At 38.1% G+C, this 138,444-nt stretch overlaps 4 protein-coding genes across 4 annotated transcripts; all 4 read right to left on the reverse strand.

The window, feature by feature from the left end:
• Window positions 1–6,982: 6,982 nt before the first annotated feature.
• LOC137192469 (histamine N-methyltransferase A-like) lies at window positions 6,983–16,229 on the reverse strand. The gene is made up of 7 exons (XM_067603202.1): window positions 16,121–16,229; window positions 15,863–16,005; window positions 14,739–14,791; window positions 13,657–13,764; window positions 12,667–12,797; window positions 12,158–12,251; window positions 6,983–10,456 (listed from the first exon to the last, which is right to left on the reverse strand). The coding sequence occupies exons 2-7, from the start codon at window positions 15,994–15,996 to the stop codon at window positions 10,104–10,106; spliced, it is 873 nt and encodes a 290-aa protein (XP_067459303.1). The 5' UTR covers window positions 15,997–16,005; window positions 16,121–16,229; the 3' UTR covers window positions 6,983–10,103.
• Window positions 16,230–18,470: 2,241 nt separating this feature from the next.
• LOC137192470 (histamine N-methyltransferase-like) lies at window positions 18,471–28,610 on the reverse strand. The gene is made up of 7 exons (XM_067603203.1): window positions 28,498–28,610; window positions 27,028–27,174; window positions 24,895–24,947; window positions 23,857–23,964; window positions 21,811–21,941; window positions 21,535–21,628; window positions 18,471–20,247 (listed from the first exon to the last, which is right to left on the reverse strand). The coding sequence occupies exons 2-7, from the start codon at window positions 27,162–27,164 to the stop codon at window positions 19,886–19,888; spliced, it is 885 nt and encodes a 294-aa protein (XP_067459304.1). The 5' UTR covers window positions 27,165–27,174; window positions 28,498–28,610; the 3' UTR covers window positions 18,471–19,885.
• Window positions 28,611–32,439: 3,829 nt separating this feature from the next.
• On the reverse strand, window positions 32,440–58,387 carry LOC137192471 (thrombospondin type-1 domain-containing protein 7B-like). Its single transcript, XM_067603204.1, has 13 exons — window positions 58,259–58,387; window positions 56,809–56,965; window positions 50,671–50,815; window positions 50,260–50,375; window positions 49,270–49,387; window positions 45,274–45,419; window positions 44,092–44,260; window positions 39,589–39,762; window positions 37,533–37,628; window positions 36,417–36,499; window positions 35,445–35,640; window positions 35,037–35,124; window positions 32,440–34,755 (listed from the first exon to the last, which is right to left on the reverse strand). Exons 1-13 carry the CDS (start codon window positions 58,378–58,380, stop codon window positions 34,674–34,676), a joined length of 1,692 nt encoding a protein of 563 aa, XP_067459305.1. The 5' UTR covers window positions 58,381–58,387; the 3' UTR covers window positions 32,440–34,673.
• A 16,374-nt stretch (window positions 58,388–74,761) lies between these two features.
• On the reverse strand, window positions 74,762–87,958 carry LOC137192472 (thrombospondin type-1 domain-containing protein 7B-like). The gene is made up of 3 exons (XM_067603205.1): window positions 87,780–87,958; window positions 76,627–76,893; window positions 74,762–75,186 (listed from the first exon to the last, which is right to left on the reverse strand). The coding sequence occupies exons 1-3, from the start codon at window positions 87,931–87,933 to the stop codon at window positions 74,975–74,977; spliced, it is 633 nt and encodes a 210-aa protein (XP_067459306.1). The 5' UTR covers window positions 87,934–87,958; the 3' UTR covers window positions 74,762–74,974.
• Window positions 87,959–138,444: the final 50,486 nt, after the last annotated feature.

Genomic DNA, 138,444 nt, shown 5'->3' on the forward strand with positions numbered 1-138,444 from the left:
ATATTGAACAGATTGTGATTTTAGTCTTCCACATGTCCAAAATACAGGGCACCCAGCCTGTTCAAATGTTTCATTTTGTGGAAATTATTTTCTTATAAAATTAGAGTATTTTGTGACTTTTGGATATATTTGTGTTCTGTATGATTTAGTGTACTATGGTGCAACATGGCCATAATATTATATATAGCAGTAACTGAGTTTGGTTGGTTTCTCATGTGAGTCAAATGAAGCATATAAAATTTTTTTTAAAAGTTTTATATAAAAATTGAAATTATGATAATAGCCTGCACCACATGGTCTGTTTTGAAATGGCAACCATTGCTAAGAAGTTTGTAAAAGTCAGAAAAAGAAAAAATAAACAGAAATATATGTAGATCAGGAAAACAATATGTGAACTAATATTCTCACCAATGGGACCACCATTGCCTTGTGAAATTCATAATCCCTCTCTGTAAGAAGATGATATTTGGCAGCCACCTCCATCCACATTGTGCCTGTGGTCTTTTTGTTTCTTTAGGAGAGCCTCTGGCTGAGCATTTGAAGTTTTTAATCTGGCGCTCCAGAGACTAAGGTCACCTTTCACTATCCCCCCTCTCTCTCTTTTATTTGCTCTTGCTTAGCTCTGGCAACCCTGCTATTTCACACACTATTAAAAGAAATCTGCTAATGCAAGGAGCGAGGTCCTTGACTTGTGGAATGGAAAATGATGGCATTTCTGAATTCTGTCTCTCTAAAAAGACCCTAGGCGTCTTGTGCAGGGTTTATGACCCTAAGATTAGTCACTTTTTGAAGCTGCATGTACTGCCCAGGGCTATTTCTGCCAGAAACTGATTTTCATATTGATGTGCGACGTTGAGCCCTCTCCAGTCCACATATTGGCTCATGCATCACCTGGACTCTGCAGCTGTCAAGCCTCAGTGATAGCAAGTGAAGCAGACAATTCCTCTGTTAATAAATAAACAAGTGAGACACTGCTAGTACATACTATATTCCTGAGGCTCAAGGCATGTTAATGGCATTTCCTTACCATTAACATTGCATGATGTTCAATCTCAATTTTGTCAAAGCACAATTATGACACTTTTATGTAATACTTGCATGCCATCAAGAATGCTAATGGATAACTAGGGTAGGTAGGACCACATTTTGAGCTGCCAGTGCTTTTCCATTGACTATTGTGTTTTGCTCATTTGTTTTTATTTGGCCTAGCTTTTTTTAAGCATTGGAAAATGAGATACAAAATAAATGCAACAGAAACCTGTTATTAAGCCCTACTTGTACTTTTGTAATTGTTGTTCTGTCTCACATTATGCTTAAATCACTTTCGTGTGGACAAACTACTGACAAAGGCAACAGTGAGAGGAGGTTCAATAAACATGCAATATACTTTATACCACCGGCCTTTCTACCCTTGTCAGGGGAAAAAAGAGCAGTTGGGGAATTACATGAAGCAGAGCTTTGCATGTATTACACAGTAAAAGACTAAGGAGAGATTATCCAAGGCCAGATGTGTCTCTCTCCAAGGAAAAAACATAGCGTCCGCTAAGAAGCAGCCATATCCTGCCGCTGGTAAGCGTCAAGCAGCAGGGCGTCGGCGGTTGGCTGTCTGGAGCATCACGCCGGCTGTCTCTGAATATGCAAGATTTCAGGTTTAGGAAGCGGCCGCCTTTTAATGTTGTCAACACATCATCCATCATACTTTAGACAAACATTTACCATGTTGACTGATTGGCGGTAATGCAGCATTAGCCTCTGTTTGCTCAGAGGCAAATGTCATGTCTGTTTATGCATTCCTGAGAAGGGAAAATGGAGAGTTCAAATTTCCCGTGAAGCCATTTCCCTGCAAGAATGACTGTGCTGCACAGGACACAACAGAGCATGAACCTTTCTAAAACAAAATTGATATATCACTCTTTATTCTTAATATCATCACACCCACTTTTTTCTGGCTTAATTGTCAGGAGAAAATGTTCTTTGAGGAACATCCCAAGGCAGCGACACTCTATAGTTCATGAGCTATGACTCCAGAGCAAAAAAACCAGCATGCTCCTCTCTGTACATATTGCGTTTTATTGAACCAGGGCTTGTCAGCATTTTTGGTGAGCTGGTAAAATATAATTGTGTCATCCTTTATAAAGCAGTGTTGGGGTGACAGCACCCACAGAAGCTTCATTACTCTGCTTTTTATTGGGGTGTGAAGAAGGGACATTCTCTTGGTGATGAATAACGTCTCTCTCGCATGAAGTCAAGGTAAAACACACTCACAGTGGTGGTGTGCTTCACTGGATGTACATGGATCATTTAAAATGAAATCAATTCAGCTGAAGAATTAGAGCTGGTTGCCATAATGGTTTTTATCTGACGCCCATCAATAGCTGCATTGATTTGCTGGTAGATTCGAATCTTGCGAGAACTGAGAGGAAAAAAAATGCTACACACACAAATATCTGAGCAGCACGGCAACAAATGTTGTAAGGTGTAGAGTGACATCTGTTAATCCATCATGATTTTCTTCATACTGTTACGCAGTGCCAGATCCAGGGATACCCAAGTGTTTTGATGTTTGAGGAAACCAAACCCTTTAAAACTTAAAGCCCACCATGTTATTATAACATGAGTCACATGCATATGTTCATAACTTGCCTGCTTGGATGCTTTAAAAACCACCTGCAAATATGTTTATTTTATGCAGGAATTTAATTGTTGATTCAAGCTGTAATAGTTCCAAGCAATTCAGAAAAAGTGAGGAACAAAATAAAACACCACCATTTGTGATTCAGACTACGATAGACAATCTGCGACAGAAATATTGTACCCAGATTTGCAATGAGTCTCACTAGTCAGTGTTGCAGGGAAACTGCCCCTATCTCTATTCGAATTGAGCTAGCTTCAAAGTGACTCACAGCTCCTAAATGAGATAGCAAATACCTCCATTCACCTGTACTGTGATTTATCAAGTTAAACAACCATCTTTATTGTGTTTGGGTTCTCACCAGGGCTGTAAACACCTCTTTTATGGATGGAAAACAGAACCGTCTGACAATTTAGCAGAACATTTCATTAGAATTGGTTTAGTCGGGAACACTGGCGAGGCAAAATAAAAAGGAAGGACCTGGGGATCCTGTTCATAAGTTATTAAGGCAGAGGGCTCGCTCCAGGGACCCGCACTTTAAACAGAGCTCCAAAGTTTCCAACTTCATTTCCTATGCACAATCATGCTCACACCCATGAGAGGGAGGATATTTAGGATCCCATGAATGGACGTGAGCCAGAAACGGCATTTAATAAAAGCAAAAGACAAGATACAAGTTGATTAATGCATTGAAGAATAATAAAGCCGTAGCAGATCTGCAGGGAACTGTAAGGTCTTATTTTCTTTTTCTCATGACGGGGATTAAGTACAAATATCCTTACTACGGGTATTAACTTCAGGCAGCTCTGTGTCATGATCAGTTTTTAGTGCAGGTCCTGTTTACTAACAGGAGAGACAGACATTGTCTGCGGTAATAACAGTAATAAAACACAGCTGATATCATCTGTAGGGTTCAACTGATGAGGGTTTTTAAAGACCTCTGCTGATACGCTGAAGTCACTGATAGTCAGTATGGCAATTTTCTTTAATTTGGCCATTTTCAAGCTAGGATACAATAGTTTTTCAGTGTTTACTACATATTTATTTACCTATCCTCTGCAACAACCTCACTAAACCTCTAAATGTTAACATTTATTTTCCATTGACTCACATTCTTGTAGAGTGAACAGCTCTTTTGGGCAAACTGACCCACATCACCAGTGCAGAGTCTGGAATACATTAAAGTTCAATGGAAAATGAATTAACAAAGCCCATTGTTGTACAGTTATATAATCATGTTAAATGTTCAAAAGCAATATAACCAGTGTCATAGAGGAAGCTCAATCATATCAGATATATGTGTGACAATGACTGGTTGATATCTGTCATTAAATAAAAAGATTGTTCGATGGCTAATAACCAATTTATCAATCTAACCTTTAGTTTATCTGAGCAAAAATAGTTTATGATTAAAACAACTGGCATTGCATAAGGTGTCCTTGTTTTTTTTCATACACATCTCACAACAGTAAATGACAAGCACAGGCTCAAGCACTGTGCCATGTGATGGGAACTGGGGTATTTAGTGAGGGTACACGTCACTGAGTGTAATTAAGGCGGATCTTGCCCTCAGGAACTCTCTCGGTTGACAAAGTGACAAAGTGACAGTGACTCTTTTTCATCAAATGAGCAAATATGGGCTTAAAAGAGCATGGCTTAGAGTCAACATCAAGTTGTTTCTCAAAATTGTTATCACTGTTTGTCAGGCACATACAGATTTTTTCTGAAGCCTATTTTTTACTTGAACTTTTCCACTCAACAGAAGTTTCACACCAAAAACAAAAGGCTGAACTAGAAAATATAATTTATGAATTCATAAAATAGTGTTGTGTTATCTGTAATTAATCAAGATATGAATAGAGGGGGTCAATTAGTGGCATTTTTGACCTGGTTTATCTCTCATACTTCATGTTCAGTATGTGGCATGCAGAATAAATATGGTGCCATCAGCACAACTGCTTATCTGTGGCAATTCTCCATATTCACACCCACAGGAACTGTCCTGAAGATCGGACTATAAGGCCTCGAATCACTAGATTAATGAGACAGACAAAGGTAAACTTGATTAGAGCAGAGTCACCCATTCCACCCTTTCTGATTTGTGGTTAATCGCCTAGGATTGATTTAAGCCCCCAAGTCTTTAGGATCACTTCTCTGCAGCATAATTCAACCTCAGTGAGAGAAAATGACTGAATTCTACAACAGGAATTTCCACCCTCCACCTTATTTGGTATTGATTTAATTGATGTTAGACAGAATTTGAAAAGGGGAGGAAAAGTCCTAGGAATCGTCAATCAAACAGCCATATTCTTCCAGACCCAGACCTGTAGAGGACAGCTGCTATATAACAGCAGCTGCTAAACAGGACTAATTCTCCAGGATGAAATATGTCACAGAGGTCCAGCCATTTACAGGACTGGTATCAGAGCTATATTTCAAGGCCCGGCCGCAGCCTCTGCCCATTAAAGTGTGTGTGATGTATTTTAGGGCCAGTTTATGTCCTGCTCTGGTTTCAGAGAAGTACACTGACATGATGGCTGATAGAAGATGCCTCTGGCCTGGTATGGCAGAGGGGAAGAGAGGTGAAGAGCAGTATTAAAGAAGATAGACATCTTAAGAGTCAATTTGACCATATATTGAATATCCATCTCAGAATACCAAAACACTATTATTGTTTTGTCCTTAAAAGCAGGCAGTGATATAAGAAATGGTAGAATGATAACCAGGATTAGGTGTAATTCCTACATATTCTCACATTTTGATTATGGATAGAATGTTTTTAAATAAACTTTGAAAACAATTTTGAACTATTATCATAAAAAATATTGAGTGAGTGATTTCATAAAATAATGAAGGTAGCAGGTACTCACATAGAAAAAGTCATCTTGACTTTATTTTATTTTTACTTTTATAAAGTTTGCAACAGCCTGCATCATCTATTCATCTATTCTATTAATATCAAAAAGTTATCTTCAACAAAATAGCAAGATTTTTGTTTTTTTAAATACTGTCAATTATTTTGATTATGTGTGGTTTGTGTTGAGGTGTAATGAGGGTTAGGCATGTGTTAAGTGCTACAAAGAATAATGTTTTGTCGTCTTCAAAAATGTGTCTGGCCTTAGTTTTGTGTTGAAATTGTGTGGGTGTAGATGTTACATCATAAAATGGCAAGATTTGTGTCCTTATGACACTAAATCCTACTCATTTATTCCAGGAAAATTAAGGCAACTGTGGTTTACCTGAAGTCAAGTACCCTGTCTGTACCAACCCTCAGTGCTGAAAGGCAACAACTAGACAGGCTCCAATGACATTTGCAGTCTGCTGCTCTCAGAAAGTAATAATGAAAACAGCATATACTGTACACATGGACCAGACTGTTACGACATCAGAATAAATGAATGAAGTATACTCAGGTGAAGGCAAAATAATAATATTCACACTTTGAACACATGGCCTGCTTCCTCTTTACACTGAAGATGAGTGAACCTTAGAGCCAGAGGCTGAAGGTTCAGCTGGCCAGATGGAATGAAGCAAGTTGTTTCCATTTCTGAAGGCTTTCACCTGAAAGTGTCTCACAACAATTTTCAGTTATGTTGGCACAGCTGCAACGTCTGACCTGTACACTGTGGCAAGGACTCGGTATTTCAGGCTAAGGCCACTGTTTTCACAGCATCACCTGCACAATATGAAACTGATGGGGTTCATAGGGAAATATAAATGTACATCAGACACTCTGGAGAGACATGGCTTGTCATTATTGCACCGTCTAATAAGCTACAGACAGCAAGTAAAAGCAGTATCCAGCTAACAAAATAACAATATCCAGCTGCTCAGCACTTCTAAGCATAATCAATCACCTCGAAAACAAGGTGATCTGTGAACATTTCATTGCATTTATCATGCGGAGAACTTCTTCTATTAAAAGGCACCAACTGGCATGTGAAGTAAATAGTTCTTGAAGAGCATTAGCGGCAAACAGTGTCTTGAGGTTGATTATCTCAGTGACTAATGCTCTGTCACTCTGTGGTATGAGAGGGCCCAGCGAGGACCCCCGGTAATGGAGCCTGAGCAGGTGCTGAAAGCCCACTGACATCAGGGGGGAGTGCACTGACAAGAATTTCTGATGAATTTCAATTACTGATCTATTAAAGCTAATGAGGTAAATGAGCAGCCAGAATACATTTGCTAGATAGCTTGAGACAAGACCTCGGCGTTTTGACATGATTTTGTGTGTGTGCAGCCACAGAAGACACCGCGGTGTTTATGTTAATGTTGTGAATGTCTCTGTACTGCTGTGTAGGAGCTGAAAACACTGTCGAGTAACAAAAGACTACAAATGAATTGCTTTCCTATTTTATTTAATAAAAGTTAGTGTTCTCACTCCTGGTTGTAATGTCACATCTAAATGCAAGGAGAGTGTGCCATCTACTGGGGAGTTACACAATAGAGCACAGATGCAGGATAAACTTTATTCTCATACACACAGTGCCATCTGCTGGCGTCATGGTGAACAGCACCTTAAAGTTTAAAATGTTTTTTTTTAGGCTTTTGCTAATCCAGTTCTCTATACAGCTATAAGCATAACAGGCATTGTCACAAAGAAATTAGCACCCAGTGTCATCATCATTCCTTTTAAATTAATTTCTTGCCTTTATTGTACTATGATGAATTTCAAACAGTGAGTGTTGTTTTGAGACCCCAACTTCTAAAAGAAAACAAACTGGTCTGGCAGTGAGAAACTGAAGGTTTCGCTGCGTATTAGCATAGAAGAATTGTTAAAGTTTCACACAAGCCTTCACAAACTAACTATTATCTAAACTTGTAGCCCTGATTACACTGAGTAGATGAGACAGTCCCAGAAGTAGAGAGCACAGAATGTAGATTTTCACTTGTGGAAACTGCCTTGACTTGACTGAGCATAATTGGTACAGACACTTGGTAGCTGTTATACTTTGCCAGACGCTAAGTTTAAAGCTGAATTAACAGATTTTTTTGCCACAGCATAAACAAACCATGAACACAACACAGGCATACTGTATATCGCCTTTTATGTATTGAACGCATCAGCTACAGTTGATGTTTACACATCCAGCAGATACAGAGAAATATTTAGAGCTGTGTTTCTGGCCACCTGATGAATGTAAGTCTAGTATTCACTCCCCTTTTATTTATTTATTCATTTATTAAATTTCTCACCGGTTCATGAGAGATGCTGTACAAGGCACCTGTAGTGTAAATCTTATTATTTTTTTAAATTTGTGTATAATGCAATACAAGTGATCGACATGAAGACACATCTAAAACGGCACTAGACAAGAAGGAGAACTAGACAAACAAACCGAAACAAAAAAAAAAAAAAGCAAAACAGCAGCAATAATAACAACAATAACAACAACGATATAACAAACAAACTTAAAAGAAACATAATGCTTGGCTTTGATTTTCTTATTGTAGTATGCATGTGTGTAGGTAGGTGTGTGTGTGTAGTAATATTAATAATAGTAATAATAATAGTAGTCTATATAATAATAATAATATTAATATACCTCATCCTTCTCCTGATGTCAATAATGGCCTGTTTAATAGCTTTCATGATAACTATTTCTATAATAATGATAATGATAAATGATAACGAAATTAATAATATTATAATAATATTAATATGGGGGAGGTGGAGAAAAAAAGAAGATGCATGCATACAATAAATGAGAGAAAAGGCTTAGAAAATGAAGGGGGGATAATTAGCTTTGTAAATGAGCAGAATGTGGATGACGTGTTGAGGGATAAAATGTGAGACAGTTTGGTAGGTAAATGTTGACTGTATAACGTGTATTTGACTGTGTGTGTATGTATGGGTATGTGAGAATTGAGATGTGGCTGGTTTAGTGGCATTTGCTAACAGGCAAAATTGAAATTAAGATTGAGATTTGTGATAAATCTTAATGATAAATTTGTATGAGTCCAAGTTTTAAAAAAGTGTGACATTTGCTTTCTTAGAGAGGCAGATCTTTTTTTTCCATTGATATATGTTCTGTGAGAAGATTTAACCAATGATTGATGTTTACTGTTTGTTTTATTTTCCAGTTTGTGAAGATGACTTTCTTGGCGATAGCAAGGGCAATCAGGGTTTTGTGCGTTTTGGTGGAAGTTCAGCTGAGGATAACTTGCCAAGTACGCATAATGAGGGATAGATGGGAATGCTGCAACCCAAGATTGAGGAGAGCTTCTGTGTTACCTTGAACCAAAGGTGTTGCACAGGTGGACAGAGCCATAAGGAGTGGAGGTAATCATCTGTGGTGCCTAGAGTACATTGTGAACGTTTATCTGTGTTTAAGAGACTCATTTTATGCATTTCGTTTTGAGTAATGTGTGTTCTATGGAAGATTTTATATTGGATTAGTCGTAGATTTGTATTCTTTGTCATTTCTGCAGACCTGTGTCTAGAGGTCAGTGTCAGAGGGGAGAGATAAATCTCTTTACCATTTAGCAGTTGGCAGGTGGATGTTGTTGTCTATATTGTTGAATAATTTACATAAATTTGAAAGAATTTTAGTGGATTGGGGTGGATTACTTATTATACTGATTTTATATTTAATGACTGATTTAATTTGTAGGTATTGGAGAGCATACATACCTCTGGATCAGGTCTTTAAATTAAGTAAATGAGTTGTATTGAAATAGATGGTGGAGATGTGTGATTCCTTTTTGTTCCCATGTGTTGAAGAAAAGGGGAGATTTGTTGAGCTGAAAGTTTCTAGAGAGTCAATCGTGATTTGCTAATTTCATTTTTCCACCAGACTGTCAGAGTTGAGGAAATGAGTGGGTTTTTGAAGCAATTGTGATGTTTGATGTTTGAGCCAATGAAGGATAAATCAGAGATTTTTAAGTTGTTGTATCTGCTTGTTCTAATTTAATCCATGATTAAAGTTAGAGTACACCGACTTAATGAGATACTGTAATTGGTTTGTCAGATAGTAGTGAAGAAAACTGGGTGCATCTAGGCTGCCCCTGAGTTTATTTTTCTGTAAAGTGGAAAGACTGATTTTGGGTTTATTTTTCCAGTTGAAGTGTGATATGATGATTCACTCCCCTTTTAGCTGTTGGGTCTTCATTAACTCCTTTTTCGCTGAAAAACATAGTGTGGGTTTATGACTATGAGCAACTGCTTTCACATACAAGGCATCATAACTTAAAACTAAACTGCTTTATATGTTAGAGGGTCCAACCACGGTTCCAGGGATATATTTTTATCACCAAATATAGCAACTGAATTATTTTTATTCATAATTTTGGTCAACATACAAAGTAACTGAGTCTGTTGAATACTAAAGTTGACTAAAGATACAGAAAACCACTTCAAATGGTAAATCTAATCCAAGCCACAGGCAAATACACTGTACTTTTGATCAAATATTTACGTGAATTTAAGAAGAGAAATGAAAATGTATGAATATTTTTCCATTGGACATGCTCAAGCGTAAACAAGTATGCAGCTAAGATTACTGTTAAATAATATCTTGCCATTTTTTTCAGTGCTGCACTTGTTTCTGAGAAGGTCTAAGATGCCTGCTCTGATCTCTGGGGTGAAGGACTGGTAGAAGTGGTCATTCGCTGTCATGAAATTTAGCAGACGTTCGCCAGTCTTGCTGCTTGGATTGAAGCACTCAGTGATGTCAAAGGTGTTGGGAATGACATGCTCCTCATATTTCAGGCCTTGTTTTTTCAGGCAGGCTACAACATCTTCTGATGAGCGGTACTCCGTGATGGCATCAACGCAGAGCTCCTTCTTGTAAGCGCTCCACAGTGTGTCCCAGCCAGCTTTGCCTGGATTGTATTAGATTAAGAAATGCATTAATTCCAGAAGAAATAATGTATATTGACAATAACAAATACTTAAATTATTTTGTTGCAGTCAAAAGAAACTCTTGGTTATCTTCTGAACTTATATAAAAGCCACTGTCAAGAAGGCTGGCAGCCTCAACAATCCTCAACACAGCAGTTTTTTGTTGGAAATCTGCTGAATATTTTTACAAAAACAAAACTAAAGAAGGCACCGTTCTTAGGATAAGATAGACTTTATTGTCCCAGTAGGAAATTTGCCTTGGACATCACAGTGTTTGTAGTATGAAATCACAGGAGAACCCTGTACCATCTGCCTGAGGGTAAGAGCTGATACTCAGGGTGGAGAACATGTGTTAGGTCTGAGATGATTTTTTGGGCCTGTCTGATTATGGTTTGTTGAAAAATAGCCTGAGGACTGGGATATTGAAGAACTCCCTTTATTGACATTGGATGTCTGTATAAGTTGGGTAAACTGGGCCTTTGACTGTACTGTCAGGTTACCAAACCATGCAGGAGGCTCTCTACTACTGTATGATAGAATAGAAGCTGCACTTTGAGGATGAGATGATGTCTGTCACACCACTGTACAAATTTCTGGATGGTAGACTTATACACCTGGACATCAGAGTTAGTTAGCATAAGCCCCAGGATGGCAGAGTCATCAGAAAATTTAATGGTATATTGGTTTTCAGTATGGCTGGTGGATTCATTTGTGTAGAGCGTGAACAGCACAGGTGAGCTAACACACCCCTGGGGTCACAGGCTAAGACACAGTTCTGGTCACTCTGACATGTTGGGTGCGGTTGGTAAGGAACGAATGGTACCACTTAATGATGAATGGGTTGACATTGAGCTGATTCAGTGTATCAAATAATATGTGGGGCTGCAAGGTGTTAAGCGCGGAACTGAAATCAACAAACAATAGTCTGGCATAGGCCATGGGATTCCCCAGATGTTTAGTGACCATGTGCATTATACTATTGATTGCATCAACAGTTCCTCTGTGGGCCTACCAAAGACCCCAACTTGCTCACCATAATTCTTTCCATACATTTCATCACCACGGGGGTCAAAGCAACCAGTCTGAAATCATTATTTTCTTTAGGACAGGGTTTTTTGGGAGGGGCAGGTGTGATGACTGCCTTTTTCCACATTGCTGGTACAGTGTTAAAGTCTGCAGACCTCTAAAAAATGGGGCACCAGGCAGGTGTTAATTCCTCTGCACATATTTTTAACACAAATGTAGAAATGCCATCTGGTCCAGTGGCCTTGTTACCAGAGACATTTCACCTCTTTGGAGTCGATTAAGAACCTATCGACCCCGTCAGTGGACATGTTTTCCACTGTTACATTCAGCTGAGAAGTCATGTGTATCAAACCTATTATAAAACCTGTTCAGTTCATTTGCTGTGCATAGTACATCTACAGCACATAAAGGGTTCTTAGTGGATTCCAGCACAAAGAGAAATAAAGAAATATCAGCATGGGTAAATGAAGTAAAAGGCAAATTGAAACATGTTTTTGCTCTTCAGTAAAGATTAAGACACAGGTTCTTACAGTTTTACAGTAATTCTATGAGAATCACAATATAGGAAGATATTACAGTTAAAATCTGAACGTGGCACTTAAAATCATTGTCTGGCAGGCAAATTATTTAATGCAAATTAAAGTCAAGTTCTATACCTGTTTCAATGATGATCATAAGCTTGCCGTTGTTTTTCAGTAGGCTGTGGTAGAACTTGATTGTTTCTGCGAGGTCATCCACATAGTAGAGCATCTGTCAAGCAGAGAGTTGTAGAAAACCTTTAATTTAACCTTTCCGAATGATGTTTGCATTCATGGAAGCACACAGTTTGAAGTGTTTGCACTCACCGAAGTTCTATCAGAAACATTTATGTCAGAGGACATATGATCATTTATAGCACAAGTGGTTATACACATATGTTTGACAGTAAGAGCTCTCCCCAATGAATTCAAGCAGCAGCGCAGGACTTAGTGCGAAGCTAAATGAATCTTAGTGCTAACATAGAATGAGACACTCACATTCTACAAACTACTCCTTAGTCCACTTAGTTTGCATAAGGTCACCCAGGACAACATAAAGAGAACATACAAAGTCCAGAGGCCAGAGAGTGAATCCCAAATCTTCTTGTTAGTACATCATTTTTAAATTGAATATCCACAGAGCATACCTGAATCATGTTTATGAAGTCAAATCTCTTCATGTCTCCCTTTGCTTTGACTTGCTTCTCATACTCCTCACTTTTCATGATATGCCAAACAAATGGGATCTTCTGAAGGTTGGCAGTCTTTGCTACCAATGCTTTAGGTTGGACATGAAAAAGAACAAAGAAAGCAGAAAATAACATTGCGATGCAGTATATCAGAACATTTTGCATAACAAACCATGACCTAAACGCATATTATGAACAGATACAAAACCAATACAAAGTATTGCTGCTACCAATCCATTAAGTGCAAGGCTCTGTGGGTACTAATGTTGGTGTTATGATCAAAAACAAATACAGAAAAAATACGGAACATAAGAGCTTTGATTTCAGCCTGGGCTGGAACAGCAGTGATTAATGATGTGTGAATCCTGAGAAGAACACTGTGCAATGACCAGTACATTTTCATCTGTTTGTTCGGATGAAAGTCACACCAATAGGCATCTCAGTATCAGATCTGTTTCCTGCATATGAATGCAGCCCAATACAAATACTATCAGATTTAAAAAGATTTTTTCTTTTTACATAATCACCAGGCAGGGTAAACATAGACTGCAATGTGAAACTACAACTGTTTTGGGCATTTTTCATATTTTCTCAACTAGCTTTTAATAAATAAGAAATATCAGATTAAAACAACAACAATGAAAAAAATGACAAATTGGCAGTTGAAAAATTATGACATACTTCATGGCTTTGTAACTTGTATGTGTATAAGATGTTACATATGTTGTTATACAGTAGATAATTCAATGTGTGTAGGTTATTATTTAAAGACTGAGCTATCTAGCAAAACGTACTACTACTATTACTACTACCACTACTATACTACTGTAATACTACAACTACTAGTAAAGAAGGAGAAGAACAGATAGAAGAGAGAAAAATCAGATCTAAAAATGATAAAATAAAAACATTTCGGTTAATGGTGTTTTGTGTGTATGTTGTCAATACCTTTGAAGTTGTCCACGAGTTCAGTGCTGCCCTCCACAATGTCAGCAGAGGTGGGAACAGCAGGGAATGTAGACTGCAGGAGAGAGAACATCTGGACATCCAACTCCCCTGGAATAAACCAGGAAATCTTCAAATTCTTTAATACCTCAGTGTAATGCTGCTCTAATGTGAAAACATTAGGCTCCAACATGTATTTGATTGGAAATATCAAATATATTTAGGCCACGTATGTGTGTGAGAGAGGTAGTGTGTGTTTGCTCCATAGTCTTATCATTTTGGACATGAACTGTGACTTTGATGTTGCCATGGTGCAGTGCAATAATCAGCTTAATCTATGGTCTATATTGACCTCCAGTGGGGCCTGGTGCAAATTGCAATAGCTTTGAAAAAAGTGTCCTTCTATAACCTATCAATGCCCCCACTGATACTGTCAATGTCTCATTATTGCACCATTACGATGAGGAGGATGAGCAGTTTAAGAGGAGCTCTTTTAAGTTCGCATACTCCCATTTCACTCGACATTACATTTATTAGTCAGAATGCTTTTTGTTTATGCTAAATTGCTTCACCACCAGCCAATCCCAACTCCTCAACTGGAAATAATATAATAGCTGCATTACAGTCGCAGGCTGTACTACCCCCCTGCAATAAAAACATTCAGGTGTATCTTTTACATCTATTATTCATCTTTAATGAACTGATAATCCCTGGGTACATACCATATATAAATATGGTGTTTACTATATGTAGGTTTGTGTGGTTCATTACAGGAGATAGTAGTAGATAGAGAGTATATCCCACTTCGGGGAAATTGAATTCTAATGTGATGAACTCTTAATGTCATAATTATGTTTATATATTATATATTAAACAGGGCAGAATTGCAGTCTAGCTTTTCACGAAAGTTGCTTTTAAATTATAAGCTGCACATAAAGTACACACTAATGCAAGCTCTCACACCCATGGATCTTTGCTATTGTGTGAATTGCACTAAAGTACGTAACTAAGCTGAAGTTACCTCTACAAACCAAAACAACATTTGTTCATACATCAGCTATCCCTTGCTGTATTTCATTACATACCTCCACCACTTCCAACACCAAGAACATCCAGGCTGCTTTTTCCTGCTCCAATTCTGCATCAACACATGAGAAACAATTTTGTAGATAAATGAAAAGTTGAAATGGTTAAAATATATACATTACGTACCTTAAATTGCCATGTAGCACATAATAACTAAGACGTATCTGTGTGTCACCAGGTTGTTAATTAATACCAATAATTTGTCTCGTTTCCTGATTGCTGTGATTTCCGTCTTTAAAAAATCACTCTATAGTCTCTTTAACATGACACAGTAGTCTTTCATCCCTCAAGTATATTATCAGTAATTAGTAACTACTAATGTGTACTAGTATGTAGTTTATGTATTATTTATCTTACATTACTTTCTACGTAACACGGGTGTTTATGCGCAAAACATGCCTCCAATTAAAGACTTTATATGGAAACATCATATCAATCCTGCTGCTGTATGGAAACAGGAATTTACAGTCATCAGCTGAGATTGTAGGACCTTACAGTACACCATGCAAGCAGCTGTGGATGGCATTATAAGTAAGGACCACTCTTTACACTATCCCTGTACAGACTGTCATAATCCCATTTAAAGTTGTATTTCTTTCTGCATTTAAATCAAATAAATAAAATCTAATAAAAAAAATAGTCAAAAAGGCAGAACTCTGCTAGCTGTGAGTTTCTGCTGGTTGAAACCATGACATGTAAGCATAATTTCATGCCAAAATGATAACAAAATCAAACTGTGCTGCCTGCACCAGCCACCTCAGCATTACCATGTTTATTTGGACATGGGACATAGGCACAAGCTCAAAAATGGACTTTTGACCAATGATAAGGTCACTGCAGTTGTGTTAGTGCTACTCCCAGCTTTGTGCCAGCATGAAATAGACTTGTCAAAGCAGAAAAAGCACAGGTATAAATAATAACAATAATGATGGCTCCATTCCATCAATTGTTCCAATAAGCCATGTCAGTGAGTGAGCACAATACGAAAACTTGACTTGGCTCAAGTGGAATGCAGCCATCATTAATGTCATTAAGTTGTACTGGTTCTGGGTAAGTAGAAACAATAGTTTAAAGATGAAAAAAAGAAAGTACAGTGCAGCCCTTTCAGCCTTACTCTTTTTACCTTTTAAATTCTCCTGGCAGGATTTTTTGAACCCAGTGGAGAATGGCCTTGTGCTCCCCCGAATGCTCAAGGTAGAACTGAAAGCTTTGGACAGAACTGCCTTCATAACAAGTCTGCTTTACTTCTGCAGCCATGACTGATTCCTGCAATGCATTACACAAAGTGTTTAGAAATCCAATGAATAGCAGTTGTTGCTGATCTAACTTTACATCATTCAGGTAAAAATCAATGGCATATTGTTACGTATTAAACAATTACCTTGAATATCTTGAGAGTAACAGTAAAGAGTTGATTATTGCTCTCCCACTCTTGAATTACTGTTGAGTTGAATTACTCTCCCCTCCCACTGGCTGGCTGGCTCCCTTCCCATGAGCTTTTGTTGCGTAACTTTCAAAAGATAAAGTTTGCCTTTACATCAAAACCAACAGCAGCTGTGCTGTCAAATACAGAAACTTCAACAAAAGTTTGTTTCAGATGTATAATAGTTATACATAACAAAGCAAATGATTTCACAAAATCAGACAGTAAAACATTTAGTATATTGCCCATTTACACAATAGTAAGAAAAATATCTTATTAGTAAACAGCTGCAGGCCAGCTTTTTAGTCATGCTAGACCTGTTGGTCTGTCACTTTGGTCCAGACTGAAATATCTCAACAACTGTCACATAAACTAAGATGGCAGCACAGTTAAGGTCCTCAGAGGATGATACGTGCTGAGGTCCCTGACTTTTCCTCAAACCCCACTGGCATTTTTTGGCTTTTAGTGACATGTCTTGACAACTACTAGATGGATTACCATGACATTTCGTACATACATTCATGGTCTCCAGAGGATGAATCCTAGTGACTCTGGTGATCTGGTGGATCCCTTGACCCTTTCCTATATCACCACTAGCAGGTCAAAGTTTTCCCTTTTCCTGTGAAATATCTCAACATCTACTTGAAATTCTGTAAAGAAATTAATGGTGCCACAATAAGGTTGACATTTGTGATTTTCAGTGAAATGTCTCAACAACTTGTCATGACATTTGGTAATTTAAAATTAAAATTCACTAAAATCCCATCAGGGTGAATTGTAATTGTGACTTTTCTTCTAGCACCATTATCTGGTCAAAATTTATTTTTTCCAATTCTTTGGTTTATGAACAAATACATGCTAAATACCAAATGCTATTGTGCTAACATGCTCAACCAAAATGTGTAAGCATTTAGCTCAAAGCACCACTGTGCCTTAGTACAGCCTCACAGAGCCGCTAGCACGACTGCAGTCTCATTGCCTCTGGTATGTCATTTTGAAATGCAATGCCCATTGATAGCAGAATAAACCTTTTCTCATGTGGCAGAGTAAAACTTCTGCAGCTCCTAAGATGAGTATAGCACATTGGATTCCACAACTATTCAGGTAATTTCCTACAGAGAACAGACATGGATGACTGGTCTTTAAAATGAAAGGTGAGAGATTTATTTGAATAAAATTGTGAAACAAGAATAAGAATTCATATTTGAAAATGTGAGGGCCAGCTGATTATGACATCACAGCCATCCAGCCAGCCAGCACCAAATATGCCTATAAAGTAGGTCCAAAAGCAACCTATTTAAGCACTTTCAATCAAATTACAGCCATAAGGTAAGAACACTAACTGCTGCTGTGCTATGAATAAATGGCTACTGGGAGCTTTTCCTCCCACAGTTCAAACACATGCTAATTGGATGAATTGTCGACTCTTAAGTTGCTGGTAAGTGTGAATGTTTTTATCCATGTATGGCTGTACAAAATTCTCCATATATCATGAAAAACTCTCCAAATGAGAGCCTGGAACTGGAACAGCTGGAACTGAAACTGAAATGGGCCCAGGAGTGAAGGGTCTTCGAACCAAAACAAGAATGTTTTTTTTTTCATACTTTGAATTTTCTGGTCTACATATAAAATGGACAAGGCGGGTGAGTTATTTACAGACAGATCAAATGGATATACAGTACCAAAGTCCATAATGAAGAAACAGGCCATCCAGTGCACCTATGTGGCTCACTGATGTGTTTTTAAAAGATTAAACAACAACCATTGAGGTCAATGGAACAGGGGGAATTAAATATATCAGGTTGTGGCAACACAGGCAATACTTGTAAATAGGATCGATTTATTGTTGGTGTTGGTCTTTTCATCTGTTGACAATAAATAAAATCTAGAATATCAAAAGATGTATCCTTAAATATTCATTATTCTGCCAGAAATGGGAATAAGCCTTGGTGGTGAGAGTGTAAACTGTGTAAAGGCTTGGCTCCAAACACTACTGCAGTGTAACTAAACAGGGTTAGACCAGATTCAACAAGTGATCAACAGAGCAGCACATCTCATGACAGGGTGAACACTCAAGGACTGCATAAAGATCGACAAACAGCTTTTTCAAATGGCTGTGTTAATGGTTAACAAATCATTTACTATTGCTTTATAGTTAAACACTTATAAGCCATTAATAAGAACAATCTTTAAGTTGCCAGGTTGTGAAAAACTCTCCTCCACCTTAAAACTTGCTTTGTCATTTTCTAAATTATCAGGAAGACCCCTCCAATGGTCTGTTTGACCACTTCAAAAAGGCTGCAGAACATCTTGATCAAAATCTGTTTATTAACAATATGTTAAGATTCACAACTGCAGATTTGATAAGAACTCTTTGATTTATTAACCTTTTTAAATGCAGGTGAAACCGCTGATTTGATGACTAATTAGAAAATAAATGTTATCATTAAATGTTGGCTAACATTTATAAATGTATTATTCAGTGATCTCTACCCTTGATCTGCCCATCCCTGTATTTTACAGTTACCACTGCTGCCCTGAAGATGGAGCCAATGCTTCAGCTGTGTCAGTAATAACTATTCTGGCTAAAGGCAAACACTGACAACAGCTGCTACTGTGCTGCCTGTTTTAATCTGACCAGTATATTACATGTATCATTATATACTCACCACTCAAACAAGTTGTAAAGCTGAAAGAACATAGATTGTCAGAACGCAATTTCATCTGACTTGTGTAGAGTTACAACCGTCAGAATAAAATCCCAGCTGTACTTGACGGGTCGGTTGATATGTTTAATTTTATGTGGTCAGAAACATTACTTGATCCTCCAGACAATTTTGTCAGTAAATTTTGTCATCACTTTTTTTTATGCCTCTTATGTCAAAATCCTTCTGACTGAGAAAAATTCTAGCTGTTGAAACAGTAGGTTGTAGTACAGTAATTTGTATGTATTTTAAGATTGATTCATATGGAAATGGGACAAGCTGAAAAAACTGCATTCATTTCCTTTTTCAAATGTTAATTCCACAACAGCTACTATGCAAAACAGAAATGCCAGTGTAAGCATGTCCATGTATTTAATTTGTCTAGTCAAGTTCTCCCATGGATGTAAATGAACATGTACAAATGTATAATACTGAAAAAGCAAAGACACAAAATCCAGACACTCTAACAGGAGTGTGCAGCTTGTGTAAAATTAACAGCTCAACCTACATGGAAGAAAATTAAATGTTCAATTTTCCATTTATTTTTATATTTCTAAAGTAATATAATCAAATGAGAGCAGCACTGTAATGGGGTTAGTAGCAAAGCCTGCCAACTGTAGCCCATTAAAAAATTATATGATGGTAAAATGTGAAACTGATGTCTGAATCTGATTAAAACTGATCTTCACATTTAAGGGAGAATTTGACTAAATCATAAGCAATGAAACAAAAATGGGTTTAGAAAAGAAAATGACAATCAAGCCATTTTCATTTTGCACAGGCATAGAAGAATATATACAATTAATGAGTAAAACTAGTATCAACAAAACATAACTGTTCTCAAAGAAAACATACTGTATATGGTCAAAACTAAAATTGACTCCCAACTGATCATGTAACATATTTGTTCCATAGGCAAAAAGCATTTTAATTAAATACATTCAATTATATTTGTCATTTTAAATCTACTTTAACAACAACATTGTGATCTACTGCAAATTTTACATACAGCCTGCTTTTAATTGGGCGAATCTATGACTATCACTCCAAGGTTGTTGTTAAAGATAACTTTGCCATTGGACTCCACACTACAATCTGGGTGCCGGAGTAACTCCAAGACACCAGCTTTTAACTCAGGTGGGGCCGTGTTACTGAAGTCCAGCACCTCAGTGAGAAAATCAAGTAGCAGCTCTCCCATCTCATCCCCCTCTGTAAAACACTCGGTGATATCCATTTGAGATGGCAGCTCATAGCTCTTGTAGCTCACTCCCTTGGAGTCCAGGATGCTTTTGATGTCTCCAGTAGTCACACACTGACTGATTTCTGAGTTACAGAGCTTGTTCCTATAGCACCGCCACAGCTTTCCCCAACCGCTCTCGCCTGGAATAGATGAGATGAAGACAAGTCTAATCTGAAATCACTCCTTATTTACTATATAGTGCACTATTTTTAACTCTTTTTTTATTTGCCATTTCATTTAGCCTCCAAAAATAGAAAGAAAAACACAGTTTTCTGCTAACAATCCCACAACAGAATGCATTTGCTAATTAGCACTAAACACAAAGTAGAGTCTTATGGGGATGTCATTTGTTTTGTATGTATTTGGTCATAAACCAAAGTATTGGATTTGGGATCAACAAAATTGTTGCAATTCAACATGAATGCAACATAAATGTGTGCACCAAATCTCATATCAATTTATCCAATAGTTTTTGAGACATTTCACTCAAAACCACAAATGCCAACCTCATGGTGCCGCTAGATGAAACAGACAGGGGATCACCAAAGTTAACATGAACATGAATGTCTATACCAAATTTCATGGCAATCCAAACAATAGTTGAGATATGTCAGTCAGTTTGCATTGTTTATGTAAAACATTAAATATGTACACTTTCTTCACAGCAATGAATGCATAAGTTCTTACTGAACTTAGTGAAAACAGACAAAAATAGGTTCAAATTTCAACTTCTTTTTTCACCTTTCTCCATGTACAGTGTATACCAGAATTCCCTAGTGTTTGTTTTCACTGAGATACATAATTAAACCTGCAGTGCAGGACGAAAACATTGAGAGAATTTCCAAATAGCCTTTATTTGAATAAACTGACCACATATTGGGAATCTTAATGGTTACTTTCTTGCCTGAAAAAATATTAAAGCTTCATAAAGTGACATATTAACAGTCCTAGGGGGAAATTTACAACAGCTTTTAGCCGTGCATACCCAGTATGCTTTGCAGTCTGACGAAGATATCTGAGGGCTGAGCACCTGCCGAGAAGAGTCGGGATGCTGAACATGACGTAGTTTCCCAGGCAAATCTGAGTGGAAACCAATCATTGCTGGCTGACAAAAGCACATCACTACTGGTGTGCCAGCGTGGGAATGTCATACCAGACACCAGATTTAAAAACTCTATATACTGTGAAATTCGGAGACACTTATCTAGCGGTGATAGGATAATCAGCATTGTGTGAACTTGTTTGGAAAGGGCTTGAATGTAATGGACATTCATTTATATGTAAAAATCCTGCACTCCAGCTTTAAACTGGTTTTCGTCCCTATAGGGATGTATAATCGATAAGTACGCTGACTATATATAGCATGAATAACCCCACATCACACATCAGAGAGTAGAGATGATTTGAGATTAGATTCATCCACTTACCAGACACTAGAATAATAAGAAGCTTCCCGTTCTTGTTGAGGAGGCTCTGGAAGAAGGCGATGGTAGCTCCAGGATCCTTCACATAGTACAGCATCTGTCGATTTCATCACAGATAATGAGCTGGTAACTGGATTCATAGAGCACCTAATTATAACGCTATGGTAGACAGAAGTTCTAATGGGATTAATTGCCATAGAGCATCGCCGAATGAATATGACCTAGATATGTCATGATTAGTCTGTGGGCCAGAAGCACAGAAACGTCAGTAACACCAACCTGTATCATGTGAATGAAGTCAGCCTTCTTCGTCATCTTTTTCACTTTCCAGTGCTCCTCAAACTCAGAGGCAGTCATCTTGTTCCAGTTAAATGTGATGTAATCTAAACCTGGTTTCTGTGACACCAAAACTGCATCAATGAACACAAAATTGACAATTACAGAAGGTCATGATACATCATTGTGTCAAATAATATTACCATGTCAAAAATCCCAATCTGTATTATTATTCCATGTAACTTTGTGTGAATTACATGTATCTGTATCACACATTTTCCCACAAGGAAAGTACAACACAATTATTTTAAATCAGGAAACACTCCTCTGCATTATTATCTAAAATTTAAGGTATAATACCGTAATGTTGACATAAAGTGAACATAATATTTTGCTGTCTATACTGGCTATAATTATTTTAGGGTACAATATTTGCAGTTGATACGTGTCACATTATTGGAAAAGATTTGTTTAATTTGCACCTCAGTTATCAAAATAAACACAACTCCTTTATCTTCTATCACACCTCAGTAAAACCAATGGATACCACCTGGCACAAGCACCAGGGGGTACATGATTTTTTTTTTTCCTCTTATAAGTATTCAGTGGAGAGAAATAAACTGAGAATGAAAAGTTACACATTAAAATTATAAGTGTTGAATTGTACTTTTAACTCTGAGTTTTACATGTAGCAAAGCAAAATATTTCCATGTACAAAAAATTGCAGTATCTTGCATAGTACTGCAGTTTGCCAAAGGTGCATCTACTAAATACTGACTCGGAGGGGGTGAATACTTATGCAGTATTACATATTTTATATATTTTAAGTGGCATTAAATCCACTTTGATCACATGTTGTGACGCAATAAAACATGAAAAAATGAAAATGTGAATAGTTGAGTGGGTACTGTATATACATAAGATGCAAACAGATACTTTACTGCCAGTCTGTATCACTCTCTACAATAAAGCTGTTAGTCAATCAATAGCTAGTTCATGGTGTCATTTACAATTGCAGTCCTAAACTCTAGTCTGATAGAACTTGTGTGGGAACACTGGGTTCTGGCAAACAGGAAGTGATGCATTTTATATTTAACATCGCACAGAAGGTTGGTTTAGAATAACTACAGTCAATTTATCCACACCGTGTTATTTTAATAATATCATCATTTTATTTTATTTGTGTGACCTTAATTTCGCCAGGATGGTCTCTTACGATGGAAATTTCTTTTTCAACACAGTCCTGGTCAAAATGGCAGCAAAACCACCACAGAAACAAACTTTCAGAGAGAAGAAGAGCAAGGTTAAGGACGTGGCATATTTCTAAAGCATGTGTTGAGAGAGACGTGACAGCAGGCTTAAGATAATGTACACTCGATGAGTTCTGCCTTGTCCGGGTGTGACTGAAAGCAATAAGTCATGAGTAGTGTCGGTGGTTATATCATTATACATGACTTTAATCTCTATAAAAATAATTGTAAACTCCTGCATCACCTTATGGGTTATCATTTAATGAATTGCTACTTACTAAATTGTTTTGTATCAGCTCATTCATGAAAACCAACACAGCCTTAGCCTTTCTGTGAACTGCTGATCACAAAAGATTTCGACATACTTTACAACATGCTTTTGAAAACACTCATTCTAGCAGAGACATGTGTCAACACACACTAAGCTGAAAAATTCCTAACAAAGAGAGCTGAACTCAAAGAGCGACAGAAAACAGAAAACCAACAGAAAAAGAACAACAGAAACCCCCCCAAAAACTCAAAGACACTTGTGAAGGATGGATACTTGCTGACATAAGGGGCTTGAGTCTGGTGGTTAATGTACCATCACCCTACTAACACATGATTAACTGCATTATTTATGTATTAGTGTTAAGGTCTATAGCTGCTTTGAAATGTATTCTCAGCATTTAGAGAAAATACAAGCAACTATTTGCTATTAAATTGAATATTGAGACATATTTTCAGGGGGCAAGTGAATATACAGATACAGTGTAAATTTGTGGTATGTGAGAGAACTGAGTGCCTATAAAGACTGTACCTTTGTAGTTATGTAGCTGCTGGCTGCTAGGCTCCACCACCTCGTTATCCACTGTCACCCCTGGGTGCTTCAGTCGGAGCTCAGAGAACATCTCTAGGTCAATCTCACCTAAAAGGCACCAGCACAGACTTTTTATATTGAAAGCCACCTGTGAACATGTAAATTAAATTTCGACCTACTTTCCCCACAGTACCTAAACCATTCAATACTTTTCAGACAAAATGAGAGAGACACAAATTACTTGCACAATTAGCCAACCAGCATATCATCACAATGCTCCAATCTTAACTGTGCAGCCGATTTAAGCAGGAAACAGGTAATACTTCCTGTCAACTTAGCGGGAAATGATACATTTTATGTTTTGCAATAATCTCAGAAAAAGGAGAGTTATCACTATGATATTCATCTCAAGATCATTTAGCCACAAGCAAGAGATTTTTCTTCTGGTTCTTATTGAAGCTGACAAGTTGCCATGTGTAAAGGAGTACATTTAAACAAAGAGGCTGATGTGGACAGGCGGTGAATCTTTCTGATTAGATTGAATAATACCTTGCGGGGGAGTTTGTAGTCATTCTAATGGATTTTACAGTCCATTAGAGAATTTGTAACATCACTCCATTATGATACTGACATGACAGCTCAGGTGAATTAAAAGGATTAGCTTTGACATAACTGAAGGGTAATAGCACTCATGGGCAAGTAGTGGGTTTGCTCAGGAGCAAATTCACCTTGCTGTTTCATGAGCATTAGAAACAATGTGCAGTAAAACCACAGACCGGTGAGGTCACTTTGTCTATGGCGAAGGTTAAAGATTAATCTGACAACTGGACAGATAAATACAAACTCTTGACAGTGATAATAAGGGTAGAGGTTTTTACTGCTGCAGCCATAAATGACAGCGCAGCAATAGGAACAGTTACGATTCAAGAACGCCTCCTCACCTTAGCTGTCTGCCGCCGAGGTCTCAGCTATTTACTGTGTCACATAGAACATAAGATAAGTTCAGCAATAAAAGTGTCTTAAAGTATGTGTTCTTACCAGCGCCACTTCCGACTCCAATGACATTAAGATGGGACTTTCCATCTCCGATGCTGAGGGCAGAGCAGAAAAAGGGTTTTCTTGAAATTTCACATCCTCCATCCTCCAATAGTGGGGCTTTGATCGCTGCGATAGCATGTTCTGACACTCACCATCTGATTTGACTAGACTTAGATTTATAAAACTTCAATGTCCTCCGAGAGGCAATTTGTGGTACCGTACAGAACAAACAGACACATTATAATCACATCAGATAAACAAAAACAACAATAGTCCAAGATCATCTATAGCAGCCATCATAAATACCATCAGAGTCCAGGCAGGCATTTAAAGTGCATGTCAATAACTGTATACCAACAGTTGTAATAAAAATAAACAGTGAGTATACTGCACATGCCCTATGTATCCATGTATGAAACATCCCCTAGTCCATGTATTTCCCCAGGCTCTCCATGGCTACCGCATCTTGTTTAATTGAGTTATTGCTATGGGAATAAATGAGTTCTTTGCTCGGTTGGTTCTGATCTTGGGGCATCTATACCTCCGACCAGAAGGGAGTGGCTGGAAGTTTTAATTTACTTGTGAATTATATCTGTCCAGATTCCTCTCTAATCTGCTTCTGACGGTCACAGGGAGCAGACTTCTGCATGGCGTTCGCTTGCTACAGCTCAAGCTCAACATACTGCAGCGAAAACGCAAGAAGAGATGGAATTTCTATGAACATTCATTGTCATTCACAATCACGCACACGCTGTTTAACTAGTTAATCTATGTACATTTTTGTGGTCAATTATTTGATTTTGTGGGGAAAACATTAATGAAGAGCGTGGTTTACATATTTACGTATTCTGTTTAGGGATTGGGAAGAGTTTAACAACCTGACACTTCAACACAGTTTTCAGCAAACTACTAAGACACGGTACATGTGGGTTGATTTGCACAATGTTGCTTAATTGTCTCGTGTTCTCCAGAATCTCTCTCTCTCTTCACTTTTTTTTTTTTTACTTTTCTTTTATCACATTTCTGGAAGGTAGCAAATTGACAAGATTAATTGGATGATGTGTACAAACTCTCTCTTTGCTCCCCCACTGATAAAATCTTTTTTTCAAAATAAATTATTTTTTCCTGCACTGGGAATTGTTGAAGGAAGAATTTTACATTTTGGGAATCACACTTATTCGCTTCCATGCTGAGAGTTAAATGAAAAGCTTGATACCACACTCGTGTCTGTACGGTAAATATGTGTTGGGTGTAATGATTGAAATTTGTATGCGTGTCTGGATCTGTCACTGAATTTAGTATTAATTGTTTTTTGAACTTGTATTTGTATTAATTGCATTGGTTTTATTAATGTTTATGTCTACCTGCCCAGACACTGCAGATGGAAATTAGGTAGTAGCTAAATCTGGCACAATACATCTTTTATATTTGTATGAGATTAATATTTTTGCACATGGTCCCTGACAAATAAATATAACAAAGCAAGCTGAACTAAATATGAAAACAGCTAGCAGCCATCACAGGGGGAAACAGCTTGCCTGGCTGTGTCCTCCAAAGGGTCAAATCTGCTTATCTACTCTTGTTATATATATACTGAACTATATACTGACTAGATACTGAAATCTGCTCCATTTTTCCTCTTTCTGCCGCTCAAAGGTTATGGTAATTTAGTTAATCAGCAACAATTTTGCCATATCATAACATGAGTTATATGTTCACTAAGGCCCGACCAATACTTGATTTTTGAGGCTGATACTGATATTTCAGAGTTTTAATAAATCTGGTAACAATATACTGGCTGATATTCTTTTTGTTTTACATAAACAAATTTGACATTTTGTACTGCAGTTTCTTGTTGGTGGAAGCTTGTGTGAAGGCCAGCACTGACTTTATCCAGAACTGAAGCTGTACAATTGTCTTCAGATGTAGGATGAAGACCAGGACAGCATGCTGACACTACAGACTTCTGAGGAGGAAAATTAAGCTCTTCATTGATTTCACTGTTGCTCCCCTTTTGTATTTTTCCTTTACTGGCTGTACTGTTAACAACTGTACTATTTATAATTTATTCTATCGTCAACAGTGTGGTCACTGTGTCATCACTGATAAAAGGTGTGTGTGTGTGTAGATTACCTGGCCAGTATGTCTGGCAGGATATTGTGGATGAAGTCCTGCATGCACTGATGTTCGGAGGAACGCTCGAGAAAAAGCTGGAAGGATTTCAGGTACCTGCTATCATCATAAACCAGACTCCTCAATGAAGATGCCATGGCACACAATCTGGCAAAAAAAGGAAATATTATCAGCAACAGCTATTCAGAATGATAATCTCCAAAATATGTGTGTGTGTGTTTTATCTTTCTATTTGTATTTCATTTTAGCTTAAACACAATTGCTGGAGTGTGAAAACTATCTTCCAGCACAGTCAAGTCTGTAGCATGGTTCATGGTTCATAATGTAGGGAGCTTACTGTCATTTCTGTCACTGTAGATTAAAGAGGATGTTTTAACTTTTGCACTGTTTAGAGTAATTTATGGTCTGTTTATTATTTCAACTTGATCAAAACATATGCCATCCTTTGCAAATTTCATTTCATTCAGCATTAAAATTCACAAGTATTATCAGTTTCGGTTGTTTTTTTTCTTGAGATCACGAGATAATTAACTTGTGATCTTGACATTACGGCATTAAAAAAAAAAAAAATTGCAAGCATAGCCCTTCTTGGCTTCAGTACCACAAGCCTTATTAATAAATGGCTTGAATACAATAGGACAGAAAACATCAAACAGATGACAGCGGTGAGTTCATATATATTTTGCCTACTTCATAACATCTTGCCCCGAATCCTTACATATAAAAGCAAGCCAAAGTTGCCCAGCAGATGTTGCAATTTTGCTTGTATCAAATGCTCCGAAACAGTGAACCATTTTCAACACAATTCCTTCATATGATTCACTGTTTCAGAAAGCTTTCTCCCATCACTAATGTTGGCATGACACTCCAGATCTCTGATAAACATTAAACATAATAAGAGGAAATAAACTTTTGTTTTCTCGTGATAACAGCTTTATTATCTCGTTACTTCGAGATAAAAAGCTCGTTTTCTCGAGATAATTAAATAATTAACTCATGATCTTGAGATAATTAATAATAATAATAATAATAATAATTAATCGTAAACACGGCCGTTCTCGGCTTCCGTAGTCCTCTTTATTTCGCTGTACCTATCCAACAAGCCCATCTCCCAATATGAAGCGCACTTTACCCTGACAGCTCGCCTTTATTCTCGACTATAGGAGCACTGAAGTCAAGAATGTCTCTAGCGGCTTCATGTTACACCTTTACAATGATGAAAGGGCTTCCTGTAAATGTAAAGAAATGTCTTCAACTGCAGCGGAAACAGAAACAGCCCCATTCAGAGAAACAGAGAACCTGCCGCGTCCCTCGACATGTGTACAGCTGATAAGACTTTGTGCAAACAAGTGGCTGCTCGCTCGGTGAATGGCGCAGCGACGTTTTTAACGGCATTTCTTGTGCATAACTTATGCGTAAGGTGTTTAAACTGTGGACAGATTGAGACAAAAGTCGGCGTTTTTCACTTACACGTCACGTTGAAGTGCGTCCGGAGATATCTGAAGGCTGGAGTGAAACCCTCCCACTGGTGTTACAGCTTCCCTGTAAGGAGGGTCAAGACTGGCAGAAAAAAACCCTCGAAAAAAAAAGAAAAAAAAGAATGTTTAACCATATTCAGTTAGTGATACTTAGGTAATCTAAGCATATTTACAATATACCAAGGCTACCATTAAATAGGTTTGACTTGAAAAACATTGGCTGTGTTTCAAAAGATTGCTAAAGTAAACAAACCCTGTTTGAAAGAATTATTAACAAGGATTTAGTCATTGTTCTAATGGTTCCAGACGGAACCATTAGTTAGAGTTCAATTTTGGTGGGGCGATCCTTTGGTTCATATTTTTTTACAAAATTATGCAATGTGCTCTAATGTTATAGAAATATCATAAAGGTTATAACAAGGACCACTGCACCAGAGGAGACTGAATTTAGTATAAAGTAATAATAATGTATATTTTATTGAATTGTGTTGTACATATCCGTGTATATAGTGTTACCATTTGTTTCCATTCATTTTATAACAAAAATCAACTACAGTACTAACTTGCTTGACATGAGTAATCCATCATGTGAGTTTTACGTTTGTCAAAGATACATTATAGTTGCATATCAACCCTGCACTTCTGCATCAGTACACAAAGAAAATGTAACTTTGACAAGAATAAAAGCAGACATTTATTGTGATGAAATGCCAAACTAAAGAAAATTTCAAGTCTCAGTAAGTAGTATTTTCCCAGGGAGATCAGTGCCTGGAAAGATCCTTTTTAGAAGATAATTTGTAATTTATGCTCTACTGATACTGTAAGAAAGACAAATATAAGGGATATGATATTTTATATGCTGTCACAGCCAAGGAGGTTCGATTTGGGATGACAACAAGACTAAAGTGAAAACAAATGAAATGCCATGTCTCTTGGCTTGTCTATGGCTCCCAGATTCCCAATTGTTATAATGTCAGACAGACAGGAATTAGGCCAAGAACCCAAATTAGATTGTAATTATGCCACAGACCCCATCTGATAGGGATTTAATCCAGGGACTGAATTCAGTGAGGAGAGTATTGTCAGACTTAGACTCACTGACCTTGTTTTTTGGGACTTTAATATTCTATTCAAGTACGTAAAATACTTTTTTTCATGATTAAATGTCTGCACCATGACCATTAGAACAGTGTTTCATGTGACGCATATATTTGTGTCTTTGTTTTCTTGTGTGGTTTACTTGATGTATTTTGCCTCTAAAAACTGACAGAGGTAAACAGCTGTAAGCAACTATTAAAATGTCTAATACTGAGATTCATTTTTATTGCAACATCTTGTTTCTCTGGCACTTTTTTGAACATTAAATCTTCAGCTGGTACAAAAGGCTTCTGCCAGAACATGAACTAAAACCATGAAACTTGACTATATTACATCAATTTGTCCTCCCTCCACTGGCTGTGAGTTCAAGCCAGACTGAACTTCAAAGTCCTTATATTAATTACATGAGCTTGCACCATCTTGTCTATCAGACCTCATTGTTCTCCATGTGCCACTGTGCTCCCAGATCACAGGCTGCTGAGTCTTTGCATAACAAGAAGATTGTACATGAACATTGTACCCAAAACCAAGACGACAAAAGGTCAGTGGGCAGAAATGTATTTTTTTACCAAGCTTCACATCTTTGTTATGAACTTCCTCTTTCAATTGATGAAGCAGAAACTCAGTCTGACTAACTCTTCCTAACTCAGTACCAGATACTCATTAGTTTATCAAACTAAATAACTGTCTGTCAGTCTCTCTCTGTCTCTCTCATACACCCACGCACCCACTGCTCTGGGGCACAGCTGCTAGACAGCAATATTTCATTTTTTTGTATAATTATACAGTATAATGCAGTACACAGAAGTAATATGTGAACAAGGCTAAGATTCTACAGCCATGCTAGTGTTTTTGCGAGGCTGTAATTAGGCTCAACTGCGCTTTGAGCAAAACGCTAATGTCAGCATGCTAATATGCTCACAATGACAATTAGATGTTGCTGTAAACAGGTATAATGTTTATTATGTTTAGTATCTAGTTCAGCATGTTAACATGCTAACATTTGCTACCACTGAGACTGATGTCAAAGTCATTTGTTTTTAAGAGATCACAAGTTATTACAATTCATCCTGAGGGGGACATGATTGTGTGTGCAAAATTTAATTCAATAATTGGCTTAACATTTCACTCAAAACCACAAACCTCAATCTTACACTTGATTAAAAGTTAGGGGTCATCAGAATAATTAGGATTTATCCTCTGGAAACTGTTAGTATCTGTATAAAATTTAGTGCCAATTCATTGAGTACATGACTTGACCTGTTGGTGGCGCTACAGGGAAAGCCAGAGGATCACCATCACTTCTGGGCACCTTCAGTGTATGTATTAAAAGTCATTACATCATCATGAATGTCATTATAAAATTTAGTGCCAATCAGTTGATGTTGAAGACTGAATAAGTGAAAACTGTTGGCCTGTTGTTGGTGCGAGAGGAGCAAGCCAGAGGATCACCAAAGTCAGAGGAATTGACTGTCTAGGGACATGAATGTCTGTACCACATTTCATGGCAATCCATCAAGCAGTTGTTGAGATATTTCATTCTGGAAGTAGTGGACTGATAATCATATGAACAGACCGACATAGCCAGCTTGGCTAGAGCCAGCATGGATAAAAGAAACCCATCCTAATTTTTTAATCCAACCAACAACATCTATAGCAGTTTAATCAAACAGGAAACATCTCAGACAGGCATCACTGGACTCTCAGAACCTCCACCGCTTCACCTAAAACGCCAGACATATTTTTATTCTATATTAAGTTAGTAAAGTCAAAGGCAACCACACTTGCTGTTTGATATTGCAGACATTTCATCTCTCTTCCAAGAGGCTTCATAAGTTCTATTGATTAAGACAGACTGCTGTGGAGTCCCAGGCATTTAAACCTTGATTCATTTAATCCTTGATGTCAGTATCATAAAGGTATGGTGCTTCGTGGTGGTCCAGAGCTCTGTGATACAAGCAACATACAGCTGAGCTTCAGGGTTTGATTCCAGCTGGTTACTTATGATGCATGGCTTCCTCTTCTTCGTCGTCCTGTTGCTCTCTACTTTCAAAACTGCCACCCAATAAATTTCATAATTATAGTCTTAAAAAACATTCAAGTATTTTTCTGGAAAATAGAGTAACAGATTCATTTTGGTAAGATAAAAATATCACCAGCCTGTTAGAATGTCATTACTCTGCTTGGGTGCAGACAAACACATAAATCAATAATAAATTATAATAATAATAAACACTTATTATTTTAAAAAGTTTAATTTAATTTAAAAAGTTCATTGTTCCCACTAAATATTCATTAAGCTCTCACTTTGCTCTGCCAAACTACAGAATGATCCAGCTTGAGGTAATAGATGAATCCTGATTAAAACAAGACAATACCATTGTCAAGCTGTTCACATATCTTCGCTGAAACCTGCAAATGTCTTGAGAGCTACTAAAATGAAACGAATTGGACATGACAAGATCAGCCTACGTCTTGGCCACAGATCAGATGGCCACGACACAAGCATTTGAATTCAACCCTCTCTTAAACAAAAATGACAGTCTTAAATAAATGAATTAGATGAGACCAAAGATTTAAACACTGTTTCCCCCACAACCTGCGAGCACCCTGGGACTATCAGGCTGGGAATCTGACTGGAGGGCAAGATGAATCTTATCAGCTGCTTATATATTCTGGGCTCAGCCTTGGAGCCTGTATCAGTAATTACAATTTATCAAGACTCGAGAGTCAAGGAGCCGATGAAGATCACAGCAGGATGAGAGCATCTCTCTCAAACAGATTTCATTTAGTTTGAACTCTCAAAATGTGCAACAACTAGGAAGGAATGCAATTTTGCAGTTTTCTTTTCACAGTATTCCACAATTTATTTGCATTTTTGTCCAGCTCTCCATGTACACACAACAGTAACACAAATAGCATGGTACTGTAAACAATGAGTGAACATACTATTAGATTTTCTGAGACATAATCCAATAGAATTTTCTTTTCAGGTCAAAGATTGGCTGTTCTTTAGTTTATAATGGAAATATGACCAGATAACTTGTTAATTAGTTGGTCACGTTATCAAAATTATCAGTATTTCACAACTGGGTTTAATATTGACTGAATCTTTACCATATGTCCCTTCGTTGGCCGAATAGTAGAAACATTGCCTAAAACAAACTACTCTAAAATGTTTGGCAACTTGTAAAACAATATTTGCAAGGCCACTTGGAGCACTTTCTGCCAAAATGGATCAAGCATGCCTACATACAATCAGCTGCTGAATACAATTGTTACAGCATGTAACAACCATAGTTCCACAACCACTGAGATTATAGAGTTACTGGTAAAATACATTCAGAAGGAGGTCAGATAACACAAGACCAAATCTTCAGTTTGTGGAGGCAGAAAGAGAAACAGCATAAACTCTGGTCAGCTCCAAAACCACTGAGTATTAGGAACTGAATTCTCCACTGGGTCGAATGAATTATAGACTGAAGGATCCATGTTGAAATGATACTAAATGTGAGAGTTAATGGTCCATCAAAATGCTTTGGGATGATGCTCTGGCCATCAAAATTGTGGATGTCTTGGCTGGGAGTGGAAATTAAAAAAAAAAAAAAAAATCCAGGGCTGAATAAAAGAAGTCTTTACTCCAGAGAAACTGAAAAAAGAAATAACCTATTAATATAAGACTTAATATGTGCTCACTAATATTTGGTATTTGCTGACTTTCATATTTTAAGCCCTGTCATGGTGCAAAAAGGAAAAACAATGAGAACAGAAAACAGAAGAAACAAATCTACTGTCAAAAACAAGTTTCTCTCCTTGCTCTGTGCCAGCTGACCTAATAACTGGATGTAATGATATGAAATAAACTAAATGATTGAAGTATGACGTTCTTGTCAAAGAAGTAAAGCATTCTTGCTCTATTAAATGTGCTGTGTGTGATCCAGTAGATAATCCTTCCTCTCTATTCTTGTATTGGTTTTTGGTGATCAGTTTTTTGTTTTAAATTTGATGAAAAAATTTGATGAAAAAGTATACATGAGGTATGATTTTTTCCTATCATGCTGGTATTTGATAATTTGCATTAAAGGTCTATGTTTGTTGTTTTCTGTTAATTCTTGACTGCATTTGTCAGCAGAGGAGTCTGCCATGTTTCGGTACAAATTCCACGATTCTGAGAATGTTTCTTAAATCAGTTCTCAGTGGCCGACTGTCTAGTGAGAATTAGGTAGGAGAAATTACTGCATCATTGTATCATTAAACTCAAGGCAAGCCTGCTTTTGGTTTCCACATATACACAACACATGGCATCATCAACAAAACACAATCTGACAGCAACAACTTGCATAACAATTAAAACACTAGAAAAGTCATTTGAAAGGAAAACCAAAAGTGAATCAGCACTAACGTAGTGCATAGAGCATCTTGTTTATTCTCAGGAATTCAAAAAAAGGCTGTTTGTTTACCCAAAAGGCTTGTGACATTTCCTTTACAAATATCCAGCACTGATGACACAAAGTCAAATGTCAAACGTGCCATTGTTCCACCTTTGAATGTCATGAGTGACTGCTGACTCAAGTTGTTTTTTCTCTCTCCCGACACAAATACTAGACAACCAGGGCCACATGGCCCTTCAGATTTTTAACACAAAAAGCTCCAAACCCCCTGTGGATCCACTTTGTTGTCTTTTTCGGCTTTTAGGAGTCCTGTTGTTTTGAGGGTTGCAAACAGTGCTGCATCTGTGGCTCCATGTTGCACGCAGTTAAAAAAGAAAGTACAGGTCCATTTCTTTCCTTTGTCCAAAGAGTCTTTGTCTTATTTTCACCATGTCCGGCTTTGGTTCTGCTTATTCGGGGAGGAAAGTTGGCTGCAGCCAAAATTCTGTGCTATTCCACCCATAAGCAGCACATCATGTATGAGCATTATTTGTCCGCTCCATTTTTGCAGTACAATTGGCACTACAGCAAAAAGTCACCCAGTTCAAACTTGGCTAACAAAGGGTGGTATGTGACAGATGTGCGTGCTAACAATCTGGATGCAGTCAGGAGTTTGTCTTTGTGAGGTATAGCAGCCTGGTTACATATCCATGTCACCATCATAAGCCAGGGTCAAGGGCTTCTGTGGTGGAGGAGACGTCTTTGTGGTTTTGGATGGTTTACTGAAAAAAATAAACACAGACAAGAAAAGCTGACAGTGTATCTGACTTAGTACCACAGGGCAGCCCAACTTGATTTCAGTCTTTACAAAGAATTCCATTATCTGATAGCAGCAGCACACAGCAGACAAAATATCGTGAGGAGTATAACTCATACTTGACAGGGTTCTGTTCAAGGAAAGCAGATGGTAAGAAATTTGTGTGTGACCTACAATGCAGCTTTTGTTCTTGAAAGCTGCAAAATTGTGCATAGTGATGATGAAAGAAAGTAATTTAGTACATACCAGACCAGGAATGATAATGCAATAATGAAGAGTATTAAGATGAATCCGACGGCAGTCACGGCATAAACCCACAGCTTTACTCTTCCATCTGTGCAATCAAAATGCAGTTTTAATACACAAGTTTTAACTATATACGTCTATCTTTTGTCTGGAGATCTTAGAACTTTTTCTCATATTTTGGAATAAAGAATTGGGTTTAGCTTTCATTTAAACACACTACAGAGGAGCAACTAGAATCTAGGTCTATTGAGGTTTTTTTTTACAGCATATAATGATGAGCCCAGTAAAAACATAGACCTAGAATGAATTCCACCCCTGGCTTAGTGATCTTAGCATAAAGCAGGTTCAAAGGCAGCAATGATCTCAGGCACGCTGGTTGAACTGTAAAGATAATTTCCATTTCAGTACCTGGGCCAACAGGTCGTAAGGTCCACTCGTTGAAAAGGTCCTGGGCCTGAGACGGCCCCGGTTTTAATCTTCCAGAGTTGGTTTTCACATCAGCTTTCTTATTGTTGTCCACCCCCGGGGTTCTGGTGCAGTAGTCCAAGAAGCCATGCGTGGTCATTACTTCAGTGTAACCCTTCTCACACCCACACACTCCACTCTGCATGGGGGGAGGGGGGGGAGGGTCATTTACAGCCAACGCAAAACCACTTGTGATCGTTACTTTCCCATTGCTACAAAACACTGCTGACAAAACAGCGATGTATAGGGGCTACTTTGTTTGTGTCTGCTCAACTTTACTCTTTCAAAAGGCTTTTCTGCTATTAACACAGGCTCATTTACCCCAACCCTGCAATATGTAACTGCGCTCCTCAGGAGGTAGATTACACCGACACTTTTTCGGATTTGGAGATTTACACATTAAAAATGTGTCCCAGCCAGGCTAAAAACAGACAAAGCCAAAAGCAATACACCAGTTCACAGCATTAGCTTTTTAAGCAGTGTGGGCTCAACTTTTGATTCATTTTTAAGGCACTTCATCTGCATGACGCATCTAATATGCTGTGAAATAAAATAAAATCAAGAAAGAAAAACATGCACAATCTTCTTAAAAGCATCAGTGCTTCATTGTTTTGTATTTTTGCAGTTACATGAATGGTACTCTAAGGGGCAGTAAAACTTCAAGCTTAGGTGTGTCTTTTTCATTGCTGCTTGTGTGCAGTTTCCGCCCCCTATCTAGGTGTACTCCCTAACTGACACCCACATTCATTGGTATTAATGTGATTATCCTTTAATGGCCTGTTGTTGATAATTAAAAATGTCATCTGTCAAAATCCATTTAACTCCCCTCCTACTATGTTGGAACAGCAGGAAACAGCAAAAAACACACAGAATTACAGAGATCACAGCTGCCTGATCAAAGTGCAATTATCTTACCGGTGTGCAGTGTGAGAAGGGTTTGGTGCATGGAGGATGGCAGTGTCTGACCGTGGTCGGCCTTTTCTGCAGGAAACACCCCCCTGGAGAAAGACACAGATTCTTATTTCTGTTCCTTTACCCATTGATCACTAAATTAATGTACTGTCACACCTGATTAATGGGCTCAGTTGCCTATCAGGGTCCCTGATCAATCTGTGAACATTTTAATTCCAACATGGAAAATTGCATGTCAAAATATCAAAGAGTAATGCCTTGAGCTCTTGGCTTCTCTGAGGAGGGAGATTATTCCTTCTGGGCTCATATTTGCCAGAAACACTTCCTTACAGTGATAAGATCACATTCACCTACTATTTACAGCACATCAAGCTCGCCCAAAGCTTTCACTCCTGCAGCACTATTACCTTTGTTCTGTTTCTCCACGCCTGCTATACTTCCCACAAATACAAATGCATGATTATATTTATATGGATTGAAAGCCTCCCAGCTCAGAGTCTGGCTTATTGATTACTTATGTTAAGAGGGAGAGAAGAAATCAATGAAGGCTGCACTAAGAATGGGCAGATCAAATAAGGTGTTAAATTCAACTAGAACACTATACTAAAATTATTCTTTGTGTGTGTGCTTTTCTTTGCGTATCTGCATGTATGTGTGAGTGTGTGAGACACGGAAAGTATGTTCGCACTGCAGGCCCTCCTGTACAATTTTGAACCTGATTTTTTTGGAGAGGGTAAAATAGTGTATCATGTCTACTGTAGTACATAACCCCATTACTATTGTAAACTGAGATTAACGATGACAAAAGACCTCACATTCGATTTTGTATCCACCTCTCTCACTTGTTTCTAAACGTTTCAATTATCTCCCCGATATTCTAGCACATATCCATGAGATCCAGAGTGAAAAATGAGACTCCATGCAGCTTTTTTGCTGTTCACACTGATTCAGTTCAGTGCGGGGGAACAAAAACTGAACTAGGACATTTTCAGCTGCAGTCTGCTTTAAGCCAGATATATATACATATTTATATATATGTGTGTCTGTGTGTGTTTCCACGAGTTGCTTCTGCAGAACCCATCTAGGGTGGCTAGAAAGTGGTGGCCAGCAATTATTCACCTGTGACATTGACACCATCTGAGCGCTGACACCACACTGCTCTCTCATTGTTGCTCCATCCTCCTGTCCTCCACTGGTAAGTGTGGCATTTTCCTCCTGTAGTAATGGCAGAAAGGCAGATGACGCTCATTAGTAGTTTGTGTTGGGCATCCAGCCCTGTTGTTAGACTCCCATAGACATTAACCACCACTTCTTCTGCTGCCCTGCTACTTCATATTAAAAGGCAAGGCATGTTATGGGTGTAGTGAAAGGATAAGAGCACATTTTTCATTGTGTGATGAAGTAGTATGCTACCAGACAATGCCATTTTGTAGGAAATTAGATGGCAGGAACTAGCTGGAAATGTATTAAAGACACCTCCTATTTCTTAAGAGCAATGCTCATATTTTCCTGGAGGTAGCTGGGGGGGATTTAAACAGAGGAACGGTCAAAGTCACTTGACCTGATTTTATGTATTAATGAAAATCTAGCCACACATGTAATGCTGAATTTTATATCAAAATGGCAAATAGAAGAAACATCACAGGGAAGGACTTCAAAACATACTATCTAGATTAAAATTACAAATTAGGCTACAGGTGTGCAGAGTTAAATTAAATCCCAAGTACCTGACAATTACCATTTTACATGTTTTAAAAGCAACTAATTAATGAGGGAAAGGAGCTGGGGAGAAATAGTTGGTGGCTAATTGGGTATATAAAGGTATGCAGGTACAGCAACCAAAAAAGTGCAAAATTATATCATGAAACGATGGAAAAAGTTTATAAACTTATGATAAAATACAGTAAGCCAAACAGAAACTCTGTATTCAGCCCACACAGTCAAATAGATTAACACAAAGATGAGCCGAGGAGTTGTTAAATATTACAACTGCAGTACAGATTCAAAAACAAGGACACAATAAATACATGCATACATTTCACTTGTGAAATAGACCAATCTCTCTTGGGCCAGACAGTAATGAGGTGTATCAACCTCAGTCTTTTATCAAAATCAGATAGTGGTACAGCAATTATGACCTTTCTATGGTTCAAATACTGACCTTTTAATTATAGCCTGTGTGACACAGTTTCAATGACAACTTTGCCATTAAAATCACATAACTACCATTTCCAGCAGGACTGCACATTTAGGAAGCACTTGCAATGTCAACTTTTAACCTTTTACCTCCCTTAATACAACCCAAAAGAAGCCTTTAGTACATAACATTATGAACTGTAGCAGTATGTGGTTTGATAAGTGTTCTGTCACAGTGCAAAAATTACTCTCTCACGACTTTCCAAGGTAATAGTGCCCCAATACATACTTATAAACAAGTGTGGTTTCAAGGACAACAGGATGAAGTAAAAAATCTCTCTGTGGCCCTCATCAGTAGATCTGAAATTTATTGAACTTATCAGAGGACAATTTCCACATCACTGAGCCATCAAAGATCTAGAGGCTTTTTCTTCTTAAATATCTCATAATCCCAAGTGACGACAACACAAGGAGGAATTAAGCTGTTCTAATATAAATGACGACCTTCCAGATACTTGATATTCACATAGTTGATATGGTGAACGAATTAACAAAAAAAAAATGCTTATTTACACAGCCAGCAGACACAGAGCAACATTAGCATTCATTTGGCATTGTGTTTCTTGCCACCTGTTATGTCTAATATTAAATCTCCATTTGGCTGTGTTTTTGGACACTACTATTTACTGAGTGAAATAGTGGCTTAGCTGTTAAATGCTCCATCACGTTCACCAGCTTGTCGCTAACTTCGTCTGATGTTTGGTGTTGGTCTGGTAGTGTATAATCGGTTTTAATGGATTTTTTTTACTGAAAACAGCTGTCTGCTGTTGTTGGAAATGATTCAATAAGGGCAGGGAGTGTAAATCAAGATGGTAAAGTTGTAAAAAAGTGCTGTAAAAGTCCACAGTGACCCCTTTCACATACAAGTAGTCATGTGATCCGTTGTTAATATAAACATATTGATTAATGCAGCTGTAAGTAAGGTTAAGGCTGTCACAAAAAGGTTTCCTGATATTTGTATATGTGGTTTCCTCAGTACCTTTACAGGGCTGGGTCTCAAAGACTTGATGTGGGCAGCTGCCCTGGTTCTCCATGACCTGAATGATCACGGCTCTGGAGCGGGATTGGCGCCCGGTAGTCTCAAAGCTCCGCCCCTCCAGACAGGTCAGCTGGCAAGAGCTCCAAGATGACCACTCAGTCAAATGGCAGTCTCCTGGCGGCAAAAAGAGGCAAAAAAAACATCACCAACTTAGTCAATACCACTATCAGACTTTCTTTTCATAAACTTGAGGGTAGTTTATATATATAACTTGCCAACACTATTTCAGGGATAATTTTATTGGCTCCCCTGCTAGCTCCTGGAACATTTAAAAGAGATCGAAAACAACTTCAGCACACATCTGCAGCTGATAATGTGCAAAATGCACAAACAAATTACTCAGACAGCCCAGTGGGGATTCAGAAGTAATAGACCAACCAGAGTTATAAATTATACAATACAAGCTACAACTCTGAGAACAACTGTAAAGGCAACACCCAATACTGAAATGTGTCATAGGAGAAGCAAAATTCATTTGGTTTGGGCAACGTTTTCAGCGAATAAAAGCTAGTTGATGTATTCTGTGACTCAACAGATAACATGTCAGCCCTTGCTTCCTTGAAGGTCAAACATTAATACCCCTTTGTAATTTCTGATAGGGTCATCTTGCAGTGATAATATCACCCACTGGCACATCTTCTCAGCCAGAGCAAGCCTCTGATTCTCTGCCCTGAACGCCCATTAATGACTGTCTGTGGATTGACGCATCTCATTATCTTTCATCTTTATACGGATCCACTCTATCAGCTCTTCTCTCATGCTGCTTTGGCTGTGGAAACATGCTGTGGCAAAAGCAGCAGTGTACAGCAAACAGCAACACACATACACACATAGTATACACATCACATTCATGTTGACAACCTCTCCCCTGGTCCCTACACTGTGCCTGCCACCTTCACACCAACAGACATATGAACACACACATCTGCTTCGGCCATCAAACACTCCTGATCCTGAGCCAAGGCTCACAGCAAAAGCGGGTTGAGTGATGAATCAAGGCGAGGATCAGAGGAGAGCGAGAGACAGATGAGCAAAAGCAAGCACAGCAAGATGGTGTCTCTTCACAGGCAAAGCTAACAACAGCCTTGCTTGGTAAGAGCCATGCTAAATAAGACCCCCCCCCTGCAGATGATAATGATCATTTTCCTATGACAAAATGATTTTTAAAAAATCTAAATGTAAAATCAAATACGCTCTATGCTGCTTGTGTAGCCGGCTTGTACTCCAACCATGTGTGCCTAAGGACAATAAAGTTTCATTATAGATTTTCAGTGAAGAAAACCTGAAAGTGACAAGAGGTCATAGCTGTCAGCTACATTCATACTGGATTCACAAAGGGATATAAAAAAAAAAAAAATCACCAGACTGCATCATGGGATGTCAGTCAACCATGATCTGCTGGCTACTTGTTGCCATGGTGATTTTTATAAGGATAAAGTTGACCATTTTACTGTGCACAGACACAATTAAAAACCACTCTTTATGTTACAGGTCCCCAATTTTCTCATCAAAATGATCAATTTAAAGCACTGTGTGACAGTTTGATTCCAGTATTTGACATTTTAAAATGTCTAAAAGCTTACATTATATTTTTCTTTATATGGTTGTTTATTATGAAATAATAAATTCACCAGTGAAGCGGATGACCTTCATCAAGCCTGAATTTGGCATTACATTGTTCATTATCAACTTAACTGGAGACTTAAAGAACAGACGCATATATAAAGTCATAGTAAATCCATTTCCCAGTCGTCTCCACTGTTGACGTAGAGTACACACGCAGTTCTCTTCGCAGTTCTCATCGCCAGCAGCAGCTGGAGCTCTATGACAGCCGCACTGTTGGCTAGATTTGCTACAAGCACATGTACATGCAGGGCCTTTCACCTAAGTTTTGTGTGTAATCTGAGGGTGATTTGCACTTGTTTTAATTAGCAATAATTGACTGGTAGTTTATAGGCAGATTCTCTGTTTGACAGTGATCTTACTTCATGCAGATTGGTGCAGGATCAAAGTGTAGTGATGCTGAAAAAGTTAAACTCATTAAAGTAAGAAAGAGATTCACTACTAATTCAATTGCCCCTTGTCATTTACTCATAAAACAACATATGTTTTATATATAATATACATCGTGTGGATGCAACGGGGAAGATGCACAATGAACTCTGCAGCCACACATTTCTCTGTTCTCTATTTCTCTGTTTTGCGTCTTCAGGTTAGGATAACTTATTGTTGCTAACTTTGGAGCTAACCCCCTTCACTTTTCCAGCACTTGGGGAAACAACAGACGTGACTTTTTAGCATTTATTAACTGAGACACTGTAGTTTGTACTGTACATTTACTGCCAGACTGACAATTTTCCCACTCGCTACGCAAACATACTACGCAACACCCTATTCCTAAACGGAGTTACACTACCAATAGTTTCCCAGGTAACAATGCAGAGGTTGACTCATGTTTTGGAACAGCGCTTTACAGAGACTCCCAAACGCTATTGATTTCCGAATGAATGGATATTTGGCGTTATTTTTGGCATTAAAAAATATAATTTTTGGCCTGGCAGGGGTTCTTGTCGTGATAATTATGGGAGAAACACTGATTCAGTAAACGTTCAGTACGTTCAGTACGTTCAGTAAACGTTAAGTAAAGTTAGACCCAGCGGTCTCCATTAGGTTGGGCGAGTTCAAAGTTTTGAAAACAATGGGGGTGTTTTGAATACACCCGTTTTCACAGGTAATTTGTTAGTCTGTCCCCCTCGCCGCAGGAAATAATGGATTAATCCTGGAAAACTATTGATGTAGCACTTTTCTCCTTATGAAAGTAACGTGGAGATTATTCGACCAATGAGAATTTAGTCGGATGAGAGCATATCGACCAACTAATCGACCAGTCAACCAGGAGACTACAGCCCTAGAAAACAGAGGCCTCTCATTTCTTGGCATTAAACTGGAGGTAACGGCCAATAACGCTGCAATGCTGCCTTGTGTGTTTATAATCTGTTTGTACTGATCCACATTGAAGAGCTGGGTGTGAGGATCCTGATGTTAGTGTGTAATGGATATTCTGCCCACACTGTGCAGCTTTAGAGCATCATCCTGCCACATCTGATAGACAACTGCATGTCAAACAACTCTATTACCTGTTACCTGGAGACCCTCTTGAAATGACAGAGACTGACAGTTTATAATATTTTCCTGATATAAGAAAAGTGACATAAACTCCCTGTTTAGTAGCTACAACATATGTTACAATATGATTTGAGAAATTAAAAGATTAAAGATAAAGTTGGATAAAGCAACAAGGCATACATACAATGTTCATGACAGAGAAATGTCATAGATTACTCTGGGAATATTTTAAAATATTATATTGACGTCAAAAACCACATAAAAGACTGTAAGTACTGCATGTTAGGCTAGTTGTTATTGGCTGGTTACGTGAGCAACTTACAACATTTCTGTCCAGGAGCTCAAGTAAATTTGATTTGTTTGTTTGGAGGCTGATGGATTTTAGTAGTGAACTTGAATTTTTACAATCAAAGCTGCCCTTATTTATAACTATTTTCATCATAATGTTGCATTGTGGCTGTTGCACAGTCATTACCTTTGTGCTGGCACACAAGCACTCCCCGTACAGAATTCCCATAGCTGTTAATTGCGTAGCTGTGATAGGCAGAGTGATTGCTCTCAGCGGTGTGATCGACAAATTATTTCAGTTAGCACATGATGATTTTTCATGCTTTATCTATTTTTGGGTCAAACATAATGTAGTGTAAAAAATCAATACTGTTGACTAGTACAGTAATCAATTGTACGAGCTGTCTCTCTTTAAGTTACCCAGTTCTGCCTTTGTGTGTGTGTGCGTGGGTTTACTGATGGGAGACAGAATGCTACAGTATGGCGCTACGTACATGCACACTACGCATGTAACAATGAGGATTGATACCCTTATTAACAAAAAAACATGAACTTCTTTCTATTTAAATGGATGGTGTGTGTTTTTGGGAGGGGGGGGGGGGGTTGTGTTTAGACGGACCCAATCAGATAATGCAGAGTTAAAAGGGTCATTAGTTAATCTATAATTTTTATTGACTTTGCAGCATTAATAGCAGCTGAAAATGTCAACTTGTTGGGGAGAGGACAGATTCCTGCAAATGAGTTTGTGTTCAAAAACAAGACTATTGATTATGAAGTAAATGACCCAGGAAAATAATTATTGGTATAATGAGTCCAGAATGACTACATACAGTTCATAGAATCATGTAGTTTTTCTCTATTTGAATGAACATTTCTTAATATTTTCTATATTATAAAAATTCCATATTTGTATATATTTAATACAATTAAATCAATAAAAATGATTCATACACTGTAAGAGATGAAGTTCTTCCTGTAATCTTGTGGAAATATACTGTCAATGCAGAATATGTGTGAATGCGCCTTTACCTAGACAAGGGACGAAGCAGGGCTGCTCCATCTCTTGTTGGATCTGCTGTCTCAGTTTGTCTCCACAGAGCTCGTCCTCTACTGGTTGAGGAGGAGACTCAGGCCAGTCACCCCAGTGGACGACACATGACAGGTCTCTTTTTCGAAGCCCCTCACCACACTCTGCACCCTGAACAAACACACGCACATGCATACACACGCAAAAGTGAATGTTTTAAAGATTCAAGTACATATGTTTCCTCGCTATAATTTAGGCAAGGGGAAAGTCATCACAGAAGCATTTATTTGGCGTGTAAACATTGAGCAAATACTGACCTTAAGGACAAGTGACTCAAAAGAAGGACATGATAGTGACTGTAACTCCATTGATGCTAACATGCTCACAGTGATATGCTAGCATGTTGCTGTTTAGGATGTGTAATGTTTACCACGTGTCGGTTTAGCATGTTAGAAATAAAACAATTGGCCAATTATCTCTAAACACAGCTGAGGCTGATGGGAATGTCATGAGTCTTGCAGGTATTTGTATAAACCAAAGTAGCAGACAAATTAAAATTTTGACCTGATAATGTTGCTAGATGAAAAGTCAGTAGATCAAAGTTATTGCAATTTATCTTCTGGGGACCATGAGAGTGTGTACCCAAATTCACAGCAATCCATCCAATAGTTGTCAAGATGTTTCAATACGGAGCTAAAGGGTCAACCTTAAGGTGGTGCTACAGGAAAAGTCAAAGTATATCCAAAGTCATTAGAATAGAGCGACTGGGAGTCATATCAAATCAAATTTTGTGCCAATGTCTCAAGGAAATGTTGAAATACATCCCATAGGTGAAAGTTTTGACCTGCTGGTGACACTAGAGGAAAAGTCATTAGAATTTATTCTCTGGTGATCTTGAATATTTTAATTGCAATCTATGTAATAGTTATAGTAGATATTCTACTCTGAACTACAAATGATATTTCAGTCTGGACCAAAGTGGTGGATCAGCGGACTGACATCCCTTGAGCCATGCCGCTAGCATGACTAGAAAAGTGATAATTAATGGCAGAAAAGAAAAAAGACAAAAGATAAAATTATGTCAAAAAACAATAACTGTTGAACTAATGAAAATTCTCCTATATCCACAAGCTGCAAATCTTTGTTTCACATATCATTGGTAGAATTCACAATACAGGTCATACCTCCACAGTGCAGGGGGACCAGTCACTGAGCAGCCACATGTAGCAAGGCCTTATGGGACATGGCTTGGTCTGGGTGAGCTGGTTGGGACAGGGACGGCCCTCTTCATGAGCCTCCTGGAGGATTCTCCGAGTGCGCGCAGACTGAGCTGCAGAACAGTGTCACATAGACGATTAGAGGAACAACAAATCAGAGAAAACCTGACATTTGCAAGCTTCTTTTATAAGGCTTAGATGTCATCCATATGTCAAGACTACTATTTTTTCGTCTGCATGCATTACCCTGCAAACTGCTAAAGAATAAAGAGTAAAAATACTGTGGGATTTATATACTCAGGACTAAACTACATGTGACTGTGGGAGATGTAAATGCGCCATTGCACAAACATAAGGCACCATAAAACAGTTAATAAAATGGGTGGCTGAAATGAATGATGATCATATTTAGAAGTGAAGAGAGGCTGTGCCTTCTCTTTATCCAATGAAATATTTTCTTCATGACAAAGAGGAATTAGTGCACCACCACAACTCATCTGTCGCAGTGCCACTTAATGCTCATATCTAACTGTTTCCTACACAAGTGCTTTGTGTAAGTGACCCATTAATAATATGTGATAGGAAAAGTTTGGTAAATGGCAGCAGTAAAAAAAAAAAGAGTGACCACAGAGCAGGTTTTCTATATTATAGAACAGCTCAATGTCTGGATCCATTGAGGCTCAGTGAAGGCATGGCCTCCATCAGCCACCCTGTCAAGACAGACGTTTCATGTGCGTATTACACCACGGGAGATGTTGAGCTCAGTGGGCCCCAGGCAGACACAGCAAAAGGACGTTCAGCTTTGCCATCTCAAAAAAATCAAACCAAAACATTAATGCTCTTATGGCATCCTGACAAAACAATATCCTTGCGTTGTCTGACACAGGTGCAACACAAATCCCTCATCAAAGTTGACAGATGTGTCTCACAGTCTGTGGGTATGAACTGAGAAACAGAGTCTCAGCCACCGTGACAGAGCGGTGAGAGACACAGCCTTCAGTTTATATCCCCAGTTAAAAGCTCGTTTAAATTTGAGCTTCTTGGAATGAGGGGTTAACTGCGAGGAGTCAGACAGCCAACGACAAATTAAAATTAATGACCTTACGAAGATACCGTTGAGTCTTTCTGATTAACAGAATAACAAGCTTTCTCTCTGGGAGATTAAGAATGTATGCATTAGGGACGGGCATGTCAAGCAAAAATACTATTCGATATTCACTGGGAACTATTCCACCATTCTCTGAAGATCTCAAACCCCACACCCCCGCACTCACGCACGCACACACGCACTCCAGTTTTGCAGTAATGGATTCTCTTGATGGGACCGTAAACTCGGGCTCACCAAATGCCATCAAATTTCGAAAACCCTCACCTTCAACAAACTGATGGTAAGTTTTAGCTATCATCTTTGAGATGAGGGCCATTTGTCTGCAGGTTTACCATTAAACTTACTTTGTCTCGTGACAAAGCTAGCCATTGATTGTTGATCTGTGGATAGTTGTTGCAGAATTGTAATGTACTAGCTTTACCTGGCAGAGTTTGCACTGCACCTCATTTTCATTCATTTTTTTGAAGAAGTTGCAAACAGAACTTTTTGACAGCTGTAGTAATCTTTGCATGTTTCTCCTGTTTGTGCAGTAGGATCTAGCCCATCTCACAGAGCTGTACCAAATTCTATAGCTGCCCTCATGCAGAAAAAAAGCCGAACTGAAAATGCCACACACATTTTACTGGCCTGGTAGCCCATTTCACCCATCACCCACCTGGAACAATCCCGAGTTCTGTCATAACAGAAAACCGCTACATTTTTCGTCATGGATTAGTAAAGGTATCACACACCTCAAACATATGTTCCATAATAACACTCATTGAACACTCATTGGTCCAGAAGTGCAGCATTGGGGAGAATCACTTTTTAGAATTTCTCCAGATCAAATCCTCTGAATAGAAGATTTGATCTGGAGATTAACATCAGACCTAACAACAATCAACAACAATCAACATCACTACATAAAAAGAAGTCCTAATATCCAAAATCTACAAGATAATTTCCAAGTTCGACCTAATAATATCCATCCCTTCAAAAAACTGGGAACAAGACCTACAGATCATCCCCAGTACTAACTTTTGGATCCAAATCTGCAAAAACTTCTTTATATCCACCAACACAAACATCAAACTCATATAATAGTACATGATTATTCATAGAGTACACTACACAGGGAAAAGGATTTAAAATTGGTTTTATAGACTCTGAAATTTGTCTGCACTGCACACAAAACACAACAGACAGCTATATGCATGCCACATGGGACTGCACACTAATTAAACAATTCTGGCGGGCCATCAATGACAACCTCTCTCTTCTTTTAGGCTGCAACATCCCTCTATCCCTTCCACTCTGCTTACTAGAGCACATATCCAACATCGACCTAAACAACACATCCAGTAGAATACTCTCCATAGCCCTAATCATCGCCATTAAAACTATCCTCATGAACTAGAAACCAAGGAACACAATCAATATTACGCTTTGGAAAAATCTACTAATTAAATACATATCAATGAGAAAATGATCTGCCTCCATTGAAAAACAAACCACTGATTCTGACATAATATGGAATCCATTCATCTATACTCTAAATTATTAGTTTCCACACCAATTACACTTGTCACCTCTTTTTGGCTGTCCACCATCCACAATAAACATGCACACCATCATTCACACACAACTACCATAACACCATAACACCGTGATCCCAACAAACTTTTAATCTGACATACACTTGCACACACAGGCATCACACACATACACCCAAAAAACATACAGTGCACACAATCAGACCCCCCCAGCTCCCTCTAATCTATCCTTCCCTCCCACTCTCCTTCTCTCTTTTCTCACAATCTTTCCCTCTAAACTGCTCCCGTGAACCATCATTACTATTATGTGTACTTACCACTTACTTATATATTCTTTTCATTTCTAATCAAATATATTGTTATTATGGTTATTATTACTATCAATAATATTGTTGTTGTTGTTGTCATCACTATTATAATGATCATTGTTATTATTTTTGTTGCTGTTATTAATGTTGTTGGTGATGATGGTGGTGGTGATATTATTTTTTTTATTGATATTACCAGTGATATTATTATTGTTGTTGTTGTTCTTCTTCTTCTTAGCCTATTGTTATTATTACTATTATTATCTATTATTATCTACCTACTATTATTACTATTATTATCAAACACTTCCTCCCACCCCCATCCCCAACCTCAACCCCACCCAACTCCTTCTGGAGACCCTTCCACGCTACCACACAGACATATGCACCAACACACTCATATGTGCATATTAAGGCACATTAACCCCCTTCATTTGAACCTTCACTCCCTCAAAGACCATCCAGTTGTACTTGCCTTTTTTTTCTTGGTTCTTTTATTTTTTGTTTTGTTTCTGTTCTGTTACCTCCTCTGTCCCGTCTTCCAACACCATGTATTGTATTGTTTTACACTTGTATTGTTATCATTTTATTGCACAAATAAAAGAAAAAAAAGGAACACTGAATCATTTATGACATTCACAAAGGTGGGCTGTTTAAAATTTAGTTTAAATGAACCTGCTATTCTTAAAATATAACCTCGTAAAGCAACGCTGCCTGTGTTAATTAAAAAAAAAACTGAGTTTTTTGTCAGAATGACAATGAAGAGGGAATATCAATGCATACATTATTTAAAAAAAACACAACACACTGTTTCCCTGTATAAAAAGGCCATGGATTACATACACTCGTAAATATTTTAATGCATTTAAATATATTCATGCACAATTCAACATCTTGGTGAACGCCTGAGCAGACGGAATAATGAGGTGCTGTACATGTGGTTGACTATGTGTCTGTTCGTCAGGTTGGTGTTCCCACTGTTTTAAGTATAAGGTTTGTTTGCCCATATGTTTACCTTGGCTACCACAGGTGTGCGAGCACTCAGCCCACGGCGACCAATCAGAGAGTATACAGCTGACAGGACAGTCTACCACGCAGCTCTCTGACAGCTTCCACTTGTTGATCAGACCAAACTGTAGAAAACAAGAGCAGAGCTGTGAGGAGGGCGAGCCAATTATTTCCAAGAACAAGAAAGAGAAAGTGGCCACATTTCCATATTCTGAATAGACAGCAGTTCATTTGAGGACAGATTTTAGAGGAGTGGAGATGCAACAACTAAACAATTTTATTTCTTTCAAGCAATTTTGGGGTATAGTTGTGCATTCTTTAAATTTCTGTGAGATGGAATCAAATTGCTGATGTACATTATACTTAACACAGAAGTGGCAACATCAAAGCCTTCATTCCCATAAATCCCCTAAATTTGCAGTGTAATATGATATTGGATATACAAGAAATTAACTGTGTGTTGGGGAACAAGACTGATATACAGTTTGCAACATACCAGTGAGTAAAGTTATAGCTGCTGCAGCTTCATGGCAGATTGCTTAGTGAAACATGACTTTGTTAGGAGATTAGATGCAATATTTCTACTTATACATTATTGAAAGCCCGGCTGCCCTGTTTGTTTGGGCTAGTGGGAACAGAAGAGGACATGGAGTACACAGCATCGATCAATTCTTCATACTTAATAAAACTCTTTCTCTCTCTCTCTCTCTCTCAATTTTGACCTCATGTTTACTCATGTATTGGTTAACATTTCCAAACATACAGAGCATGAAAAGACTTAACTGTCTACTAAAAGAAATTATATCATTTGTTTTAAAAGGTCAGCCATAATAAAAACCTTTTTTTGCTTAACATAATAAAATTAAATCTCCCTGCCCATATTTATAATAGTGTGACTGTGAACACATATATTCTCCTCAAACTATAACTGTACGATCAGAAATGTGCAACTGTTGCATCCCGTGATGAACTAAATGTCTGACTTCACAGATGTTACCTGCTCGCACTTCTGTAACTCCACAATCTTGCCATCGCTGTTGATACAGTCCAGGAGACGCAACTGTGAACCCTGACCACAGATGGCATTTTCACTCAGCTGGCATGTACTCCAGTCTGCAACACATATGTATTAACATAGCTGTACATTACTGATGACAAATCTCACTGTCAGACCTGCAGGATCTCTATTCTAACCAGAAACACGGTGCACACTGACCAGCTAAGCTCGCAAATACTTATTTGGGGAATATTTGTTGATTTTACAGCCAAATTTGCTTTCTTTCACTTTTATTCAGTCCAATACATTCATATTACGATTACACAACAGCACGCTACTGTTGGTCACTGGGGGCTGCCCAGTGTCAACATGTCCATGTGTGGCTCAGACCTGCAGTGCAGGTTGTCCTACCTGAGACTCTGTACTGGTAGGTGAAGCAGGTGCTGTTGAGGATGCAGGGTTCTGACTGGACCAGCTCTGGACAGACTGAATTTGCTGAAGCAGGTTGGCGGAGGATATGTCTGCTCCTGTTTCTTTCTGTCCCTTGGTCACATTGCTGCACAACAATGACAGCACCAAGAAAAGAACATGTCACTCACAAGGTTCAGCCATAAGGGGGATGGGATGAGCCAGTTGTAGTCAAGGGTCAAAGAAATTAAAAGCTCTCTCCTGTATTGATATGTATAACCTACTGACTAACACATTAAATTATAATCATGCTTTGCGTTATCAGTCATTAGGTAATCAGTATTACACGTAATCAATCACTACTTTAGGCTGCAATTACTGCTCTTCCACAATCCTTTTTTCTATTTTTTTGTATTCAAAACGATATTTCACTGCTATGACTTCACTGTGACTGCCACCTTTATGACCTTCATAAACCTGTTTAAATGGCATTGTTTAATTAAAAAAATATGCCAAGAGGGTTGTTTTAATTTCTAAAAATAAAGTCTAGTCGTTGCCTAAAAACCCTGACAAAAAGTCAGCGGTGATTTTAAAATGTGACTTTAGCAAGCCACTGAATAACTGCTATGGATATGCTAAAAATATCTTAATGCTACAATGATAAGTAATAACACAGACAACACAGATTATACTTCCAAATCCATGAAGAGATTTTATCTGCTTGGAAGCTAGATGTTTTGGAGTTAGCGAAGAGACTTTGAAAATTATGCATGAGTAACATTTTAAAATGATTTGATCTGTTAAGATGACCGATGTGTTATCAGTACTTGAATGTTAGAAATGAAGGAAACTTGATGCATTTGATAAATTCAGTTACTAAAGACATAGGGAAGCCACAGATGCAGCCGGGTGAGAAAAAAAAATACAAAGAACAAAGCTTTTCAGATTATGCACATCTGTACTCTCTCTACCCATATGAGCTTTTACTATCAATAAAGCACTATAGGAAATTCCAAACCACCCATAGTTTGTATAGCAAGTTGTTTGTGCTTAATGCAAATTGAGTACTAATTATAGAAGACCTCCCTGGGCCTCATTATGCCTCTTTTCCTAAGTAAACCTGATCATCCTAGCACTCCAATTTTACAATATTGTTTTAAAATAAGTCTCTGACGTCTAAACTTGCTGTGGTAAACTGGTATAATTGGACTGACTATATGATGCAGTTGTGCTGTTTTCTCTCCAGTCTTAACTGGAATCTTGCCTTTGTGCTATTGACAGCTTGAAATGATAAACAAAGTGAACTAGTCTCCAAAATTTGTGTTTTTTGTCTTAATATGACACATTATCTCATAATCATGTGATAGTATCTCTGAATTATGTACTAAAGCTGCAGTTAACATTTTTGATTTCAAACTGAGGTGGCTTCTGCGTGAATCTTTTTTATGTGTTAACACATTGGTGTTAACAGGCTGAGCTTTTAAAGGTAAAACAGATTCACTGACACAAATCTGTATAAACATCCTCTTATATCCCCCACCTGAGGCCTAAGAACTAGGACACTTGTTTGAATGGAATTCACATGACACATATACTGTTACTGCTGCCTTCAGTGTGCTATAAATATAGTATTTTCAGGCTGAATGTCTGAATAATCCTGCAAAGTAGGTGAACTGGGGGAAAACTGAATTTACTGTATAGTATCAAGTTTAACTCTGTGCATTTGACGGCAAACAAAGACCAGTGTGATAACAATCGAGAGAGCAATTACAAGAACTGTAAGAATACAACATTTACCAAATATATACCAAGGGGCATTGGTAGCATGATGAGAATAATGTGCGAATAATTCAAGTCACACTACATGGGAATAGAAATCTGTGAACAGAGGAGCAAAGGATGTGTGAAAATGTGAAATGTGGAGGAGCAAAGGATGTGTGAAAATGTGAAATGTGGAAGAAATGGCCAGTCCAGTTCCTGAGGGAAAAAGAAACATTCTACAAACAAAGGTTTTTGCAATGAGTTGTATTCATCCCCCTGGCCCTGATGCATCAGAACATGCACCTCAATCACAGTCACCTCCTAATGAGGGACCTCTGTGTGAGCCTCATGAATCAACAGCAGCCTCGGTATCCTTAATGTTTTCACGCCAGCTGTCACACAAACACACACATCTATTTGTATGCTACAGACAACACAGGGTTCTGCAATCTGACTAAGGCTTGACAGCGCCTTTGGCTGTTGATGGGCAATTAAGAGCAATTGTACCTTAATTACAGTAAAATAAATATACCAGTAAAAGCTCCTTGTTAATAAAACAATACAGTTTAGACTAAAAATGTAATTAAATCCTGTACATAAAACATTTTACAATACAGTGAAAATCTCTCTCATGCGCATTCTTGCTCTTCTATATGTGCTCAGCGTGAAAACACATTTTGTTTTTTTTGTTGCACATTCTACCTCACATTTTCCCTTGTTCTTTGTCACACACAAAAGCACCCACAGAGTTTGGGGATTTTTGCCAGTGTTGTCATCTATTACTGGAATCAATCATGCAATGCAGACCTAAAAAAAAAAAAATGTTTGTGTGCATGAGCAACACTAAACCCAAAAAAGTTGAACAGTAATAATCGAGAGGCTTTACAGATACATTAGATGGATGGTTAGACACATCAATCTGCTTGTTTGTCTTGTGCTCTCTTTGTAAAAAACACAAAAAACTTCACCTCCTTCATTTGGAACAGCAAAATCCAACCTAGAAGGTACAATTACCTTTCCTCCCGCAGGACCTTTTGGCGTCTGACTTGGGAGTGTAATTCTCATCCTAACCATTTAACTCTCAGCTAAAATTTGCCCCAAGCTGTGCTGGAGGAGACAGCTTATGAATAGAGATGAAAATGAATATGATATTTCGCTAAGCACAAATAATGTGTATTTAGAAGCCTGTAAGGAAAAAAAACCCAGATATATTCCACAGAAAATCACTGCTGTTTGTAAACCAGAATTTAAGCATGATTAAACCCTTAATCTCATTATTGCTCAATATTGTCATTGGTTTTCATTTCATTTAGGTTCTGTTCAAAATCTAATATACAACCCTGAAAAGTGGTTGCTCTCAAATTCTTGACTTCCTCAAAATCCTGTCCATGGAAATCATGGAACAGATGACAAAACACAACCCTGGTGGAGTGCAACATCAACTTTTAGCAGCTAGGTTGGGAATTGGAACATTGTTGGGACATTGTGGGTGTATGTGATGTGCTATTGTATGTAGCTTTGAATTTTATATAATGTGTCGTGTGTTTTTTGCTTTGTACTGTTTGCTATTGTGCTGTTATATGTTTTAATTGTAAGGGACTGCAGATGAAAATTATCTTTAAGCTAACTCTGGTGCAGTGCATCAAATGTTAACATTTATGTTTAAAACTGTGCATTGCCCTGATAAATACAATACAACAATAACATTACAAAGGCTTGACTGTATCTTTACTGCATATTATGTGATTCATGTCAAAGAGTTTTGGAGCTAAATACAATCCCATTCCCGCATTTTTATTGACATTGTTAGCTTCAACCTAGCTAAAATAAGGCTATGAGGAAGTTATGAAACATCGTCATTAACATGTTTTCCTTCATCACTGTGCTGCTCTTGAAGCCCACAACACAGCTGATCACATCACATCCCTGCACACACTACACAACAGTACAGTAATGGCCCAGGGCTATACAACCACCTCCAATTACAGTGGATCAACATATTTTACATTAAGCATTCCTGTGTCCTATAACACTATCCATCTAAGAAGGAGATTTCTCCTGCCACGACATTGAGAATTTTGATGTGCGCTTTTTCAAGATCTCCATCTCTCATCAGTGTTTCTGTGCATCATTTCTGTCAGAAGCCAAGCCAAGACAGGTGAAGGTGAGACATACTCATCTGGGAGGAAAATGGAGACAGTGCAGTATCAATGATGATTCCGAGATTGGACTTTCTGTCTGAAAACATAGGGGGGGTCATTATGTACTTCATGAAGTGGTATGAGTTTGGAGTTTTTTTCGTTCCTAATTCCAGTGGCATTTTGTAGTTGGCACTTGTAGTTGTAGTTTGCACTTAGCAGTGACAGCAAATAAGCTAAAATGCATGGGTATGGCTTCGATTCATGAATGTGCAGATCCTTCATCAATGATATTATATTTTCACCTTCATCTGCTGAACGAGGAAAGTTTCTCTGTGCTCACTGTAAATCTGAGTTTAAGACGGGTACCTATGAGCATGACTCTTGACATCACAACTAATCTGAAGCCAATCGTGGTCCAATATGCACAAGTATGATGTGGAAACTTCTGGATTTTGGATGAGGGAGAAGGACTAGAATCTGAACATATTAGACACAAATTATTATTCAAAGCACCATGATTTTGTGTATCTTAAAACATGTCTTGTGGGGATCTTTAACAAATATTTTCATTTTTTCATTATTATTGACAGGAAGGTGTAAAATCTCACATGTCAACATCATATTTAACATCTTAATATAGCATGAATTCTTCTACTCCCTAAAGTAGTGTCCAAAACACTAATTGTTGCAGCTGTAACATTTCAGTGTAAACCACAATGAGTTATTGTTTAAGCCCTACCTACTACAAAAGTTTCTAATTTACTTGGATGATCAAACAAATAAAAATAAATACCACCAATTCAAACCACTCCTGGGTCATGTGTTGAAGTGTTCAGGGTGGATTTAAATGAAACAAATCATCCATAACAGTTTTATATAGCTGTTACAATTTAATTGGCTTCCAAGTTAACAGTCTTAGCATTATCATGGCAACAAATGCATAACATGATGTTAAGAGTGCTGCCAAAACATGCAGATTGAGAAGACTGAATGAGAAAAAATGTCTGTGGAGAAATTAGACTAATTCAGTTATCTCTCTGTCTCTTTTCCCACCCTCCTGACTCTGTTCCAGTCCAATGACCTGCAATGTTTGCCAGTAAACCTATAACACAGCTAGATGGTCGTAGGACCAGTAGCCTGTGGCTAGAAACACTGGGGAACATATGCTACACATTTTTAGCCTGAGGGCTAACCTTCAGTGGAGAATGGAGGCACATTAGTAAACTCAATTTACTTTGCAATACCCCACATTTCAAACCAAGCAAAGTGGGGTCTTGGGACCCCCAGAGGTCCTTGAGTGGGTTCTAGGGGGTCCACAGCAAAAGGAGGAATCATTTATTTGCACTATAATCACCTCCATAAGTAACACAATGACAGAATGCATTATTATTTTGGTCATGGGTTTCATACACGTTTTATAATAAAAGATCTAAAGCATAAATCTTATCAGATGGGGGAGCCTGGGACAAAACTTACTAAATGGGTGTCTGTGGTCTAATTTGTATCAGTTTAGGGGTCCTTGATGTAAAAAAGTTTGAGAACCACTGGCTTAGATAACAGCTGGGTGAAGACTTCTGTATGATATGAGTTTTTATTACTGATTATCACCAACATTTCCCTGATGCATAATTAGAATGTGAATGCGTTGCTTTTAACCTTTATATTTACAGGAAGTCTGATGAAACAGTATGCTTATTCGCAGAAAAACTCACCACTTTGTCTCAATGTAACAAAAGATCTTTATTTTTGAAAGATATTGCTGAAGACTGCAGCTGTTGATCATTATAATTGGTAAAACTGGGGCAACTTCTCCTACTTCCAAAGTGCATGGAAAAGGAAAAAGTCTGAAAAGGTCAAAACTTCAGCAACAATTCTAGTGTAAAGAACAACTTGTGGCCTTCATCAGGCTAAATCTATCAAAATAATAACTAAACGGTTACGGTTAACTAAACATTACGGTCAAGAGTCATAGACCATTACAAATGTAAGTATTATTGTAGAAGAACTGATATTTATAATTTGCCAACTCTTACTTTGTGCAACTTTTAGACGCTATCTGACTTATCTGGCCATTTTATCCCCCAGCCGTCTCTTACAGGAGCTTTATTTCAAATGTTCACTTATTTGATGTGGATTATTGTCATGCTTTCAATAACAATAAATCATCCAACTTATCATACACAACCTGTCAACCAACCAAAAAAAAAAGCAGTTACCTAATTATAGTATTGCTTCTTACCAGAGGGCAGTTGCTCCAAGGTCCCCAGGGTGCTGTGACACAGTCGTTGGGGCAGGCCAGAAAGCAGACCTGGGCAGTGGGTGGCATTTCTTCCTGATCACACAAACTGTCCTCCACATTGCGGGCCTCTCCGCTTGTTGTTCCCTTCTTCACACACCTAAGCAGAGCAGCAGATGCAGCTGTACAACTAGTCTCTAGGGCACTACTAATTGGATTCTTTTGAGTTTCAAAACACATTTTTTTAAGTTTCTGTCTTCAAATACTGTAGATTACACTTTTTTTCTTAGGTGAGATTTTGTGGCTCAGTCATTTTTAAAGCGTCAGCTACCGTTTTCACAAGAAACATGGCAACATTTTTTTTTTGTTCATTACATCATTATAAAATGACTTGTGTTTTCTGGATGGCAACCTCTTCCAATCCTATGAATAACTATCTATATGTTTACATTCAATGGCAAAGATGGATGTAGCATGACTTTGTTATCCTGCAATAAAAAGGGAGGAAATCAGGGTGGGTAGTTGGATTTACCACGCTTGTGACACAGGAGACCAAAGTTTGTGTTCCAATATCCTGGCAACAGTCAACATTGGTTTCTCTTAACTATGAAGGCAATCTCTCCAAAACTTTAACCAAGTAGTTTTAGTCGTTTAAATTTAGCTATGCCTTATCTGTGGGGATGGAAGACCAGAAAACATATGAAAGCACTCACAAACAACCTAATTTGTAGTTTCGGTATGATAACTAGTTGGAGAAGGAAAGAAAAGTTAGTCAACTAGCAATTTTGAGCAACTACTATAGAGGTCCACCCAGGTTTCAATGTACAACATTGTATTTTTATGAGGTGGTGAGATGAGTGCTCTAATGCGTAGCTGAGATTGTCACAAAAACGAGAATAACCAGCAGTAAATTTAGGGACGGCTTGGCCTTCCCTTCCCATTAACTGCCACCCCTGGCCCTTTGAAAAACCCAGAAATGGGCATGTTTTTGTGGCAGGCAACTTTCTAAAATGGAGAAAATAATGGTAAGTTTTCCCTCTACAATGAAAGCAGATTTCAGCTCTTTTTCTGCATCTGTGTGGTTGATTAGGACCGACTATGCTGTGTCTGTGATTTGAACTTAATGATAGACCGAGTGACTTTTGACACAGTGAGACAGTTTGGAATCTACACTTCCAAAAGGTGCATAATCCAATACCAACATCTGTACCTTCAGAAAAGGTCAACACTTCACTCTTTTCCTCTGTGGCTGTTTGTAGTATCACTAAAAAGGCACTGCAGAAAACTAACAACATCCATTAGGAAGCAGTAGTTTGTTTTGACTGTTTGTTTTCCCTTGGCATTGCAAGTGTCAGGACCAGTGTGAATGCCAGCTACAGGACCGATGCCAGTCTACCCCTCCTGGTGAGTGTTGCAGTGCTAGCAGTCTGCCAAGCCAAACCCACTAACTGACCTGATCTTGCGGCTTTGGACTCCCTCTCCACAGGCTGGCAAGTCATCCACGGTGTTGATGGTACAAATGGACCAGGGCTCAATCCTCCACTCATACTGGCTGCATTCAGTATGGCACGGCATGGCCTCGTACACCTGTACGCATGCATGCACGCACACACAAACAGACACAGACATGCACACAAGGAAAGAGACACACATGAGGAATTATAGAGAGAAAGCAGCACAGTGTGTAACCTGAGAAAATGGACACGCATATAAATCAGGTCGCACACATACATATGCAATACACCCACACACCCAAGCATGCTACATGTATAGATAAGAATAGTGTGTGCCTACATTTGTAGGGAATGTAGAAGATTAAGGACACTTATTCTTTTTATCCTTTGCATAGCACACTTACGATGTGTCTACAGCAAAAAAACATTATTATTTTGGTAAATCTAATTAAAAAATAATTTTCACACATTTCTTTGTGCTTTCAGGTATAATTTCTTGGCTTAACCTAGTAGATTCATTTTCTACAGTATGTGCTGTTTTACAAGTCTATTTAAGACTAAAAAGGCATAATGCTTCCTTGGAACTTCTTGAAGTCTATACTACTCATTTAGTGTTTAGACAGCTGGAATGGACCTAAAATGCTGGAGTTCAATATCTACATTCAGAATATAGGTTAAAAAGCATAATTAAAAGCATAGGAATAGAGCTACATTCTGAGTACAGAACAAAAATCAAGATGAATTGCAATTCTATGGAAAGTAAACCTTTCACCACAGAGAGCCACTAAACTTACAGATGGGCACTTAACAACCTACCACTGAAAAAAAAAAGAGAGAGAAAACGTTTTATTCACACTGAAATAAATACTATGCATGATATGGAGAGAATAGCATGGGGTGTGTAAAATGAATGACCATGGCAGCAGGCCCTTTAGCTGAGGATGTAACTGACTGAATGTTGAGTCTATTCACCTTGCCCCACTCAACCAGTGACTCTGGCACGTCTGTATAACCAAGGGAACAGCCAGCACAATGCTCCTGTAAACACATGTTTACTCTCAATCTATGTAACAGTCTGCCACAGTAAAAGGTATACTCTAGAGGACAATTTGTGAAAAAAAGCTATGACAAGCTGTAATAGGTGTCTGTATGTGTGTGTGTGTGTGTGCAGACTAGAGAGAGGGAATGAGTGTTGAGTATTCCCTCCCCTACGGGCCACACAGATGCCTATTACACACCCTCATCATCTCCCATCTGTCCCTGCAGATGCCCCTGCTGGGTAAACTGGCAAATACTCTGCTCCCACTTTCTCCACTACTTCCGCAGAAGCACAGCTCCAGCTTAACAGCAAATTTTTATCACCATAAAAATGAGTTTCTAGTCACTTTTCACAATATACACACTATTTATTAAACACTAACGCCATCTGTTTAGTGAGAAATCATGTTGACCTAGCACTTACCAAATGGGTTACAGTGTCACAGCACATAAGGTGTCAAATATTAAATCATTTGTTGGCAAGTTAAAGCTGGCTTCAATACAAGATATGCTCCCAAATACATCTTAGGTCACACACATTTACAAAGATCTCACATCGCAGAGGACAGAGAAATAGGCTATCATTTGGAATTGGCTGCTTTGGTTACACGCTATATGGGCAGTCTTTATCTTCTGCTCTTTTTTTTCTCTTTTAGATGCTTTTGAAATCAAGCACATTTTTTTTTAGATAAGCAGTACAAGAATGATAACCCGGCTCAATTTCTTTGAGTGCACTCTCAAAAGCTTTACCGACTATTCACAATATAATGAGGTTCTAACATTCTGAGTCCCTCCAGTTAAAATGCAGATGAAATAATATCCAGATGCACTTCACATAAATTATTCCCATCTGTGTAGCACTCTCTCCAATCAAACTATTGTTCTTTCTCTCGATCAAAAGACAGCGCAGGGTCACAGGAGTATATGTGACTTGGACAGATCTGGCATGCATTTTGTCTTCATTAGCTAAAGCAGAGTATATGTACAGAATGAACGGCACTGACCTGAGCCTGCGTGGATGTCCATATTAGCAGTGCATGACAAGCCAGAAGTTGGGCAGAGGAGAGAAGAACAATGATATGATCATTAGTTTAGATTTTGCCTGTAGTGACAAAAATGTATAGTTTTGCTTAAATTTGATTAAAATACTGCATTCTGCTCTGTGTTTCATTAATGAGGGTAAAGGATGATTAAGTACTTCATCATCTACAGTGATTCTAGCAGCCTTGGATATTTTGCCAAACTGAAAGATTCATGGTGTTGAGAGAGTTTTAAAGTGCTGCAGTTGGTTGCAACAGCTGTGCAATGGCCGGACCTCCAGCTGAAGGCAACTCTCAGAAATTAATTTGTCTGGAGATGGTGAGAGGGAAGTTGGCGTCAGTGAGCATATGCTCAGAAAGACTGTGTGCTCTGTATCTAAACAAGATTACAAAAAGTAATTGTTATGTTGTTGACTCAGGTTATTCTGATTTATGTTTCACAGTAATAAAGGACATTCAAATAAATTCCCCTGACCTGAAACAGTGCCAATTATTGCTGTAAACATACTGTAGGTACCTTTGGACCGAACATTTACTGGACTCACAGTTTCAGCCAAATACTTAATGCATCGTGCAGTGACAAATGGTCATAGCAGGAACATGCACCCTTTTGTATTCTAAAAATCCCCCTCGATGCCAAAATAGTTACTTTTCCCACTCACTCATTAATTCATGACGCCGCACGTCTGAATGGGATTACAAGCTTAGGATCAGGGAAAATTCATCTTCATTTCAGGATAGGAGGCATTAGTTAGTGATCACTACATTTTAAATCCCAGGTTTATAGAAAAAAAATGTCATTCTTGTGAAACAACTTCTTTGTGAGATAATAGATATGGCTTCCATCCAAAAAACATACACACCTGCAAAGACTTGAGAACCGCATGCACACAGACTCATAATACTATATGTCCCTGCACAATGATACATTTGCATACATACAAAGACAACATACGCACACTCATACACAAATAAACGCGTATACAAAAGGACACGTGAAGAGCAAACAGGCTTTCCTGCAGAGGTGGCATTTTATTGTAAACAGAGAAAATCAGAATCAGAATCAGGTTTATTGTCAGGTAGGATTGCACATATAAGGAATTTGGCTTGGTGTTGGTGTGGTGCATAACGGTCAAAAATATACACAAAATTAAGTAATCCTAAATAATATAAAAAAGAAAGAATTTACAATAAAAAGTATGCAAAATATATTCTATGAGAAGCAATGAGCTGCTATAGGTTTATTTTAAATAGAAGAGAATGAGATGAAATGTACAAAACATCGACCAGGACTGAACAGTATATGCAGTGTGCATTTAATAATAACAATAATACAAGTTACATTAGTGTAATGCACCATGTCAGATCAAAGATCGCACACAGATATAAGATTATGGGGTTTTAGGTTAATATAACATGTAATGACCATGGGAGGGAAAGAGTCCATGTAAGTGGGGGTCCCAGGCCTTGTTGATGAGGGTGGCTTCAAATGAGAAGAAACTGTTCTTGTGGCGTGAGGTTTTGGTCTTGACAGACCTGAAGCTCTTGCCAGAGGGGAGCGGGTGGGAGGGGTCGGCCATGATCTTTCCTGCTCTCCTCAGTTTCCTGGAGGCATACAGGTCCTGGAGGGACGACAGATTGCAGCCGATCGGCACAGCAGATAATACGCTGCAGTCTGCCCTTGTCCTTGGCAGTTGCAGCAGCCTACCAGATGGTGACGGGGGAGGTGAGGATAGACTCAGTGATGGTGGTGTAGACATGAACCATCACTGACTTTGGCAGGTTGAACTTCTTCAGCTGCCGCAGGAAGTATATCCTCTGCTGAGCCTTCTTGGTGAGGCTGCTGATGTTCTGCTCCCATTTGAGGTCCTGGCTGATGATGGATCCCAGGAAGCTGAAGGACTCAACAGTGTTGACTGGTCACACAGGGTGATGGGATTGGGTGGGGCTGCATTCCCTCTGAAATCCACAATCATCTTCACCGTCTTTAGAGCGATGAGCTCCAAGTTATTTTGTCTGCACCAAGTCACCAGATGGTCAATCTCCCATCTGTAGGTGGTCTCATCCCCACCAGAGATGAGCCCAATGAGGGCGGTGTCATCTGCAAACTTCAGGAGCTTGATGGATTGATGACTGGAGGTGCAGCTGGTGGTGTACAGGGAGAGGAGAAGTGGAGAAAGGACACAGCCTTGAGGGGAACCTGTGCTGATGGTCCACGAGTCAGAGACATGTTGCCCCAGTTTAACATGCTGCTTCCTGTCCGGCAGGAAGTCGGTGATCCACCTGCAGGTGGAGTCAGGCACATGCAGCTAGGAGAGCCAGTCCTGCAGCAAGGCCAGGATGGCAGTGTTGAAGGCAGAGCTGAAATCCACAAATGGGATCCTGGCATATGTTCCTGCAGAGTCCAGGTGATAGAGGATGAAGTGGGGGGCCATGCTTACTGCATTGTCCACAGACCTGTTGGTCTGTAGGTGAACTGCAGGGGGTCCAGGAGTGGGTCCATGATGGTTTTCAGGTGGAACAGTACAAGGCGCTCAAAAGACTTCATTACCACAGAGGTCAGGGTGACAGGTCTGAAGTCACTGAGTCCTATCATCCGTGTTTTTTGGGGGATGGGGATGATGGTCTTGAAGCAGGTTGTTACATGGCATGTCTCCAGTGAGGTGTTAAAAATGCCTGTGAACATCGGAGACAGCTGATTGGCACAGTGCTTCAGGGTGGAGGGACAGACAGAGTCTAGTCCAGCTGCTTTGCAGAACTCATCAGGTCATTGGCCAGGTCCAAGTCATGAGTGGAGTGGGGGGCTTTCAGTTTGTAGTTTATGATCTGTCTGAGGCCCTTCTCAGAGTTCAGTCGTTCAGCATCTCTCACCACCTTGCTAAACTTGTATTTAGACTCTTCAAACCAGTCTTTGTCCCCACTCCTTAACACTTCCTCCTTTTCCAACCTTAGCTGTCTGAGTTTAGCTCTAAACCAGGGTTTGTCGTTGTTGTAACTAACCCTGGTACATGACAGTACACAGCTGTCCTCACAGAAGCTGATGTATAATGCACAGCGTCTGTGTACTCATACAGACTGTTGGTAGCAGCCCTGAAAACATCCCAGCTAGTACAGTACAAGCACGTGTGAAGATCCTCCATAGCTTCACTGGTCCACCTCTTGGATGTCCTCACAACAGGTTTAGAGAGTTTTAACTTCTGCCTGTATGCAGGAATCAGGTGGACTACGGCGTGGTTGGAGTGGCCCAGTGCAGCATGGGTGATGGCGTCATAGGCACTGTTGATTGCAATGTAACAGTGATCTGAAGTATTCTCCTCTCTGGTTGGGCATTTAATCAGCTGACAGTACTTAGGAAGTTCATGGCTGAGATTCCCTTTGTTAAAGTTGCCGACGACAATAACGAAAGAGTCCAGGGGTGTGTTCCGATACTCATACTACCATATCATTTAGTATGCCAGAAAAAGATTTAGTATGTCCCAATATATAGTATGTCAAATGTAGTACATCAAAAGTACCAGGATGGTCCACTACATCCAGTTACATTTTGCAGTATGCAAACCAGCATACTTTTCTGGCTATTCTGACCCACAATCCTCTGCACAGCGGAAGATACGTCATATCGACTGAGCTGCCAAGAGAGCACAGGCCAATGACAGCCAGTGCAACAACAGAAGCTGCAGTGACATATGAAGTAGTTTGTCTCAATTGTATGCATACTACATGCAACAGGATCTACTTTGTAAGGGTAGCTGCAGTACATACTGAAAGTAAAAAGTAGAAGTATGCGATTCAGAACGCAGCAAACGTTTGTTGTATCTGGTAATGAGCATGCGCTGTGCTTCCTGCATGTGGGCCTGCGGTGGAATGTAAATACCGACTAGAGTGAATGAAGCAAACTCACTGGGGGAGCAGAAATGTTTACAGTTGATGAGAAGAGTTTCTACAACAGATGAACACTGCTGCAGAATCACTGTCACATCTTTGCACCAGTTACTCTTAGTATAAAAACAAATACCTCCACCTTTCGTTTTGCTGGAGAGCTCTGTGTCACAATCTGCTCTGAACAGCTGGAAGTCTGCCAGCTGCAGCGCAGAGTCCGGTATCAATCCACACAGCCAAGTTTCCATGAAGCACATAACGGAAGATGAATAAAAGTCTCTGTTCCTCCGCACCAGTAGCTGGAGTTCATCTAGTTTGTTGCACAGTGACTGCACGTCAGAGAGAAATATTCCTGATAACGGAGTGTGTAGTCTGCGTCTGCGGAGACGCACAAGAACACCACCCTGTTCTCCAGCGTTTCACTGCATGAACAAATGTGAGTGCACTTTTGACCAAAATATCCAGTAATTCCACAGATGAGATGAGAAAGTTGAGAGATAAATCTGCAGAAGTTGTTTCCCTGATGTTCATAAGCTCTTCTCTGGTGAAAGAGCTCCGAGTAGTGTAGCAAAACACTGAGTTTATAAACAAAACAAGACAAAACAATGCGCACCAACACACCGAGGCAGCCATCCACAGCGCCATCTTGGTCTCATGGGACAAGAAGCCTTAGAGAAGAGCTCTCTCTTTCCTATAAATCTCTCTAACTGTCACTGTGTGACTATAACTTCAAACTGACTGTGCTATTACTGTCAGCAGGCCCATGGAGTTACAAAACAATGGCTCCTCTGAAGAACACAGCGGGATCTCTTCCCACGTGATGATGACCACTCAAATATACTCATGAGATGATATAGGATGACTGCCTATCTGAGGAACACATCTATTTTTGCTTGAGGTAACCTTTGTTTTGCTGAAAACTGAAATCAAGGGAAGATAAGATGAAATTGAACAACAGGGAATTGGGATCAACTGCCCCACACTCAACTGACAATACATCTAGTAGTGTCTGTTGTGTCTGTTTTCTGTCCAAACAACCAACATATTAACAAACCAACAAATGGGAAACTACCTGTAAATTTTGAAAACCTAAATAACAACAAATAAATCAGGAAATAACCAACATTTTACAACTTTGAGCATCAAAAACTCATGGCAATAAAAGGTCTGAGTATATCATCTGTTCTTAAGGACGGGTTCACAATTTTCCAAGTCTGTCCTAAGACAATAGTCAGGTGACCAGAAATTAACTTTGACATATGCTTTTCTTGCTGTAACCATTCCTTCTGTTCATACTGGCCATTAAGAGAACCTTTCATAATACACTTTCGATGTAAGTGATGGAGGACAAAATCCACAGCCCGCCTTCTGTGCAAAAATGTACTTAATGTTTATTTGAAGCCAATATGAGACTTCAGCTGTCCAAATTGGTCAAATCAAGTCAACATATTTCAAAGTTACTGTCTTCTTAGTGCCAAATTCCCTCTTTTTGTTACGATCCCTCCACTGCAGCTGAACAGACACAAAGAGGGAATTTTTTACAAAAAATACTGTAACCGTGGCAGATATCCACTTCATTTGACTAACTCAGACTTCTGAAACCTCATATTATCTTCAGATAAACTTTTACACATTTTTTCTTAAAAGGAAGACTGTGGATTTTTTCCCCCATCGCTTACTTTATAAATGCACTTGGACGGGATCTTCTAATAGTCAGTATGAACGGGAGGAATGATTACAGCAAGCAAAACTTGTTTCAGTGTTCATATGGGTACCTGACTATTGTTTTAAGACAGACATGAAAAATTGTGAACCTGGAGCATAACATTGATGATCTCCTGAGGGGAGCTAGACTCTGCCATGAAAAAGAATGGAATGAAAGCAGTCATGGTATTCATGCAACATGAAATCTCCAAAGATGTTATTCTGTGGAAGTGGTTGCACTCGTTTACTGTATCTGTAATAAAGGAAGACACAGAGAGCTTTGTCAAATTCTCCTGGCAGAAATTCAACAATGGCCTGGCTATATTTTCAATCTATCTACAGCATACTATTATTGTAGAATTGTATTAAAATGTGTATCAGGGGCATATTGTGCCTCAATTGTAATAACAGACACAGAGGACCTGCAATGTTCAATCAGGTGTAATTTCTCCCTGTTATCAGTATCACACTGATAACCTGTTCATTGACAACTGAGTTTGTTTACATATCATGCTCTCTCTTCTGCTGTCTTCCAATTAGATCTCTACTACCAAGGACATCAATGAGCCAAATGCCTTACAAGATTTATATGGAACATCATCCCTCAGCCCATCACTGGGCTGGCTCTACTGCAGGCCAATGGCGTGACTTTCCATAATTACACAAATGATTTGGCCATCAAGTTCTATTTTCTGCTCTGAAATAATCTCCTCCTCTCATTTACTTTGTAATCTATTACCAGGACACAGTTCGGTGGAGACATTTCACAAGCACTTAACCCTGCGCCGGCTATGGGGGAAGATCTTTTTCACATATACAAAAATTAGCCCTCTTGTCATATCAGAGCCAATGCCACTCTTTCACAGTTCAAATGAACAACTTCTAATTAAATGAGAGAACTCTGATTAACAATGATTACACTGATTAAAGTCACAACACAGTTCACAGTCATGACGACACCTTCTCGTCCCACGTGTCTTGTCTTTCTTTCTGTTGACTGGTAATTTGAGCATCTGTCTCTTTGACTAGTAGTATTTATTTTATCTTGATTACCTTATTATTGGCACAACAATCATTTAATACAAGACTGAAATGTAAAGGGAGAGATTTGGAAATTCTAATTATATCTCAACATTATATAATCAATGTTGAGCAAAAACTAGAGAGGTTGCTTTTATTTTTATTGGAAAACAAAGCACAAATTATGAGTTACTATTACTCCTTTTGTGACTCTTACACTAATAAGGACATTAGGAGCAGATATTTTCCTGAGTAAGAGATATACTAAACAGCAAATGTGCAACAATCTTGTTTTTAAAAAGACCATCCTAGCTATCAAATGATGAGCATGTATTTAATATTCACCCAGCCACTCAATACAATTTGTTTTTCTAATTAGCAGATAGAGGCAACGATTAACCTTTGTGTCTTAAGTAAATGTCGTGGACCATCTGGGTTGCTAGGGGGGAGTTTAAGCATAGAAAGATAGGCTCCAAAATGTCGCCTTTCTGTGTGTCATCTCTTCAGAATGCATCCCGGTTTTCATCACGGTTAAAATAATAATTATAAATCAATATATAATATTATATTTGTTTTCAGTGCTTACTAGGGATGTGCAGAGAGCCCAGTATTTATATTTGTATCTATATTTGTCAAGGCAGCAAAATTATCTATATTTGTATTTGTGTTTGAATAAAAGTGGAAATAGGCATAAAAATCCAGTTTTTGTTTTTATTACACTTTTTAGGATATTAATGTGTTAAAATAAGTGTTCATGAATAAACTATATTACAAAGGAGGTCCCTACACCAGGTCTCAAACTTAAGTCTCCCAGATCATAGATGACTGCGCTGACTGCTGGGCTAAACCAAGTGCATTGCTGGTGTGCAAACAGACCTCTACTTATTTATACACCCATATCACAGAGACAGCTCAGCATGTAATGTGTAGAGAAGAACTTCAAAGGCGACTCTTGCTTTGCACTTTTACTGCCTATTTTTTACAACCTAACTTTGTGGAAAGGAGAAGGGGAACAACAGGTTATGGAGAGTCTCTTGGTCCTGGTTTGGGGGTTTGAAAAGTATGTGCAATTAGCAGCAAATAGTGACAATGGTTCATGAGGCAAAGAACAACACTTTACTGGAAATTACGGTTTTCTTATCGTTCAGGTATTACATTATTCCGGTACACTGAGGGTTGGATTTTTCTGGCACCAAAGGCACTGCCAAGAGCAGCATAGTTCTCTGTAATGTGTGGAAGATATTGACAATTATGGCTGATTTTTTTGGCCAAAATTCTTTCACCCTCATCTTCTCTAGAGAACCCAAAGTACATCCCATGACACAGCCAGCCTTAGTTTGCCTAGCACCTATCTGTCCACGAACAAGGTACGTGTCACTGCTCCAGCAAACAACATAGGAGATAACAAAGTTTTATGTAGTTAGGATTCCTTGCATTTTGTCTTAGTCTCCTCAATAAGCAGGCATCCGCATTTTAAATTGAAGGCCCCTCTTTTTTTGAGAAAAACACTCACTTTGTAAGAGTGGACAACCTGTATGGCCACTTTTGTGGCACTATAGCTCAGAAGGTTCAGAGAGACAGGCTCCTCCTGTTCACGTGTGTCCTTGCCCAAAACACTGAACCCTAAAACTACTCCCAATAGTAAGGCCAGTGTCACTCTGTATTTTAACTGGTGCAATGCTTTGTCTATCCACACTCCAGAAAATCCTTAGTCTCCTTTATTCCTGCATCAGTGATAAAGTAGAACCAGCTATGACTATGTTTTTTGAAAGGTTTTGCAGATGATGAATGTGGATAGAAAAGCAGGAGCTGACCACTGTGTGGCCATGGCTCAACAATGTACCACCCTCCATCAAGGGACATATTCCATGTACTGAACTGAGGTGAATAGGTCCGCCAGATATGCAGCCTGATGCTAAATCACAATTATTTATTCACTTATTCAAATTACAAGCACAAGACACAGAAGTTAATATAGAGATCAGCTGTTTAGAGCTAATTTATGATATATGAAGAGCAAAGCAAACTGTCCCACACCTCAGTGTATGATGGCCAAACAGCCATATTGTGTTTCAATTAAAGCCAACAAAGCAAGAGATATAATGTGAAAGTATTTAAAACCAATATGCACATCTTAACCTCTACTACAGTAGTAACCCCAGTTTACCAAGCCAAGAAGAAAATCTCCAAAACAATGTCAACAACATTAAGGGTAACACTGATACCTCAAAACCAACCAAGTACTAACATGAGTATTCCAAATTTACTCCTGATGAAACATGAATAGATAGCAGCACCATAGGGGGAAAAAAGAAAAGAAAGAAAAAAAAGCCACATTTTGGCTTTTCTTCTAAACAAGCACATCAGCAAAGCTTTCTGATCATCAGCAACCTCATAGCTGAGAAGAGATTTGCCAAGTACACAAACACCCAACTGAACCGTGTCAAACATCCAATCAGGACATGCAAACAACAAATAATTATTGATGATTATTTCCTCCATAAATCTGTCCTAAAGTGGCATGATGAGACTGTTGGCATGCAAGCTTGCTAATTAAAGGCAATTTAAGAGCATCAGTAGATAGATGGAGTAGAAGATTGCAATAAATGAATTGCATATGCACTGCAGATATTGGCATACAGTATGTCAGGTGTGAGCATCACTGGAGTTGTCTATCTGAAGCTTTACCCATCACTAATAATAATCAATGTCTAAACATGACTTGAGCCTTTGCTCACTATCCCATGTGATACATAAGATTTGTAAATGAAAGGGGCTTAATTATCAAGTACTAGTAATTATGTTCCTTTAAAGGTGACATATTATGCACATTTACAGGTCTATATTTTTGATCTGGGGTTCTACTGGAATATCTTTGGAGGATTTACAGTTCAAAAAAGTTCCGTACTGACCCTTTAAGCAGCCCTTCAGTTCAGCTTCTGTCTGAAACAGGCAGTTTTAGCTCCTGTCTCCTGTTTAAGGCCCCCCTCCCAGGGAACCCACTCTGTTCTGATTGGCCTCTCAGGAGGCTACATAAGCAAACCATGAAACAAACATGAAAATTTCAACTTCTCAAATACATCTGTACATCTGTGCTGGAATCTGATTTCAATTATTAGAGTGGGCAATGCAAACAACACATGGAAAAACCTTAGCAACAAACTTAGAATCCAAGGCTACAGAACAGATGGTTGTTTATGCATGACGAATTGACCTCAGCCCATCGGCAAAGTAGAAAAAAATGCAGCAAAAGAAGCATTCAGGGCAGGTTGAAGCCTGGGCCTTTCACTTGCAGGGAGCATTTCTACTTAAGTTAACTTCAAGTCTTGGAACCATGTTTAACATAGATATCCAACATCATAACAGTATTTAAACAACAGAAAATCACAAAACACATGATATGCCCCTTTTAAACTCAATTCTATTTGACAATACTCAGCTATAGCGTTTGGAACAATAAAAGGAGGAGGAATAATAAAAATTACCCAAACTACTTACCAGAAATATATTTACAATTGAGAGGCTGCATCAAGGCACAAATGGCCACATCGCTAATTAAAAGAGTCTTTACTCTCAAATCAAAGCATATTCTCTCTGTATATGTGGCATTCACAACACAAGCCATCAATGGAACAGAAAACATCAAGGCGGAAAATCTCAAACAACAAGCCTTGTGTAATTTCCCCTCTGACCTGCGCTTGCAACATGCAGATCAACAAACCAAATGCACAAATGGAATAATTAGTGGTTTTGTTTCTATTCTACAAATAGGAGGATGTGATTCTACAGAAATTAGGGTGTTACGGTTACACCAGGAGATGATGTTCTAAGGATAGAAATATATGCAGTGGTGCAGTGGTGAATTGATCCACACAACATCAATTAGTACAATAGACAGTATGGCATGTGAAAATTACTAATTTGTCAATACAACACAATCCTTCAAGATTATTAAAAAACAAACTTGTACACGTTCCACCTGCTGATAATTGGTGATTATTCAAGAAAAAAAACATTTAAGTATATTATATACCAGGATAAACTTTGTGAGATGTAGCGACTCATTTTTAAGGGGGTCCCATAACATACTTTACACCCAAAAGAACAAACTGTTAAAAAAAAGACAAAAATAAAGAAAATCTAGAAAAAACAACACAAATACACAACAGCACAACAATGCAAGAAAAGTAAAACTCAATGTTAATGATGGTAATTATAACAAATTTAAAACTTCTGCTGCATAATGCAAGAGTTAACTTAAAAAAGTGAAAAGGAGATAATGCTAGTTGTATTTTCTCAGTGTCCAATGCCAGCTTATTATCCACACAAACAAAAGCACCTGTCTTGTGCACTTACAGACCTCTCACACACACACATACACATCTCCACCACACACATAACATATGGCAGCGTTGGAGGTGGACAGGATATTTCTCCATAGGACGGGGGCCAGAGTGGATGGAGTAGAGCCTCAAGGCATTAATAGAATGGAAAATAAGAATCTGACTGGCACAGAGGCTGGCAGGCAGTCAAGACAATACTGTTCTATTTTATGGGCATTGTGCATACACATAACTTGATATCTCAGCATTTGGCAGAAAACACTCGTGGGAGTTATGATGAAATTCAAATGTCTCCTGTAATTATAGATCCAATTTGTGTGTTTCTCTTGGAGCTTTGCTTTGACAACTGGGAGCTCTCTGTAGAAGTCTCTTCGGGTATCTTGTATTCAGATATGAGCTATAAATGTAGCTGTTAGGGATGCATAATATTGGATTTTTTGCCAATATCCGATATGCCAATATTTCCAGCTCATTGTGGCCGATTGCCGATGCCGATATATGCACATATTTTTTTTCCAGCTGGCTGAGGAGACTATTATGCATGCAAGCATAGATTGTACTAAGTATGATCAAGAAAGACGATATATGAAGGAAGAACTTAGGGAGACTGGAGTTCAGGAGCTCAGCATTAAAACTTTAGTGAACCTGCTAAGTGGGTCGAGCAGTAAGCAGCAGGTTTGTTATTCAGGTTAAAGTGGGAAGAAGCAGCGAGTCTGCCTGGCAGCTGAGTGAAGTGGAGCCTGCAGAGGAAGCATCGGGACCGTCAGGGTGACACAGTCCGTTGAGGGAAGCACAGTCAGGCGGCGGAGGAGAAGGCAACATATTGGCCTCTCATAATCGGCAGAATTCGCCGATGCTGATATTTAATTTTAGAGCTTTTAACGGCCGATACCGATGACGTGCCGCGCTGTAGTATAAAATCAATGTGTAAAGATCTACCACTTTATCAGTATTTAGATATTTCCAGGCATTTTATTTTTCTGGATGTTCATTTTAAAAGTTGTGATATATAACTTTAAGTAAAAAGTATATGAAAGTCACCTATTACATTTAAAAAAAAAAAAAAAAAATCTGTGGCTCTGGACGAGTGAAGAAACCAAAGATCCTGCATCACATATACTGTCTTTGAACGCAATGGTCTAGTGAAATATACTGAATATGTCAGTAAGAGAATTCATTCATTTTTAATATCCAGTATACTTGGACACTGCAGATAAAATTCTTTTGCTGGATGGAATAGTGTGCTTAGTGTGACTACAATAAAATAAAAACGTTACAGTACAAATTTCATATCATACAACAGGTGCGACAAGCATGTCTGTTCAAACTGTCCTTAAAAACACCAAACTTTCCGAATATGCCGCTTCTTTTGAATGAAACATATTTACTTGTAATACTTATAAAAGGTTTACAATCTTGATAGTCTTTGGTAGATCATTTTGATATACACTATTGAAAACATTTCCATAATTAGAGACGTTCCATTGAAAGTTATTTCTTAACTATAGTCCAACTTCAACACTTGATGCATGAATTAAAAATCTTAACATACACATGCTGGATGCTTGATCCCATTTTACCAACACTGAAAATCTTACAGACTTCATCATTAACAGCACACATATAGTTTACTTTACACCCAAACTCCTTCACAGTCTGTTCAACATTGTGGCCATTTTTGTTCATTATTTTCATAGTGACACACACACACACTCTCTCTCTCTCTCACTCTCTCTTCTCTCTCCCCTATCTTTTTTGCTCATTCAACCATGTGATGAGAGGATGAGTTTCAGTGCACTGTATATTTCATTTCTGTCAAGCCAGTCACTTCTGGCCGGTGCTCGAGGGGAAACATCTGCTGGTGGGAGTGAGGCCAGAGTTTGGCTAGAGTGCAGTTCACAGTGGGCGAGTGAGCAAGTGTTTGCGAGAGAGGAGGGCAGCCATTTAGAAAGTGAATATTCTTTGTCACACCGCACCTAAGAGACTAAATAAAGTAGTAAGGGCCAAATGTAAGTATGAAGGCTCGATGGTGAAGTGTGGCGCTTTTTGAGACCATGTGAAGTCACTTGTAACTATCCAGGACAATATAACAGCAGGAAGGAGTGACCTCACACCTCTACGCCTGTTGAACTAGAGTTGAGGTTATGGTATCTCTCTACCCACACCGCAGACAAATGTACTTCTCTTTAAATGGCCAACTTGATAATGTTAACAATGAGCCCTAGTCCACCCCCAGGATAAATCCGCGAGGGCATTGGCAACAGCAAGCTCCTATTTCAGTGGCGAGGGTTATTACAGGGCATTACAACAGGGGCCATATAGACCTTGTTAGTGGGCACTTAACCATCTGTACACAAATCTCCACTGGAACACACTGGAATATTACTCACACAGCCGTGCCTCATCTCCATACTGACCTCTACAAACTAAAGTGTCCTTTCAAGCCCATTCAAGCATACAGACAGCATTCATAAAACACTTCCCCTCTTTAAACCATGACCCCTAGAGAGATATGCTGTCACAAAATATTCTGCACTACGGATAAAACCTGACTATGGAATATCAAAAGCCCCCATCTGTCCACTTCTCCCTCCCCCCCCCCCCCTTCTCTTTGTTATTTAACATCACCCTGTTTTGATGTCAAGGAAAGGGCATGTCTTGCAAGGCAAATGATTTGATCTGACTGAAGACACCAGAAAATGAACAGGTCACCCAAGAGTTCCACTGGCTGATGGGTAATAAACTTTGTCATTGAAATGTGAGCAGAATGCAACAACTCCACTGTGTATTTATGCGAACACTGGGCTGCAACACCATATGGGCTAGAGGAAAAATATATTCAAAAGGCATAAAAGAGGTGTTTTAAAAATTAAAATGCAAACTACTGCCCATACCAATGTTCCCAGTAAGAGAACGCTGTATGTCTATGTAAAACATGGAGCTGTGAGGACACTATTAGCATTATGTAACTAATTTTACATCCAGCATGGCCATGCCAATTACATGTACAATGGTGATGAACATAGTGGATTAGAAGTATAGATTGCGCTCATCTGTATTTTATTATATGTGTCCCTGGACATAATGAAGTCCAGGAAGAAGTGACTTCAGAACAATGTAGATGATGAGGTCAACTGTGTTTGCTTGTGTCTGCTGTGTCTACTCATGAGAATCAAAATGCATTATTCTAACATCCATAAACTGTAGATGAGAAAAATAGAGTCAAGGAATTGCTCAAAATGGCTCTAAAAAGCATGTATGTGTGACTGATTGTTTCTCAGAGTAACAGTTACCTTCCACACTTTGTGTTGCAGGATTCTTTTTTATTGTTTTAATTATTTTTAAACATAAATAATCATGGGACAAAGAAAAAAAAAGAAAAACAAATACATTACAGCCTGAACCATATTATATTATCCCCTTAATCCCACCCACACCAACCCTCCCTTCAGACTCCTGCGGGCAAAACCATACAAACTACTGGTAACAAATAGTATGAATTCATAGCACATTAACACTTCATACTGAGAATTCATACCAGGAAGTAATCAACTAACACAGAACCACAAGATAACAAAAGAAATACAATGGACAAGAAAAACCAAACAAACAAACAAATGAAAAAAACCAAAAAAAACATACACATGTACATAACCGTGTAAGTATATGCATATGCATGTGCTGTAGGATTCTATGAATATACAAGCAGTGGTGCACGTCTTACCTGGTTCTTCAAATCAAGTTTGGGGCATGGGCGGCCCCCGTTGAAAGCTTTCTCCCTGAGCCACTTGGACCTCATCTTCAACCCGCTGCCACAGGATGCACTGCAGATTGACCAGGCCGACCAGTCACTGAGCTTACAGTCTAGAGGGCAGGGGATGTGGCAAACCTCCACCATGTAGCCTGAAAATGAACATTGGCAGACAGGAGGGGGAGGCCTGAGTCAGACTTGGTCAGCGGCTGCAGTGTGGATCACATTAATAATATCAGACAGACGTATCACTGGCCTGTGCGCCGCCAGACCTTGGACTTGCTCACTGTGACACCAAGAGCTAATTATCTGACTAATGAGTGTCTCATTCCTACACTGTACCAACACAGCGTAGTGGAACTGATTGAAGCTTTTTACAATATACAATGATTTTTTGTTTTCTACTCATTTGTTTGCGGTCTCTGCTCAACTTAATTAGCATTAAAATGAAAAATGCAGATAACACAGACACAAACAGTTCAACCACCAACCTAAGAAATGTCTTTTACAATCTAACAATCTTATGTTGGATTCAGGAAAACAACTTATGACTAGTCTACACACTGGAAAGTACTGAATGTTTTGCTAACTAAAAAGACAATTGATTAGGGTTCATCTGACCCACATGATACATAACAGGATTGTTTATTTGTCCTGAGCAGATAATCAAGCTTTCCATAAAAATGCTTGGGAATTTCAAGGATTCAATGCTTGATAATACTGAAAATGCCTTTTGGATGCGTCTTTTACATTTGATAAAATCTTTGACATCAATACAATGTTGTAAGAAGGTTCAAGACCTTTGAATTATCACCTACATTTGAGATTGTTCAGTGATCCCAATAATAACTCTGGTGTTGTACTCAATGATGACTGTTTTACCAGTTTGGGGAAACATTCAACCTACCATTTACATTTACATGTTTACAATTTGTCATTTGGCAGATGCCTTTATTCAAAGTGATCTTCAAGCAAGCCGAGACATTCAAGCAATAGAGGACAGTGACTCAAAAGAGCAGTGGTACAAATTCTCAAGGAGCTGACTAGGTGCAAGTGCAAGTTTTTAATTATTATTAAAATAAGAAACAACTGGAAGCAGACAAGTGCATAATTAATACTATAAACATCAAGAAAATGCTAAAATGTTGAAAAGGCTCAAGTGTTGAGCTTAGGGGGATCAAGAATGGGGCCATCAACATAGCTAGTTAGCTATCTAGCTAAATCTAAGAAAAATAGTGACAGAAAATAGCAACAAGGATAAGGGCAACTGTATAATTTGTTGTTTGTTGACTTACTCTGTTACATTGTCATATTTCTCTGATTGATGTGAAAAATGCTCCTAACAACCACTACTGCAGCTTTCTTGTCAACTGAAAATGACATCAGTGAGAGGGATACATCACTCACGACTGACTGATTAGGGCAAAATAAACAACATAATCCCACCAACTTGAAAGTGGCTTACATGAGCACCACATCAGGCTGTATGAATTAAGCGAAACGAGTATCAGGCTATAGTGTTGTGGGGTTGTAAAGGGCCAACATGTTAAAACAGTGAAATTCCTCTTTCCTTCAATATTTGTGAGTCCTACCTGTGTCTGTACATAGCGTGGGGTTGACTGGGTTTCCCTGTTGGTCTATGCAGGCCACAGCCCTGTAGCGTAGACCTTGGCCACACTCCTTTACCTCCTGGTGGCTCATCCAACTCTGCAGGGACCCCGGAGCTGAAGGATCAGGGAGGATGCAAGCAGACCAGTTCCCATAGGATTGGGACAAAAACTCATCACAGGGACAAGCTTCTGTCTCCTCTAGCGGGTACAGCTCCTCACTCTGGCAATGCTCCTTCTTTTTACTGCGACCTAAGCATAAGATGGACAAAACAATTGAAAGATTACTTTGCACTGGGTGAGTGATAAACAGTCTATGAATTCAGCTTGAAGCTATCTTTCTCTCAGGTTGGAATAGATGAACCAAAAGCTTTATGATTTGATTTAAACATCAGTTGATGGAGGGTCAAAGAACCAACATGCGAATGACAAAGAGAGAGCTCTGATCAGAATATTAATAAAAACATAAATTACAGTGCAGTAATTTTGTTCAATGCATTCTTAATCTTACAATGTCAGCAGGTCAGGAAACTAGAGCTATGAACTGAGTGTGAATTGTAATGATGTATGATTGAAACTGTGAATGACAAGTCTACCTAGGCTTAAGTGCAGCAAAGAATGTTATGTAAATTTTTAACATTGTGCTGTCTCTACCCTATTATGGTGACAGGCTTGTTTTTAGTTGATAAGATCACCGTTGCAATTTCAGCTCGGAGAGTTGCTAGTTTGGAAATTTCCAACTTGGCTTACTTTTTCATTATTTTCATCCACATTTAATCAAAAAACCAGCTCAGTTGTCCAAATATAATTTTCTGTAGATGATGAAGACAACTTGTGTCGTTGAATCTTATTCCACTGGTAGAGATGACAACTAAATGTGAATACACATTACATGTAACTTTTATGACCAAAACATATTTCTGATTTGCTGTAACAAGCCACTCCTGATTAATATTCCAAACTATCCATGCTGCAGGGAAATACAAGTTATTATTATTATCTCTGTCAGTTGTAAGCCTGGAAGGGATCATGCATTTGGTCGTATGTGTGCGTTTGTCCGTGTATGTATGCATGCGTGTGTGTGTGTGTATCTGTCCCCAGCTAATCTCGCATTCTCCTGGACCCATCAGCCTTATATTTCTTGTGCACATTTATGACTGTATGCTCAAGGAACTTTTGTGGTTGCAGTGATTCACAATTTTTGAAGAAGCTATTTTATAACGCCATTCCTTACAAGTCTCTCGTAAAGTTTAGACTTTTGTCTTTTCAGCAGTCCTCGCCATTTTATGATATGCGTTATGACATAGCAAAAGGCATTCCTGGCAATCGGCTAGGCTAAATATAAGGCTTACCTAGTCTGTTGTAGGCCACATTTTGGCCTTTGTTGTGACTCAAAAACTGACATCCATAGAAAAGTTTGGTCTCATCTTGAACTGGAGTATCCGCTGATCAATTCCATACCTGATATGTTATGATCCACTAAAGTAAGGTACGATACGAGATGAATAAATCTCCATTTCTGTTATATTTGCTGCCATCCTGACTGTAACCAGTGTTTCCTCTGTATTCATTCTGCAGCGGCGGTATTATGAGTGCCGCTCCTAAATTTCACATGATCATTAATATTAATGGGCTACTGATATTTTTTACTCGTATACTGTGCAAGCACGATAATACCCTACGTTACAGTGGAATTGTTTTGAGTAATCGACCAGTGCATCAAATCCCAGAATCCCCCCCTCCTCATTCTTCAAGGGACATTGAAGTGAAAGTTACTGTTATAAGAGTAGCATAGCTCCTTTAAGGAATAGGGCAGTGTGTAATGTGTGTGAGTAGCGAGTGTGTGGTTGAGTGAGTGTAAGAGAGCATGCGGCAGAAAAGTGACAGTGAACACAAGCAGAGCAGTGGAAAAGGTTAGCAGAGAGTTGTCAGTCTGGCAGTAAATGCACAGTACAGGCTACAGTGTGTCAGTTAATAAATGCTGCAGCTTCTCAAGACCAAGAAATGTCTTTTCTGTTCTTAACCCCCCCTTCTACCAAAAGCAGTCAACCTAGGAGAAACAGTATACAGTATGATATACAGTATATAACTACAATATCAATAAAGCATTAGTTGGCCTATACAACCACTTGCTCAAGTTACCAAGAAGTGCTCCATGTCAGGTCATGGTAACACTTTAACCACAAATTTCATGTTGTTTTAGCCCAATTTCACAGAGTGCCACTTATTGTAAAGTATTTGAATGGAGCAGAATTTGCACAAACAAATAAACAAAACAAAAAAAAAATTAAATCAAAACTTATCTTTAAACAAGGAAATTTTGAGCATAAATCTTTTCCACATCCCTTCCATCATGGGTATAGCCAATTGAACGCTCTTCCTAAATTTCCAGGTCACATAAACTAAATTGTATAAACTGGGGTTATCCATTGGTTCACATTAATCATCTCTTCCCTGTAGTTTGACTTCATTTTCTTTAAAGGAAACTAACATAACACATATTCTAAAGAGCCAATCAGTCAAAATGTTCCATGACCAGTGGCAAGGAAACACTCTCCCTGAGTGATGCATATTCAGAAAGCACTTTAAATGACCCCCGGGGAATGATTAGTGCTATTTAGAAACATATTAAACTTTAATTTTTCTCTTTATTTATAAGCCTCTTAAGGAAATAGTGCACACTTAATGTCTTTGCTATATCACAAGACCTGGGCAATTGTTAAACATAGTAGAATGCACAATACAAATAAGATCATAGCTTTATTCAACTGAAACACAATTGCTTTATTTTAAACTTTTTGTATGTAATTTGTATGCACCATTTCAAGCCATGGCATATACAGACTTTGTGTTTTACCTTGAGGAGTAAAAACAGTGAAAACTGCTGCAGCTGAGAGAGGAAACACAGTAAGACACAATAGGTTATTTTTCTTTAAAAAATGTCTCCCCTTTTTTTTTTTCTCCTAATGCACGTTTATTCCCTCTCTGTCTTTTTCATCCATGACTTATCACCAGCACACAGTGGTTGCTGTTTATTATTAATGACCAACAGTCTACAGTCTTTGATTCAAGGGGTTGACAATAGTGGAGAAATGAACAGACAATGGAGAGCCGCACAGCCACTGTTATATCATTAGTCAGTGATGTTGAGCTCAGGAGTGATTTTGTGATTAAGTGCTGTAATTCTCTTTTTGGTATGCCCGCTGTTTCTTAGTCTGTCTCATTTTATTTCACTTAATAATTTCATATATTTCTCACACTGCCTTTTGGCATAACAGTACTGCAACAGAGTGAGAAGTTTTTTTTTTTGTTTTATTTTTTTCCTTACTCAAAACAAAACATGTCTTATGGCTGAAATGCAATTGGATCTAATGAGGCTTTCTTCAGCGAAGAAATTGCTGCCAAGCTGTTTCTGTGAAATCAAAGGCCATTGTGACTATTCTGGAAAACATAATGCCATCATTAACAATCAATGAATATTAGAAAATGGACTGAGAAATGCACCATGGATTGACAGCTGTTGTTTTAGTAGTTATTGTTTTCCCCCTTAAGATCTAATGTACACCTCAAAACACCAGCTCTGTCTAATGAAGGTGAAAATATATATTTTTTTCTGTTTTAAGCTAAATACCTATATACCTATTATGGCTATTAGAACTAGAGTTCCAATACAGTTCACTTCAGGGCTCATATAATTAGTCCTGTCCATTATATTTGATGAGTGTTAATAGTGTGAGCAAGAATGTGACATAGCAGCTGGAAGGGGTGTATCGCTTTCAGACTCGCTTTTAATATCTGGACATGTAACAGATACAACCTGTCAAGCTGTCCAACTGCTCAAAAATCTTTCCCAAGATTGATTATCTGCTTTCCATTATTGAATAGTCTTATATAAGACAGAGATGTTGTTCTGTTCTCAAGCTATAAATATCTTGCTGTCATTGACCCATTAGTGTTGCTATGGAACATTGTTTAAAAAAATGAAAGTGTGGCAATCACTGTCAATGCCTCTTCACGTACATGTCAGCGCTAACCAAATAAAGCATTTGATAAGAGCATGAGCCCCTATGCAGGATTTACATTCAGTTCACAGCATGTAATAGAAAGAGACAATCCAAACTACTGCAACTGGATAGACTGGCAGATGAAAGCATATCTTTGACATATCTTTATATTTCACCATTTTGCAAAGGTGTTCAAATTCAATTGTTCCATTTTTTGTATTTCTGTGGTTTTCTTGACAAGATGTGATAATATCAAAGACTCAAAATGTCTCTGAAACATTTAAGATCATCAAGAGTCAATAACACTGTCCTTTGAGACAGTGACTGATGAAATTCTTTCATGTTTCTTTTAGATTTTAGGGCACAATTGGTGTTTAAATGATAAAGTCAACCACAATAACATGAGCAACCAGAGGAAAAAAGAAAGCCAAAACCAAATTTATGGATTTAACAAAGTATTTTCTGTGATCACACAATATTTTCACCTATGGCCACAGTGGCCAATTTTTTTGAGAAAAGATTTTCTAGTTGATTTTATGACACCTAACTGAGCACAAGTTCACACTTCTTTGACCTTTGTGATAAAATCATTGAAAGGTTTATCTGTGCAAAACATTTCAGTGGTTTTCAAGAATCTGAAAAATGTGTTATTTCTTCTTTCAAAAGTTTCATGATCTGGAAACAAATAAGATATAACCTGCTGTATATATGAATAACAGCTGGTATTATACTGTTTTTATGCTCATATCACTATTGAAGTGTTTTTTTTCTGTTGTTGGGTAAAATTAATCATGCTTGTCCCAACAGAACATAGCCAATCAATACTTTGTGCAACAAACCCAAATGTGGCTTTAATGAATTGCATTCTCGGAAGAATGAGCAAATTACTATGTAATTGTCATGATTAAAGTAAACACCTTGTTTCTGTACTGAAAAATAAAAGTGCTCACAAAATTCCTTGACCTGAACCAGTTGGAGAGAGAGCGAGACACACACATCTGTCACACACACAAACAGGATGCCTGGTGAAATAGTCGCAACACAGTTTGGCTAATCTTGCTATACTTGTGCACCCCTATTTGTATCATGGATCCTGGGTGTCCTCTGCCTCCTGTGTGCCCAGCGGGCTTTCCATCTGTTTCTGAAGTGGGTCTGATTGCAAACATTCCTCACAGAGTGTGAACTCACTGCTGTCGCGCTGCAATTCACCAGCAATCTGTTCAATCTACACCACTGCTGGTGGTTGATTGAAAAGCGGCAACATTACTTCCCTTTGACATTACTGGCGATCGCACTACACATGCTACAAACAATCTGCATTTAAATCTGCAATATCCAACTTGTTTTAAAATTTAGCAATTTCATATAATTGCATTTTTTCTGCAATTCAATATACTGTATTTCCATTCAGTAATATTTCTCCATAAACGAAGAAACATTAGATTCAGATTGGCTTCACATGCAGGTGGGCCTCACAGGAAAAAGATGCATGCATGTAATCCAGTGCAATTTTAGCTCAGGTGACAAGTTGCACACCTTCAACCCTATCAAGCCCCTCACCAAATGTGAGCTGGTTTGGTTGCACTGTGAACAAATAGTTGCAGGACTGAGAGGATTTTATTTGAAAGAAAATCTCTGCACACCTGAATACAGGGGCATTGGAGGAAGGTGCAACTTGAAAACAATGAGAAGAACTCCCGCACACTGTCTCACTTACTGCTGAAATATTATTTAGATCACAATGCTTCGGTCTGTCCCACCTTCATTTGGTAACACTTCCATATAGTATATATATATATATATATATATATATATATATATATATATATATATATATATATATATATATATATATATACATAGGAGCTGCCTCATCAGATGACTACAGAGATTGGTTTAACTGATGAGCAGCTTGAACTAACACAAAGCATGTGCGTCACCAGTTAGAAAATAGCATGAAAAAGATACAATATATAACGATGCCAGTAAATCTTAAGCAACATCCCTGTGACCATCCCTGTGGATCAAAAAATAGAAAATAACAAGTGAATTAAGAGTAAATATACTGATATATCATGAATCTTATAGTGTTATCAAATATATTAAATCTATTCTATCAAAAAGTCAAAAGGGAATGTAAATTAGGGACAAAATTCTAAATTTGTCAAAAAAAGTTTTAATTGTCATCATAAATTAAACATATCTACCTCCAAATACCATTAAATAGTCACAGGTTAAGGATGTACAATCGCATAAATAAATAGCATAATTAATGCAAATTTGTCAGTGAATCTATACAGTAATATTCACATAATCTAAGTAGTAAAAGAAACATTATAGAGGCAAGGGATTAAATAGACTTAACAAATGCATATATATTTTTCAAAAAATTAAAAAAATTATATGAAAAAATGTGAATAGACATATTAATGAAAGCATTGCAGAACAAGGAACACTGATTTATGGTGTTTTGTTTATACCCAGTTCCAGGTATTTGTTTAATAAATATTGCATTCCACGTGACCGAACTTTTAGAAAAATATTCAAATCAGAAAAAAGTTATAACAGTACATTAAGTAGAAGTTCATCATTCAGTCCCTCGTGAGTCAGGGTCTGTAAAGTGAAAATCCAGAAAGGACTGAAAGGATTATTACTTTAATGCTCCATTAGCAGCCATAATACTGTGCAGTCTTCTTCCAGATGTCTAGCCTACTGAAAAGCGTGCAAATGTGGAGTGAATGCCGAGTGAATTAGTTTTAGTTTATTTGTGAAATACAAGGCCACGGATGAATTAGCCTGAGAAAGATGTCAATAGATAGACAATAGATGATTGATCTCTCCTTCTGTGAAGTGTCTCCATGAACCTTTCCTCCACTTTGATTGTGTGGTGTGATTTCATCTTTTAAACTGATATAAAAAACACTGTTGATGCAGAATCATGGTTCATTTTTTATCTGCAAGGCCTGCTATTTTTAATAGTTGGCAATTAGGTTTTGGAAAACACATTATCACCTTAATGTTTAATGATTGGCTGATACATATCTATTTGTTTCTGAACTTCTTCTTGGGTGAAAATTAGGTACACGAGATGTTGTTGCGACTAACCGACAGAACCGAGCATGTTTAAATTCAGTAGGTTTTACTATGGAGCATGACATGCTTTATATTTGCCACATATAGTCTCTATAAATGAAATTATTTAGCCTCAGATCAAGTCCATCTACTGTATTACACTCCACTATTCCTGTAACATAATGCCTGATAGTAATCCAGGGACTCTGAAATAGGGTAGGCTATAATGAATTCTATAGAAATCCTCCCCCCACACTCCAGCCTTGTGCTATACACTCTGTTGTTATAACAGATTTTCTTTTTCATCCTGCTTAGGAGTGTGAGTGGATTTCTGTACAAAATGATTTAAATCAATCAGTCAATCAATCATTATTTATATGAAATCCGATGAAATTAAATCAATATAATAAATATAAATAAATAATAATACCTTGACACTGAAATAAAATGATAAAATAACAATGTAATATCATATGATTTAATAGTGGAAACAAAATTAAAGAATAAAATCACATAACATCCATAAAGGAGAGAAAACATAAGAGCAAAGTTAAAACTGAACCATGAAAAAAAACATAATAAATTATATTCCATGTATAAAATTGACCATTCAAAATTAAGTATTTCTATAAAAGCCCAACTTAAAAGCTACACATGAGTACTTAAAGCTTACTTTGACAAAGAAGAGAGTTGGAACACTTTTGAATGGCTCAGTAACAAAGCTTTATAGTGTAGCTAAACCATTTATCTGCAGTTAAGCTCTTACAGATACACACACAAGCCCTGCTCTCTGATGTGTGGTCGAAATAATTCACCCAACTTAACGTTTGAATAGCCATACAATAGTCAACATGCAGCTAGAGAATGACATAATCTACAACTCAGTAGTAGCAAATAAAGCAATGGGAAAAACATTTATCCTTATATAATTTTCTGAACATTTTTGCCACCCAAGTTGTCAAGTCGTTATTCATTCTGACAGGGGACTGATTTAGATTGCAGCAGCATCTGCTTAAATGTGTATCATTTAAAAATCAATAAATTATTACCCATTAATGTTGAGACATTAGTTTAATTAATATAAACAAACCAGAAGACTGTCATCCTCTATGCTGATTTTTCAGTGTAAACAGAGTTCTTTAAGCCTTGCATTAAAATGCGTCTCACATCCAGATTGCATCTACATATGATTTAACCTGATTACATTTACACCTGGTATTAATGTGTCTCCAGTGTCCACATTGAGATTCGATTGAGATCCGATCACTCTGTCCAGCTCAAACAACCAAACATCACACCCTCCTCTTGTTTGCGCAGGTCCAAAAAAAAACAACTGCCAATAACAACCCCTTTATGGTAGTTTCATGTGCGTAATTTTTTGTTGACACTGCAGCCAGAACTGGTTGTAGCCAATCTCCACCATTTGCTTAGCTATTGCTTCATAAATGGCTCGTTTGCAATATGAATTGCATTTCTTGTATACTTTCGTCAAACCAAATGGAAAGCAGACACTTGGTCTTGTCTTCACTCCATCCACGAGTGTCTTGAATATCCATAACTTTGTTACTTTGCTAGTAGCTTAGCTCGCTAACTGGCCGATGGCTGCTACATCGCTGGTTTGGAACAGTTGTGTGTGATTATGTATTTCCACCCACTTAGTTGTTGTATGTGGATTGACAACGCAATTGCATTTACATTTGTGTTCAGTGTGGTCACAGTGTGTCCCTGACCACTTCTGGAGTTGGTTTGGAAGATCGGATCACAATCCGTCCTCAGTGTGTCTTGGCTGCATTTACACCTGTAATTTCATGTGGTCAAGCACTATCCGACTGCAATCTGATCACCCAAAATGCATTTTAATGCAAGGTGTAAAGGGGGCCCGTAGTTCTTGACAAGGAGCGACATCATAATTGCAACAGGAACAAACAAGGAACAAACAGTGTTAATTGAAAATGAGATCTCAATTTGCTGATATGGGAAAGAGGCTTTCAATTTTTTCTAATATGGTGACATTTATTTAAGTATATTAGCCTATCAGTATCAGTTAAAGTAGACTTCACTTACTGTAGGGGAGTCAGAGGTTTTGATATATTTGAAGGCTTTGCAGCACGCATTCAGCAACAAGCATGCAGCATGCACCTTTGACCACTCTATCACCGGGCTAATACAAATTCAGCCTCTTAACTTCTTATACTGTGCAGGGTGATGAGGGGGCTTGAATTTATCAAGCACACATTGGGTAAGAAGTGGGATATTTCCTGAACAGGTCACCAGTCTATTGGTAAACGGACACATGTAGGCAGACAAACATATTCACACCTATGGGTAGTCCAATTTATTCACCCAACCGAGAGGAAGCCCACATGGCAAGAACATGCAAATTCCGCACAGAAAAGCCACAGCTTGCCTGAAAACTCAAATTCACTACGATCCTGCAATGAGGTGATAGTGCTAACTACTGAGCCACCATGCAATATCATTGCAATAGAGTGTCACAAATATGCACCCATTCATGCCAGTGGGTCAATTTACAGTCTCTAATTCAAGTTTCACATACAGTATTTTGGAAAACCAGTTAAACACGCAAAGCAAACCATTACACAGGCTTCTCAGTGGGAAATTTAAAGGGGGAGGTGTAACATCATAAAAACCTGTAAAGTGTCATCCAACAGTTTGTGTGTGTTTGTGGTATGAAGATGACATGGTGGGGTGTCAGCATCCGATAAAACAGTAAACACTAATTGAGTGCTGAGGCGTGGTTGCTCATTTTAGGTCTTTCTCCTTTCAAGCAATCAATTTGTTTTGTTTTGTAAACATACCTTTGCTATGGCCAACAAGTGGAACCATATAAAAGGAGGTTGTCAAATTATGACAACGCAAGAATCATACACAAATAAAATTCAAGGAACGCCTGTCATAATGTGCTTTGTCCAAATTGGAGAATAACATGTGGTGTACACTAAATTGTCATGTTTATAACATTTACAATACTTGCCAGTGTTCTCAGACATATGCTGACTTTAGTAGATGGAGTTTTTTTTTATTTTCTTCACCTCTAGAAAATCAAAGAAACATGCACTGCAACTGAAAAGCATTTGGTTAAACTGTTGATTTGCCTTTTAGACCTTCAAAATGACTTTCAATTTTGACATGAGAAAAATGCTGTAATGGCTCAAGGAAGCTTTTTAGCATACAGTAGCTGTATTATCTAAGCAGAAGCCTTGGTCTGCTGTCAATTTCCTTAATACCGTACTAGACCTCAACCCAAAGTAGATTCCTTCTCCATCAACTTGCCTGGCATGACATTCAGGCAAGTGTTAAAGTTGGCATAAAGGAGCTGAAATATTGCACATGTACATACTCTTTCCAAATAAACCCACCACTGAGTTGAGGCTTCATGTGTTGGATTCTAAGAGCATTATAGAAGGAGACAGGGTATGTTTACTACAACCCCTCTGGCATCGGATCAAATATTCATGAAGACAAATAGTATCCAGCCTGGTCTGCAACCATGGCATGTAATTCAGATTTTTCTATCTGCACTGAAAAAAGGGACTACAAGCTGTGAGAGACCTAATTTAGACCTGACGTAACACTACAGGGACAGAAGAAAGTCACAGTTATAGAACCAGAACAGGAAAAGAGGTTGGACTGGGTTGTGGTATGTATGTCAAAGTGCAGTGGCTTTTCCACACATGAAGAATATGCTGCAATGACAACAACCCTGAAGATCAGGGAATGTCCTCACATTTCTTTTGTAATGAGTCTATGAGGTGACTTCTTTATATCTCCAATTATACTCCATTTATTGTGTTTGAAACCCTCATGTGACAAGGTCCTATCATTGTGCACTGACACTTACTGGCGGAGATAAAGAGCAAAATAAACAACTTATTTGCAGCAATAAGTGCTCGTAACTAATAAGAGAATAGCCTACTAAGTATATAGCTTTTCCAACCGATGTAAAAATGCATGACCTAAACAGAGAGTCCAATCCTCCACTGGTATTGATAAAATTGTTGCCCTGAATGACATCTGTGTTTCACAATCTAAAGCCTTTACCTGTGAGTGAGCGCTTGCGACTTCGGGAGCTGCCACATCCAGCGCATTCAGAGAACTTGGACCATGCAGTTAGAGTGCAGTCGTCCTTGCAAGCCACCCGGCACTCTCTGATCTGAGGGGGTAAAGGGTCAGCCCATCTCAGGCACTCCGTCATATTGGCTGACTCACCGTCCTCCCCAACACAACTGACTCCTGCAAACACAGGGGGAGGCAAGAAGGTTACTCCAATTATATGAGCAACCCACAGATATCGGATAGCACCTCACTGAGTTAACAGTCAGTCATTGGTATTGTTTTAAAGCTCCCTACAGACATTTCACAGTCTACTGCAAACCAGTCATTCCTAAAATCAGACATACAAGATAATGTTTTGTTTGGATGAATGAGCACTGAAGGAAAGGACTTCCTCAGTCCTGTCAGAATGGAAGTCGTAGCTATAAAGAATATTCCTGTCCAGCTTTAATGTTAAGATCTACTGAAATGCTAATGCAACCTTCAAGCACAACACCTTTATCAGACGTCTTGAGATAACTGTGATTCATTGAATAAAAACAAGGCATTTGTAATAACACATTAATATGAAAGCTAAATACTTTTGACAGAATGATGTATATGGTATCTAATCAGTAGTATCAAAGTATCTATATCTGATCCAAGATGAATAAAGACATCTACTGTAGCTGCAATATGTGCCTGTGTGTGTTAAAAATAATTCTTTCTCTTTTCTTTTACTACACATCTGATGTAGCACTGAATTAACTGGAAGCAGAATTTCACAGTTGAGAATACCCCTGAACAAGTTTTTGCAATTCTTTCATATCTCTTAGAACAAAATGAAAGTTCACACTTTGTCAGAAAAGACAGAGATGGATGGAGCAAAGGCTGGATCGATATGAGAGGTACATCTGAATCACTCTGCCTACCCGAAAAACCCCAAAACAAAACAAAACAAAACAAAAAACTTAACTTTGCATCTCATATTTTACAAAAACAAATAATCCCCCAAGAATGATGCAGAGCCCTGGGCTAATCAGCAGCAGGCTGATTCATCGCTCTACGTTTTGTTGAAACCAAACTGGCTGAATATCTTTTCAAAGTTGGAAATGTTGACCTTCTGTTTTCCCAACCAAATGTTGAGTCTTATGTCGTCTTCATTAGGCCAAGCAATTTATGAAAATGCTGACACACATCGCAGATGCATTATTCAGTTTTTTGTCAGACCACTGTCTGAGACATGACATGGGAGGTTATACTTGACAGACAGATGGCTGGGTGCAGCATAATTCATAGATTATCACGTTATATAACCAAAACTGTTTGTATTGCCAAATATCCTTATATAATAAATACAATACATTAAACACAAGCAGCTATGCTAATGAGGGTTAAGTTAAACCGTGAATCAATAAGCAAATATTTATATGCCCACACAAATGTCTTAAGAGCATACATATTTTAAAGCAAAGAAGTGATCACATGTCACAGAAATCCTTATTAGTATGCAAATATATGCAGCAAGGTGCTCCAAAATCTAATCACCTACTCTACAGAGGGAAGCTGTGAGGAAGGAGGAAATTAACTTTTCTTCAGTTCTGGTTTTTAAGAGAACGTGTCTACACATGACATGAGAAATTTCTCACATATCATATGTTCTGACAAATCTGACATAAATTATAGTCTTTTTGCAGAATATGAATAGAGACAATAAGGTTGCGAATCAAGTGGCACACCTACTTTAATTAAAACACACACAAACACACACACAAAAAATCAGTAAACCTACAAGGTTGGAAAGGAATTATTCCCCGAATTTCTAACACTGACATTTCAGTGTTTTATGGGAAATATCATCCAGTGTCAAAAAACTGTCTCAATCCTGGATACGAGGGAAATAACATACAGGAGGAAACCCCAAAGTACTAATTAAACAAATCTGGGTTGGTTTTTTTTAAGAAATTTAAATTGAAATAAATGACATGCTGCCCCTGCAGAGAGTGAGAGAAAAAGAGAGATGGAGGAAGGGCATTTTGTAGCTTTGTCAGGTGTCACTGACACCCCAAGAGTGGTTGATTGGACTGTAGTCTCCTCAAACAAGGAATAAGAGCTCACAGACAGATGACACAGGACATCACGTTGCTCAAATACATTGTTCTCTCATGAACATGGACATGGATTTAAGTGAAGCGATTTTACCAGGGAACTCCTTCCCCCCAACATCTCAGTGTCTTTGAGGAGATGTCTTTGAGGAGATTCAGAGATCTACAAACATGCCTTTAATCCATTCCATTGATTTCTGTTTGACTTTTAAATTTTGCCCTCTGACAAAAAATGTTGGGTTTCTATATGTCTGCTGAGAGTGTGTGGGATGGTCATTTACACACAAAGCCTCTATAAAGGCATTACAAGGGAGAGTATAGCTCTTATTAAAGCAAATTTATGTAACATTTAGGATCACAGTTATGAAAAAAGCATTTTTTCGCATGGTTTAGGTTAAACAATAATTATATTATGATACAGGTTAAAAGATTAATATTATTTTTTATAATACACAGCTGCTACAGTATTAGTCCAATTAGAACCACTGTAGGAATAATTATATGTCCCTGTTGGCATTTAGTTTACCTCAAATGGTGCTCTCTTTCTACCCAAGCTACTCCACCAGTGACAACCCCATCCTATCATTCCCAGTGTCTTTTATTAGGAGAGCCCAACACTCCAAATACTGACTGATTTTGAACTGGGAGCCATCCATTTTTAACATAATTATTTCAGCCTCTGGTAGCTGAAGCCCATTTGTGTGGCCTTTCACATCATCCCCTCACACAAATGTTAAGAATTTTTGTCACGGTATCTCTGCCACTGACAGGGATCAACTTTAATTATACTGTTACTTAGAAAGGTGAACAACTTTGAGGACCAGCTAAAAGGACACACTTTGAAGAAGCTTGTCACTCTCCAGGTTTTTAAAATCTTTTCCAGGGTAATGTTGTAGACTTTGACATAAAAGTGCATCCTTTTTCAATCATATTTAATCAAGTTTCTTTCTATTGATAGCTTTTATCAACCCACCCCAGAGCCTGTTACATTTTCTATCATTATGTTTAATACTAGTTCTTCTATCTGCATGAAAACCCCTCCCATCAAATTTAATCTTCATGCTAATTCAGTCATACTGCTTTGTATAATGTTCTTCTATGTGATGCCTTGAGAAGAGTAATGTGGATTGGGTTCATTGTGCCTATTAAGTCATAGTTTTCCTGCAGCAAAAGATCCTCAGCATGACTCATTTCTCAAAGCAGTTCCAGTTCTTCTCAGGCGAGGATATAAGATATCCAGCTGGTTTTAAGCCACAAGTCGGCTGAATTTAGACAATGTATTGTAGTTGGTGTGAAATCCATCAGCTCGATGCACACTCAAAGTGTTCTGCTACACAGACCTTTTCTCCTATTCAGTCTCCCATTTAGTAAAAAATGCCTCTAATCTCTGACCCCCTACATGTCAGGTCAGCAGATGCACCACAGCCATCACGTCATTCTACACTTGGTCAGACATTAGCATTCATTCAACGGGCAGCCTTGCATCCAACCAGGATGGGGCCAGACAGACACTGAAATGGGAGGAAGCACTTATTCAAGCCAAGGGCATATTGGCTGTGTGAACCACAAAAGCAACCTTATAGTACTTGGCTGAGCCTGCAATTTGACTGGTCCTGACTGAGAAGAAAGTCCCTGGTTGGTATTTGAACTGGGAAGCAGTTAAAGTTTCTTTTTATCTTACTAACATCTAACAGTTTCCCAGGGTTCTACACGTATTTCTACCAAAACTTACAAATTTCAAATAAATCACCTGTAATTCCACCAGGAAAGGCTGTCTGGCAACCAAAATTTTGCTCACCTCAATGAGGAGAGGTTCCCACAGTAGTAGGAATGCTGTCCCTCAGGTGTATTTTTCAATGTATAGAGATTTTTAGACATGGCATGAATACAAATAAAGTCATTGAGAAGATTAAAACTTAGTGGATTTATTCAAAGCTGTATGACTCGGCCTGCCTTAGCTGTGACACACAGTCACTGGTTGTTGTCAAATACTACTACTACTACTACTACTACTACCACTACTACTACTACTAATAATAATAATAATAAACTTTATTTATATAGCACTTTTCATGCAAGAAATGCAGCTCAAAGTGCTTTACATTAAGAAATGACATGCACTGAGTGCATGTACATAAAAAATGGGGATAAGATGGAAAATACAAAAACAATTTGATGATAATAATAAAAATAAGATAAAAATAAAGATGAAAATAGAATATGTAGAATTCATAACATAAGATGGAAAATAAAACCCACTGAATAATAATAAAATAAAGAATAAAGTTAAAAAAAAATAGAATACATAGAATGTAAAAAATCAAGTAAAATACATTTGCAAAAACATTTTAAAAGAAGTGCATGAGTTCAGAGCAAAGTGCAAAAAAGAATTTCACGCAATATCAGGAAAGTCATAGCTAGTTAAAGGCTAAAGTGAAGAGGTAAGTTTTCAGCTTTCTTTTAAAAATACTTAGCGAAATGGCTTCCCTGCTATCTATCGGTAATGTGTTCCCTAGCTTTGGGGCGTAATTGAAGGCTGCATCCCCAATTTTCTTTCAGCTGTTGCTGGGAATCTCCAATAAACCAGCAGCAGATGGTCACAGTGTTCTTGAAGGCAAATAGTTAACAAGGGAGTTAGCAATGTAGCTTGGTACTAGCCCATGAAGGGCTTTGTATATAAGGAGGAGGATCTTAAAGTCAATTCTAAATGTTATAGGAAGCCAGTGCAGAGCAGCTAAAACTGCACTAATGTGCTCTCTATCCTCTTGGTTTTGGTTAATGGCCGAGCTGCAGTTTTGAATGAGCTGAAGTCTTTCAGTGTTTTTTTTTTTTTTTTTTTTTTCCAGGAGGCCAGTAGAAAGGGCATTACAGTAATCCAGTCGGCTTGAAATAAAGGCATGAATCAATTTTTCTGCATCTTTTTGATTTATAAATGGTCATACTTAACCTATGTTTCTAAGGTGGAAAAATTATATTTTCATCACCTTGTTAATGTGGGACCTGAAGCTTACATCTGAATCTAAATTACCACCAAGACTTTTAAACTCAGATTTAATCCAGAGAGTTAATTTCCCCAGATTATTAAACATCTTTTCTCTTTTTGTTTTAGGGCCAACCAGTAGGATTTCAGTTTTGTCCTCATTAAATTTTAAGAAATTATTGCACATCCATTTATTCATTGCCAAGAGATAGGTAGAAATGGAGTTTACAGCTGCAGCATCATTTGGTTTAGCAGAGATGTACAGTTGCGTGACTGTGGAAACATATATTGTGCTCTCAAATGATGTCACCAAATGGCAGCATGTATAGTGAGAATAATAGTGGACCAACCACCAAAGCAGATGTCATCTTTCTCAGACACATGATCTCCAAGACTGACATAAAACTTTTGCCTTTTCATCTATGTTTTGAACCAGTTTAACACAAAGTTAGAAAGACCAACCAACTTTTCAAGAAGACTGATTAGGATATCATGGTCAATTGTATCAAATGCTGCTCTGTCTAAGAGGACAAGAATTGAGACCTTCATTTCATCAGAATTTAGTCTGAGGTTGCTGATTATTTTAGTGAGAGCAGTTTCAGCTCTGTGGTGTGTTTTAAAGCCTGACTGAAATTCCTCCAGGATATTTTTTTCTTTTAGAAAAAATATTATATTTATTATATTATATTAATGTATTTATTTATAATTATATTTGCACCGAAACTATCTTTTTAAGTATCTTACTAATGAATGAAAGGTTGGACAGCGGCCAATAGCTGGTTGGTGCATTACCATCTAGGTTGGGTTTCTTTAATAAGGGTTTTACAACAGCTGTTTCAAAGGCATCTGGGAAGATGCCTGTTGGAAGAGATGTATTTATAATCTTCAGGACATAACTTGAAACACTGTCAAAATGAAACATGAGGTGTAGGAGTTACATTCAGTGACAATCTTGCAAAGCTCAGTTAATGTAATAAAGATAGTGGAGAATAATATTCTATAGTTCCCAGCATTCTCTGTAATAAAGTTGGAAAAGTAAGCCTTTCTTGCCAGACATATTGCTTTGTTATAGACAGTCATGGCTTCAGTGAACTGTGAGGCTAGTTTTCCTCAATTTTCTTTCAGCTGCCTGACAGATTCTCTTATTCTCATTAACATTGTTATTGTTAACCATGGGGAGATTCTGTCAGTTGACGTCTTTTTAAACTTTAGTGGAGCAGCAGTATTTAAAGTAGATGACAAGGTATTTTTGACATTTTCAACCATGAACCATGTCATTAAGAGAGCAATTATAATTGTATGGCTCAAATGATCTCATATGAAATGATCAAATAATAGGGAGCCTTGCTTCAGCCCCGCCATTTAGAAATCTCTTTTGAACCAAAAGTTCCCTTTTGGTCTTTGTTAAAATTAGGTTGGCATCAAAAAACACAGTGATGGCCAGAAATAGGTCATTCAAATTCTGAAACACTTATCAATGTTTAACCCTGTTCTTATTACCAAGTCTAGAGTGTTACTATGCTGATGAGTGGCTTCATTTACTTGTTGGGTGAGTTCAAAGCTGTGCAGTAAATTCACAAGCTCCATGGCTTTGGAGTCATTTTTCTTATTTATATAAATATTTAGGCCTCCGTTCAGGATTATTCTATCATATCTAATGATACCAAGTGAGATCAGCTCTGAGAATTCCTGTAGAAATGCTTTGAGCTCAAGAGCAAGATATTCAAATGATGTAAATTCATACAAGTCAATGTCATTAGAAAAAAACCGTGTAGAGAAAATGGCTGCAATCCCTCCTCCTTTCCTGTTTTGTCTGACTGACTGATAAAAATTATAGTTTGGAGGACAAGCTTCTATCAGTGTTGCTATACCAGGAGTGTTGTTTAGCCAGGGCTCAAGTAAAAACATACAATGCAAATTCATTTCAATTATCAGATCATTAACCAAAAAAAGATTTGTTAGCCAATGATCTGACATTATAAAGAGCTAATTTCAGTTGAAGGGATTCTGTGATAAGAAAGGAGAGTGATGAGGGTGAACATTGAAAAAATGAATGATTGAAAATTTAAGATTACTGGGACAGGTACCAGATGGTCTGTGATTGCTACAATGTGTTGGACCATACCACTGGCTGTTTTAAGATCCCCAGTATGTTATTAAGTGGCATGGGGTCTGTTTCATCTCTGGTAGACACCTGAGTAATGATTTCTGTGGTTATTGCTGTTTAATAGTCAATCAGTTTGACTGATCTTCAGTGTGGCAGCTTCAACTAACTCCTTGATTGGTGAGCATGGTGGTGGTGGTGGTGGTGGTGGTAGTGGTGGTGGGGTGTCGTTGGGTCCCTGATTGGGACAGAAACATCCTCTGAATGCCTTGGCTGTCTGCCTTCGTGTGCTGTCCTTCATGGTTATCCACACATTCTTGTTTGGGTATGGCATCCCAAGGGCATGACGTAGCTTGGCACTGAGTAGTCTGGATCCAGTGATATTTGGACAAACCTCATCAGGTTTAAAGTGGTCTTTACATTTCCAAAAGATATTGAAATTGTCAGTACACTGTATCCCATGGGTGAGGTACGCCAATGCCAGCCATGTATTCAGGCCTAAGAGTCTGCTAAAAGATGTGATTCCTTTCCCCAAAGTTGGAATGGGGCCTGAGATGAATACGCTCAGTTTTTCCACTAGCAGGGAAAAGTCTTTTTTCAGGATCTGAGAGCCAGTTTCCCTTCACCGATTGTCAAAAGACCCATTGTGGATAATAATCCTCATATTACTTGCATGTGTACAGAGGATGACTGGCAACAGCCCTGTCAGCTGCCTGACAGACATGTCAGCCATAGACAGATTTTCAGACTTTGCCATTCTTACATGTCAAGTCAAGTCAATTTTATTTATATTGTACCAAAATCATAATAGAATGACAATAATGACAATAATAATGATAATAATAATTAAAGCTGCAAGTGTTACGCCCCTGAAATGGGGAGAAATAATCACAAGAGTGATATGGTAATGTTTCCTCAGTGAGAGCATTTACTCGAATGAATAATTGAACATATACACAATCTACAAATAAACATACCCTGCTTAACAGGCTGGTTACCGTAGCGTACATACCCTATTTAAGTTACACAAATAGACAGTATTTCTTTGAGACATAATTCCATTTCTCTCTACTGTTACTGGTAAATAATATACTGCTCTAACTCAGTAAACTCTCATAAACTTATAAAAGTTACTAAATAGACAATATATTAAAACTGTGTAAAATACATTTACATATGTATAAATCTGGATTCACAAAATGGCGGAAGCAATTGGCGTAGTTACGGGTTGAACTCTGCTAACAAGCGAGAGCTAGCTCACCAGACACTTTACCATACTCTGCAAACTTTACTTTAACTCACTTGAAATGTTACACATACATTCACTTGACACTCAGAACATATTAGAAAATCATTATGACCACCTTAATAGTGTCAAATGCCGACAACATACCTGAAATGGGGAGAAATAATCACAAGAGTGATACGGTAACGTTTCCTCAGTGAGAGCGTTTACTCGAATGAGGAAAACACCGCGAATTCCCCTGGATATGTGGGTGGAGACAAAAGCAATCAATCTCAAGCTAGCAGATTAAGACTACTTTAATTAAGACTAATAGTTCTGGAGTTTACCTGGTCCTCCCCTGGATGTCAAGTTTTTGATCAAGACACGCTCACCGGGTTGTAATGCTGAACTCCTTACTTTCGTGTCATAGTACCTCTTACTCCTTTCAGCAGCCTTTTGAGCATTTCGGTTAGCAATGGCGTATGCTTCCTCTATACCTTGTTTCCATTTCTCCACATAGTCTCGCTGGTCACTGGAGCCTGACTCTGTGTGCAGTCCAAAGAGCATATCAACTGGAAGCCTGGGTGATCTCCCGTACAGAAGATAGTACGGCGAGTAGCCTGTCACTTCACGTGTACAGTTATAAGCATACACCAGTTTGTTCAAGGACTCCTTCCAGTTTGATTTCTGTGCCTCAGTCAGTGTCTTGAGCATTTGTAACAATGTCCTGTTCATACGTTCCACTTGACTGTTCCCCATTGCGTGATAGGGCGTTGTCCTGGACCCAGCCACTCTGCTGAGTTTCTGTAACTGACTGAACAACTGATTCTCGAATTCTCCCCCTTGGTCATGGTGGATGCGAGAGGGGAAGCCAAACTTCAGGGCGAAGTCATTGAAGATTAGGTTGGCAGCAGTTTTCCCTGACTTTGATGTGGTGGCGTATGCTTGAGCAAACAGCGTGAAATGATGAACAAGGACAAGGATGTACTCATATCCGCCTTTGCATCGGTCAAGATGGACGAAGTCAACGCATATCAACTCAAATGGCTGTGTTGTCACAATATATGTCAAGGGAGCTCTTGTGTCATGGCAGGGTTTTTTCTGTTTTAGACAAGTGCAGGCTTTAGTCACATAGTGCTCGATGTCTGATTGCATATATGGCCAGAAGAAACGGTCACATACTAGAGATACTGGGCGATCAGCGCCTTGGTGACCCATGTTATTGTGTAACTCTTCCAACACCTTTCCTTTGTATTTTTCTGGCAAGACCAGTTGCTCACGGGCAGTGGTAGCTCTGTACAGAATGCCATCATCATCTATTGTCAATTTGTCCCATTCCCTGAACAAGCATTTCGTCTTTGGGCTGAACTCTCTCAGCTCCTTAACTGGTGGCTTGGAACCTGACAGCACTCTAACACAGGACAGATAACTGGATCAGACTCTTGTGCTGCTCATAACTGTTCTTTTTGTATGGAGCTGATAGATGCAGTGGCTGGCTCACTTTCAGCTGAAACTTGTCAGTGATTGCCCATTTTAAAGCCAGAAATTCTAGCTTGCCTGCATGGAGGTGATAGTTCCTTTCAGCTGCCGTTAATGAGCGAGAGCCATAAGCAATGACTCTAAGCTTGCCATCTTGGTGTTGATACAGTGCCGCTCCCAAACCTTGGTGTGATGCATCAGTGTGTACAATGAATGGCTGAGTGAAATCAGGGAAACCCAACACTGGTGGATGGAGCAGACAGTCAATTAAATGTTCAAGTACCTGTTGGAGCTGGTCTGTCCACTTGATCAGTTTGTTTGAGGGCACAACATGACTCACTTTCTTTAGCCTTGTTTTTATTTCTCTTGTTGACAGAGGATTCATCTGTGTCTGCTTTTAGGAGCTTGTATAGACAGCTGGCTTTTCGTGAAAAGTCTTTGATGTACTGCCTGTAGTAGATGAGTAGACCAAGCATTTTCCTGAGTTGGCCCACAGTCTGAGGTCTGATGTCTTTTAGTGCTCTAACAGCTTCGAAGTCGGCTGGATCAACTTTACTACCCTCTGCAGATACTATTCTGCCCAGATAGCAGACCTCAGGCTTGAATAGATCATACCTACTTGGCTTGAGTTTGATGCCGTGCTCTCTGAGGTGTTGCAGCACTTTTTGTACGTCATTCACATGGTTGTCAAAGGATTTACTGAAAACCAGTGTGTCGTCCAGATAAAGAATGTTATCCCGAAACCCTTCCAAACATTACTCCAAACAATGTTGGAAGGCCGCTGGGGCATTCGTGAGGCCGAAGGCGATGCGAATCCACTCATAAAGTCCCCATGGGGTAACAAAAGCTGTCAGTGGTCTGCTTTCTTCCGACATAAATCCCTGGTGGTAAGCTTTCCCCTGATCTAAGAGAGAAAACCAGGATTTACTACCTAAACGGTTCATGATGTCTTGGACCCGAGGGATAGGCTGACGATCAGGATGGGTCTTCTTGTTCAGGTCTCTGTAATCTATGCACAGCCGAAGGGTGCCATCTTTTTTTCGAACACACACAACGGGTGAGGAGTATGAGGAGTTTGACTTCCTGACCCAGCCTTGTGCTATTAGGTCGTGGAGGTACCCCTTCATTTCCTGGTACAGGGGGCTAGGCACTGATATATATGTGTGTTTGACAGATTCAATGTCTTTGAGGGAAATGGTCATATGCAACTTTTCAATACAGCCGATATCACTGTCTGACCTTGAGAAGGAATGACACTCTTCTCTGAGCATCTGTTTCACTACCTGTGTCCGATCCTCACTAAGGTGACTTAGATCCACTGGTGGATCCCACTGTTCACTGGCACTACTTGCACGACTTGTGGGCTTCATGCTGGTGTGACTCACTGTGGTTGTTGTTGCTACTTTTTGTTGTTACTTTCTCAAATACCTGGGCGGGCGGGACTGTCATAATGGTTTGTACTGTGCCAATTCCCCCTGGATACGTGGGTAGAGACAAAAGCAATCGATCTCAAGCTAGCAGATTAAGACTACTTTGCCGATCACTGATAATACTATTATAGCTGAACCTCTGACAATAAAGAATGAAATAAACAATGAATTAATTAAAGACCTTTTAAAATTTTAACCTCTATCAACATAATGAATTCCTACTTTTTTAAAACACATCTTATAAATTGTTTCTCATGATTGTATGATCTTTTTAACCTTATCACAGCATTTTAAGTGTACTGTCTTTTTAAGCTTGTATAGGCCTTTTGTGTATCATTCTTTTAACTTATCACACAAGCAGCGATGAATGGGCCCTCGCGCCTCCACGCATGTCAGGCTGCAGTGCAATCGAAGGGCTTCTGTCACGGGCATGTAGATGTCTTCAGACCCGGGCTGTTTTCAGACAGTGCAAGACAGAGATAAACATCACTTCCTTTGTCCACTATTTTGCCTGCTGCTGGGGCTGCTTCACTGAAATTTCGGAGGGGGCACTATTCAGCCAATTTGCATCACTGATGAGATATTGTCATGTAGACGTATTCAGGCCAGGAGTCTTATCAAAGTAAAGTTTGGTGCAGACTGGAGTATTTACAATAAAGTTATAGCAACTTCCTTTGTCATGATGAAACAACAAATCTCAACGGTGTGAGGATGAGAATTTTCTGCATGGTGAGACGTGTCTGCCTTGCTCACACCTGTGTCATCAAAATTATGCAAGTTTTGGGCCCATTTACTTGAATTTCAATCAGTAAATTGTAAACTATTGATGAGTTTGTGTGTAAAACAAATTAATTTCCTAATTTTCATCAAGTCTATTTTTTGAAAAGGAAAGAATTTTAACCCACATGACCTGGTCAAAGTTTGATTGAAATATGTACTGTCAGGTTTGTAGAGACAATAAGTAACTGCAGCTGGACACAGAAAAATACTCATATATTTGAATGGAGAGTGTGAGAGAACCCCCCCACCTCCTATTCTCTCTCTCTCCCTCTCAGTTGGAGAGGAGAATGTAAGAGTACAATTCTTGTGAAATCTCCTCATAAATTCCATGACTTTGGTCAAATCTTACATTAAAAATCATATTTTCTATTAGGAAATTTGCCAGCGAATCCATTGATACAGGTTTGAAAGTGGTCAGACTTATAGTTTAGACATCAGAGGCCTCTGTTTGACACAAAGTCCATGCCTCCCCCATTGTTTTACATTGTAAGGGGTACATTTGATGTGATATGGCACTGTAACTTTCAGGGCTTATAAAATCCAAACCGTTCGAGTAATTACAAAGTTTTTAACAACTTTTTCTCAGCACAGTGTCATAAGTCTTGAGGTAGGTCTTGATGAGATGAATAAGTCAGTTTTGGTTTGATCTCTCTACGACATTTCTATGGGCCATGGCGGCCATTTTAGTTACTTAGGTGGCGCACTTTGGGGGTTAATTTTTACATTTTATCAAATTTTTGACCACACCTGATGTGCATGCCAAATTTGGTGAGTTTTTGAGCATGTTTAGGGGGTCAAATTTAGGGTTTAAGTGGCAGAATAATAAAGAAAGAAACAAACACATGAAATACAATAGGGCCTTCGCCCTTTGGGCTTGGGCCCTAAAAATAAGACTAATAATGATAATTGTAGCAGTGGGTGTTGAGCAGGATCACAAGGGCAGTCGGTGGATTGCAATCATAGATCCAGATTCCTTTTGTTGGGTTTTGAGACATAGCTTTTATGTTGTCTTTTGCCAGTCAGAGAAGCTTTGTATTCAAGGATAGGCTAGCAGCTAAGTCTGTGGCAGGGCTCTGAAACTTTCCCGTGTCCTTCAAGTAAGTGGTACTTCAATGTGGCAATGTTTGATTAATAACAATGAATCCTAATGCTGTGTGTCATCCTTATCTCTCCACTAAAGGAAGGAATCTCTGTCTGTCTGTCTGTCTGTCTGTCTGTCTGTCTGTATGTATGTCTGTATGTATGTATGTATGTATGTCCTTCACATGTCTAGAGAATTGTTCATCCGATCTACTTTATACTCGGCGGGTGCATTGCTGGGGACCCAAGGACATGCAGTGTTTTGTGCAATTTGGACATGTGACACGATCAATATTAATAAACTAGAATAAATAAGTGATCAGCGAGCTGCTCTGCTCTGCAGCAAAGGGGCGGGGCTTCTGGGCTCTGCGACTGCATGCCACAACATAAGCACAGTAGGAGATTAGAGCTGTACAACCCTCCTATAAGAGAGACAAGGGGAGGACATCTCTCTTTGTTTGATAACGTTAAATGTTGGGCTTTTTTGTTGGTTTCTCAAAAAAGAGAAAAAGAGAAAGAGGGTGAGTGAGCTGAGAGCACTAGCAAGTGTCAGAGAGACAGCCCTGGTGAGGACAGACAGCGGTGGAAAGCTTTCTCTGAGAGAGAGAGAGAGCCCATGACTGACATAAATACAACAGTGGTTATGTTCTAAAGCACAAATAAACAACCATCAAACACTCAACAGATGATTTACTGTGGAGACAGATACTCTTAGTTTCTGTTTCATCTTCCTCCTCTGCATTCTCCTTTTCACTCATTCATTACATCCAACTAATGCAGCAGTTAATATAAAGCACAACAGGAAAAATTCGTGTGTTTTTTTCCTCATGTATGAATGCTGTGTTTCAAGCATGGAAGCTGAGGAGCATGTGAGAGAGAAAAACAGATAGAGAAAGAGAGAAAGAGAGAGAGAGACTGCTACATTACTACTTCCTCCTACAATGTAAAACATTCAATGAAACATCCAAAATTAAAAATACTCCTAGGAGAAGGAGGCAGGGCATATATTGCTGCCCAATATGTATCAACATGTCACAACCTGAGGGACAGTGAATGACCTAGACACACATAGTACAAGCATGCACTCACACATGCACACACACACACACACACACACACACACACACACACACACACACACACATACATGCATAGTAAAGCCCACTGAGTTGAAGACAGAGAGAGAGAGTGGACAGGGAGCGGTGGAAACCTTTCGCTGAAAAAGAAGCCTGTGAATGAGACAAATGTCTGACCAATCAGTGGTATGCAGTGTTTTTGTGTCACCTTTTAGTATTAGCTCAGCCCTAAAAAAATGAAAAGTAGACGGCTTTTAATCGAGAATAGACAGACTCTTAGGCTACTTCCCATGGGCAGTTCGATACCAGTATGTTTCATATAAGCACAAATATTTTGAGCAAATATACCCACTCAAATGATGCAAACTGAGGCCACAGTAAATAAACAATCTAAGAGCCCAGTGTGATCGATCCACTTGTTGGTACTCATTCACACCTTGCATCAACAGTATAAATTTTTATATGCACTGAAGCAGCAATATGGGAGGCCAAGCAATAGGCCCGTTCCAAACAGGCACATTTTGAATAGGCACTGCACTAGTACTTTCAATTGGAGATCTAGCCAAAAATTGTCAGTTGTTGCTTACCCCGGCTAGGCTATGGAAGATGAGATATAAGTAGAACAGTCAGACAGGACAGACAGAACAGTTAGAAAGGAAACACTTCCATTGGCTGTTTGTGGCCATAAAATAGACAGACCTCATTACAGCACAAAAAGCAGCACAGTGTTACTTGGTCAGGCCAAGTCTTTAACACTCTTTATGCTGAGTTAACATGTGGTTGATATATGACTAAAAATCATAAGGCTCAAAGTATACTTAACTCTTAATTCTTAATTTCTTTACAAATATTTTTACACATATGTTCATGTATAGTAATTATCATTTGTAAATGTTTGATTCAAATAATAACTAATCTACTACTCATTTACACATTTGTCAATTTGTAGATAAGTGTGACTTAGTGTGACAAAATAGATATACAGTACAAGAAACGTTTTATAAATTATTAACTGATGTAATACATACTTTATTAATGATCATTTTATTATTGACTAATGTATTATAATGAATTATAACATGTTTGTGATGGATGTTACCATAAATGAACATGAGCCTGCTCTGACAATATTGTTTAAAAAACCATCATTCTCCAACAGCTTGCTGTCAAATAAGTTACCACTCTAGTCGTTCAGCCTAATTATTCAGCAAGTATATGCTGGTAAAGCAAGTCTGTTTGCACAGCAAGACTCTCCGGCTTACCAACTGATTGCATCTATTACTCGGAAGGTTTATTTCACACCAAGCGTGTAGTGCCACAAACAGTTTAAAATTAAAACTGTGTGGATGCATGTAGGGTTTGTGCAGGACATTGTTTATATCGTGCAAAGCTTGCTAGACTATTAGATTGGGACTGTAGAGATTAAAAATTTTGCTTAGGCTTCATACTGTAGGAGGGAAATAACCCTAAAAGCACCCATTTACCCCAATCACGCTTTAATGCCATGCAAAGACCTTTATGAACACATTCCCTGATTTTAAACATTGCTACTTTTCCTCTGAGGTCAAAGTAGCTTCAGAACATAATCAGCAACTTAGAAGGAAAATTGATGATTGGAAGGTTTTGTTAAGCACTATAACAAATTCAGGAAGGATATTCTCATTTAAAGAGAATCCAAAAACGTTGTAAAGCAACAGAAAATAAACATATGTATAACATTTGTTCATATATGACTGTAAAACATATTAAATATAACATTTTTAAGTTTAAACACTCAATACAAGATGCTACTGAAAAAAATGCAGGGGAGCAGGTGAGAGCTGGCCTTTATTTTGCATTGGATCAATGTCTGAAACAATAATCCTGTACAACTCATTCGTTTATATTCAGTTTCTCAGTGGAGAGAAATATTTTAAATAGACTAAGACTAGTCTACTTAGTAGACTAGGTATATGGAAAATAAAAGTATAAGTAGTATGTAATTGTACTTAAATGTACTGTATGTTGAGACCACTATTAGTAATGAACACAATAATAGAAAATAAAGCTACATCTTCATAATATAATCAGAACTATTATTTACTTACTTTTACTATTATTTGCTTTATGCAGAGTAGGAGTTAAAGATATTATACAGGGGGCTCTGGTAAGGCAATGCAGCATCTTTAAATGTCCTTGAAATAAAATAATTGAGGAACTCATGCTTTCTTTTATATGCCCTCATTCAGTGTTTCTATGCCCCTATTCCGAATTATTGTGTCCTAATTATGCAATTTGACATTTATCTGTCATTTTCATTAAACTGGTTCAGCCATCCACTCTGTGAAAGTACTGTAAACTATGAATACATTCTTTGTTGCTTAAAATCTATGTTTAACTTCTGTATTTCTACTGACTGCAAATTCCAAACTCATACTTAAGTTTTTGAAATGTCACAGGTATTTAACTTAGGCCTTTTCTAATCATATTCAAAGAGGAATCTGTAAAGGTCAATGAGGCTTGCTCTTAACCTGGGAACACTATATACACTTTTCCCATCCCCACTGAAAAGTCATAGAAATTCACTGGAGAAATGTCAGTCAATTATAATGCCAAATAGAAGACAGCAACTGTGAGAGCAGAAATGTTAGAAAGTTCTCAGGGCATCACAGTTAGCCACTGAAAACTTCACTTGACTCATATCAGTAAATTAGATAGAACAGGCAGTTTTTGGGATTTATCGGGACGCTTGTGCTCCTCTAAACGAGTCTGAAATGATCCAATTAACACTCTGGCTTTCTAACGATTTGGGCCGGTGGCAGTCATTTTAACAACTCCACTCAGAGAAATGCACTTCTTCATGAGGGAAAAGCACACAGGAATCTGCACAGTTCAGAAAACACACAACACAACACATATGCATGCAGAGCACAGTCAATTAGGGGTGACATTCACAGGTTAGGTCACTATAGATATGTTTATATAATGATACAGGTAATTCTACAATATGGGACACTCTGCAATCATCAACACCACACCATGATACATTGTGTAACTAAAAGGAAAACATCCCCCGATGGCAAAATATTTCAGCAGGAATCACATAATGCACAACAGTATAGAGAGGCATCAGTTTCACGCAAAGTTTTACAGACAACTGAGATAAAACACTCACAGAAACACAAAAAAACCCAAACAGTGCCTCCATTTAAATGTCTTACAGCCAAAAGGCTGCCATCACCAGCTAGCTCCAGAGTTAAAATATCAGGAGTAAAGGAAGAAGAAATGTCTCAATTCTTTTGAATCTGTGTTCAACAGAAAACTCAAATGACTACAAAAATACCAACATTATATTTTAAAAAGAGCAATAGTCAGTATATGAATAACATATTCAAAGGAAGATACAGGAGCCAGTCTATCACCAACAGATATCAAGGGAACAAATTGCCATAACTGTACCAGTATATTGCCACATGCCACAGCATTTAAAGCCCTAGCTAGTTGCATCCCCATCACAATGTATTGCTATATATTATTAGGGCCTGAGCCCCAAAGGGGCAAAGACCCTCTTGTATTTCGTGTGTTTGTTTCTTTCTTATTAGGGCCTGAGCCCCAAAGGGGTGAAGACCCCAATGTATCTGTTGTGTTTGTTTCTTTCTTATTCTTTCTTTCTTATTACGCCACTTCAACCCTGAATTTGATCTCCTAAACATGTTAAAAACTCCAAATTTGGCACACACATCAGGTCTGGTGAAAAATTTGATAAAATGTAAAAATCTTCAAAAAATCATTCCCTAAAGTGCCAAAATGTGCTCTATAGCGCCACCTATGTATCTAATACGGCCACCACGGCCTGTAGGAATGTTGTAGAGAGATTGAACCAAAACTCAATTATTCGTCTCATCAAGACCTACAAATCATATTCTGACACCCCTGACCTAAATCCAACAGGAAGTCCGCAATATGCTCATCAAAGTACAACTTTGCGCCAATTTTGGACCCCCAAGAAACGCTATCTTTTCCTAGGGCATTGATGGTATCGGCTTCAAACTTTAATACATGACTTATCACACTGTGCTGAACAAAAGTTATTAAAAACTTTGTAATAACTCGAAGGGTTTAAATATTCAAAGCCCCGAAAGTTGGAGTGCCACATTGCACCTTACAATGTTTAACAATGGGGAAGCAATCTGGGCATGGACTTTGTGCCAAACTGAGGCCTCTGATGTCTAAACTATAAGTCAGACCACTTTCAAACCTGTATGTGGATATGGATTTGCGACTGCTCTGAAATCCTGCTCTCAATCTGACAGGGAGAAGGAGGGAAGAAAGGTGGGGGATGGGTGTGACAGCTGAATGTAGCTCAGTTTTATAGGATATAGCAGAAAGGTCTATATATTTACAGTACATTATATACAAACTTTGTATGAAGTTTGGGGTTATTATCATTTATTTTACAATAATTGTAGGTCTTATATGTATAATCAGTAGTGGGGATGACCTATGAGGGGAAGGGAAAAAATGGAGTGAGGGTGACTGTTAAGTGATAAAGTGCAGTAGAAAAATAAAATCATAACTAAATTTTGTAGCTCTGTACTGCAGTTTTTCCTCTATTAAGGCCTGAGCACCTAGTGGTTCGCTCACACTCTCCCCTCAAATATATGAGTATTTTTCTGTGTGCAGCTGCAGTTACTTATTGTTTCTACACATCTGATAGCAGTGTTCAGTGTTTTTTTCTGGAGTACATGTGCTCACAAATGAAAAAAATTGGAGCACACATAGAAATTCAGGAGCACATTGAAAAGTGTTCAAGTAACAGTTTATTAAAGAAAACAATTCATTACATACATATTTAAACTGTTTGTGTGTGTGTATGTAAATCAAATTTATGTTGTCTTTAGGGATGCATGATTGTGGCAAAAATCATAATCACGATTATTTTTCCTCAATATTGAGATCACGTTTATTTAACATGATTAGTTTTTGACTCTCATTTTTGCCAATTGGTTATGGTGATATAGCACATATTTTTCCCACTTGGCTGAGGACACTATTACACCTGCAATCATATATTGCACTAATGGTCAAGAAAGACAATATATGAGGGAAGAACTCAGGAAGACTAGAGTTTTTGGGCTCAGCATTATAACTTTAAAAAACATGCCAAGTGGGTGGACAGGATTAATGTGTAGGATTTAATTTTTGGTCCACAGTACGAAGCGTAGGGTGACTATAATGTACCTGATATGCTGGTTGCCAAACACTGTTATAAACCAAAAAGATGAGAAGAAAAGGTATTTTCAAACAGAGTGATACATCCTGTCAGCCCTGAAAGTTGTAGTTCCACATCGCACCTTACAATGTAAACCATCTCTGGGCATGGACTTTGTGTCAAACAAATGGTTCTGACATCTCAACTAAAAGTCTGACCACTTTCAAACCTGTATCAATGGATTTGCGACGAAAATTCCTACTAAAATGTAATTTTTAATGTAAGATTTGGCCAACATCATGGGATTTATGAGGATATTTCACAAGAAGAGTACTCGAAAATCCTGCTCTCGAACTGAAAGGGAGAAGGAGGGAAGAAAGGGGGGGGATGGATTAAGTCAGACCTGTCAGCCCAGGTCTGACAACATCTACATGCTTGTGACAGAAGCCCTTGGACTGTGCCAGAGTAAAGGATAGAAAACACATGTAAATTCAAGATTTGTAGGTCAAAGTCTCGTGACTCATTTAAAGTTCAAATGAAGTTTGTATCTAATGTGTGTGGAAGCAGTAATTGTTCAAAAAAGTGTGGGTTCGCTCACACTCTCCATTCAAATATATGAGTATGCAGTTACTTATTGTCTCTCCACACCTGATATTACACATTTAAATCAAACTTTGACCAAGTCATGTGGGTTAAAAGTCTTTACTTTTCTAAAAATAGACTTGATGAAAATTAGGAAGTTAATTTCTTTTACACACAAACTCATCAAAAGTTTTCAATTTATTTATTGAAATTCAAGTGAAAGGGCCCAAAACTTGCATAATTTTGATGACACAGGGGTGAGCAAGACAGACATGTCTCACCCTGCAGAAAATTGTCATCCTTACACCATTGAGATTTGATGTTTCACCATGACAGAGGAAATTGCTATAACTTTATTGTACATGCTCCGGTCGCACTAAACTTTACATGTTTGTAAAGTCAGACCTGTCAGCCCAGGTCTGGAGACATCTACATGCCTGTGACAGAAGCCCAGACTGCACCACGCCCCGACGTGCGCAAGGGTGCGAAGGCCCGTTCAACGCTGCTTGCAGCTTTAATTTGTCCTATCCTAATAATCCAAACTATTCACATACAGAACATTATACAATAACTGCAAAGTAAATGCACAAAGACAAAGTAAGTCATGATTTACAAAAATAAATCCAGTGCACCTTATGTGCAAAAACATTTAGTAGCAAATTTGTATAAATATTTTTTTTTCATTTGAGAGGGGCCAAGGTTCACTTAAAAGATCAAATGAAAAAGTTCATGGCTTTGCTCTTACTGTGTTACATTATTAATGGATTGTGCTCTGTGAGTGTTTATTTTAATTGTTAACCTGTGGAAAATAAATTGCAAAAATCTCTCAGTGTCAGACTTTATGAACTCAGAATCTCAAGCCATGAAGCACATAATCATCATGAAATCATCAAAAATCTGTATTAGAAGGGCACTGTAGTGTGAGCCAAACAGGCTTTTAAATAGTTTTCAAAAACTGTGAGAAAACATGCACACAAGTGTCTGTATGTACTTTGTGTGTGTTGTGTTTAACAGGGCTAATTAATCTTCCAGCCTGTTGCTAAGATGTGCTTGTGGCCATCTGACTTGCTGCATTCATTAATAAGAACCCAGTGTTGTGATGAGATCATCAAGCCAACAGACAGAAAGGTCCATCTCGTTACACTCTCTGGACAAATTGCCTCCATCTTTTATGTTTCCATTGCTTGCTTGTTAAAGGAGCAGTTCTGAAAGAACTATTAGGTCTCATTAAATAAGGACAATAAATAGGTGGCAGAGCAAAGCTTAAAAAGGTGATTGAGTATAGCAGCAGTTGACAAGTGTAGAGAATATAATAGGCTACAAAACAAAGAAAACACTTGCCTCTTGTTTCTAAACCATTTCCACAGGCTTCTCCTGTTCCAGATAATCCACGTCGAACAGATTCTGGAACCAGAGTACAGCTGTGCCACTTGTGTGTCCTCCACCTTCACAGAAACACAAAGAAAGAAGGACTATAGGATGACAGTGTGTTTTTACAGCTTAATTTACACAATAAGTGAAAAGTCTCCTGATTTTGTTGTCACAGTTGTTGGTTGTTGGTGATCTGGACCACATGCATCCAAAATGCAACCTCTATAAGTGGGGGGAGAGTTACAATTTTGTCATCATTGCTGCAACAAAGAAAATAAAAATATTGTGTCATCAAATTTGTGCAATTTGTGTAAGCCAAATTTCCAACTTAATTGGTGTTTTTTGAGAACACTGCTGGAAATTGTTACTCTGCTTGAATGCATTTTTTTTCAATGTCACTGAGTTCACAGTGAGAAAAAAGGCTCAGTCATATTGGGATGTTTTTTTTAGAATTTGAGTGTATGTGATTTATATGCAGTTTTACTAAAATAGGTATTGTTATATAAAATTATCTTTTCATTGAACCACCACAAACAAACAACATGTCTTAGTTATCCCCTAAACAACCCTCTTCATAACACTTTGTTATTGTAAGTGTGAACTTTGATATATATGAATTGTGGAATGACGTTGGCAGGTTATCAAGAGTACGTAGGGAGTTTAGCCCTGTTGTTTTCCTGTGTTTGTTTTCCTTGTTGATTTTCTCTATACATTTTCCGAGTAATTGGTAGATAATTATGAACTTCGCTCTCCTTTTATAACATAAAACAACACCTACCCCCTTCATTTGATTCATGCAACATTTACATATTCTAATTTGATAAAAGGATGTAGCTTTTAACAGCAAGAGTATAAATAATGTATGTTGTATAACTGACATAATTAAATTCCAGTTTAAAGAATTTCGTAATACTTTTCGCTTTTTTTGCCAATAAACACCAATTCACAGTACATGTCAGTTGTTTAAATAAAGTTTGCAGGAATAACTTGGGGGAATTATGGGAATTTTGTATTTTATAGGTTTTTAATCATTAATTATTAATTGATTATTGGTCATTAACGGCACATTCAAAATTGTTCATGACAGGCGGCATAAAACTGAAGGCCCCAACACTAAAGTCAATTGTCCATGTGTAGATATCTATGTTCTTTGCTGTATCCATCACCAAATATAACAGATAGTCTCTTTGACCAAGTAAAACTTTAGCAGGCCTCATCAGGTATACAGCCAAAACTGTCATGTACTTTGTCGAAAAATGCTAGTGCAAATGTTTCTAAGCAGTACTTGAGCTAGAAAACATAACACTTTGTTAGCTACATACATACAGTATGTATCTTTACTTTGTCTAACTATAGTTTGAAACTATGGCCCCTCTCTAACTATCAAAGCTGTCAGTCAATACCTTTCTCATGGTTTATCACATTCATGGAAATACTTGACACCTATCTAACTGCATAAAATAACTCACTCAAAAAATGTTTAAGAATGTACAAAAATTGGCCATACCCCATTTTAACAGCTTCGACAGGCTGCTTACAGCTGCATTTTATGATTTTGTTCTGCTGCAATTCGTCTCATTGAGTACAAAAATGCAGCCATGTTGAGCATTCACAAAAAAATATAGTAACATTACACTGTAAGGAACATGAGAGTATATGTTAAATGTCATGGTAGTGGATGTAAATGCCATAATAACAGCACATTTATACACATTTTACAACGTAAATGCACCCTTATGGCACTAGGTATTCAACAGTAGGTCACATTAAAGTACATTCTGACCCTGTGCTATTATAGGGCAGATTAATAAAGGTAACTTATCCTTGGATAAGAAAGGAAAATTGCTGGGTAAAAAATGATGCTTTTACCTATACACTGGACATAAAGGAAGTGATTCACACTCTCTCTCTTCATACAGTGTGTCGGGACACTCTTGACCTCCATTAGCGGACTTCTGAATGATAATCCTGTATCGAGACTGTGTGGCGGTGGTCGCATTTTCTGTTGGACATAAAAAAACAATCTTCACAAAAAGGCAGTGTTCAGCTGCAGATTATTTGCATAGTTCAATTTAAGTGTATGCTTTCCAGGAGTAACAGAGAGTAAAATGATACTGAGAAAAATGGCTGACATATCATGTCTGGGACACCAAATAAATGGCGACACAATCTCACTAGTGCAGTCTAATATCTAGAAAAGATTCCTAGAAAACAAGCCGTCTCAAAGTTGATCTGATCCTGATTAGTGTGCCCTTGTAGCTGTGTTGTCCTCCATTTCACTGCAGTCTGTTTTTGGACACACCACATTGTACTGGCTTCATTTGGCTCACGCTCCAAGGCTCATTACACAACACTAATTACTAAACACTGAAAATGGTGCAATTAAGAAAGTGATTACATCATCAGCGGACCCAATGGACTACAGCATATTTACAGAGACGAGATGCCTGCTCAGTTCTTTTAAAAACAATTACATACTTTTTGATTTCCTAGATTCTTACAGTATGCATATCGAAACCCATTAAATATCCATTTTCCTCTTAATGTGTCAGCTTAATGTTATCGACAGTTAACACTGTCATTTACACTCAAATGCAATCATTGAATACACAAGAGACGTCAATGGAGAGCACATTTGTATGGCAACATTTTTATTAGCCATGCTAGTGCATGGCTCTAGGGATGGCAATGTCTGTCGGTTGGTGGGTCAGTTGGTCCACCACTTTGGTCCAGATTGAAATATCTCAACAACTCTGTTCCCCAGAGGATGGAGCCTACTAGGTTTGGTGATCCCCTGATGTTCCCTCCAGCACCACCATGAGATTGACATTTTTGACTTTTAGTAAAATTTCTCAACTTTTGGATTGTCATTAAATTTGGTTCAAATATGTATGGTACTAAGTTGATGAATTCTAATGACTTTGGTGATCCTCTGACTTTTCCTCTGGTGCCACAAGCAGTTCAAAGGTTTTTTACTTATCTTGTGAAATATCTTAACGTCTACTGGATGAATTAGCACAAAATTGGTTTCAGATACCCATGGTTCCCAAGCGATGTATCCTAACAGTTTTGGTGATCACCTGACTTTTCCCCTAGCACCACCAGATAGATTGTCATTTAATTTTGTACAGACATCCATGTTCCCCCTCAGAATGAATTGTGATAACCTTGGTTATCCCCTGACTTTTCAAGTAGCGCCATCATCAGGTCAAAATTATAATTTGTTCAATACTGGACCAAATACCTGTAAACTCTTTGTGTACTACTTTGTGTACACCATGCTAACACAATAAACTAAGATGGTGAACATGGTAAACATTACACCTGCTGAACATCAGAATGTTGGCATTGTCATTATGAGCATGTTAACATGCTGACGTTATTAATTAGCTCAAAGCTCTGCTGTGCCTAGGTAGAGCCTATCACTAGTCGGCAATAGTCGCAGGAGGCTTTTTACTGTACATCAGGATATCTCATTACTTTTCAAAACATATCGCTATTAGACAGACATTGCTAAACTGAGTTCATAGTAACCCATGTGAAAGGCTACCTGGCATACAAGTTGATGGACAGGCTGTCCATTCACTGAAGGGTGTCACAATGCAGTCTTTCTTGCAAGGAAGCAGACAGGGTCTTGCCGTTTCTGGACGAGCAGAATCTGAACACCTAAACATACAGACAAAAAGTGGTCTTAAATTCTCTTTATCCCCCAGGCGATGAATGATAAATGTCCTGAGTCTTGCTGGTAACAGGACAGTGCAGTGAAACAACTGCCCTGTCCTTGACATCACACATCTCTCCACAGAAAACATGATTGATTACATGTCCTCCTGCCTGCATGCTCAGGCAAAAGGTGGACAAATATAAAAATTTACAGTTGTCTCACATATTCAGTTGCTTCCCTTGGTACAAATATTGTTCAATGAAAAGAGAAATCCTCCCACCATTCAAGCTTACAAAGTAACTGTATTTTATGGCTCATAATACCTTGTCAATTTTAAAACCCAATCATCTTAAAGCTGCAGTAATCAATATTTTTATTAACAATGAATGTGAAAGGTGTCGCTTGCAGTGACAAAACTGCAGAGAATGATCACCCAAATCTGCAGATGCATAAAAACGTTATTACTGCCTAACATGTTCACAATAACAACTTTACAAGGTGATAAAATAACAGTGCTGTATTTTTATCTTGTTCCTCACCCCCCAAGGGGCTGAAAAGCTATTAATGCAGCTTTAATGATTATTAATATGTCATATCAGTCAATTAATTTAATATGCACATACTTACAATACTTCTGTTTGTGAAATGGTACATGGAGGACTGAATGGTTTACATTAAATCTGGTATCCAATGTTAAAGGGAAACTTAGGGATTTTTCAACCTGGACCCTATTTTCCCATCATTTTAGGTCTAAGTGACTAATGGGGACAACAATTTTTGAAATTGGTCTAGTATTGAGTGAGAGCACTTCAGCTGGCATCCACAAAACGGGCTGCAATGTAATCATGTTGGGCAATTGCGCCCATCAATGTACGTCCACTAAAAGTGCTTATTTTTGCCACTGACAGGCTCAGATTGTTATTATAAGTGTCTGAGAATTAAATTAACATTAAACACAGGAACTAGCTGCCTGAAGCTGCATTATGGCTAACTGCAAAGGGATCTATAACCGGGGCAGCTTGCCAGCAAAACTAACCTCACTGTGCATATTCATCTGCGCACCCTGGTTTGTTTTTATGTATTGAGGCTGACTTTCACCATGATTAGACTGTAAGGAAACTAAAAAACTAAGTGCAATGACGGATTATCTCATGGAGATGAAAGAGGAAAAATCAAGAATGGTGGCAGAAAAGCAACAAGACTATCGGGAAAGACAATGCACAGTGTCATTACCTCAGAAAAACTGCTGGTGTTCTGCTGTCACGAGTGAAGAGGAATTTTTTTTTTCTGTAGAGTGGGACCTGTTGCTGCTGTGCTCATGGAGTAATCCCAGTTGTGTAACTACTACAAATGGATTTACGGGATTTATCAACATTGTCATCCTGGAGATTGTTTCACCTCCACAAAATCAACTGGATGAAAAGAGCGAGGCTAGCTAGACCAAACATTCAGCTCCACACGGTAACAAAAAATGTGATTTCAACATGTAACTGTGGGACTAACATTACTTCTCTAATATGAACAGACACTGAGCTATCCATAGCCTCAGACGTAGACAAACCAAGTGCCACAGATATAGATCCCTTTGCAGTTAGCCATAATGCATCTACAGGGAGAAGGGTCTATCTGCAGTTGCAGACCTACATGACACCCACTTTACTACATGGCACGCCCACTTCACTACACAACACACCTGCCCTGATGTTGTCACCATAACGGCATGTTACACGACGCAGCCCCCTGACCCCTAACCCTAACCCTAACCATCCCTCTCCTCACACCTAAACCTAACCAAGTGGGCATGTCATGTAGTAAAGTGGGTGTATTGTGTAAATGCTGTGAATCTGCAGATAGACCTACTTGGCTACAGGTGGCTAGTCCATGGGATAATCCATCATTGCACTTAGTTTTTTAGTTTCCTTACAGTCTAACTGCAGTGAAAGTTAATCTCAATACATGTAAACAAAGCAGCGTGCGCAGATGAACATGCACAGCCAGGTTAGTTTAGTCGCCAAGCTGCCCCGGATATAGATCCCTTTGCAGTTAGCCATAATGCTGCTACAGGTGGCTAGTTCCTGTGTTTAGCATTACTTTCGTTGTCAGACACTTATGATAACAATTATAACTGTCAGTGGCAAAAACAAGCACTTTTAGAGGATGTACATTGACGGGGTGCAATTGCCCAATATGATTACACTGCAGTGTGTTTCGCGGTTGCCAGCTGAAGCGTTCTCGCTCAATTCTGGACCAATTTAAAAAATTGTTGTCCCTGTTAGTAACTTAGACACAAAATGATGGGAAAATAGGGTTCAGGTTGAAAAATCCCTAAGTTTTCCTTTAAGAGGACTGTGCAGATTTGTGACGTATTAGTAGGAGAAACAAATTTAGAATTTCTTTAAACAACCAGGTGAGTGTATATATCTTCTGGTATACATGTACAGCGCAGCCCCAGTAGTCTTGTATCGCTACCAAGGAGACAGAGTGTTCTAGGAGAAAATCAATCAAAGTCCACTGCCTGGCTGCTAATTAAACCTGAGAAAAGTGAGGATATGCAAACTGTTTACCAATGAATCATTCCTGCCACACCAAGGACACCATTACCACCTTTTAAAGAGTACTTCATTAAGTTTTTACCAATATTTCCTTGCTTTAAAATAAAAAATGATCATGCATTTCCCCTCTATTTAGGCTGCTACATATCTTGTGTAACATATCTGTAACAGGCCCTTTGGCGGTGTTATATTTTGTGTTTCACACAACCTTGAAGTGATGTGGTTTAATGCAGCTATGTAAAATCAAATAAGTGATATGCTTTGATGTCTTCATCAACCATCTACACACACACCTCCACACACACACACAAACTCTCTCTCTCTCTCTCTCTCTCTCTCACACACACACACACACACATAGACATCCCAATTTCTTTTCAGTTTGAATGACTTCCTTTGCCCAACAACCAGATCCAGGTCTCACTAGAGACCCAGCATGGTGCCACATCCTACTGACTGCCGAAAGCCAACAAACACAGGACTGAGATCAAAGTATGCCAAAGCATAAGAAGGCAAGATACATAAAACCCATCCTTCCCCAGCTTTATCCCTCCTCTTCTTTTTCCCTCTTTGCAGTGATGCCTGCCAGAGGGCATGGCAACGCAATGGAGCAGCTGGGGGAATATTGTACACCCAGAATGAGAGAATCATACTTATAGTCAAGACATTGTGTTCTAGGGGGACATGGTTTGGAAAATTAAGTGTCTCTCACACATATTGATAAACTCTTCAAAATAATGATAAAATGCCTAATTAATCACTTTTATATAATGCCAAGTTATTTTAATGTGTAATATTTCATTCAATAATATTTAAATCCAAGTGAGTATTTATTTGTTGTTGCACTCCAGTACCTGCTGAGTTTGGTTCATTGTGAACATAGTTCATAACAATTATATGTCTCAAATAAACAATAAAGAAGCCCATTTTATTGAAATACTCTTAAATACTCATTTAAATGTATGTAATTATATGTTATCTTCAACATATATATTTTTTATCTCAGCAAGAATTATTATAGGACAAATACTTATTTCTACTGCATTGGTTTATTAATATATATTTCATAGTCAACATTTGACAATGTGAGGTAGAAATAAAACTAAAAATCAATTGAATGTTTTTCTGAGGGCTGCATACTGATGCCAAGAGAGACCCACTAATCTTTAATAGAGCCACTGCTCGCTGTGGAGATTATTGCTAAGGATGAAATGATCAGATGTTTGCTGACTGAAGTGATCCCTCTCAAGTAGCACAACATCAAATATACTGTATGCAGGGGGCATCAGCTTCTCAGATGGGAGCGATTTAGAAATATTAAAGACGTCCTTGCATTTCAATCCCAGTTTAAAATAAACAGGGATAAAGTAACAGAAATGTCGTAGTCTGAACTCTTTTATCTAGCCTTGTTCTGCCTTTTTCAGTCTAGGAAACATGCTACATAAGTCTGTGTATTAATACCACAATGTGAGGATTGGTATGTTTTCCCAAATGTATACAGCTCAATATAGATGCAATCTAACCCTGGTTATGTCTAACACTGCATATGTTGGGTAGACAGCAGGAAGGTGCAGCTTTGCAGGATATACGCACTAACTCACTTGTTATGGACAGTCAAAATGAACTATGATGAACAGCAACACACAGGGCTATGTGTTAGGCACTGTTCCATTAAATGAATACTCTGCATCCACATGAATAGCAAAGAAATGATTGAATTCACAGCATACTATACAGGTGAAATCTGTTGGTGGAGCAGAAATGACAGCTTTCATTAAAACCTCTGTGGCAGGAGACAGGACGGGCATAAAAAAAAAAAAAAATCCTCTCCATAATCCACTTTATGGCCCTGTCAATAATATATTGAGCTAAAGAAGGGCAAACTTTGTGAATTATTTATAAATCTATCTTCCTGGTGTGGGCTTTAACATCATTACAATGACAGCACAAAAGCCCTTAGCAGTGTTTGATATTGCATTGCTGAAAGAGGAGTAGATAATAGTGGCGCATAAGAAAAATGAATCTCAGGTTCACAAAAAAAAAAAAGAAGTCCTAAACACAGGCAGAAAGTACAAAAAAAGCTCAAAAAACTCATGGGGATATAATTTCACAGTGCATCAAGTCCTTTGGGTCATCTGTCAAGTGTAAGTAAAAGCATAAACTATATATCTTCAAGTAAGACGCTTTTAGAAAAATGGAGAATGTGTTCTTAAATTATTTTTCTGTAAGAGAAACATGATCACCTCTCAACTCCTCCCCCAGATTTTATAAAGCTCTTTTACTCCTCGCCCATAATTTACCATTCGTTTCTCTCGGGATACATGTTCTAGTATCTAAAACTAAGCAAAGCAGCAGTGTCAGACGGGGATGGAAGAAGAAAAAATATTCTGTTACAAAGTGCCGTTTTCATAATGGCATAATAACTCAAGAATAGATATTTTATTTGTGTATTTGAGACAAATTGTTATTGATTATGTTCACAGTTGGCAAAGCATTGAGCATTGGTCTGAAAAAAAAAACACTTGATATGTTTATAAGCAAGCAAGAGGTCAATTTTGTTACCAGAGTTGAAATAAACATGGGGGACTCTGATACAGCTGCTAGATCTGGTTTTCATATGTGAAAACACAAAGTCTGGTGTTTATAGTCATACTACCAATGTGTAGGCAGATGTGACTTAACACCCTCTACAGGTTAACGCTGAGGGGAAATGATTGATGATTCACCTCCCAACACAGAAAAACATGCATGTAACAACATCACTTCAGCCTAACACATTAAACTGTAAGAACACAGTGCTGCTCTAAATAGCATCTCACCGTTTGATATTGTCTTGACATGTATAGATATGTATATAGTGGATGCACAGACCAGTATCAAAAAAGCAAACATTGCCACCCTCATATATACACAGTAGAGAGAACGTACCTTTTGTTTATGACAGGTCCAACATTCATTTTCATACAGGTGACTTTGCGGATTTGGACACCCACAGCACAGGTACGGGTCCCATTCCAGAAGCTGGTTCCATTGACATCCATAGAGGTATCTTCAATACAGGGATCCCATGTTGAGGCCTCCCAGTAGAACACCATGCAAGGATGGTCATTGCAAACTCTCCACTCTTCAAGAGCTGGAGCTGCTGGACACTCCTTCCCTTCTGGCCACCAACACACAGGAAAGAGCCACAGTGTCAAAAACACGATGGATATACAACTTTGTCCTCCAAAAGGAATTGGGTAGTCCTTTTCATGCTGTGTTAGAAAGTCACTAACTGCATCTGGCTGGTTTTGTGTTTAGATGTCAGCTTGTGAGCAAGTAGTGTTAGTCTAACAAAGCAACACTGAAAAGTGCATATGATTTACACAAAATCTAAAATGAATTTCATCTAAAGTACAAGCTGGAGTTTGTTGCTTTTATTATCATGGACCGCTGGGTGCTTAGCGGCTGAGCAAATGTTTGTTCGGGTTAGCCAAGCAGACAGTTCACAAGTTACAACTTGTAGAACTTTGAATTACAAATGTAAAGTCACAGTAAGGTCACTGTATCTGAATTTATGGGCCGATTGAAGCATTGCCCACAGCGAAACCACAGCAATCTTTTCCAGTCTCTGCTCCTTCTGTCCTGTTGGTTGTCATATATTTGGTCATTATTTGGACACACATTGTGCAGTTCTATATTCAACCTCAATAACAGTGCAGCACTGCAGGAAATATGTGAAAGCCTCTATGTTTTCACCAAGATAGTGCGGCTTGGTTAGTTTTTACATTACTTCTGTCCTGTTTTTGCAGAGTGGTTACACTACTAATTTTAGATCCGAGGCAAAAGCTTGGATTTACAGCGCATGTTATATGCACAAATATGTAATCAGTGTGCACTGGGCCACCATGGAAATAAGTTATCAGACCTTTTTTCTTGCACATGGCTGTTTTCCCATTTTGTATGTTATCTGTGTATTTTTAATGATACTGTGTCTACACATACAAACATACACAGGTAGACATACTGACTTATACATAAATGTATGGATACTTATACAAGGAAATATGTGTACAAACAGACATACAAATTCATGGGATGAGATGGGTATGCTGAGATTTAGCAATACAGTTCATAAGTACTGGGACTACATCAGTCAGTACAGGGACAGTCCAATCTAAACCGAGCTAAAACAAGGGGCAGTTCAGTTGAAGTAGGATCATAGGTGTCATCTGGAGACTGATAAGTGCCCTACAGTGAACTGTGACCCACAGAAGGACAGTGATGAGTTTGTCACTGAACCACAACCGAATAAACACCTGCACCTTCCAATCTGTTTTTCATTCCCCAGCTCTTCAATTCCTTCACACACAAACATGCAGGCACATAGATACAAATACAGTATGCACACACAGCGTCTGTGCCAGCAAACAGAAAGCCAGCAACATGATAATAAACAACACAGTGTGCAACCTGGCTAAGCTGTGAGAGTCTTTCATCAGCTGTTATTGCAGATATGCGTTTGGTTACAGGGATTAATGGGTAGTAGCTGTCTGCCAAGGCTCTGCTGTCTGACTTGAAAACACCAACGCTTGGAGTATGCAGAAAAATACCGGCCAGAGAAAGAGCTCCCGATAATGGATGGTCAATTCACACTTCAAATGTTTTTTTCAAAGATGAAAAATGTCTAACAAAGTCTCTGAAATCTACAGAAATAACAGCCAGAGTAAACCTGCAGTGTTTCAAAAAGCACTCTGATAAAGCCTTTTGCTCAATCTTCTTTCTTCTTAAGTTTAGTTTTGAATTAGTCTGTGGTTTTCTTGTTTTCCCAGTAAGAGTTAATACATGTTGTAGTTTTCCATGTGTAAAACATGTTCTGTAAAAACATTGTAATTGCCACAACTCTGTCAGCCTGGTGGATAGTCAATAAAATGACAAACTTCACAATGTCACCTAGCTCTCATACACCTATTACGAGATTTTCTTGTAAACAAATCACCCATCACAGGCACCAAATGGAAAGAAAAAAGCAAACACATTTACACAACATCTTCGAAAATAATACTTTACTGAATTTCCGAAAGTTAATGCAAAAGTATGGTATTGGGGAGGGGCAATACTTACAATGCACCCAATTAAAGCAAAAACCAACACATCCAATAACAACCCTCAACCACCATCCCTATTGGACAACATCAATAAAATTGCTAACTCAAACAAACCTTTGTCAAAATTATACAAGCTTTCATCTTCCACTGACTCCACCATATCTCTTCCAATAGATAAATGGCAGAAAGATCTTCACATCAGCACCAATAATGACTTCTGGACTCAAATATTCAAAAATACCTTCAACATGTCCATGGACACTAACACAATACTAATTCAATACAAAGTCATTCACAGAATACATATTACACATATTGCACAAGACGTAAACAATGGGACTTACCGCATCAGACATATGCACTCACTGTACCCTTGACATAATTGACCACTACTTCCATGCTCTCTGGCTCTGCCCACCAGTACAACACTTCTGGAAAGAAATAACTACTAAACTATTACTGTTCTTTGTGTGCAGCATCCCCCTATCCTCGTCACTGTGCATCCTAGCTGACTTGAACATACTTGACACATCACAAAAACAAATCACAACACCTCTACTGGTAGCTCTAACTATCGCCAAAAAGACTATTTTACTAAATTGGAAAAACAGAAAACAACTCTTCCTTCTCGCAGTGGTTAAATCTTTTAACAGAACAAGTAACTCTGGAACAAAACTCAGCCCTACAACAAAAACAATCTGACCAATTAAATGAGCCAGTGCCACAACAAACTCAAACAAACAACATCCATGTACATTCACATACATACACACTAATGGGAACATACACACACACACACACACACACACACACACACACACTCTTGCAAACACACATACACTCTTTAGAGGCAGACACACAAGTGGAAACACACTCACACAGACACATACACACAACAGTGAAACTGCTAAAGAAAAAAAAAAGAAACTTTTGCTTTTTCCTTCTTTTTCTTTTTGACATCTTTGTCGCATAATGATTTATTGAAATTTCTTTCTCCCCTCATTCATTTCTTTTTATTTATTTATTTTCTCCTTCATCCACTGATTTTTTTTTTCTACCAACCATCCCTTTGTTTGTTTCTACTATTACTGCTGCCACATATATCATTAATGATTCAAATACTTTTATGCCCAAACTCACTCCACACAGCTGCTCCCCTACAACAATCCCTCATCTTCTCCATGCATATCTACAGTTAATCTCTCTATTTCAATATTGTACATGCTGTTAACCTGTATCCACCCCCACCTTACTATCTGTACTTCATTCCTGTGTCTTTGATGTCGTAAATAAAATAAAAAACAAACAAACAAACAAACAAACAAAAACAAACAAACAAACAAAATATATATATATATATATATATATAGTAGTCTTTACCTTTGTTAATGTGCTGTCATTTAAATGAAAACAAAGCTATCTGATTAAATCCTAGAACATTATCGCTGTCACCAAGTTTCCCTCACACTTTCCACACACTTACTAATTATACATTACATTATACAACCTTCTTGTCTTATTTCTTTCTACCTACATTAAGTATCAGCCTATATACACTATACAATAAATTATACTGTAAATGGCAACTGTAAAAGTTTTCAAATAATGCTCAATGCAATAAAACTCAAACCTCACCAACAGAAAATCCAAGAAAACAAAAAGCCCAGTATATTTGGTGACATTTTTTGATGAAAAATCCAAGACATTCTGCACAAAAGAGAATGATTTATTAATACCAGGTGTGAAAAGACTCAATTAAGTTAGAGGGAAAGTTGAATTACCTTTTCCTGGGAGGGCCAACACAGTGCGTGTACGGCTCTGTCGGCCCTCTGCGGTCTTAGTGGCACAGCTGTGAGAGCAGGGTGACCAGGAGGACCAGGAGCCAACCACACAGTCTGAAGGACAGGACACCTCACAGGCCACTTCTGTTGGAGGTGGGTTGTCTACGCAGTGGGCAAAGGGGACATCCACGCCTGGGGAAGGCAAGTTAAGATAAGAAAACTGATCTCTAGAATCAAGATCGTTAGAGCCACTACATGTTTAGTAACTACAGTGCTTTTCTTGAACTGATCTCACAACCATCAGATAGCAATACAACGTTTTAAAGTTTAAATTGAACCAACACACATAAGGACTGGATTCAAATCCTAAGGGATGCATGAAATGGAAAAAAGGAAGCCGAGACCCCATTTATAAAAAGCATTACCATGCATCTCGATTTGATGAGATTAAAGCTTACAGAGCAGTACATAAAAATGCACATGTAAATGCACCTAGGATGCATTTATTGCAATCCAAATACACAAACCACCTCCTGAGCTGAGCAGGTTTTCAATCTGATCACGTAGGAAGTGCGTGTAAATGTAGTCCACGTGCAGTGCGACAACTAAAAACATGTGGTCAGCTGTTGCTGTAGTTATTATAACTTGTAGAATGAGAATGATTTTTTTATGCATTATTATGGATCAAAAATATCCTCCTCAATAAAAAAAAAAATCACACCAAACATAAGTAAGCAATCTCCCTAAATGTTCTGTCAAACACAAATAAAATTTCATTTTATCTAAAGAAAATTATAAGGCCATCCCATTGGTATTCTGAGCTAGTTTTAATAGCTATCCTTCAGTCTTCATCTTGCAGTCATGTTATGAAATATTTATCACAGCTCCAAGTTAACTCTTCTTTCAGGAGTGAAACAGCTGCAGCAAAGACAGGGCCTTTTTTCCTTACCGTACTTCCATGATAATGACTTTTGTTTTGTGTGTTTAAATGCTAAAATTACAACAAAAAAAATAAAAATAAAAAATACATTCATGTTAATGACTGAATAATACCCTTGGTGTAAAACAAAACAAAAAAAAAAAACATTCCTCGTACATTTTGTTGGAGTCTGTCCAGAATTTTGCAGAGTGCCACAGATTTCTCTAAGGTCTCTCTGTCCAAGAGAGAAAGATCAATTTCAGAAACAGGGATGCCATCCTGATGTCAAAACAATGCCAGCAGCATCCAAAACATTGTTTTCAGATATACAGTACGCTCACACAGAGCAGTATCATTAACTTGGCTGAACTCTGCCACTACATCATGGAATATGGTTTAACAATAACAACCCCAGGGCAGATTTGTCATTAATTTGTCTTTTTTTCCTTCTCCAAGCGAATACCCTTGATGCAGAGGAGGGCAGTGGAGAGAGCAAACGTAGGTATCGCCGCATCAGATAGATGTGAAAGACTCCCTTGGGGAGTTTGAAAACCTTTCACCCATAAAGTTGAAGTGTCAGAGATCTCCAGCCATCAAAGTAACTGGTGTGTATACAGCAGGAGACATTAGTCTGCTAGAAGTAATGATTAAGTCCCACAGGCTACCATACAGTATGAGATGCTTTATTTCTTTCATTAGCGGAGATACAAGAGGACTGCACTGAAGATGGAGGGCTTTCCCGTTGAAGCTGAAAAGCAATAAACAGTTCTGAAAGAGTGCCACCTAATTTGATTTTAAAACATCTGTGATTATGAGAAAAAAATGAACATTTTGTTAAAGGGAACAATTAGTTGCCCTTAGCATTATCAGTATAACAGCATATAGTACACACTTTCTCATTCAAATGAATGGAAAAGTGTGTCCAGACTTTTGACTGGTACTGTACATGTTTCTATTATGGGGCAGGTGAAGTAATTACATGATGGAGGTAGTATTGTAATGTACTGTAAAATGACAACTCAGGAAAAAAGTGCTGGAGGATCATGGAATATTTTTTAGAATTATATATTTCCAAATACACCGAACTGAGCAAAGATCTGGAGGCTGCAGCACTTGAATAGGAATTGTACTGATACTTTACATAATTGTTTTGAACTGACAGAAAAATTTTAAAGCTGTGTGGGAATTCATTGTCTTGATTCACCATGGCTCCCACCCAGATAATTATATCAGGCGTCCATGGTTTATACAAAGTGGGCATAAAATGAACATGGGAATGCACCATAGATTCTATGAATCAACCTCTGTGACTCACATCCAGAGAGACGGACACTGAGTACTGTACCTTTACCATCTCTATAGGTTCTATGCAAATATTGTAGAGATGAGAGAGATATTTTTCACTTGGAGTGTGAAAATGGACAATGAGATACAGCAAGACAATGAGATACAGCAAGGAAATGTTTAAAACCTTAAATGGGATCTGTGAAGTAGAAAGTTTCATCTAAAGTTAAGGAAACATTTATTACTTACACAAATGTGCAAAAAACTATTTAACGCACTGTTTTGATAATAACACTGCACATTTTGAATTATAATTTAAAAAGTGGAGATTTTAAAGGTAGCATTTTATTTTCAAACTGTAAAACAATTACAGCAAGCAGCAACAGTCTGACTGGTTTAAAACTGATCTACTGGCTTCCAACACATTTTTGTAAAACAATATAGTAAATAAAATGGTGTGATCAAGTCTGTCAGAATCCGAATAGGCTCTATGTAAAGTTATCCGTATTATTCTTACCAAGTCAAAAATATATGAGGCTCTTTTGGCACATTTACTATTACAACCTTAGGCTTTACATCAAACAAATATATAGAAGTATACGCAAGTATGGGATGTTATGCAAAACATGGCAGTCTTCCTCTTGCTCTTTGCATATTTTAAGAATTGTTTATATCATTATTGCCAAAGGTAGAAGTATTTGATATGCCTTTACAAGCAATGGAAAATCAGTAATTATTCAACAATCGTTCTGGTTGAAAATCACAAAGGACTAATGAATAGGTTAGCAAACAAAACGAACAAAAGACTAACAAAGCTTTGCCCGGAAACGCTGCCTAAAGAGAAATGATATGATAACATGAACAACGTATGTGTGTGTGTGTGAGTGTATCTGTGTATGTGTGAGACTACATGTGAGGGGAACTCTGCAAATAGATGGCTGCCCTAGGGGTCCTTTTGCATTATTAATACAGGGATCTGTAGTTGAGGCTCTTACTCAGATAATACCACTGCCTCCTGCATGCATTTTCACCATGATTTCTATTCTGCTCGCCCACCTACCAATTAATCTTCTTCATTGTTATTATTCAGGTAGGTATAGGAAAAAACTGGAAGTCCTCACCTTTGCTTAAAAGTTAATCATCACATCCACTCTGTGCAGGCAGCTTTTAAGACAAAGTTGGTGGGCAAAAGTAACATGGCAAAGTTGACAAAATGACTGTGAACATCAAAATGGGCTTTGACAAACTAGCATGGGTCACTAATTAATGTTTTTGCTGTATTCGCCTGTCAATCCCCTAACTTTTGAATTACATTATCAGTGACACACAGCTTACACAAGTGTACGACTGCTTTTCTGAGTTAATCATCACCTGATTGTTCCTGACCCATCGAGCAGAATAAGTTCAGGCTGATGGTAACTACGCAGCTGAGTTATTGTAGTTGGGTTCAGAAATGTCAGAATGTCTGTGGGTTTAGGGAGGTTAGCCAACATACTCTATATTTACAGTAGAAAGGGTTAAATCTGTCACGTCAGCTATCAGTCATAAGCTGCCTTGTGTTTGGTAGTGTCAGTGGTTGCTGCGCAGAGAGGGGGAGCAGTGGGAGCTGTCAAAATAACTTTATTAAGCCTGGGGCAAAAAAAAAAAAAACAGCAGGTTAGACTAACACAGCACTTTTTTTATTTTGGTGTAGTTTACAGCCCAATAAAGTTGTTCCCATTAGCCTCTCTGTGTGAGATGCTGTGTTATGTTAAATTCTGTTTGCAACAGGTCTAGATTGAATTCCACCCAGCTAAAACTGCATGAAAGACTTCTTCTAATTGACATAACCAAGTTACTAACATGAATTAGAGGATGATAATTGTGTTTTGCAAAGTTGCAGAAAACATGGTTTGAAGTTTGAAAGCTCTTGTCTCTGCATGAATGTGACAAGAGCCAGAGAATAACACTTCCTTATTTACTAAATCATTGAAAGGTCTAGACAGTTTTATTGAAATAAAAAATGTATCCAATGTGATGGAACAATTGACAATATCTCATAGAGTAAGAAAATAGTAGAGCAAGCAAAAATGAAAATACTATAAAATTTGTTCTTGAACATATCAGTCATTGCATTTTAGTGGTTATACTTAGGTACTAAATCACACTTAGACAATCATACCAGAGGTGTCAAACAATCAGCACTCTCACACATCATGTATTATCAGGTAAAAGACCTTTACATCTGTACCACATGGACAATTACATTATTACATTAACTTCAGTAGGACATCACTGAAAGCTTTAAGCATGCAGGTTTCCATGTTGCATTTTTAAAGCAGCAAAATATCATCTATTATATTATTTGCAGTGTAGTGATAATAAAAGTGTCAGTGCATGAATTGGTGTGTAATAATTTATAAGAATTACGTAGATTTCTCATGAGGAGTGATGAGCACATACTGTATAATATCTACTGATTTCTGTCCTCTTTGAGGATTATGTCTCTTATCTACACATCCTCAAGAGGATTGGTAGATGGCAGGAGGCAGATGAGGAGAAGATAGACATAACAGAACTAGAAGTGTGCTCAGACTGTGTTTCAAAAGACTGATGCATTTTCTCTCAAGTGTTTCCCAAGGGTAGATGTCCCTGAATCACCATGCTATGGTTCTCCTGGCTTAGCCCAAAAATCAGTCTATTCAATTTCATCCATACTTGGGGGCTTTAGCAATTACCTCATGTATTTGCTAAGCAATAAAAGCTGGCATTTAGGTAATAGAGGATGTTTTCTGATTGCTTGAGCAGCCATAGATAATAATTTAAATCTCCAGATGAAATTTGCTGGGAAAGTGCTGTCTCTTACTCTTTAGAGGTATAGACTTTCCTCGCAAAAAAGTTCATGAGCTTTTCAGACTTAATATAAAAACTAGTTTTATGCTGAGAAATTATAAAGTAAATGCTTACTCAATCAGGGAGTAAAGTGGAGAAAATATCCCATATCTCAGGGGTGTCTGTCACTTCATTGAATGGAGCCTGCCAATTCCCACACCTACTTCCCTTATTCCAGTTGAGTGTAAATTTATGGTAAAATCCGTGTCAATTATCTTCAAAGCTTTGTTCTTCTAACATTCTTTGTAATGGTTTCATTCACACTGGAAACATTAAATCCATACTCCAAGTGCCTCAATACAATGACAATAAACACATCTCAAATCCTGCAGTTCTATCCGCATGACATTAATTACTACAATGCAAAATTTTATTCGGGTGAACCAGATTAATAAAAATGTTCCCTAACCGCAAGCATGCTTGTAACAGATGCAAGGGCTGACCTGCTGATCTTTGACACATGCTCTGGACCTGTCCTCAGTTGTTATAAGTGTTTACAATGTAACAATTACTACCAATCTATGTATGGCGATTTTTGGTGTTCACTATGATGATACTCTTTCTGGCTCATCAAAAGGTTCTTGGCTTTGCTTTGAATATACTTATAATTTAGATGATGGTTATAGCTGGTTTTAAGTTACTAGGAAAGAGAGCCTTTGCTTGGAACTACACTAGGGCAATAGGCACTCACTGACTGACTGACTGACTTAGTGAGCTCCTTTCAATTAAAATATCTTTCTTTGACAGGGTAAGCCAAGATCAGCTAGACTGCAGAAAGGGCCTCTTATTTAACTATTTTATTTTTTTTTAGAAACCTTTCACGTCCTATCCACAAATAGTTCTGAAGTCTTCCTCCAAAACCTTTGATGAGCACAGGCAGCTCCATAAAATCAACACTACATTTGTAGACAAAGACAGAAAGGTGAGATCATTTATTTGTATTATTAGAAAGCAAGCTGCCACTGTTGAAAGATGTGTTAATATCACAGATGTGTACTGTTTATGGCAACATGTCAGATTACTGTAAACAATCCTTTCATCTCCGTAGATACTGTATGTCACTCCTACCTTCCCCTTCTCTCCCTCGACTATTCCTGTCAAACATCCTCTGCACTTCTGGAAGAAGTGAAAATGATTGAAACCAAATTGAAACCAAGCCAACAGTGTCAGTGTATTGAGGTGCTATACTCTGCACAGTCAGTCTAAACATTCCTGCTACAGCAGTTTCAGACTCCTATTGCGCTCTCCACATAACTGTAAAATATTACTGAAACCTCCTCATGGAAACTCCAAGACACTCCTCCCATCAAACCAAAGATAACACCATTAAAGAGCACCTTAACAACCCTTTTTAGCTTGAAAACGTCCCCTTCACAAATTCAAACAATGCATTCAAAGTCTGACAATCACGCTCTGCTGTAGAGCCTGCGACTGCTGACCATCACCACCCACCTTAGGACTGTCAATCTTCTATAGTTCACAAAAATGACCTAAAAGCCCAATTGTTCTGTTTCATTTTGTTCTTATGAGTTTTTAAGACACAAATGTCAGATTTTTAATGCTCCGTTGAACATTTTCTCAAAATCTTTATATTATAGATCTATAATATTTGTCTAAATTTTGTGTGACAAGGGTAATTTGTTAGATGACCTGAAGCAAGTTCCATTCATTAAGTATTAAAATGAAATTGCGATATTTTTTTATCATGGGGAGATTAAAATAGGGAAAAGATATTTTCATACCTGTTTATCATAATGTTTTTTTTTTCTATTTTCTTGCAATTAGTGATTTTGATGAATATATAAACTTTGTAAATTTTTTTTAAAATGTTTTCTTTCTTTTTCTTTCTTTTCTCAAAACAGCCCTTTAACAAATGGAATAATGCCAAACTTAACAGAGTAGCCCAAAATGAAATTAGGGGAACGATTATCCAGATATTGGTGCTATACAAAATATCAGCATTTCTTACAACAGACTCAACACTCAGTTAATATACCAGTTTACTCTGCAACACATTTTCTGGAGAGGACTGTTTCTTATCTTCTACAATGTGTCCATTACAAGCTGAGGTAGTTGAGTGGAGTTTGCATCCAGATTGTTGTATTATAGATTGAGTCTGTATGGAATGCTAAGAGCATGCCAGTAATAAGGTGAAGTGGCATTTTAGTGAGTTATCCTACTCTATTATTTTATTTATTATTTGCCTGTATATTCTTTATTTGTCTATTTATATTCCTCATTCACCCTGAAGGACATCAGATGAGGAATGTGAGGGAGATGGCCAGGTCAACATGCAAGTAATTCACTGTAATATCTTACTTTAACAGTGTACCAAAATTAGATTTTGTATATTCTTCATGAAGGCTGTGCGTAGTATTCGGAATCTTTTGGGGATAGAATTAGCGAAGGCTTTGAATGAACCCTTACCTTAAGAAACTAAATTCAATTAGCCCTGAGTCTTTCGTGACTGGCAAAAGCTTAAACATTATTTTTCCCAGGAGAGAAACATGCCCTCCTGCCTTTTTCCAACATTTCAGTGTTACACAGTGTCCATCATCTCTGCTTGTATAACAGCTGAGAAGGAGAGCGTCAATGTGTCGGGTCTGAGTGTGCAGACAGACTGGCAATTAGTGGCTGTGTTCTCCAAGGTCCACCAAATTTATATGTCAAGCATAACAGAAAAGTAACTAAAAGTGTGTTCTATCTGGAGAAAAACTTGACCATTGAGTGGGCTCATTGAGATGTTTGCACAAAAAATAATAATCATAGCAAAAGAATCTGCAATAGCAACACAGGGTTTAAGAACAATGGAGGGTGTGGGTTTTATCAGGTGTAATGAGCATATACATACTGCATTTTATTTGAATTAAATTAATTGAGAATGTCAACAGTGTCAAATCCATGACACGAGGATTGCCATCCTGCCAAACATCTTCCCTCATTACAGTAATATTTTATCAGAACTATACACTGAAAAAAATGCTTTAGGCCTCCAGCAACATGTTTTCTCAAAATATATGACCCAGCATTTGAAAATTCTTAATAATTTAGCATTTGCTTTGTGTAGACTTCACACATACAAAGGAAGTATGTAGTGACAGTTGTATACTTTTCAAATTCAGTTCAGCTCAACTTTCTCAAATTAAAATCTACCAATTATTGCAATTATTGTAAATGGGGGGACTGCCTGCCATGTCTTTGACTGCTTTTCATACATATTACCTAACTCGACCATGGGAATGAAATTCAATGAGATTGTGTATCATATTTGCATGCTTAGTGTGGCTTGTAGTCCTTACCTATATCACTGCAGCCTACAGTGCCATTGTTTGAAAAAACAGAGCTTCTGACGGGAGTTTGTGTCACTTAACAAGTTGGCCCTGACACCGTTGTGACTATGTGTGAAACTAACCCAATGTGCTCAGTAAGTCTGATAAGCCAATTAAGAAGGCAACAATGAACAACTTGTCAACAATCACGAACAATAAATCCAGCGCAGAGAATTTCATAAGCCTTTTTCCTCAAACCTTCAAAAGCTTGTACTCTTAGTTATCCTGTCAAAACTCATTAGATTCTCCTGTTGGATAATACATTTAGACTCTCCACTGCCTCCCTGATAAACATACACATGATCCATTGTGACAGAATAATACAACACAGGTGAAAAAACGATACAATTAGGTTTGTAATCTATGGAGATGAGCAATTAATGCCTGGTAGGCAGCTGACATTTAATCAGGCTGGCATTTTCTGTGCCCATAAACACTGTGATGGGCCCTTATATATAATGCATGTTCCAGTAATGCTGATGTTCTTATCACCTAATGTGATGATATGGTTTAGCACAATGGATCACATTATACCTGATAGTTCATGCATCAAGATTCTACTGATAATAATACATGCCTAGACAACAGCATTGATGGCTTTTCTATGGACTTGCTGAATTTTACAGCTAGTTTTAGCTCTAATTATATTGTGAATTTGCATTGCATTCTATAGTTAGCACCAGTTTAAGGTTAAAACAATGAATACATGAGCTCCAACTAATGCTGAACAATGGCTAATAATTATAGCTCTGTCTTGACAGACTGGATGGTTTTAAAGAAGATGAACCAATTTTCACACCTGCATAATATGTTTACTTGTGCACTGGAGAATGAAGAACTCCCACAAATAATGTACAAGGAAGTTAAAACTGTCATTCCTAAGAAGGACAAAGATTCTCAAGATGCAGGCTTGTACCGTCCTTTAGCTTTGCTCAACTTAGATACGTTCACATTTGCCAGGGTTCTGGCTGGCAAGACTGAAGTTATCAGTAAAATCACTCACCCTGACAGGATTTATTCCAATACAACATTCATTTTTTTTTAACTTCAGGCATCTCCTTTATATTTCACACAAGCATCTGATGAAGACCTGGTCATTGTTGCACTTGATGGAGAAAAGAAGTTTAACCAGGTTGAGTGGAATTATCTTTTTAGTGTACTTCACAAATTCAGCTTATGTGAACATTTTATCAAATGGATCCAACCACTTAATAAAAAAGTCCCAGGGCCAGAACTTTGACAAACCAAACAGTATCCCCTGAATTTGCATTACATAGAGGTACACGACAAGGTTGTCTGCTCTTGACTCTCTTATTTGCACTAGTGATAGAACCTCTTGCTGAGAAAATAGAAACCAAACTTCCTCTTTCCGGGTATGACACAGACATGACATAAAATAGGATTTCCCTATATGCAGATGATATATTATTATATATAAATGTGTGAGCATCCCGAGAATCTTAGAAACAATTACTGTTTTTGGTAGTCCTTCTGGATACTGTGAGAGAAGAATGAGCTCATGCTGGTCAGACTGCACAACCCAAATATACTAAACACCGTTCCATTCAAGGTGACTCCTAACAAATTCACCTGTTTAGGAATACAGGTACTAGAAAATACCACAACTGATTTAAAGAAAATTTATCTCCTTTTATTTGCAGATTACAATCATGTTTAAAATAATAGCAGGCCTTGCCTATTTCCTTTATTGGCAGAGTTAATGCAGTTAAAATGGTTGGTTTACCCCAGTTGCTCTACCTATTCCAAAATCTCCCAATCTATTTAACAAAGGCCTTTTTTATGAAACTAGATTCCATCATCACCCAATTTCACTGGAATAACAAATGTCCCAGAATAAAAAAAGATCCACTTATGCAAACCCAAGACGGAGGGAGGATTAGCTCTACCCAATTTCATTCGCTAATATTGGGCTGTAAATGTCCATGTCTGGATGTTTCATTTTCACTTTTCCACTGCCTCTCATAAATGGCTACTACTAGAAAGAAAAGACTGCTCCCCATATAATCCAGGGGCTCTTCTCCCATCTCCTTCCATACCTACCAAATCTAAATACCAGAGTTATGAAATAATATATGCATTAACTCACACCTGGAAGCAGTTAAACAAGCATGTCCATTGGAGATCTTTAGCTTCCCTGATGCCAATTTATGGAATCGCTTCATTTGCACCATTCACCTTAGATGTCGCTTTCAAAATTTGGGAAAACGCTGGAATTCAGACATTACTAGATTTGTTTATTGACAGAGATTTTGCTTCATTTCAACAACTAGCTGACAAATTAAAATGACCTAGATATAAATTCTTCAGACACCTCAGATAAGAGACTGTGTTCAGATGTTCATACTATCTTATGAGCCTATAACTGACTCCACACTTAGATCCACTGTCAAGCTCTCACCATATATTCCTCGCCTGGTATCTATCCTTTATACAGCTTTGCTGGTTGAATAGATGGACACTTTTCCCATAAGAGAGAAATGGGAAAAAGATCTAAATATCCAGATTGCAGAGGAACAATGGAATCATAGTTTAAAACAGATTAATGAATGCTCTATTAATGTCAGACACTATCTGATGCAATTTAAAATAGTACATAGGTTACACCTCTCCAAATCTAAGATCTAATAAGTGGTTCCCTTATGTTCCTTATCTATGCGATAAGTGCCAATCTAATGAAGCCACTCTAGTGCACTGCTACATAATGTGTCCTAAGATTCAGATGTACTGGTGCAACATTTTCCATATAATTTCAGAAATTCTTGATTCAAGAATTGAACCTGAGCCACAAACTATTATTTTTAATACTTCAGAGACTTTAAACAACCTCACATTGGCTCATAGATGACTTATCAACTATTGTCTTATGTCAGCTAAGAAATGCTTGTTGATGTTGTGGAAGGGTAAAGCCATTCCTAATGTTAAAATGTGGCTTGTCAATACTCTTGAGGTGGAGAAGACTAGATATATTAGAAGTGACCAGGTGAACTTATTTGATGCCACTTGGCAACCTCTCATTCAATATTTGGAGAACACAACAAAAAGAGTCTAATGCTATTAATTTGGTTTGTTGTTACCACCATAACATAGGATCCTTTGGTTTTGTTTTGGGTGTCTAGTTTGGGTGGTGTGCTGGGTTGGGGAGTTGGGTTTTCTTTTCCTTTCCTTCTTTTCTTCTACTGTTTTATTTTCTACAAGTCTTAAAAGGGGAATGGTGTTTGTATTAGAATTTTATATTCACTAATTATCTTTATGTTGCATTTGTATATTCACCAATAACTCTTATATTTGTATATTCACTAATAATTTGTGCATACTGGACTCCACTCTCAGTAAAATTGTTTACACAAGAAGATCAACCAATTAACAAGAAGGTAAAGAAGGTATTATGACTTAAAAACTATGAAGAGTTAAACCCAGGTTGGGACACAGTAGACTCATTTGGCTACTGAACACATGGATTATAGGACAAGGACATTACCTTCAGCACTGACACAGGTCACATTCTGGACTGCACTTCCAGGACCACAGGCCCTTTTAGTGGGAATGCATCTTCCCTCTTGTTGAGCCTGCCACAGGTAGCAGGCAGGGTCCTCGCAGGGAATGGACTCTACTAGATGAGGGCAGGTCTCTGGAGGACTGCTGGATTCCCACAACGCCTTTCTCCTCCTCTGTCTGAAACCTGACAGAGAAGATGCATGGAGGGAGGGAACACAACAGGTTGTCAAAGAGGCCCTTAAAATTCCTGTTAAAAGCAGTAAACATTTTGTCTCACACATTTAATAAGAACTCCCTCTCAACCAGTAAGTAGTACACTTCAGTGCAGTCCTTGTACAGTATATGCAGTACCCTAGCTGATACTGCACCTTCTGCAATAGACATAAAGTTCTGATAGATGTGCACTTAACTGGACATTATCTCAGTGGTCAATTATTTAGGTCTCTCATTAAATATGCTCCAACAACACCTCCCAATAAAAGCTATCATGTCTCCATGATAACTATGCAAATTAAAGGTGAACCACAAAAACAAGAGTTTCAAAGAAGAGCAATTAACAGAATACAGTATGTGTTAACCTTATTCTTGTTTGCCATGGTTTCTTCACAGCAAAACTCTTCTTGCTATTTAATTTAGTTTGTAATTTTGCAAATCTGTTTTGATATAATAGTACTTTAGAGACAAAATTATGTTTGATATACTATAGGTATGGTCTAAGTTCACTAAAATGGTTTTGTTTTTCATCTGATAAGTTAGTCACCTTCTTCCTTTTTTTAGAAATCTAGTTAGCAGTGAATGATTAATGTAAGGGGGGGGCAGAGCCACATCATTATCAAACTTAATTTCAGTACAAGGAGCTGTTCATTAAATTAATGCTGCAGCTGTAAATCAATTTTCCTGGGCATTTCTGGGCTTTATATTTATATTGTTAAATCGATGGTGCAGTAGATACATGAAAACTGTTCTAAAGGTTTCGATATAACAAAAGGTAACATTTCTGTAACTGGATAGATTTGTAGTCAGACTAACAGCCATAAGGTGATAAATCTTTTTTTTAACCTCCTACTATCATGTCTCCAGAAAACTTTGAAGTCGTCAGTGGTGTAAGCAATGTTGTGTATACTTTAGGGATAATCCCTGTGATTCTTAAAATGCTACATCTGACATTCTTACACACATTTATATACAATTATTGTTTTTTAGGACTCCCAGATATAAACTAAATGAAAAACAAAAAAAAGGAAAAAATGATCACCACCTGAGCCCCATTTCCAAAGTGAGAAGAGAGACACAGGGAGGTGAGGGAGATAATGAGCACAATGGAACAGTAAAGGAGAAGGTGTTTTAAAAAGTAGGAAAGTGAGAGTGATCAGGGTGAAGTTACAGTAGCTGGCAAGACCTTCACAACAACACCTGTCCTTCCAATTACTGAGTTTTACTGTCATTTCACTGCCACTGCTGTACTAAATTTGGATCTACCTGCTGAGGTGTACTGGCTTTACACCAACACCTACTGAGCATCTTTGTATAGTACACTCTAAAAAACTGGCTTAAAAAATTAAAGCAACAATTTGCATGGCTTTTTAAGTAATTCCAACTCAGCCTTATTCAGTAAATCCCATGAGACTTTTTTAGTAAGACTAACTCAATTACTTTAGTACAATCAACATGATTTTCTTTGTCCTCTAAAAGCGTAATTAAGTTGAACCAACTTAATTTTAATGAAAAGGTTTTGGTGATTTTAAGTGGTCATATTACCTCTTTTAAGCTATTATTACCACTTTGTTTTACTTCCATTCTACTCAGAAATGTCTGTGTAAATTGTTTAATTTTTTTGAGTATTAGTATTATTATTATTATTTCACTTCAGTCAGAATAAATTACACATACAAATTCCAGTTTTATGATCAATTGTTTATTGTAAAACCATTGTCAACTTATCTCCAAATAGTTTTTTAACTGTGGACATTTTTTAAATCATCATCTGTGCATAAAATAAACATGCCCACTTCCAACAGTACTTGGACAAAAACATAAATAAATAAATCCACTCGCAAATGAGTTTTAACTAAATCTAACAGTGTGTTTGGGAGCTCCAAATGAACACATGAAGTCAAATATTTGCAGGCTTTTACCAGGAAGTTGCCCTTCAAGATATCAAGATAAAACAAAAACAACAACACATTCAAATTATTAATGTGGATTTTGGAGGACCAAACCCCTGAACTGATTCCAGTGCTTCTTTCTCTGTGCATGTTAAAGAATGCAATGAAAAAATAACACTTTACACTATGTGAAAAGGAATACATAAATTTAGTGTTGCCGGTGTTGGAAAAAACACATCAAATGGATATATGTATTCTCCCCAAGGAATACAGAAGCAAGGTTTCCAAGTTACTTTGTAAATACATATCTGATACATATCAGTACTTCCAAAAAAGAACACAGAAAACATCAGAAATAGATTTGATCAACATACATTCAACTGCCAGTTTATTGGGTCCACCTAGATAAAAATAATGCAGTTTTTTAACAGTCCTACCTTCATGAGGGTTAATCATATTCAGTTTTTGCTGAGACAGCTTTAAAGAGGTGTTGATTCAAATTTGTCATTTTGACACTGAACAGCTTTGTGCTTGTTGTAAAACTGTATTGCATTATACTGACGTGCTTCTGTTTAGTCTCTCACTTTATTTCAGTGAGAGAAGACTAAATATTGATAACACCTCTATAACACACAATACAGTTCAACATCACAAACTACAGCCTCCAAAATGACCATAAAGTTAAACTAATACCCCTGTAAAACTGTCTCAAAAACACTGACCACTGTAACATTCATGCTGGTGGGATTTATTGCAGCGCTGTTGTATTAAACTACATTAGTTTTAGCTAGGTGTACCTAATAAAATGCCAACTGTCAACAATACAGCTGCTGTTTGTTGCATAACAACACTTTACAAACATAACAGTTGAAATTTAGGACAGCCTAATTCTTCACATTTTTTAGTACAGAGTTAATTTTTTAGAGACATTACTTTGGACTGACTTTCATCCAGCTCAAGGAATATCTTTTGAAACGCCTCAAAAGTGTTTTTCAGTTCTTTTGAAGTTAAGTGTGTATATCAGCCCTATTAGCAAGGCACGGGGTCTGGGTTTTCCAGGTCTTCCAGATCTTCTGTTTCCTCAATAATGTTCCTTGCACTGGCTTGATCAGATGGTACCTCTGGTTACAACAGTCTTCATCATTTCATTGGTAATGTCCCCACCATCCTGACATAAGTAGGTCAGAATCAGTGTCATGATATTTAAAAATGAGAGTAACACAAAGTACAGTGTGTCTGAACTTAAGTGTCTGATTTACCTACCAACTGCTCTTTAAAGAGATCCTCCGCCTTTTCTCTGAGATACACCATTAAGCCACGGATAGCAACCTCCCTCTCCCTCCTTTCCACAGACTCATCCTGTGAATAAGAAAAAAAAAGTTAAACCGCTCCTCCATGAGGATGGGTTTTTAATAATTACATTACTGGGAAGGATGAGGTTGATCAGGGCTGGGCCAATTTCTACTGTGTTTAATTATAATCAAATTATAAATTGATCATTTTAACGCAATTATAACTCAATTAAATTAGTTAGAATTTTCACTTTCAATTATGCATTATAAAACTCCAGGTAAAAAAAAAGAAAAAGAAAAAAGAAAAACAGCAAAAAAAAAATCGTTACATTTGCTAATTAATCATTATCCACAATTCTATTTCCTTTTAATAGCACATTTAATTTTAAGAAGGCTTTTAAATTTAAGTTTTGTTTTAATTGATGTTTTTTTTCTTAGCAACTTGGCAGCAGAGGACTGAGCTGTAAAAAACATCTCACATATTATCCCCCTATAAGCGTTAGGGTGGCAAACAGTTTCCTTTAAACACAACCAGGAGAAAATGAGTAATGTTAGTATTCATTTGAAATTGTATTTCTGGCCACCTGTCAAATTTAAGTCAAATATTCACTCTCCAGTGACACTGAACCAGCACAGAACCACTCATAGCCTGAGTTAATGTATAAATCATGATCAACTAACCCAACTTCACCTACTAGAAAAAAGTGGATTTATTTGAAATGAACTATGTTACATTTATTCATACCTCCAGCAGCATGTTCCCTATGCACTGAATATTCATTTTTGCAGCCCCTCCTCTTGAGGACACCAAGGACATTATTTTCAGGGAGTACTAGTCCAGTTTTTCCATGAATGTTGTCTCCAGGTTAAC

Source organism: Thunnus thynnus, chromosome 11, assembly GCF_963924715.1.
Source record: "Thunnus thynnus chromosome 11, fThuThy2.1, whole genome shotgun sequence".
NCBI classification, from domain to species: Eukaryota; Metazoa; Chordata; class Actinopteri; order Scombriformes; family Scombridae; genus Thunnus; species Thunnus thynnus.

Excerpts from the sequence above, each read along its gene's own strand:
- LOC137192470 (XM_067603203.1), bottom strand. The coding sequence starts at position 27,164 with ATGGCATCTTCATTGAGGAGTCTGGTTTATGATGATAGCAGGTACCTG. Across the intron at positions 23,965-24,894 it reads TGGAGTCGGAAGTGGCGCTG|GTGAGATTGACCTAGAGATG; the intron begins GTAAGAACACAT and ends GGTGCCTTTTAG. Across the intron at positions 20,248-21,534 it reads TCTTATTATTCTAGTGTCTG|GCGAGAGCGGTTGGGGAAAG; the intron begins GTAAGTGGATGA and ends CATCTATTCCAG.
- LOC137192471 (XM_067603204.1), bottom strand. The coding sequence starts at position 58,380 with ATGCCGTGCCATACTGAATGCAGCCAGTATGAGTGGAGGATTGAGCCC. Across the intron at positions 36,500-37,532 it reads AGATGGTGTCAATGTCACAG|GGGGGTGTTTCCTGCAGAAA; the intron begins GTGAATAATTGC and ends GTCTTTCTCCAG. Across the intron at positions 35,641-36,416 it reads CCTTCTCACACTGCACACCG|AGTGGAGTGTGTGGGTGTGA; the intron begins GTAAGATAATTG and ends CCCCCCATGCAG.
- LOC137192472 (XM_067603205.1), bottom strand. The coding sequence starts at position 87,933 with ATGACGGAGTGCCTGAGATGGGCTGACCCTTTACCCCCTCAGATCAGA. Across the intron at positions 76,894-87,779 it reads TCGCAAGCGCTCACTCACAG|GTCGCAGTAAAAAGAAGGAG; the intron begins GTAAAGGCTTTA and ends TCTTATGCTTAG. Across the intron at positions 75,187-76,626 it reads CACGCTATGTACAGACACAG|GCTACATGGTGGAGGTTTGC; the intron begins GTAGGACTCACA and ends GTTCATTTTCAG.
- LOC137192469 (XM_067603202.1), bottom strand. The coding sequence starts at position 15,996 with ATGGCTGCAGAAGTAAAGCAGACTTGTTATGAAGGCAGTTCTGTCCAA. Across the intron at positions 14,792-15,862 it reads CTGCCAGGAGAATTTAAAAG|AATTGGAGCAGGAAAAAGCA; the intron begins GTAAAAAGAGTA and ends GTGTTGATGCAG. Across the intron at positions 13,765-14,738 it reads TGGTGTTGGAAGTGGTGGAG|GGGAGTTGGATGTCCAGATG; the intron begins GTATGTAATGAA and ends GGTTTATTCCAG.